Source organism: Coregonus clupeaformis, chromosome 18, assembly GCF_020615455.1.
Source record: "Coregonus clupeaformis isolate EN_2021a chromosome 18, ASM2061545v1, whole genome shotgun sequence".
In the NCBI taxonomy this organism is placed as follows: domain Eukaryota; kingdom Metazoa; phylum Chordata; class Actinopteri; order Salmoniformes; family Salmonidae; genus Coregonus; species Coregonus clupeaformis.
The window spans coordinates 20,429,245-20,573,423 of record NC_059209.1 but is presented as its reverse complement, the minus strand read 5'-3'; the positions used below and the strand labels follow the sequence as shown (position 1 = coordinate 20,573,423).

At 43.5% G+C, this 144,179-nt stretch overlaps 4 protein-coding genes and 1 pseudogene across 4 annotated transcripts in view; 2 read left to right on the top strand and 3 right to left on the bottom strand.

Annotated features, from left to right (window-relative positions):
• si:dkey-96l17.6 (kinesin-like protein KIN-14E) overlaps positions 1–4,497 on the top strand; it is a 6,796-nt gene extending 2,299 nt beyond the window's left edge. The window contains exons 3-8 of the mRNA XM_041863080.2: positions 1,740–1,920; positions 2,241–2,451; positions 2,855–3,015; positions 3,200–3,402; positions 3,900–3,978; positions 4,447–4,497. Of these exons, the coding sequence (XP_041719014.2) occupies positions 1,740–1,920; positions 2,241–2,451; positions 2,855–3,015; positions 3,200–3,402; positions 3,900–3,978; positions 4,447–4,497 (886 nt within the window). The remainder of the gene's footprint in view (positions 1–1,739; positions 1,921–2,240; positions 2,452–2,854; positions 3,016–3,199; positions 3,403–3,899; positions 3,979–4,446) is intronic.
• A 32,337-nt stretch (positions 4,498–36,834) lies between these two features.
• On the bottom strand, positions 36,835–47,383 carry LOC121550721 (annotated as a pseudogene).
• A 14,629-nt stretch (positions 47,384–62,012) lies between these two features.
• LOC121551225 (retinal dehydrogenase 1-like) lies at positions 62,013–71,905 on the top strand. The gene is made up of 14 exons (XM_041863781.2): positions 62,013–62,325; positions 63,882–64,021; positions 65,670–65,774; positions 65,965–66,105; positions 66,273–66,402; positions 66,569–66,630; positions 66,801–66,929; positions 68,675–68,788; positions 69,030–69,132; positions 69,292–69,476; positions 69,756–69,920; positions 70,146–70,303; positions 70,602–70,676; positions 70,783–71,905. The coding sequence occupies exons 1-14, from the start codon at positions 62,268–62,270 to the stop codon at positions 70,853–70,855; spliced, it is 1,638 nt and encodes a 545-aa protein (XP_041719715.1). The 5' UTR covers positions 62,013–62,267; the 3' UTR covers positions 70,856–71,905.
• Positions 71,906–72,556: 651 nt separating this feature from the next.
• Positions 72,557–96,635, bottom strand: tmc2b (transmembrane channel-like 2b). Its single transcript, XM_041863076.2, has 20 exons — positions 96,590–96,635; positions 96,247–96,288; positions 95,464–95,869; positions 91,056–91,205; positions 89,824–89,914; positions 89,440–89,521; positions 89,245–89,351; positions 88,984–89,082; positions 87,854–87,996; positions 87,462–87,609; positions 86,923–87,117; positions 76,694–76,873; positions 76,283–76,441; positions 75,961–76,089; positions 74,132–74,199; positions 73,786–74,025; positions 73,573–73,698; positions 73,299–73,377; positions 73,015–73,141; positions 72,557–72,786 (listed from the first exon to the last, which is right to left on the bottom strand). The coding sequence occupies exons 1-20, from the start codon at positions 96,633–96,635 to the stop codon at positions 72,557–72,559; spliced, it is 2,847 nt and encodes a 948-aa protein (XP_041719010.2).
• Positions 96,636–103,197: 6,562 nt separating this feature from the next.
• tmc1 (transmembrane channel-like 1) lies at positions 103,198–131,041 on the bottom strand. Its single transcript, XM_041863075.1, has 18 exons — positions 130,554–131,041; positions 130,021–130,203; positions 129,070–129,160; positions 128,827–128,908; positions 128,431–128,537; positions 127,880–127,978; positions 127,581–127,723; positions 127,013–127,157; positions 111,457–111,651; positions 110,895–111,074; positions 110,418–110,570; positions 110,101–110,229; positions 109,323–109,390; positions 106,224–106,463; positions 105,987–106,112; positions 104,183–104,261; positions 103,586–103,721; positions 103,198–103,464 (listed from the first exon to the last, which is right to left on the bottom strand). The coding sequence occupies exons 1-18, from the start codon at positions 131,039–131,041 to the stop codon at positions 103,280–103,282; spliced, it is 2,829 nt and encodes a 942-aa protein (XP_041719009.1). The 3' UTR covers positions 103,198–103,279.
• Between the last annotated feature and the right edge of the window lie 13,138 nt (positions 131,042–144,179).

Sequence of the window (144,179 nt, the reverse complement as noted above, 5' to 3'; positions counted from 1 at the left end):
GGACTGGGAGACTAGTCAGGATCGAGGGAAAGATGAACGGAGCAAAGTACAGAGAGATCCTTGATGAAAACCTGCTCCAGAGCGCTCAGGACCTCAGACTGGGGCGAAGGTTCACCTTCCAACAGGACAACGACCCTAAGCACACAGCCAAAACAACACAAGAGTGGCTTTGGGACAAGTCTCTGAATGTCCTTGAGTGGCCCAGTGCGAGCCCAGACTTGAACCCGATCGAAAATCTCTGGAGAGACCTGAAAATAGCTGTGCAGCAACGCTCCCCATCCAACCTGACAGTGCTTGAGAGGCTCTGCAGAGGAGAATGGGAGAAACTCCCCAAATACAGGAGTGCCAAGCTTGTAGCTTCATACCCAAGAAGACTTGAGGCTGTAATCGCTGCCAAAGGTGCTTCAACAAAGTACTGAGTAAACAGTCTGAATACTTCTGTAATTTTATACTTTTTTATATTTATATATATACACATTTGCAAACATTTCTAAAGGCGGTATATATTGGGGTATGTATGGGGTATTGTGTGATGAGGATTTAAAAAAACAAAACTATTTAATCCATTTTAGAATAAGGCTGGAACGTAACAAAATGTGGAAAAGTCAAGGGGTCTGAATACTTTCCAAATGCACTGTATATGAATACATTTTTTGGTATATATTCAAGTATAAATTACCGAAGTTATGATAGATTGCCAAAGATTTGCTGTTAATTACCAAAATTACTGAAGATTCTGGTAACTTTGGTAAAGTACAGGTAGCTTTGCAACCCTAAACTAAACACAACTCCCTGGTCTTGATTGTTGTTGATGTTTTTGCAGTAGCTCTTGTGGACAATGCAGCCATTTTTATTTTATCTCAATATCAAATCATTTCCGGGTAACAATTAATGACCTTACTGTGATTGTTTCCAATTAATACTTAAAAGTCTAAGCTGACATATGGAATTGTTTTAAGATGGTCATACTATGGATAATTTAGCTATTTGACCCCTTTAGGTATCCCCCCCAAATATTACCAAATTATTTGATAAAATATTGAATTTGGCCTTTACTACTATAGCCCAGAGAAACGCATTGAATAACACATTCATAAATGGCAAAAAAAGACAGTCAAAAAATAATTAATAAGAAACAAGGTTTTGAAGTGTTTGTCCTATACTGTATCTAGGAGATTTTTACACATATTTAACCCTTTTTTGGGGGTAGGAACAAAACTACCTTCATCCTTCCATGAAAATGTTTAAACCAGTACCAATTACCTTCAGATGAGTCCTGTGACACTTGTGGGGGTAGTTGAGCAAAACGGATACCACCATCGTGCGAATCTCCCCTTTCCATAGAGAATATTGTTTGTAGGTCAAACCGTTTGGACGCTACAGACGTTTTCGTGAGAAGAGCAATATTTGGGATGTATCATGGTCTGACAAACACCGCTCTAGCTCTACCACCTTTCACCGTAGATTCGGAAGTGCGATATCGGCAGATGCAGTGCGATATCTCTAGCTTAAACTGACAGATTTTGATGGGGATTTTTTGATTATGTTACTTAGATTGACTCACTGGTGCGTCATTCGACTCTAGGGGGTTAAAGTGGTCAAAAAGAAACACAAATTATCATAATTTTCACTATATCACAGTATTATTCCAACCTCATAGTGTGGAAATATATATATATAAACGTTTTTCACTGCACTGGGCCTTTAAGCATGCCTGTTTGAACCAGTCTCTTTTCCAGGCTGATCCAGTCAGCCATCGATGGCTTCAACGTGTGTATCTTTGCGTACGGTCAGACAGGCTCCGGAAAGACCTTCACCATGGTGGGTGACAGAGACCAGAAAAGCCCAGGCATCATGCCTAGAGCGTTCAATGCCATATTTGACATCCTCCAGGAGAATGCCACCAAGTTTGACTTCAAGGTGAGGGCTGCGAAGTCTTTCTGAGCGATGATAAATAATTTCCTATTGTATATCAGTAACAAGAAGCAAATACACTTTATAGTAAACATAAAAGGACTCTCCTCTCCTCTATCCTGTAGTCCTGTGTAGTTCATTTGGTAGAGCATGGCGTTTGCAACGCCAGGGTTGTGGGTTCGATTCCCACGGGGGGCCAGTATGAAAATGTATGCACTCACTAACTGTAAGTCGCTCTGGATAAGAGCGTCTGCTAAAATGTAAAATGTATCCTGTCCTTTTTGTTCCTTTCATCTCGTCTCCTCTCTGTGCTACTCTCTTCCTAGGTCTCGGTCAATATGTTGGAACTGTATAATGACCGGCTCCAGGACCTCTTTTTGAGCGGGGCCGAGGCCCAGAGCAGGCGGGTAGAGATTAAAAGGAACAGAAAGGGGCTTGTGTTTGCCCAGGGAGCAGAGACAAAGGAGGCCTCCAGCGCTGGGGAGCTCTTCGCCATGTTTCAGCAAGCCTGTGCCAACCGCCATATCGCAGCCACCAGTATGCCCAAACACCCACTCCCCACTTCAAAAGCGCCCTGTTTAATGGTTTGGATTAATTGGTTTAGTCACAGTCAGATTGACTGGATGGTAGGTACATCATTACAGACCCGGGCTCAGAGAGAGAGAGAGCTGCTAAGCAAGCCATACGTAAGAGGAGATCGTGGCGTCTTAACAAAATGTCTGGCTCTTTCATTTACTTCAGGGGTTAATGTGGCAACCCTGATATCATACTTCACAATTCTACCTTAATGTCATAATGCTGTTTCGCTGACAAAATATGATACAATTAGAAAATAGGAATAAAGTAAACAGGAAGTCAATCTATATAAAGACATTTAAAACTATTTTAGGAGTGTCAATTTAAAAAGGCTTACTTCTTTTACTCTGTGTGGTTGTTGCAGAGATGAATGTGGAGAGCTCTCGTTCCCACCTGATCATTGGGATCATGGTGGAGAGCAGGAATCTGACCAATGGGAGTGTGAGCTTTGGGAAGTTGAGTCTGGTCGATCTGGCAGGGAGCGAGAGAGCAGCCAAGACTGGGGCAAAAGATGACCAGCTCAAGGTTATTAGGTTACCCTGTTAGAATTCAGGCTTAAAGCTTTATATATCGCAGTCATTTATGTGTGTGGGCTGTTTACAACTAACAGTTTACGTTTTTCCCCATGGATATCATTGTTGAATAATCCTCCCTCTCTCTCTCTCTCTCTCTCTCTCTCTCTCTCCCTTCCTCCCTCATCTTTCTATAGGAGGCTAACTCCATTAACAAGTCTCTGAGTGCTCTGGGAGATGTGATCTCGGCCCTGTCCTCGGAGCTGCCGCATATCCCCTACAGGAACAGCAAGCTCACCCAGATCATGCAGGACTCGCTGGGCGGCAACGCCAAGACGTTCATGGTCGTCAACGTCTCGCCCTCCGACTGCAACCTGGACGAGACGCTCACCTCCCTTATGTGAGAGAGATTTCCCCAATACACACACCCCCTAAAACACACAACTCAAATCCTAAACACCCGGCCCAGACAAACACTTATAACAAACTCTGCTATAAGAAGAGAAACTAATGTCTAAATTACCCATGCCCATCGTACAAAATGCTGAAATCACATCCCTCCATCCTTACCAGGCTGGAGCTCCAGGACATGGTTAAAACTGTAGTACTAAGCCCCCAAGATGCACCCTTGTGCACTATAGGGAATTGGGTGCCATTTCAGAGTTGCCCTTGCTTGGATTGTTCTTGTTTGTGTGATTTTGTTTGTGTGATGTGTAGTGAAACGTACCATGCATGTAACTCGTACCATAATGTGACACGTACCATCTCTGTAACACGTATGTAACACGTATGTAACGCGTACCATAATTTAACATGTACCATCTCTGTAACATGTATGTAACACGTACCATAATGTAACACATACCATCTCGCCGTTTCATACTATTAATCCTCTAGTTATGCCACTCGAGTGAAGACCATAACCAACATTGCACAAAGAAACCTGGAGAGTAAAGAGATCGCCCAGCTCAAAGAGGTAAGGTTTATTTTCTTCACACTACCCTAACTGTTTTGCAGTATGTAGCTAAAACTCCTCTTCATGAGGACGTAATGTCTGGGATATTAATTGACTAATGGCCCAAGACGACTATCATACAGAGCAATATATTGGCAAGCTGAGGAACCTGAGGCATGCCATTGTAACATGCGAGAAATGATCCTGGGTCTACCACGGGAGAAACCAACGCCTTGACCATTAGACCAAGAGGAAATTCCCTCTTGGCCTAAGGGTCAACACTGATTTTGAAGTCGCAGGCGGCGTTACCCATCACGTGACCATGAGCAATCATGACCGACTCATGTCCTCAACACCATCACACATGCACACACACACCAGTTTTAATCTGACAATGAAGAATTCTCTGTCAAATCAAATGTTCAGAGTACAAGCCCCACTCATGACCCTTCTCTCTCGTTTACTCCTTTCTTTCTCTATTTCTGGCAGGTGATCATGAAGTTGAGGTCTGGACAGCCAGTGGAGGATGAGGAGGTCTAATTCTAAGCTGTGGGAATTGGATCTACAGTACATTCAGAAAGTATTCATATCCCTTGACTTATTCCACATTTTGATGTTACAGCCTGAGTTCAAAATGGATTAAATATTTTTTTTATCTCAGCCATCTACACAAAATACCACATAATTACATTTTAGAGAATTTATTGAAAATGAAATAGAGAAATATCTCATTTACATAAGTATTCACACCCCTGAGTCAATACATATAAGAATCATCTTTGGCAGCGATTACAGCTGTGAGTCTTTCTGGGTAAGTCTCTAAGGGCTTTTCACACCTGGATTGTACAATATTTGCACATTATTCTTTAAACAACTCTTCAAGCACTGTCAAGTTGGTTGTCGATCATTACTAGACTGCCATTTTCAAGTCTTGCCATACATTTTCACGCCGATTTAAGTCAAAACTGTAACTAGACCACTCAAGAACATAGAATGTAATCTTGCTAAGCAGCTCCAGTGTATATTTGGTCTTGTGTTTTAGGTTATTGTCCTGCTGAAATGTTAATTTGTTTCCCAGTGTCTGTTGGAAAGCAGACTGAACCGGGTTTTCCTCTAGGATTCTGCCTGTGCTTAGCTCTATTCCGTTTCTTTTTATCCTAAAAAACTCCCTTGCCGATGACAAGCATACCCATAATATGATGCAGCCACCACCATGCTTGAAAATATGAAGAGTGGTACTCAGTGATGTGTTGTCTTGGATTTGCCCCAAACATAATGTTTGTATTCAGGACATTAAAGTCAATTTCTTTGCAACATTATTTTGTAGTTTGACTTTAGTGCCTTATTGCAAACAGGATGTATGTTTTGGAATATTTTTTATTATGTACAGGCTTCATTCTTTTCACTCTGTTATTTAGGTTAGTATTGTGGAGTAACTACAATGTTGTTGATCCATCCTCACTTTTCTCCTATCACAGCCATTCAACTCTGTAACCATTTTAAAGTCACCATTTGCCTCATGGTGAAATCCCTGAGTGGTTTCCTTCCTCTCTGGCAACTGAGTTAGGAAGGACGCCTGTGTCTTTGTAGTGACTGGGTGGATTGATACACCATCCACAGTGTACAGTTGAAGTCGGAAGTTTACATACACCTTAGCCAAATACATTTAAACTCAGTTTTCACAATTCCTGACATTTAATCCATACACTCAATTAGTATTTGGTAGCATTGCCTTTAAATTGTTTAACTTGGGTCAAACGTTTCGGGTAGCCTTCCACAAGCTTCCCACAATAAGTTGGGTGAATTTTGGCCCGTTCCTTCTGACAGAGCTAGTGTAACTGAGTCAGGTTTGTAGGCCTTGCTCACACACGCTTTTTCAGTTCTGTCCACAAATTTTCTATAGGATTGATGTCAGGGCTTTGTGATGGCCACTCCAATACCTTGACTTTGTTGTCCTTAAGCCATTTTGCCACAACTTTGGAAGTATGCTTCGGGTCATTGTCCATTTGGAAGACCCATTTGCGACCAAGCTTTAACTTCCTGACTGATGTCTTGAGATGTTGCTTCAATATATCCACATAATTGTCATTCCTCATGATGCCATCTATTTTGTGAAGTGCACCAGTCCCTCCTGCAGCAAAGCACCCCCACAACATGATGCTGCCACCCCCGTGCTTCACGGTTGGGATGGTGTTCTTCGGCTTGCAAGTACCCCCTTTTTCCTCCAAACATAACGATGGTCATTATGGCCAAACAGTTCTATTTTTGTTTCATCAGACCAGAGGACATTTTTCCAAAGAGTACGGTCTTTGTCCCCATGTGCAGTTGCAAACCGTAGTCTGGCTTTTTTATGGCAGTTTTGGAACAATGGCTTCTTCCTTGCTGAGCGGCCTTTCAGGTTATGTCGATATAGGACTTGTTTTACTGTGGATATAGATACTTTTGTACCTGTTTCCTCCAGCATCTTCACAAGGTCCTTTGCTGTTGTTCAGGATTGATTTGCACTTTCCGCACCAAAGTACGTTCATCTCTAGAGACAGAACGCATCTCCTTCCTGAGCGGTATGATGGCTGCATGGTCCCATGATGTTTATACTTGCGTACTATTGTTTGTACAGATGAACGTGGTAAATTCAGGCATTTGGAAATTGCTCCCAAGGATGAACCAGACTTGTGGAGGTCTACAATTCTTTTTCTGAGGTCTTGGCTGATTTCTTTTGATTTTCCCATGATGTCAAGCAAAGAGGCACTGAGTTTGAAGGTAGGCCTTGAAATACATCCACAGTTACACCTCCAATTGACTCAAATAATGTCAATTAGACTATCAGAAGCTTCTAAAGCCATTACATCATTTTCTGGAATTTTCCAAGCTGTTTAAAGGCACAGTCAACTTAGTGTATGTAAACTTTTGACCCACTGGAATTGTGATACAGTGAATTATAAGTGAAATAATCTGTCTGTAAACAATTGTTGAAAAATTACTTGTGTCATGCAGAAAGTAGATGTCCTAACTGACTTGTCAAAACTATAGTTTGTTAACAAGAAATTTGTGGAGTGGTTGAAAAACGAGTTTTAATGACTCCAACCTAAGTGTACAGTGAGGGAAAAAAGAATTTGATCCCCTGCTAATTTTGTACGTTTGCCCACTGACAAAGACATGATCAGAATCCAGAAAAACGCATGTCAAAAATGTTATAAATTGATTTGCATTTTAATGAGGGAAATAAGTATTTGACCTCACTGCAAAACAAGACTTAGTACTTGGTGGCAAAACCCTTGTTGGCAATCACAGAGTTCAGATGTTTCTTGTAGTTGGCCACCAGGTTTGCACACATCTCAGGAGGGATTTTGTCCCACTCCTCTTTGCAGATCTTGTCCAAGTCATTAAGGTTTTGAGGCTGACGTTTGGCAACTCGAACCTTCAGCTCCCTCCACAGATATTCTATGGGATTAAGGTCTGGACACTGGCTAGGCCACTCCAGGATCTTAATGTGCTTCTTCTTGAGCCACTCCTTTGTTGCCTTGGCCGTGTGTTTTGGGTCATTGTCATGCTGGAATACCCATCCACGACCCATTTTCAATGCCCTGGCTGAGGGAAGGAGGTTCTCACCCAAGATTTGACGGTACATGGCCCCGTCCATCGTCCCTTTGATGCGGTGAAGTTGTCCTGTCCACTTAGCAGAAAAACACCCCCAAAGCATATTGTTTCCACCTCCATGTTTGACGGTGGGGATGGTGTTCTTGGGGTCATAGGCAGCATTCCTCCTCCTCCAAACACGGCGAGTTGAGTTGATGCCAAAGACCTCGATTTTGGTCTCATCTGACCACAACACTTTCACCCAGTTCTCCTCTGAATCATTCAGATGTTCATTGGCAAACTTCAGACGGGCCTGTATATGTGCTTTCTTGAGCAGGGGGACCTTGCGGGCACTGCAGGATTTCAGTCCTTCACGGCGTAGTGTGTTACCAATTGTTTTCTTGGTGACTATGGTCCCAGCTGCCTTGAGATCATTGACAAGATCCTCCCGTGTAGTTATGGGCTGATTCCTCACCGTTCTCATGATCATTGCAACTCCACGAGGTGAGATCTTGCATGGAGCCCCAGGCTGAGGGAGATTGACAGTTATTTTGTGTTTCTTCCATTTGCGAATAATCGCACCAACTGTTGTCACCTTCTCACCAAGCTGCTTGGCGATGGTCTTGTAGCCCATTCCAGCCTTGTGTAGGTCTACAATCTTGTCCTTGACATCCTTGGAGAGCTCTTTGGCCTTGGCCATGGTGGAGAGTTTGGAATCTGATTGATTGATTGCTTCTGTGGACAGGTGTCTTTTATACAGGTAACAAGCTGAGATTAGGAGCACTCCCTTTAAGAGTGTGCTCATAATCTCAACTCGTTACCTGTATAAAAGACATCTGGGAGCCAGAAATCTTTCTGATTGAGAGGGGGTCAAATACTTATTTCCCTCATTAAAGTGCAAATCAATTTATAACATTTTTGACATGCGTTTTCCTGGATTTTTTTGTTGTTATTCTGTCTCCCACTGTTCAAATAAACCTACCATTAAAATTATAGACTGATAATTTCTTTGTCAGTGGGCAAACGTACAAAATCAGCAGGGGATCAAATACTTTTTTCCCCCTCACTGTATGTAAACTTCCGACTTCAACTGTAATTAATAACTTCACCATGCTCAAAGGGATATTCAATGTCTGCTTTTTTTTTTTTTTACCCATCTACCAATAGGTGCCCTTCTTTGCGAGGCATTGGAAAACCTCCCTGGTCTTTGTGGTTGAATCAGTGTTTGAAATTCACTGCTCGACTGAGGGACCTTGCAGATATTTGTATATGTGGGGTACAGAGATGAGGTAGTCATAAAAAAATCATGTTAAATACTATTCTTGCAAACAGAGTGAGTCCATCCAACTTATGTGACTTCTTAAGCAAATGTTTTGTCCTGAACTTATTTAGGCTTGCCATAATCAAGAGATTTTAGCTTTCATATTTAATTAATTTGCAAAAATGTGTAAAAACATAATTGCACTTTGGCATTATGGGGTATTGTGTGTAGGCCAGTGACACAAAATCTCAATGTAATCTGTTTTAAATTCAGGCTCTAACACAAGAAAATGTGGAACAAGTCAAGGGGTGTGAATACTTTCTGATGGCACTGTATGTCTATGTAAGTAAGCAGTCAGATAGACTTTCTCTTCAATCAATGTGTTTGCAGCTTTTTTTTTTACTGCCACTTTCTAAAAAACAATGTCATCACTGGTGAGGTTGATTCCACTGGTTTCCCTTCCACTTGTTTATCTTTCACTTATTTCTTACTTTTTCTGGTGTTAAATGTGTTGAATATACAGTGTGTCCCAGCAGGTGTGAATAAAAAGTATTTTAAATACAAATTCTAATTCAAAATGGGCTTCTCTGCTGTTGAGTGTAACAAGGTAATTTTGTTCCCCTAGTTATATACTCTGGTTGCATTCTATTTTGATACAGAGTGATCTTAGAGTGGACTGGGCCAATCAGGTCACTTTAGGGCTTATTTTGTTTCAAAATTAATATTATACTGGTGTTGTTGCTTTATCATTTTACCACTTGATTATTTTATCATAATGTTTGTGTGTCTTATTTCTCAAATACATATAAATCTGTCATGTCATCTGAGTTTAGCAGAGCTGGTACAAGAAAATATGACGATCAAGAAAATATGACGATCAAGACTAGAATGGTTAAGTCCATTTCCCATGTTCTGTCTTCTTCTTCTCAGTCCTCTACATGTTGTTCTGCTCCGCTAATTCTATTAGAAGTGTTTCAAATATCACCCTAGTTGTGAAGTATGTTCTCTGTTTCAAACTTTATTAATTGAGTCGGAGTTCTGGTTGTTTTAGAACGTTATCTGTACAACCTCAGTGGAATGTTCACCGTAATGTTGAGCACGAGCTGCTAGCTCTTAGTGTTGTTTTTTGTATTATGCTAGGGTCAGTGCTATCCGAGACGTCCCTACCCTAAACCCTAACCCTTACTCTAACCTTAACCATTTAAAATGTCAACTTCAATGGGGTAGGGACGTCCCAAGGATCCCAGACAGCACGGATCATTATGCTAGCTATGTATCCTAGCTAGCATGTTAGTATTTCAACTATCGGTATGCTGTTATTTCAAGTAAAAATAACTATGCATTGTACTCTCACCATTGAGGCACTAAGCGTTATTGCTTTACTCAGTCACTCCAGGATTTTGCAGCGTTCTTTTGTGATAGTTGCAGGCCAAAATGCTTGATTTTGCTGCAGCAATAATTACATTTTGCATGGCAATGATTTTGTCCAATTTGTCACGAAAATGCACTGACGAGGGAAAAAGTTTGTTGACATGTTGCATGATTGAACAATTTTTGCGGTAAAAGTGTGGTGATTGGTTAAAGTTTGCATTCCCTCACATAATGTGTGTATTTGTTAATTTTGCTAAACATTTTGCTATCGCAGAATCGCAAAATCCTGGGTGGACTGTTTACTGTCCAACAGGCATGGATGCAGTTGATAGACATTGAACTGAATACCTCTGTTTCTATAGCTAACTCTCTATGCATGTATGGTATCTTATTATGTGAGCATGAAACATGAGTTTTTATAATTGTATTTTCAAATTATAATATGCTACTGTATGGTGTATCTAAATTGTGGAGCCACATGCACATGCGTGTGACACTCTTAGAAAAAAAGGTGCTATCTAGAACCTAAAACGGTTCTTCAGCTGTCCCCATAGGAGAACCCTTTCAAGAACCCTTTTTGGTTCCAGGTAGAACCCTTTTGGTTCCAGGTAGAACCCTATTGGGTTCCATGTAGAACCCTTTCCCCAGAGAGTTCTACATGGAATAACAACAAAAAAATCCAGGAAAACGCATGTCAAAAATGTTATAAATTGATTTGCATTTTAATGAGGGAAATAAGTATTTGACCCCCTCTCAATCAGAAAGATTTCTGGCTCCCAGGTGTCTTTTATACAGGTAACGAGCTGAGATTAGGAGCACACTCTTAAAGGGAGTGCTCCTAATCTCAGCTTGTTACCTGTATAAAAGACACCTGTCCACAGAAGCAATCAATCAATCAGATTCCAAACTCTCCACCATGGCCAAGACCAAAGAGCTCTCCAAGGATGTCAGGGACAAGATTGTAGACCTACACAAGGCTGGAATGGGCTACAAGACCATCGCCAAGCAGCTTGGTGAGAAGGTGACAACAGTTGGTGCGATTATTCGCAAATGAAAGAAACACAAAAGAACTGTCAATCTCCCTCGGCCTGGGGGCTCCATGCAAGATCTCACCTCGTGGAGTTGCAATGATCATGAGAACGGTGAGGAATCAGCCCAGAACTACACGGGAGGATCTTGTCAATGATCTCAAGGCAGCTGGGACCATAGTCACCAAGAAAACAATTGGTAACACACTACGCCGTGAAGGACTGAAATCCTGCAGTGCCCACAAGGTCCCCTGCTCAACCCGTCTGAAGTTTGCCAATGAACATCTGAATGATTCAGAGGAGAACTGAGTGAAAGTGTTGTGGTCAGATGAGACCAAAATGGAGCTCTTTGGCATCAACTCAACTCGCCGTGTTTGGAGGAGGAGGAATGCTGCCTATGACCCCAAGAACACCATCCCCACCGTCAAACATGAAGGTGGAAACATTATGCTTTGGGGGTGTTTTTCTGCTAAGGGGACAGGACAACTTCACCGCATCAAAGGGACGATGGACAGGGCCATGTACCGTCAAATCTTGGGTGAGAACCTCCTTCCCTCAGCCAGGGCATTGAAAATGGGTCGTGGATGGGTATTCCAGCATGACAATGACCCAAAACAAACGGCCAAGGCAACAAATGAGTGGCTCAAGAAGAAGCACATTAAGGTCCTGGAGTGGCCTAGCCAGTCTCCAGACCTTAATCCCATAGAAAATCTGTGGAGGGAGCTGAAGGTTCGAGTTGCCAAACGTCAGCCTCGAAACCTTAATGACTTGGAGAAGATATGCAAAGAGGAGTGGGACAAAATCCCTCCTGAGATGTGTGCAAACCTGGTGGCCAACTATAAGAACCGTCTGACCTCTGTGATTGCCAACAAGGGTTTTGCCACCAAGTACTAAGTCATGTTTTGCAGAGGGGTCAAATACTTATTTCCCTCATTAAAATGCAAATCGATTTATAACATTTTTGACATGCGTTTTTCTGGATTTTTTTTTTGTTATTCTGTCTCTCACTGTTCAAATAAACCTACCATTAAAATTATAGACTGATAATCAGTCAGTGGGCAAACGTACAAAATCAGCAGGGGATCAAATACTTTTTTCCCCTCACTGTATATATACACTACCGGTCAAAAGTTTTAGAACACCTACTCATTCAAGGGTTTTTCTTTATTTGTACTATTTTCTACATTGTAGAATAATAGTGAAGACATCAAAATTATGAAATAACACATATGGAATCATGTAGTAACCAAAAAAGTCTTAAACAAATCAAAATATATTTTATATTTGAGATTCATCAAATAGCCACCCTTTGTCTTGATGACAGCTTTGCACACTCTTGGCATTCTCTCAACCAGCTTCATGAGGTAGTCACCTGGAATCCATTTCAATTAACAGGTGTTCCTGTTTTTTTTGTGGAATTTCTTTCCTTCTTAATGCGTTTAAGCCAATCAGTTGTGTTGTGACAAGGTAGGGGGGGTATTCAGAAGATAGCCCTATTTGGTAAAAGACCAAGTCCATATTATGGCAAGAACAGCTCAAATAAGTAAAGAGAAACGACAGTCTATCATTACTTTAAGACATGAAGGTCAGTCAATACGGAAAATCTCAAGAACTTTGAAAGTTTCTTTAAGTGCAGTCGCAAAAACCATCAAGCTTTATGATGAAACTGACTCTCATGAGGACCGCCAGAGGAATGGAAGACCCAGAGTTACAGTTGAAGTCGGTAGTTTACATACACCTTAGCCAAATACATTTAAACTCAGTTTTTCACAATTCCTGACATTTAATCCTAGTAAAAAATTCCCTGTCTTAGGTCAGTTAGGATCACCACTTTATTTTAAGAATGTGAAATGTCAGAATAAAAGTAGAGAGAATGATTTATTTCAGCTTTTATTTCTTTCATCACATTCCCAGTGGGTCAGAAGTTTACATACACTCAATTAGTATTTGGTAGCATTGCCTTTAAATTGTTTAACTTGGGTCAAACGTTTCGGGTAGTCTTCCACAAGTTTCCCACAATAAGTTGGGGGAATTTTGGCTCATTCCTCCTGACCGAGCTGGTGTAACTGAGTCAGATGTTGCTTCAATATATCCACATAATTTTCCTTCCTCATGATGTCATCTATTTTGTGAAGTGCACCAGTCCCTCCTGCAGCAAAGCCTCCCACAGCATGATGCTGCCACACCTGTGCTTCACGGTTGGGATGGTGTTCTTCGGCTTGCAAGCATGCCCCTTTTTCCTCCAAATGGTCATTATGGCCAAAAAGTTATATTTTTGTTTCATCAGACCAGAGGACATTTCTCCAAAAAGTACGATCTTTGTCCCCATGTGCAGTTGCAAACCGTAGTCTGTTTTTTTTTTTTATTATGGCGGTTTTGGCGCAGTGGCTTCTTCCTTGCTGAGCGGCCTTTCAGGTTATGTCGATATAGGACTTGTTTTACTGTGGATATAGATACTTTTGTACCTGTTTCCTCCAGCATCTTCACAAGGTCCTTTGCTGTTGTTCTGGGATTGATTTGCACTTTCCGCACCAAAGTACGTTCATCTCTAGGAGACAGAACGCGTCTCCTTCCTGAGCAGTATGACGGCTGCGTGGTCCCATGGTGTTTATACTTGCATACCATTGTTTGTACAGATGAACGTGGTACCTTCAGGCATTTGGAAATTGCTCCCAAGGATGAACCAGACTTGTGGAGGTCTACACATTTTTTTTCTGAGGTCTTGGCTGATTTCTTTTGATTTTCTGAGTTTGAAGGTAGGTCTGAGTTTGAAGGTAGGCCTTGAAATACATCCCAGGTACCCCTCCAATTGACTCAAATGATGTCAATTAGCCTATCAGAAGCTTCTAAAGCCATGACATCATTTTCTGGAATTTTCCAAGCTGTTTAAAGGCACAGTCAACTTAGTGTATGTAAAGTTCTGACCCACTGGAATTGTGATACAGTGAAATATAAGTGAAATAATCTGTCTGTAAACACTTGTTTGAAAAATGACTTGTGTCATGCACAAAGTAGATGTCCTAACCGACTTCCCAAAACTATAGTTTGTTAACAAGAAATTTGTGGAGTGGTTGAAAAACGAGTTTTAATGACTCCAACCTAAGTGTATGTAAACTTCCGACTTCAACTGTACCTCTGGTGCAGAGGATAAGTTCATTAGAGTTACCAGCCTCAGAAATTGCACCCCAAATAAATGCTTCACAGAGTTCAAGTAACAGACACATCTTAACATCAACTGTTCAGAGAAGACTGTGTAAATCAGGCCTTCATGGTTGAATTGCTGCAAAGAAACCACTACTAAAGGACACCAATAAGAAGAAGAGACTTGCTTGGGCCAAGAAACACGAGCAATGGACAATTTTGCCTTTGGTCTGGAGTCCAAATTTGAGATTTTTGGTTCCAACCGCCGTGTCTTTGTGAGATGCAGAGTAGGTGAATGGATGATCTCCACATGTGTATTTCCCACCGTAAAGCATGGAGGAGGAGGTGTTATGGTGAGGGGGTACTTTTCTGGTGACAATGTCTTTGATTTATTTAGAATTCAAGGCACACTTAACCAGCATGGCTCCCACAGCATTCTACAGCGATACGCCATCCAATCTGGTTTGGGCTTAGTGGGACTATCATTTGTTCTTCAACAGGACAATGACCCAACACACCTCCAGGCTGTGTAAGAGCTATTTTACCAAGAAGGAGCATGATGGAGTGCTATATCAGATGACCTGGCCTCCACAATCCCCCTACCTCAACCCAATTGAGATAGTTTGGGATGAGTCGGACGGCAGAGTGAAGGAAAAGCAGCCAACAAGTGCTCAGCAGGTGAAGCTGGTTGAGAGAATGCCAAGAGTGTGCAAAGCTGTCATCAAGGCAAAGGGTGGCTATTTGGTTACTACATGATTCCATATGTGTTATTTCATAGTTTTGATGTCTTCACTATTATTCTAGAAAATAGTAAAAATAAAGAAAAACCCTTGAATGAGTAGGTGTCTCCAAACTCAAGTCCGGGCTCTGGCTGGTTCACTCAAGGACATTGAGACTTGTCCCGAAGCCACTCCAGCGTTGTCTTGACTGTGTGCTTAGGGTCGTTGTCCTGTTGGAAGGTGAACCTTCACCCCAGTCTGAGGTCCTGAGCGCTCTGTAGCATGTTTTCATGAAGGATCTCTCTGAACTTTGCTACTTTCATCTTTCCCTCGATCTTGACTAGTCTCCCAGTCCATGCCGCTGAAAAACATCCCCACAGCATGATGCTGCCACCACCATGCTTCACTGTAGGGATGGTGCCAGGTTTCCTCCAGATGTGACGCTTGGCATTCAGGCCAAAGAGTTCAATCTTGGTTTCATCAGACCAGAGAATCTTGTTTCTCATGGTCTAAGAGTCTTTAGGTGCCTTTTGGTAAACTCCAAGCGGGCAGTCATGTGCCTTTTACTGAGGAGTGGCTTCCGTCTGGCCACTCTACCATAAAGGCCTGATTGGTGGAGTGCTACAGAGACGGTTGTCCTTCTGGAAGGTTCTCCCATCTCCACAGAGGAACTCTGGAGCGCTGTCAGAGTGACCATCGGGTTCTTGGTCACCTTCCAGACCAAGGCCCTTCTCCCCCGATTGCTCAGTTTGGCTGGGCGGTCAGCTCTAGGAAGAGTCTTGGTGGTTCCAAACTTCTTATATTTAAGAATGATGGAGGCCATGGTGTTCTTGGGGACCTTCAATGCTGTAGACATTTGTTGGTACCCTTCCCCACAGCTGTGCCTCGACACAATCCTGTCTCAGAGCTCTACGAACAATTCCTTCGACCTCATGGCTTGGTCTTTGCTCTTACATGTACTGTCAACTGTGGGACCTTATATAGACAGGTGTGTGCCTTTCCAAATCAATGATCAATGGAACCTGAGCTCAATTTCGAGTCTCATAGCAAAGGGTCTGAATACGTATGTAAATAAGGTATTTCTGATTTTTGCACAAAAAAACAACAACCTGTTTTTGCTTTGTCATTATGGGGTATTGTGTGTAGTTTGATGAAGAAAAAATAGTATTTAATACATTTTAGAATAAGGCTGTAACGTAACAGAATGTGGAAAAAGTCAAGGGGTCTGAATACTTTCCGAATGCACTGTACCTCTCGAGCGTTTCTTTCGACGCATCTTTCATCCGGCTGAAGCGATCCTCTACGCTGTGTATTTCTCCATCTCATTTCAGCCGTCTACTCTTTTCTGTTCAGTCTCCATTGCTGCCACGAACAAAAATGAAAAGGACGGCACACAATAGCCTGGCTAAGTCTACAGGCACGTCTCCCTCCTCCATACTTAAAAATGGCAGTCACAGAGGATCACAACAATGTCGCTGTCGAAACATTAGCAATTTTTCCCGCTAATTAAACCTAGTCCTGTTTCTAGTTCCACGGCAAATTGAAAAACAACCAAGAACCAACAAGACTAGTTCGTGCTCTTTCCGGTGCGGCACAGTTTGGTTCCTCTAGTGGAATTGCGGCATAAGTGAACAAAAGAGTAATACAAATAAAAGCTCAATGAAATAATTTCACCAACTAAATAATGGCCAATATTTAAAAAATAGTTACATAAGCTATACAGACATGAGCCAAGCATGTTTACCTGTAGAATGGAATAGCTTATAAGACCTCTTGTGATTCATTTAATTTAGTCAGTTCTACCACCTCAACACTCCCGTTTTAAAAAGGGTTAATATCAAGTTGTAGTAAAGTTCAGCTTCAGTCCACAGGGGGCACTGTGTCACTGTCAGAAGATACAAAATATGAAAAAGGTATGCACTCACTAACTGTAAATCGCTCTGGATAAGAGCGTCTGCTAAATGACTAAAATGTAAATGTAAAATGTATCCTGTCCTTTTTGTTCCTTTCATCTTGTCTTCCTTCAGTCAGAAAAACTTTATCTCATCTCTTCAGTCTCAGCTAGCTAGCCAGCCAGTAGCTAGCTACAGAAATGAAACCCATCAAATTCACTCGCGGAAAATAAAAACTTTTCCTAATATCATGACATATATCAACATTCTTACCTTGCCCATTCACTAAATATACTATTCAAAAACTGACTGACACCGAATAGCATAAGGATGCTGAGCACTAACACTAGCTAGTTAGCTACCACCAACCGTGCACAAACCTGTGGCTAACTCTGCTGCTGCTGCTGCACCTTGACTTTCTGGTTGTTCTGCCTTCACCACCTCATTCACTGCTGCCCGCTCAGGCGCAACCTGCTCACTTTTTTTGCCTTTTTTTCGATAGAAGTTCAAAATATCCATATTTGCTCTCTGCTATAAAGAGCAGAGTGACAGGCGTTTTGCTGAAAGATGACATTGACATCTAACCTGTGCTGTAGGGGTGCGGGTGGGGTCAAGGGACGTGAGCGGTCCAACACCGTTGTGAAATCGTGACCAATCACAGCAGCTACTGCGTCACTCCAGGGGCTTCTTGCAGTGCCTTCTACTGGGATTCCACTAGATAGCACAGCCACAAAGTCGGATTCCACAGCCACAAAGGCTACACAAAATTCAATTAGGTTAGGATTAGGCATAAGGTTAGCAGTGTGGTTAAGGTTAGGATTAGGTTTGGGTTTAAAATCAGATATTAAGAAGAGAAAGTGTAGAAATGGGTGGGGTTTAACCGTAATTATGACTTTGTGGCTGTGTTAACTATTGACAACCCTATACTGGCTAGTGCAGTATATTGTAAAAAATCAAATCAAATTGTATTAGTCGCATACACATATTTAGCAGATGTTATTGTGGGTGTAACAAAATGGTTGTGTTCCTAGCTCCAACAGTGCAGTAATATCTAACAATACACAACAATACACACAAATCTAAAAGTAAGAGAATGGAATTGAGAAATATAGAAATATTAGGATGAGCAATGTTGGAGTCCGGAGTATAATATATATATATATATATATATATATATGTGTGTGTGTGTGATGGGATGTATAGACATTATGGACAGCATGTGGATAGAATATGTAGTATATCTGAAGAATACGTGGATAGAATAGTATATGTACAGGAATAGTTGAATGGGATGGCTTTGACTAGAATACAGTAAAACAGTATGTAAACATTATTAAAGTGACCGGTGTTCCATTATTAAAGTGACCAATGTTCCATTTCTATGTACAGTACATAGGGCAGCAGCCTCTAAGGTGCAGGGATGAGTAACCAGGTGGTAGCCGGCCGGCTAGTGACAGTGACTAAGTTCAGGGCAGGGTACTTGGTGGAGGCCGGCTAGTGATGACTATTTAACAGTCAGTTTTTTTTGTCTCAGTCCCAGCTTTCATGCACCTATACTGATCTCGCCTGGATGATAGTGTTGTGAGCAGGCCGTGGCTCGGGTGGCTGAGGTCCTTAATGATCTTCTTGGCCTCCCTTTGACACCAGGTGCTGTAGATGTCCTGAAAGGCAGGCAGTGTGCTTCCGCTGATACGTTGGGCTGACGGTGCAGTTGCTGTACCAGGCGGTGATACAGCCCAACAGGATGCTCTCAATGGTGCATCTGTAAAAGTTTGTAAGGGTCTTATAATGTATTGTTTCTTTTTGTCATAAAAATGTGTCAGTAAAATATATACTTTTAATTCTGCATAGCGCAAGTGATTTGTGGTTGTGGACACTCATATCAGACAAAAATAAAGAAAATAAATAGGATTTTATTTTTATTATATATATTTTTGCCATCAAAAGGTTCAGGGCTGGACCAAAAACATCCGGGGCTGAAGCCCCAGAAGCCCAGGCATAATAATGACACTACCTGGGCTTGGTTTATGGTTATGTCCTGGGAAGAGCCAAGACAGCCTTAACCTCTACGGGATCGGTGTCCCGTATACATGATGGTTGAGCTAACGTGTGCTAATGTGATTAGCATGACTGTTGTAAGTAACAGCAAACTTTCCAGGACATAGACATGTCTTATATGGGCAGAAAGCTTACATTCTTGTTAATCTAACTGCACTGTCTAATTTACAGTAGCTATTACAGTGAAAAAATACCATGCTATTGTTTGAGGAGAGTGCACAACAACAAAAAACGTATCACGGCAACTGGTTTGATACATTCACCTCTGAAGGTAAATTATGTACTTACATTCAGTAATATTGCTCCGATTTGTCATCATAAGGGTCCCAGAGATAAAATGTAGCATAGTTTTGTTTGATAAAATCATATTTTTTATATTCAAATGTAGGAGCTGGGTTCTATAGTTTGAACCCCTGCTTTCTCTGGCTCCACACCCACCCCGCCCGGCCATCTAGATGTGTGAAAGTTAGTGCATGTGTGACATTCCTGGGAGTGTGTAAACTTACATTTTGTATTACCATATCATTTTTCTATGTTCTCTATAGTTATGTACTTGAAAATGTATAAATTGACCAATTCGGCACATATGGGCAGACTTGATACGAAATAGTACAGTATTGCAATGCTTCACTGGATCAATCTGAAACTTTCCACACACACTGCTGCCATCTAGTGGCCAAAATCTAAATTGCGCCTAAACTGCAATATTATATTGTGGCCTTTCTCTTGCATTTCAAAGATGAAAAAAAAAAGATAGAAAACACATGTTTTTTTGTTTGTATTATCTTTTACCAGATCTAATGTGTTATATTCTCCTACATTAATTTCACATTTCCACAAACTTCAAAGTGTTTCCATTCAAATGGTATCAAGAATATGCAAATTCCACAATGAGTGGTTTGGAAGGAATCAGTGGCTAACTGCGAGCATTGCAAAGCAATCACTAGCCTGCTATTCAGTGGAGTGGGTGTGTGGTCCAAGTCTGGGTTTAAGGGTCTCTTTTCCAAGCTTAAAAGGATAAACATTCAACATTGGCCATGCTGTCAATCCAGCATGACTTCTGCCGTGCTCAAAACAACTGGAAACTCGGAACTGGGAAATCTCAGACTTCAGTGAGTTCAAAACAACTGGGAACTCGGGAAAAAAACGAGCTCCGACTGGGAGAATACGTTTTGAATGGTCATCCAACTCGGAATTGCAAGTCGGGAACTCAGGCCTCTTTCTAGAGCTCTGACCTGAAGATCACTGACGTCATGATTCAATTTTTTTTTTTTTGGAGTTCCCAGTTGTCTTGAAAGCGCCATAAATCCAGAGAATGCCAGACTTTGATGACAAAGTTTGATGACAAAATTTGTCCACGAAGAACCGCCGCGCCACCTTCCTGTTCAAGTGAGCACAGCACAAGGTGAGTCCAAAAATGTATTCTATGCTGCTGCATAAATGATGTAATGTGCCAGGGAGATAGGTATACTATAGCTAAGAAAGTAATACTAAGTGTATGTTGTGTAGTAAGCTGTTAGTAGCCCATATGCCTCACCATAGTAATTTGGTCCGTTTTCCCCTCATAATTTTGCCTACTGTTCTGACTTGGTGGTGCACATGTAGCCTATAGCCTGTTTAAGAGAAGCGTAATCATTGAATATCGGAAGAGCTTTCATTGTCTGCTTATATGCCCCCTTTATTTATCCTACAGTTCTGATTTGGTGTACACAGAGAATACTGTAAAAACGGCCCATGTTCTGAATTCTGTCGCTGTACATTTAAAAAGTGCTGAACAAATAGTTATATTGACTATGTCCGTCCTAGCTCGCTTATTAATTACGGATTTCCTCAGCCCCACCTGCCCTGAATGACAGGTCGCCACTGCTCAGTAGCCTATTCCAGCAGGCTATTGGGCAACGGAAACACTTCTTACCTCGAAATTGCCTCGCTGTTCATGTTGAATAAATTAGTCTGTCAATTTGAAAGAAGCATGCTGCTAAATCGTTCATTTTACATCTTGCCTAGGCTACTGTAGGCTATCTGAAATTAGATGTAGGCCTATCCGGGGCTATAGGCTACCTGCATCTAGCTAACCAAACCATGGCAAAGTTGAATTACAATCATAAACCCAGATTTTAGTCAGTAGGCCTTGCCTACGCCTATTGAAATGACAAGTCAATCTCGCAAATAGGCCATTTATAACGGTTTGCAGTCTTACCATCTGGCACATAATAACGGCACAACCGTTGCCTAACATTCTTTTTTAAAAGTTTAATATGGGCAAATTATATTTTCTCTTGCGACATATTCAAATTCCTTTATTAGTCACGTTAGCTCACAATAATTATTATTAATGGAAAAACTAATTTTGCTTCTTTGGTCATTAGAAGTTAAGTCGAGATTCCTTCTTAATTCTCTCAATAAGGTTCTGGAAAAAGGGTCAATTGGCTAAATGTGGCAAATCCTCTCTTGATGCGAAAAAAAAATGGGTCTACTTTTCAGACCTTGTGGGAGGGTTTTGAGTAGTCATTGGGCTAGAAATTTTAACTAAACCTGGCAACCCTGCAGGAGGCCACCATTCTAAAAGTATAGATGTCTGATCTTAACTTGATCACTCTTTTGTCTGAGAAATTTCCTGCGGCATCAAAATTAGCAGTTTTCTTTCTCTCCATGCGGGGGCAGTCATGTCATTGGGATCAGGGTTTGCTATCAAAATCATCCTTGCTCTCACTCGCTCAAACGCTAGGCCTAGGTCCTATTAATGCAACATTCAAATGTACAAAAATGAAATGCAGTCATACACATCAACCATCATTTTATATAGCTTAATAACACAATATCTATATTCGTCTCCAATAGGCCACGACATTCAAGTGTATTCGAAATGCAGCTGCACAGTTGTCTACACAAATATAGCATACTGAAGCCTATTAAAACTAATTGCACACTTAGGCCTATAATATCAGTGTCAAATTGGCTGGATGTCCTTTGGGTGGTGGACCATTATTAATACACACAGGAAACTGTTGAGCGTGAAAAACTCAGCAGTGTTGCAGTTCTTGACACAAACCGGTGCGCCTGGCACCTACTACCATACCCCCTTCAAAGGCACTTAAATATTTTGTCTTGCCCATTCACCCTTAGAATGGCACACATACACAATCAGGGCCGGCTCTAGCCTTTTGGTGGCCCTAAGCGAGATTCAGCAAGAAAAATGTATATTTGAAAGTTAATTTCCTGCACTTCTACACATTTTGCCATGTGGTGTAGAGAAAATGTTTTCTGCAGTTGTACACATTTTGCTATGGGAAGAGAGACATTTTTGCAGTTTTAAGGCTAATTTACTGCAATTCTACACATTTGACCATGTCTTATTGTCAAGGTGCGGTGTATAGGTGTGGTGTAGAATCAGGCGCAGGCAGCAGAGGGTAAGTCCAACAAGACTTTACTGAGCACAAAATAATCCAAAACAGCCCGGAGGCAAAAAGACGCACACAGGCGTAATGCAAGCGCACACACAGGTGCGTAAATCTCTCCTAACAACAAGGAGGAAGATACGGAAAATAGCGTACCGACACAGGTAGCGCAACCACGACACGAACAATTACACACAACACTAACCTAACAACAAGGAAACTAAATAGGGTGCTAAATGAGACCTAACACAAAACAGGTGTGACTAACAGACAAAACCAAACAAACAAGAAACATAGAGCGGTGGCAGCTAGAACTCCGGAGACGACGACCGGCGAAACCTGCCCGAACAAGGAGGAGGAGCCGCCTCGGCCGAAACCGTGACAGTACCCCCCCCTTGACGCGCGGCTCCAGCCATGCGCCGCCTCCGGCCTCGGGGACGACCAGGGGGACGCGGAGCAGGGCGCGTAGGATGACCACGATGGAATTCGGTCATCAGGGACGGATCCAGAATGTCCCTCCTTGGCACCCAGCACCGCTCCTCCGGACCGTACCCCTCCCACTCCACGAGATATTGGAGACCCCCCATCCGGCGTCTCGAATCCAGGATGGTCCGAACCGTGTACGCCGGAGCCCCCTCGATGTCCAACGGGGGCGGAGGAGTCTCCTCAATCTCAAAGTCCTGGAGTGGACCAGCTACCACCGGCCTGAGGAGAGACACATGGAACGAGGGGTTAATATTCTTGTAATCAATAGGTAGTTATAACCTGTAACTCACCTCGTTCAATCTCCTCAGGACTTTAAAAGGCCCCCACAAACCGCCGATCCAGCTTCCGGCAGGGCAGGCGGAGGGGCAGGTTTCTGGTTGAGAGCCAGACTCGATCTCCAGGTGCGTACACTGGCCCCTCACTGCGGTGTAGGTCGGCGCTCGTCTTCTGTCGACGTATGGCACGCTGCAGATGGACGTGTGCAGCGTCCCACGTCTCCTCCGAGCGCCGCACCCACTCATCCACAGCGGGAGCCTCGATCTGGCTCTCATGCCATGGTGCCAGAACCGGCTGGTACCCTAATACACACTGAAAAGGGGTTAGTTGGGTGGAGGAGTGGCGGAGAGAGTTCTGTGCCATCTCGGCCCAGGGCACATATCTCGCCCACTCCTCCGGCCGGCCCTGACAATATGACCTCAGAAACCTACCCACATCCTGGTTGACTCGTTCAACCTGCCCATTACTCTCCGGGTGGTAACCCGAGGTAAGGCTCACCGAGACCCCCAAACGTTCCATAAATGCTCTCCATACTCTGGAGGTAAACTGGGGGCCTCGATCGGACACTATATCCTCGGGCACCCCGTAATGCCGGAAGACGTGAGTAAATAGAGCCTCAGCGGTCTGTAGGGCCGTAGGAAGACCCGGCATGGGAAGGAGACGACAGGCCTTCGAGAACCGATCCACAACGACCAGGATGGTGGTATTCCCCTGTGAGGAGGGAAGATCGGTAACAAAATCCACCGAGAGGTGAGACCAGGGTCGTTGTGGAACGGGCAGGGGCTGTAATTTACCCCTGGGCAAGTGTCTGGGCGCCTTACACTGTGCACACACTGAGCAGGAGGGAGACATAAACCCTCACATCCCTGGCTAACGTTGGCCACCAGTACTTCGTACTAAGGCAGTGCACCGTCCGGCCAATACCCGGATGTCCAGAGGAGGGGGACGTGTGAGCCCAATAAATCAGCCGATCCCGGACCTCGAGCGGGGACGTACACCCGACCCACCGGACACTGTGGAGGACTAGGCTCGGTGCGTAACGCCCGCTCGATCTCCGCATCGACCTCCCACACCACCGGTGCCACCAGACAAGACTCCGGTAGTATGGGAATGGACTCACGCACCTCTCCTCCGTGTCATACCGACCGGGACAGAGCATCTGCCTTCCCGTTCTGGGACCCAGGGATGTAAGTGATCTTGAACACAAACCGGGCGAGAAACATAGTCCATCGAGCCTGGCGAGGATTCAGTCTCCTAGCTGCCCGAATGTATTCCAGGTTACGATGGTCGGTCAGAATGAGGAAAGGGTGCTGAGCCCCCTCAAGCCAATGCCTGCACACCTTTAGGGCCTGTACTACGGCTAACAGCTCCCTGTCCCCTACGTCATAATTCCGCTCCGCCGGACTGAGCTTCTTAGAATAAAAAGCACAGGGGCGGAGCTTAGGTGGTGTACCGGATCGTTGAGAAAGAACTGCCCCGATACCGGCCTCAGACGCGTCCACCTCAACTTGGAAGGGTAAAGTGGGATCCGGGTGCGCCAACACCGGGGCCGAGGTAAACAGGTCCTTCAGTCTCCCAAAGGCCCTGTCCGCCTCAGCTGACCACTGCAAGCGCACCGGACCCCCCTTCAGAAGAGACGTTATGGGAGCTGCCACCTGTCCAAAACCCCGGATAAATCTCCGGTAGTAATTCGCAAAACCCAAGAACCGCTGCACCTCTTTAACCGTAGTTGGGGTTTGCCAATTACGCACGGCGGACACTCGGTCCACCTCCATTCTCACCCCTGACGCAGACAACTGGTAACCCAAAAAGGAAACTGACTCCTGGAAGAACAGACATTTCTCAGCTTTGACATACAGGTCATGCTCCAACAGTCTCCTCAATACCCTGCGCACCAGGGCTACATGCTCGGCCCGAGTAGCACTGTACACAAGAATATCATCTATGTACACCACTACTCCCTGTGCCTGCATGTCCCGGAAAAGTTCGTCTACAAACGATTGGAAGACTGATGGAGCATTCATTAACCCATATGGCATGACGAGATACTCGTAATGGCCGGATGTAGTACTAAATGCTGTCTTCCACTCATCGCCCTCCCTAATACGCACCAAGTTATATGCGCTCCTGAGATCCAGTTTTGTGAAGAACCTTGCCCCGTGTAAGGACTCCGTCATGGTCCCAATCAGAGGAAGTGGATAGCTGTACTTCACCGTCACCTGATTGAGACCGCGGTAATCAATACACGGACGCAAACCTCCATCCTTTTTCTTCACAAAAAAGAAGCTCGAGGACGCGGGAGAAGTGGAGGTCCGTATGTATCCCTGTCTCAGAGACTCGGCAATGTAAGTCTCCATTGCCCTTTTCTCCTCCTGTGACAAAGGATACACATGGCTCCCGCGGGAAGCGCTGCTCCTGTCTGGAGGTCTATCGCACAATCCCCTTGTCTATGAGGTGGCAACTGTGCCGCTCTGGTCTTACTGAACACGAGCGCCAAATCCTCATACTCAGGAGGAATGTGCAGTGCTGGCATCTGGTTCGGACTCTCCACCGAGGTCGCCCCTACGGAAACACCCAGACATAACCCCTCACACTGAGCAGACCACCCTTTAAGAGCTTTCTCTCGCCACGAAATAGTAGGATCATGGGTCATCAACCAGGGAAGCCCCAGTACCACCGGATACGCAGGAGAGTCGATAAGATAGAGTTGAATCGTCTCCTCATGACCCCCCTGCGTCATCATCCTAAGTGGCGCTGTGACCTCCCCAATCAACCCAGATCCTAACGGACGACTATCTAGGGCATGTACAGGAAAGGGTTTTTGACTGGAAGGAGGGGAATCCCTAACTTAACACAGAATCTCCGGTCTACAAAATTCCCAGCTGCGCCTGAATCGACTAGCGCCTTATGCTGGGACCGAGGTGCAACCTGTGGGAAACAAACAGGTAAGGTAAAGTGAACGACAGAAAGCTCTGGGTAAGTAGGGCGCCTACTCACCTGGGTGGACTCCCCACTGTATGACCTGCTCTCTCCCTCACCAGGGGACCCTCCCCAGCACCTAGCCGCGGTGTGCCCTCCGCGCCCACACTTGGTGCAGGAGACTGCCCCCCTCGGGCTCCTACCTCTTCTCCCTCTAGCGCCAGCACCTCCAAGCTCCATCGGACACTGCTCGGAGGCGCTGGAGGGTGGAATGGGGGGCCCCCACCTGGGACGTCCGCGGGTCGCCAGCAGGTTGTCCAGTCGAATGGCCATGTCCACCAGCTGGTCAAAGGTGAGTGTTGTGTCCCTGCAGGCTAACTCCCTGCGGACGTCCTCCCGAAGGCTGCATCTGAAGTGGTCTATGAGGGCCCTCTCATTCCACCCCGCATCAGCCGCTAGAGTCCGGAACTCCAGCGCAAACGCCTGAGCGCTCCTCATCCCCTGTCGGAGGTGGAATAGACGTTCCCCCGCCGCTCTCCCCTCTGGTGGATGGTCGAAGACCGCACGGAAGCGACGGGAGAACTCCGCGTAGGTGACTGTGGCGGCGTCTATTCCCCTCCATTCGGCGTTGGCCCACTCCAACGCCTTGCCGGTGAGACAGGAGATGAGGGCGGAAACGCTCTCATATCCCGAGGGCGCCGGGTGTATGGTGGCAATGTAGAGCTCCACTTGTAGGAGGAACCCCTGACACCCGGCAGCGGTGCCGTCGTACGCCCTCGGGAGCGAGAGCCGAATCCCACTGGGTTCCGGTCGATGGACGGGCTGGCTGTCCGGTGGTGAAGGTGATGGTGCGAGAGGTGGGGCTGTGGGAACCCCGCTGGTCTCCCATCGACGAAGGGTGTCCATGACGCCCTCCAAGGCGTGCCCGATACGGTTGATCCGGTGCTCTTGTCCAAGGAGACGCTCCTCCATGGTGTCGACGGGTGCTCCTGCTGATTCCATTATGTGGTGTGTAATTCTGTCAAGGTGCGGTGTATAGGTGTGGTGTAGAATCAGGCGCAGGCAGCAGAGGGTAAGTCCAACAAGACTTTACTGAGCACAAAATAATCCAAAACAGCCCGGAGGCAAAAAGACGCACACAGGCGTAATGCAAGCGCACACACAGGTGCGTAAATCTCTCCTAACAACAAGGAGGAAGATACGGAAAATAGCGTACCGACACAGGTAGCGCAACCACGACACGAACAATTACACACAACACTAACCTAACAACAAGGAAACTAAATAGGGTGCTAAATGAGACCTAACACAAAACAGGTGTGACTAACAGACAAAACCGAACAAACAAGAAACATAGAGCGGTGGCAGCTAGAACTCCGGAGACGACGACCGGCGAAACCTGCCCGAACAAGGAGGAGGAGCCGCCTCGGCCGAAACCGTGACACTTATGTCATGTTAATGATATCTGAGTGAGAGTGACTAACCTAATCAATGGGGGCCCCCTGGAGGTCAGGGCCCCTGGGCATGTGCCCTGCGTCTCTGATTGGTGTTCGGCCATGATTACTACAAGTTTAGATAACTGGCTAGACTAACTTACCAATCTAAAAATTGTTAGCTGACATGGCCAATTGAGTGGGTCAGTGACTGACAAAACAAAATAAAAACTGCTCATGCACAACCACATTTCGAACTTGCACCTTGTGTGTTCTTCTATTCTAACTCTCAACAGTAAGTTGAGACCCCGACTGAGTTCCCCGACCGTTTATGCCCCTTATGCCGCTTATGGTTGTACACAATCCATGTATCAATTGTCTCAAGGCTTAAAAATCCTTCTTGAATCTGTCTCCCTCCCTTCATCTACACTGATTTTAAGTGGATTTAACAAGTGACATCAATAAGGGATCATAGCTTTCACCTGGATTCACTGAGTCGTGGAAAGAGCAGGTGTTCTTAATGTTTTGTATGATCAGTGTATTTTCTCGAAAAGGGTTCTAGCGAGACTAAGGATACAATTCAACTGTCAAAATCTAGTTTAATTGTGCCCTGGTGTAGTTTAGTGGTTAGGGCTGCTGCCTTCATCGCACACAAAGCCTACCGTGTGTGTTAGATTCCAGCCCCTTATGGCACAAATAACTCAAACCTCCCCCATTGACTATATTTAGTTACACATTTAAAATATGGACAGTCCAGGGATATTTCACCCCCGATCTTGATAATAAATTACCATACCAAACACTTTTATTTGAAAGACAGTTGTATTTAATGGATAACATAAATGGGAAACAAATAAAATAATAACAGTAGGCTCCAACAACATTAATTTCTATTCATAAGAAGTGTTGGATAAATTGCCACAGTAGATTTGCCGTGGTAAACGAGGGAAATGCTTTATTTCAATTGTACGGAATGCTTGCCAAATAGATTGTGTCTACACTTGACACTTACATGCGACTTATGCTATCAGAATAAGAAGAGCACATTGAAAAGACATGTCTAGACGCACAAAAGTCGCTTTGTGGTCTGATTGTGTTCAGATCTGGCTGACCACTTCAGGAGGTGATCAGGGATGCATTGTGTGCCGATTTCTCCTCGGTCTGGACACAATCAGGCTACCAAAAGCGCATACAGTAGGCGACGTCATCAGCACTCCTCCCACAAGTCTCCAGAAAACTTGTGTTTTAGAACCGAAAGGCACCTTTTCCTTATAACATTGGAGGAAATACGTGTGATGAACGTGCTTGCTGGGCTCATAAATGCTAGCCAGCTATTGTAGCTAATATTTTAAAAATAATAATTTTGGTTTGGCTAGAGTTATGCTAACTCGTTTGCAATCCCTTTAGGGATTACCATGGAGACGACCTGATTCACTGACTGAACATCTCGTCAAAGAGATCGCATTTATTTTGGAAGATCGCAAAATAGATATTCTACATTCAAGACAGGAGAAACAAATTGATTCAGAAGATAATAAAACATGTTTCTTTCAGTTACTTTTTTCTCAACTTCTATCTAGCACGTCAAGCTAGCCAGCTAGCTTTGTAGCCATGGATTGTGCACCTTCCATTGTTTAGCTAAGTAGCTAGCTAGCTACCTAGCTAGCTGGTGGATATTTTCCTTTTGAAACCAGGGCAGAGGAAAGCAACAGTCACCTCCACAAATGCAGTTTACATTGATATCCATGCTGAATGAAGCACTTAAGGGACCTCATGGGCACCCTTAACTTTTTCACTTAATTTAAGAGGGAAAATTGCCTTAAAATGTTTTGTGCAACTTACTTAAAGTTAAATAAACATTGAGGGAAAAGATAAAGGGAAAATGAACTTAAGATGTTTTATGAAACTGGGCCCTGGTACTCAGCACTCTATTGTCCCTCTAATCACTCTGACATCAATGCAAATGTAATCGAAAATCAAATCAAACACTTAATGAGAGCCCATGAGCTCATGTTGCACAACATTTCTATAGGCTATGCAATTGCTTGAGAAAACAGAGTTTTGATGGCCTTTATTAAAAAGAGGAGGATCCCATCAGCTTTCTATAGGCTAGACCTACTATATTTATTTCTCAACTTTCCTAATATTAAGCACATTGCTTCGCTTTACAACAGGAGTATAGCCTACCTGGCTGGCATGAAAATGAACCATGGGGAAAGTGTCCTCTATTCGCTATTTACTGTAAGTACATAGATGGCATGTATTTTTCTCCCCTGCCCCTGTTCTGAGACAGGTGCATGATAATGGTCCATTCTAAATCAAAACTAATTTCACACATACATTATTTAGTATATGTAAAGGCAATATTAAATTAAGAATAGTCTGATGGGTGACAATATTAGCCACTTGTGAATGAAGCCCAGCGTGTGCAGTAAGGCAAGAAACAGCGCATGCCTTTTTTAAAATACTTTTTCAAATCATAGTCTCACACCTCATGTAGCCTAGCCCATAGGCCTATATGTTTTGATAAGGTTTGTATCACAATTAAAGTGGCCAAATAACTTCTTAAAATTAAGCACATTAGTCTGCTTTACAACTGGTGTAGAGCCTAACTGGCGTGCGCGGCGCGTTTGGGGAAGATAATTTTCACCATAAAGGCACCTTTATAATAATGCATTACATGCATACTTGCATTTGAGGTCACTTTTCAGAACAGTGTTTAACCGCTAATTGATTGCATTTTGGAACATTCACGCTTATAGCCTAATGGCGTGTGCGCGTTGCTACGCTTATAATGTGAAGAAATAGATCTGATCTGTTCCATCAGCCTTAATGCTTTTAAACGTTTTTTTGATGGTTGTATTAATTTGGGATCTATCGCATCCCACAATTGTCCCAGAGTATGTTTGGAATATTTATTTCTCGCACAGAAGGACAAGTTGATCAATAGAATAGGTCTAAACATATTGACCAACGTCTGTATCACAACTAAAGTTGCATAAATAACTCTAAATTAAGCATATAGGAGGACCTGTTTCTTTGTTAACCGTTCAACACAAAATAGCCGCATTTCCTTTGGAAATTGTTCTATTTTATTCAGCTAGGTTCTATTGTATTCTTCATACTCTAAAATAATATAAAATAATGCAGTGGAATTCTAAGCAAATCTTGTCTGCTAAATGAACTAGTGTAGCCCACAGCCAAATGGCATAGCCAGATCAGGGCCTAACATCAGGACAACTCAGAATATGTTACTCTGTTCTTCTGAAATAGACTACTTTTTCTTCATATCATGTTTCTTTAAGTAATGGATTTATTGTGATGGTGTAGGCTATATTAAATTGATTTATTCTGGGGGGTTAGGTGCCTTGCTCAAAGGCACAATGGCAGGAGATGGTACATGGGATCAATGACCAGAAGCCTTCCATCTGCCAGTTCAGTTCCATTCCCATTTTTGTGTTGCCTGTCCCGGACTTAAACCAGCAACCTTCCCGCTGCTGGTCTGCCTCTCCAACCTCTGTTTCTCAATCCTGGTCCTGTGAAACCAAAGGGGTGCACATTCATATTTTTGTCCGAACACTACACAGCTGATTCAAATGATCAACGTATCAAGCTTTGATTTGAATCAGATGTGTAGTGCTAAGGCAAAAACAAAAATGTGCACCCCTTTGGGTCCCTACTTGAGCAATGAATGAGTGTGGCGCCATGACTACAATTGTTCAAGCCCAGGACGACACAAAAATGGGTATGGAACTGAACTGGCAGCTGGAAGGCTCCCATGTACCATCTCCTGCCATTGTGTCCTTGAGCAAGGCACTTAACCCCCCACAATTGCTTTCCTCCCAGGGGTGCTGCACTGCAGGATGTTGGGAAAAGCAGAAGACACATTTCCTTTCTAACCCATGAACAAAAAAGTAGCTATTCTCTCCATGATCTTGTCACAAGATGACTCTTTCCATATCTCTACACCAACACCGCTGTTGGCTCTATTGCACCACTGTAGAAGTATTCCTTGTATTGTTCTACACTGCCATTACTTTTTGTATGGCTACTATTTAATTGTGCTATGTAAACTATCCTGTACTATGCCTACATAAATATTTGACACTGTGAAAGACAAATGTCTCTATTACTATGCCTACTTTAAGTATATTGAATGACTTGTTTATTGTGAAAGGTGGTGATATTGTGAGAGACTAATATATCGCATTATGACATGTTTACTTTGCCAACAAATGAGAGCCGAAATGAGAGCTAAAATGATACCTTTGGACTTGAGATGGGTTAAATGGAATACTAACTGAAATATGAACACTGACAGGCCTGTAACATCTCACATGTAACCTAATATGAAATTAACTCCTGCAGAATTAAGTATTTCTTGCAGTACAATGCTACACCAAATGTTATTTTTGTCTCGGGAAAAGGAGTGGAGCAATATGGTAAGATGTATTTCTTTCAGTATCTCGAGCAAATGCGAATACTTCAGAGGTCGTGGGCTACTTGGCCTGGAAAGTGGCGAGAAGCAGCGCGCTGTTATAATGTGATATATTAGTTTCTCACAATATCACAGTCTTTCACAATAAACAATTCATTCACAATATAGTTAAAGTAGGCATAGTAATAGAGACATTAGTATTTCACAGTGTCAAATATTTAAGAAGGCATATGTGGGTGTCTTATTCAGTGATTGATCGTTTTACATAACAGCTGTCAGTATTTCAACCACGGAAAAAATGCATCAATGACGAAGTGAATTATTATCAGAAACATGGATTTTGATTTTGCATCAAAACTATGAAATAACACATATGGCATCATGTAGTAAACAAAGATTAACCAAAAAACTGTTAAACAAATCAAAATATATTTTATATTTGAGATTCTTCAAAGTAGCCACCCTTTACCTTGATGACAGCTTTGCACACTATTGGCATTCTCTCAACCAGCTTCATGAGGTAGTCACCTGGAATGCATTTAAATTAACAGGTGTGCCTTCTTAAAAGTTAATTTGTGGAATTTCTTTCCTTCTTAATGCGTTTGAGCCAATCAGTTGTGTTGTGACAAGGTAGGGGTGGTATACAGAAGATAGCCCTATTTGGTAAAAGACCAAGACCGTATTATGGCAAGAACAGCTCAAATAAGCAAAGAGAAACGACAGTCCATAATTACTTAAAGACATGAAGGTCAGTCAATCAGGAAAATGTCAAGAACTTTGAAAGTTTCTTCAAGTGCAGTTGCAAAAACCATCTTGCGCTCTGCTGCAGAGGATAAGTTCATTAGAGTTACCAGCCTCAGAAATTGCAGCCAAAATAAAATGCTTCACAGAGTTCAAGTAACAGACACATCTCAACATCAACTGTTCAGAGGAGACAGTGTGAATCAGGCCTTCATGGTCGAATTGCTGCAAAGAAACCACTACTCAAGGACACCAAGAAGAAGAAGAGACTTGCTTGGGCCAAGAAACACGAGCAATGGACATTAGACCGGTGGAAATCTGTCCTTTGGTCTGATGAGTCCAAATTTGAGATTTTTGGTTCCAACCGCTGTGTCTTTGTGAGACGCAGAGTAGGTGAATGCATGATCTCCGCATGTGTGGTTCCCACTGTGAAGCATGGAGGGGGAGGTGTGATGGTGTGGGGGTGCTTTGCTGGTGACACTGTCAGTGAACTATTTAGAATTCAAGGCACACTTAACCAGCATGGCTACCACAGCATTCTGCAGCGATACGCCATCCCATCTGGTTTGCGCTTAGTGGGACTATCATTTGTTTTTCAACAGGACAATGACCCAACACACCTCCAGGCTGTGTAAGGGCTATTTGTCCAAGAGGGAGAGTGATGGAGTGCTGCATCAGATGACCTGGCCTCCACAATCCCCCGACCTCAACCCAACTGAGATGGTTTGGGATGAGTCGGACCGCAGAGTGAAGGAAAAGCAGCCAACAAGTGCTCAGCAAATGTGGAAAAGCATTCCAGGTGAAGCTGGTTGAGAGAATGCCAAGAGTGTGCAAAGCTGTCATCGAGGCAAAGGTTGGCTACTTTGAAGAATCTCAAATATAAAATATATTTTGATTTTCTTAACACTTTTTTGGTTACTACATGATTCCATATGTGTTATTTCATAGTTTTGATGTCTTCACTATTATTCTACAATGTAGAAAATGGTCAAAATAAAGAAAAACCCTTGAATGAGTAGGTGTGTCCAAACTTTTGACTGGTACTGTAGGCTACGCTGTTTAGAGCCAATTTGTTTTCTCCCCGGTCCCATGGAGAGGAGTAACATTGAAAGAGAAAGCTTTACAGGTGTCAGCTAGACGATAGATGCATTAATTATAGTATTATCATTAATTTGTCTTCTAAGGCAAGATGTTATGAGTGAAGAGAAGCTGCAGGCCTTGTGTAGGCCTATTTGACTAGACAAGTTGACTAAAATAGCCTATAAAATCTTTGCAATTATAAGCCGATATATATAAAAATGTGGCTTCGAAGTAAAACATTTCCTACAGACCTGTGAAAAAGTTGTCCCACTATCTCTACCTGTCATACAAGGAGTCTAATTTCTATGGAGGTGACAGTGTCCGCTGCACACCTCCCCAATACAGCCTGCTGCTTCACTCCACTATCCAGGCCAAGTAGCCCACGTCCTCTAAAGTATCCGGCTGGCTAGCTCTGCCTCCGACTTCTCCATACACTGACTAAGCTACATGTAACCCTGCTTTTCTGTCTTTATAAGTACACTTTGTTTACTTTGCTGCTTGTAACGTGCACTTGGCAGCTAGCTAGCCAGAGGTAGAGTGGGGCCGTGCATTCTAAATGAGTTTGTTATTTTTTACCTTCCCAAAAATGTCTATAGCTTAACTCCAGCTGCCCCCTGGCCGTGATTCTAAATATTCAATATTCATTCAAATCCTCCTGCTGAAGGATTATTTTCCTCCTGCGGCGAAATGGGTCAAATTAAGATCCGACATCTGTAGACCTCCCTTGGTCTTCAATGGGGCGATCCTAATTGCTCATCATTTTTTAAACCATGCTGTACCCCTCAAGTGTTTTCTGCCGCATTAGCCTGCAGATTCTGTTTGTGCGTTCCTGCTGTATTGGCCCCTTCAGATCAGAGCTGCTTCTACACATGCTCACCCTGGTTTGTTATTCTTAATAACTCCATAGTTTAATACATACCATGAGCTCTGCTGACTAGAACTAAGTGAGAGACAATTGGGTTGATCAGAGAGCAGAGGGAACAGGCAGGGAAATGGGGTGAGCGTAGGGGGGTCGCGTTCTCCGGAGAGTATGGCAGCTATTTTGCTAATTAACAACCCTTCTTTCACCCGCCCAAACGATCTCTCTGCTATAATGAACATAGTTGGAGTCTCCTATGACAGCACAGCACAGAGTGAATTAGAAATGTAGGTAAGTCAAAACAATTCTAACTGCGTGACGGAATCGGAGGTACGGAAGCAGATGATGCTCCCTAATCCAGACCACACAAGCCCCCGTCTCTATGGGTTCAAGCCCCATATCGGCCACTTCAGTCTATGCTCCTCTAAACTTTGTATCTTCCTCTCTCTGTTTCCGTATGTCCTTTCAAATAAAATAAAATAATGCTCCTAAACTGCCTCTATACTGAGGTCTGAGGAGTGGTTAAAACTCCCTTAGGGTCAAATATTTGAGGGCCTTTCTTTGTCCAAATTGAATGAAAGCCTAATTTCTGCAAAGGTCTCTTTCGAGTGGAGTCATTTTTCTGATATTTTCACCTCAAAAGTGGTCTCAAGTTGAGTTGAGTCCATGCGCCACTCCAATCATGTTCCTTAATTTCTCCTATGGCGCATATAACAAGATTTATCATGTAGGCGATAATATGGAGCCTGAACATGAAACCAGTTCAACTTTGAATTGATTCTTGCAGAATATAATTTGTAAATGACTTTATACAACTGCATTAAAGCTACAGTCTGGGTTTTGAAAAACAACAAAATTGCCGCCTCGCCACTTGTTTTGGTAAACAGCTTAGGGATGGGGTGGAGCGATTTAACCACTCATATTCATAGACAGAGCTTTGGAAACAAGGACTGATCATCCATGAGATGTTTTGAAGCTATAGAGTGTTTGTTTACAATAACATTTGTACAAATAATGTGGAGTAAAACAATTTTATATTTTGGGTTCAGTTTGGTTTAGGCGGTTAAACTAAGCTTATGAGGCAAGTTATCTTCTTAAAGAATCAGTCTTTATAAACAAACAATGCTTTAAAATATGATTAACATCATCATTTTTTTATCTCAATCTATGATTTTGAGTGGTCACATTTCTCCAGTCCCATCCCACTGCTTTATAGCAAAGCATGGTGCATACTGTTGTCTGAATAAGGACATGTTTCTCAAATGGCTTCACTGTTGTAACATCCATGAATTCTTCTCTGAACATATACTGGAAATCAAGCTTAGATAATGTCAAATACTCATCTTATTCAAAAATGTATTGTCATGGCTTTTCAGTTCTAGTTTTATCTCATAAAAATTATATTAAAATAGAACATCACAGCATCCAAATGTGAATTTCACAGACGTGTGTCTTCTGTCCTCTTAACCTCCCTGGAATAAGTCTGATAGATCCAAAGACTGTGTCTAATCTGTCTGTTGGAGAGAGGGGAGAGCATATGTAAAAAGGCGATTCTACTCTATCTATGAGTAGCTCTGGCAACTACTTAGGAAGGGGATTGGAGAGCGAAAGGGAGATAGAGAGATCTCTTTAAACCCCTGAGTTACAGATGGAGAGGAGGGGTGGAGGAGTGAGTTGGGTAGGAATGAACCCTGAGTGAACGCTGCATGGTGCCCAAGGCTCTGATCACTTATCTAAAACAACACTCCCTGTCTTCCTAAGCGTTTAGTTGTAATTAATAACCAGATAGGGGTTTTAATAAAAGGCATTTCTAAACTCGTTCCACTTGATGAAGGTGGAAGGACCAATCACCATCCCTAATAGTCAAAATAATACTGGGGATGACCCTGTACAATACAGTTTTCAAAATCTTGGAATGCATAGATATTCTAACATTATATTCAGATATCATAAAAGTGCTTACGTTATATATAGAATAGGCCTACCTTAAACCACTATAATAGCATATAACATGCTAAATATCAATATCAATCAATTTTATTACCAATGAGCAAATGGCTCTGGACAAATCCTTAGTTATGGCTGCTCACTTTGTATCAGCTCAACTCTGTCTTGACTCTGACAGCTAGCAACTGTGTTTGCATTACAGTTGTAATGACGCCACTGCCAGGTCAAGATGTTGTGTTCAGTCTGTATAGTAGTTATGTGTTGGTGTCTGAGTAGCCATGGTTTCTGTGCGTTATGATGGTGTGGTCGAGGTGCTGCCCAGTCAAGCCAGTTGTGGCCTCATTGTAGTTGATGCCGTTGATCATGTAGGGGCAGGACTTCATGGTGAGCCCAAAATCGTTACTGAGATCTAGCTCCTGTCCCGGAACATTCTTGATACACAGCCAGTGGAGCAGTGTGGGCAGGAACACAAACATTTCCAACCAGGCGAAACCGTCACCCAGGCAGAGCCTTTACCCCATCCCGAAGATCATGACCTTCTCTGTCAGGTCTTTGTTGAGCAGTCCCTCTTCACCCAGGAAGCGCTCGGGGCAGAACACGTCTGGGTCACCCCACAGATCTCTACAAATTAGAAAAACGACAACAGACCAGTGACGACCACAAGAGGGTTGTGTTCATTAGGGCACACAACGGAAAATGTTTTGAACTTGGAAACAAAAATTAGCATTTCTTATTGGACAAGTCCAGGTAGTTAGTCCCTCCCTGTTTCGGTCTGTTTACTACTACGATTGAAGCTAGATCTACTCTGGGTTTTCTAGAGCTAGCCAGCTTTAGTTAGCTTCACATTCCAGTTCAGGCTTCATCCGTTAACTACTACGATGGATATTGCTCGCCCGCCTGCTGCTAACTCTAGGCCTCCTGTAGCTCAGTTGGTAGAGCATGGCGCTTGCAGGGTTGTGGGTTCGATTCCCACGGGGGGCCAGTATGAAAAAAAAAATTATGCACTCACTAACTGTAAGTCGCTCTGGATAAGAGCGTCTGCTAAATGACTTAAATGTAAAATGTTGTAACTGCGTGTGCATGTCGCACGTGTCTAGTTGAACGCTGATCTCTTCAATGAGACAATGCTGAAACATCAATCCATGGGCGAGTCAGTGCCACATTTTAATTTGTGCCGAAATCAAAATGAAAGAAAAGTTATCTTGCAATTTCAACAGGCTATGGTGTGAAATAGGCTTGTTGAAGTGCAGTCTTTATTTTATTACTTACAGTTAATGCCCGCTTTGGTGTGCTTATCGATGCACAAGCACCTTTTATCCCACTCCTATAAATAAAATAATTTGATTAAGTTTTACTGTGCGTGATGTTTCAAATGCATTCTGTCATTGACATCTCCAAATAGTCATGTCACCTCCTCAAAGGACTAAAATGGATATTGAGAAGTTTGTTTTGAGATGCATACAGATAACACTCACATTAACTTGATACTGATTGATGAAGACACATGTGTCCTTAGGAATGAAGTATCCATTGAGTGTGATGTTTTCTGTGGTGCTAAAGGGAAGAAAAGCAGGACAAAAGAGACCAACTGTGTAAATAGCAACATTCCATTCCTAGAGCTAACACTTTGATCTGCATATACTAGCAGACAGGCAACATGCAGAAATAAACATTACAAGTTGTTACTGTAACTGTTATCAGAGCCTCACCAGTGTGGTATGGTGAAGCGTAAGATGGCGCCGACGGAGATGGCGGCCTCGCGACTAGCTCTTAGGAAACTTTGCAGTATTTAGTTTTTTTATGTATTATTTTTTACATTATTAGCTCAGGAAATGTTTTGTGTCATTACATACAGCCGGGAAGAACTATTGGATATCAGAGCGGCGGTAACTCACCAGAACTACCAGCATTACGACCAGGAATACGACTTCCCCGAAGCAGATCCTTTGTTCACTCTCCCCAGAGCAATTGAACTGATTCCAGAAGCCGACCCAAAATATTGGCAGCAGAGGAGAGGCACTCGAGGCAGGCTGGTTCGACTTAGGAGACGCGCACACCACCCACCGCTTCCGAGTATATTACTCGCTAATGTTCAGCCTTTGGATAACAAAGTTGATGAGCTCAGGGCAAGGATTTCTTTCCAGAGAGACATGAGGGCCTGTAACATACTTTGTTCCACGGAAACATGTATTTCTCGGATACTCTGTCGAAATCGGTCCAGCCAGAGGGATTCCCAGTTCATCACGCAGACAGGAATAAATATCTCTCCGGGAAGCAGAAGGATGGAGGTGTGTGTTTCATGATTAAAGACTAATGGTGTAATTGTAGTAACATACAGGAACTCAAGTTATTTTGTTCACCCGACCTAGAATACCTCACAATCAAATGCCGACCGTATTATCTCCCAAGAGATTTTTCCTCTGTTATAGCCATGGCCGTTTATATCCCCCCTCAAGCCGATACCACAACGGCCCTCAAAGAACTTCACTGGACTTCATGCAAACTGGAAACCACATATCCTGAGGCTGCATTTATTGTAGCTGGAGATTTTAACAAAGCAAATTTGAGGACTAGGCTGCCGAAGTTCTATCAACATATCGACTGTAGTATTCGCACTGCTAAAACACTCGACCACTGTTATTCAAACTTCCGGGATGCTTACAAGACCCTCCCCCACTCTCCTTTTGGCAAATCTGACCACGACTCCATTTTGCTTCTCCCTTCCTACAGGCAGAAACTCAAACAGGAAGTACCCGTTCTAAGGACTATCCAACGCTGGTCTGTCCAATCGGAATCCACGCTTCAGGATTGTTTTGATCACGCGGACTGGGATGTGTTCCGGGTAGCTTCCGAAAATAATTTAGACGAATACCCTGATACGGTAACTGAGTTTATCAGGAAGTGTATAGGAGATGTCGTACCCACTGTGACTATTAAAACCTACCCTAACCAGAAACCGTGGATAGATGGCAGCATTCGCGCCGAACCACCACATTTAACCATGGCAAGTTGACTGGGAATAGGGCAGAATACAAACAGTGTAGTTATTCACTCCGCAAGGCAATCAAACAAGCAAAACGTCAGTATAGAGACAAAGTGGAGTCGCAATGGAACGCCTCAGACACGAGACGTATGTGGCAGGGTCTACAGACAATCACGGACTACAAAAGGAAAACCAGCCACATCGCCCAGACTGACGTCTTGCTTACGGACAAGCTAAACACCTTCTTCACCCACTTTGAGGATAACACAGTGACACCGACGCGGCCCGCTGCCAAAGACTGTGGGCACTTCTTCTCCGTGGCCGATGTGAGTAAAACATTTAAACGTGTTAACCATCACAAGTCTGCCGGCCCAGACGGCATCCCTAGCCAGCGTCCTCAGAGCATGCGCAGACCAGCTGGCTGGTGTGTTTACGGACATATTCAATCTCTCCCTATCCCAGTCTGCTGTCCCCACATGCTTCATGAGGGCCACCATTGTTCCTTTACCCAAGAAAGCAAAGGTAACTGAAATAAATGACTATCGCCCCATAGCACTCACCTCTGTCATCATGAAGTGCTTTGAGAGACTAGTCAAGGATCATATCACCTCTACCTTACCTGCCACTCTAGACCCACTTCAAATTGCTTACCACCCCAATACATCCACAGACGATGCAATCGCCATCACCCTGCACACTGCCCTATGCCATCTGGACAAGAGGAATACCTATGTAAGAATGCTGTTCATTGACTATAGCTCAGAATTCAACACCATAGTACCCTCCAAGCTCATCATTAAGCTCGAGGCCCTGGGTCTGAACCCTGCCCTGTGAAACAGGGTCCTGGACTTCCTGACGGGCCGCCCCCAGGTGGTAAAGGTAGGAAACAACAGCTCCACCTCGCTGATCCTCAACACTGGGTCCCCACAAGGGTACGTGCTCAGCCCACTCCTGTACTCCCTGTTCACCCATGACTGCGTGGCTACGCACACCTCCAACTTAATCATTAAGTTTGCAGACGACACAACAGTAGTAGGCTTGATTACCAACAATGACGATACAGCCTACAGGGAGGAGGTGAGGGCTCTGGGAGTGTGGTGCCAGGAAAGTAACCTCTCACTCAACGTCAACAAAACAGAGGAGATGATCGTGGACTTCAGCAGAAGGAACACCCACCTATCCACATCGACGGGACCGCAGTGGAGAAGGTGGAAAGCTTCAAGTTCCTCTGCGTACACATCACTGACAAACTGAAATGGACCACCCACACAGAGTGTGGTGAAGAAGGCACAACAGAGCCTCTTCAACCTCAGGAGGCTGAAGAAATTTGGCTTGGCACCTAAAACCCTCACAAACTTTTACAGATGCACAATTGAGAGCATCCTGTCGGGCTGTATCACCGCCTGGTACGGCAACTGCACCGCCCGCAACCGCAAGGCTCTCCAGAGGGTGGCGCGGTCTGCCCAACGCATTACCGGGGGCAAACTACCAGCCCTCCAGGACACCTACAGCACCCGATGTCACAGGAAGGCCAAAAATATCATCAAGGACATCAACCACCCGAGCCACTGCCTGTTCACCCCTCTATCATCCAGAAGGCGAGGTCAGTACAGGTGCATCAAAGCTGGGACCGAGAGACTGAAAAGCAGCTTCTATCTCAAGGCCATCAGACTGTTAAACAGCCATCACTAGAATATTAGAGGCTGCTGCCTATAGACATAGACTAGAAATCACTGGCCACTTTAATAAATGGAACACTAGCCACTTTAATAATGTTTACGTATCTTGCATTACTCATCTCATATGTATATACTGTATTCTATACTATTCTACGGTATCTTAGTCACTTTAATAATGTTTACATATCTTGCATTACTCATCTCATATGTATATACTGTATTCTATACTATTCTACTGTATCTTAGTCCATGCGGCTCTGACGTCGCTCGTCCATATATGTATATATTCTTAATTAATTCCTTACTTAGATTTGTGTGTATTGGGTATATGTTGTGAAATTGTTAGATATTACTGCACTGTCGGAGCTAGAAGCACAAGCGTTTCGCTACACCAGCAATAACATCTGCTAAACACGTGTAAATTGATTTGATTTGATTTGAAGGGGACGTAGGATGTGTGACGGAACACCTCGCATATGAAGGCCTCGGTAAAAGGCATCTTGGTCTTGTCCACAAACCGAGGTAGTCTGGCAGGGCCAATGTGGTCGCCTGAACCAAACAAAGACGTGGATCCGTCTATGAAAGATTAGATCATTGTATGGAACTGCACAGACGGCCCATCTACACCGTCAAACTGTCAAACTGGGTGGTACTGCAGGAATCTCTGCTCATTAGGACGTGCTGTTTGTCAGGAATGACCGTTCATTCATAAAACAGCTGAACTCCCATCCATTTTTATAAAACAAAGCAATTATTCTTAGCAGGTAAAGTACCAGGTAAATCAGACACACAAGCAGACATACAAAGACATACTCCTGACATCAGTCAGGAGGAGTTATTCATTTACAGAGGATGTACAGTATCAATCTCCTGGTGTATTTTGACCTGGATTTCAGGAAACTTGATGAGGTATAGGAGGCTTCACTGCAAACCAGCTATAATGGTATCGAATCCTGAAATGTTAAAATAAAATAAAAAATGTAACATCAGTTACAATCGTCTATATTACCATCACCATATCCATGCTATTATGAACGCTAACTTAAAGAGGTTGCTGTATTGTTGGTCTGTTCAAAGGTATTCTTCAACCCATCCCTGCTAAGCATGGAGATCTTCCCCAAAAATTAAACAAATCTGGATTTGAAAATATAGTCTCAGCAAACATACAACAGCCACAGCCCTGAAATCGCCTCATGGTCAGTTGACACATTTATTTTAAAGAACTAACAATCTGTGTAATAGCCTTTGTGTTAATATGCTGTTTTTAAGCAGACCTTCAAATCAGGTGTTGCATAATTTCTCTGTTCCGTCTCTCTCACCTGCTCCAAAGATGTTGATGACAGTGTGTATGATCTGGGAGTTGGACAGCACTGCTGTGACCTCATCCTCCTGCCACTCCTCACAGAGTGCAATCAGAGCATCTGTGATGTCACGGATACAGTCCTGGAAACACACACATCATCAAAACGTTACTTAACACTTTACATTTTAGTCATTTAGCAGACGCTCTTATCCAGAGCGACTTACAGTTAGTGAATACATATATATATTTTTTTTTATACTGGTCCCCCGTGGGAATCGAACCCACAACCCTGGCGTTGCAAACGCCATGCTCTATCAACTGAGCTACATCCCTGCCGGCCATTCCCTCCCCTACCCTGGACAACGCTAGGCCAATTGTGCGCTGCCCATGAGTCTCCCGGTCGCGGCCGGCTGCGACAGAGCCTGGATTCGAACCAGGATCTCTAGTGGCACAGCTAGCACTGCGATGCAGTGCCTTAGACCACTGCGCCACTCAGGAGACTGAGTGGCGCAGACTCTACTTAATGCCTGCAGCTGTTAAGATTAAGATTCATCTTAAATGCGCAAGGAGGAGTCGTAACCTTGCCACTCCAGCTTATATCTGTGTCTTATTCAATATACAATATACACATATTCAAAATTTAGCACACGACCCGCTAATCAAATGTACCATTGAATTGTAATAGTGAGACTGACAGTAAATGGCAGCATCTTCTTGAAAACATGTCAGCACGTGTCTTCCACCGGATTAATAATTCCTAATTAAAGAGTACATGCGAGCATTTTAGACACTGTGCACAAGAACAAAGGTCCACTTTAGCCTCGTTTGGTAGATATAAGCCTGGTCTGCACTGTCGTAGAGTGTAGGTCTCTTATACTGTAGCTTTGATTTCAGCTGTTCATGTATTTCCTACTGTCAGCTGTTCATGTATTTCCTATTGTCATATGCAACCTGAAGAGGCAAAATCACAAGCAAAAACATGCTTTCCAAAAAGGAACCCTCCTTTTTCCACATTTACCTCTTCTCAAACTATCTCTCCCTCCCTCTCTGCCATCTCTTCCTTTCCTTCACCCCTGCGTAATTCCTTCACTCTCTGTCTATCCCTCCAGCACTGAAACAAATCCCTCAATGGCTGATTGATTTTCTGTGCTTCTGTACCAGAATCTGATAGCACTGAACATATCTAATCTAACAGTTTACTAATCTACCAAATTCAGCCTAAAAGTCACACCTGAAAGCTGAGATTTCTCTCCAAGTTGAGATGTCTGCAAAAACTATCCACGTCAACATGCTTTTTCACTGTATACACATTATAGATTATACGACTATAGCCCATAGTTTCAATAGCATATCTATCAACACATCCTGTTCCTGCCTCCAGCTGTAACAGCAGAATGGCTGAATCCCGTTGGATATGTTATCATACATCAACATTGCAATATATCATACTGTCTGTGTTCAGGGTCTGTTCATCCCAAGCGAAAAAGTATACTTAAATATACAAAAAAATCTAATAATATACTTTAAATATGAGATGTATTTTTCTAGTATATCTTATGTATACTATAAATATACTATATCACACTTATTAAAAGTGTACTTTACATTGATTGTTTTTTCAGTCTTTTGGTATACTATAAATATACTATCATCAACCTTCAATACACTTATTAAAAGTGTACTTTAAATTAATTATTTTTCAGTCTTTAAGTTCACTATCATTAAACTTAAACACACTCATTAATTTAGTATATTCATTCAAAATACACTTGGAGTTGTTTTTGCAAAAGTATTCATACCCCTTGTATTTCTCCAAGTTTTATTGTGTTAAAATCTGGGATTAAAATTGATATAATTGTAATTTGTTGTCAACAATGAACTCAAAATACTGTGTAATGTCAAAGTGAAAAAAAAAAAAAAAGTTACTAAATAACTAAAATATAGTCATTGCATAAGTATTCAGCCTCTTTGTTTAGGCAGGCATAAATTAGTTCAGGAGTAAAATTTGGCATAACAAATCACAGAATATGTTACATGGACTCTGTGTGAAATAATAGGGGTTGACATTAATTTGTTTATGACTAACCCTTCCTCTGTCCCCCATACATACAAGATCTGTAAGGTCCCTCAGTCACGTATTGAATTTCAAACACAAAGACCAGAAAGCCTTTTGAAAGCCTCATAAAAGGGCAGTGATTAGTAGATCGTTAACAATCTCAAATCAGACAATGAATATCTCTTTAAACATGGTCAAGTGAATAATTATGCTGTGGATTATGTATTAAATCATCCAGACACATCAAAGATACAGTCGTCCTTCTGAACTGAGCTGCAATATACAGAATATTCCAAAACATACTGTTCATCTTGTATGCAACAAGGCACTAAAGTAATACTGCAAAATGCAAAGCTATACTGTTTGTTTGGTGCAAATCCAACACAACACATCACTGAGTAACTGCCACCTTATTTTCAAGCATGGTGGTGGCTGCATCATGGTATGGGTATGCATGACATCGGCAAATACTAGGGAGTTTTTCAGGATAAAAATAAACTGGATGGAGTTAAGCACAGGCAAAATCTTAGAGGAAACCTTGCTTCAGACACTGAGAGAGGAATTCACCTTTCAGCAGGACAATAACCTACAACACAAGGCCAAATCTACACTGGAGTTGCTTACCAAGAAGACAGAATGTGTCCAAGTTACAGTTTTGACTTAAATCTGCTTGAAAATCTATGGCAACATTTGAAATTTGCTGTGTAGCCGTGAGCACCAACATATTGACAGAGCTTGAAGAATTATGAAAAGAATAAAGGGCTAATGTTTTACAATCCAGGTGAGAAAAGCTCTTAGAGACTTACCCAAGAAGCCTCATCGCTGTAATCGCTTCCAATGGTGTTTCTAGCATATATTGACTCAGGGAGCTAAATACTTATGCAATGACTATATTTTAGTTATTTAATTTCTATCCACCTTTTGAAAACAAATAAATAAAAATCTTCCACTTTGACATTATAGTATTTGTGTAGATTGTTGTCAAAAAAGTACAAATTACAAATCCATTTTAATCCCACATTGTAACAACAAAACGCATGTGCACAGAAATGTGCATATTCCCCAGCATCCTTTCGTGTTGAAGTTTTGATTTATAATATGATATTGTTCCTCATATTTGGCTTATTCAAATGTTTTGAGGTTAATTTCCAAACTAAATAATGCTGTACTTTTAATTACACCTTACATATTACACATTTTATTGAAATGTTAATTTATTACCGTAATGTGAAGAACTAAAGTGTGAAATGCCAATGGTGCACAATTCTCAAAAGTGTTACTTGTAAATTGCTGCTCCAGCCACAACTGCTTTGTAAATAGCATGTTAACATTGGCTGAGGAGATGCCTTGGTCAATCAAGGTAACCTTTACATGGCTAATTAAAATTTTGTAAAAGTATACTTGAAACACATTATAAATAAACTTTTTTATAAAGAAAATACAGGAATTCTAATTCAAATACCATTTTAGTATATTTCTAATTGATGAGAAATATATATAAAATGTCCTTAAGGTGTATTCAAAGTATATTTGTTTTGCTCATTATCTAATAATATTATACTAAGAATATACTTAAGTACAAAAAAGTGTCCCAATTTAGATCATTTTAAATGTATTTAATATACTTAAATGCTAATAAAATATCAATAAAATGGACATTAAATGCATTAAATGGTTTCAAAATGGTTTCAATTTAGATATTTTAAATATACTTAAAATATATTCATGAAGTATGATTTAAGCATATTTAAATATTATAATTTTTTCGCTTGGGATTAGCCACCAAACAGAAGAAAACTGACTGAAACAGGGAGTGACTACTTGGACTTGTCCCAAAAAGATGCACTCAACATGGACTTGTCCCAAAAAGAAGCACTCATGTTTTGTTTTCTGTTTTAAAACATTTTTCTGTGGCGTGCTCTGATTTGCATGACCCAGGTGTGGCTCATACTTTTTCAAAGGTCTCCAGGTGCTCCTCGATATTGCGTTCCATGAAGCTGTTCATTCTGTTGATGTGCTCAACCATCTTCCCCAGAGACGCGCTCGGCAGGTAGCGGAACACAGGTAACAAGTCGACCAGGTTTCCTGCAGCAAAGATCCGCAACACCTCGTTGTTGATGTGCACAATAGTGAGGAACTCTGTGTCATTGTAGTCATACCTCTTCCCGAAACACAAGACACACACCATTTTTGCCACCGACGTGACCAGCGGGACCACAAGGTCCAGACCTAGCCCCTCGCTCCCCTCTGAGTGCTCCCAAATGACCTCCACCATACGAGCCGCCTCGGCGCACACGTGCTCCTTTAGCAGACAGGTGGTGCCAGGGCCCCGCAGCTCTGCATGCGAGAAGGAGCACAGGGCGTTCTTGCACAGCTTCTTGTGGAGCACACAGGCAGCGCCGTATTTCTCGCTGAAGGTCATGCTAGTGCCATTGGCCACGGTGGAGAAGGTGAAGAGGTCAGTGCGTCCAGCGATTGCCTCACCCTGCTGTACCAGCACCACCACCACAAGGGAGCCCATATGCATTTGGAAGACATCTCCGTACTGCAGCTGCAGACACGTCAGTGACAGGTGGATCTGGTCTCCCATCTGGAACAGGTTACCCACCAGGGGCTACGGGGTCGGCCCCGGGGGCAGAGTGCCTTTGGGGCGGCTCCCGCCCTCTCGCTTTCAGCCCCTGAGAGCCACTAGGAGCAGGGTGAGTGTACATAGAGCCACGGTGATGCCAGAGAGGGTTATACAGGGGCCATCCTTTGGGAATATCCCAAACGTCAGCCTCATATTGCAGTCTCAGAGCGCCCCAGCCAGGACAGAAACACTCTGACACTAACTAGAATCTGAAGAGAGAATGAGTGGTGAACAGAGAGATACCATAAACTGGCTCAAGTGTAAAATAGAGTATCTAGAACATTATCTATGGTCTAGAATCACTGTCATAAACATGAGATCAAGAAAGAAAGAAAGAAAGAAAGAAAGAAAGAAAGAAAGAAAGAAAGAAAGAAAGAAAGAAAGAGAAAAAAGAAAGAAAGAAAGAAAATTATAGATGACATTGATGATCATCTGTTCAGAATAATCCTGTATGAGAACAGGTTTTTCTTTTACAGAAATAAGAAGCATTGTTTTTATGGCAATATGAAAATAATGTTGGATCTCCCAATGAACTATTAACAAGCGGTCAATGTACACATTTGTTGACGACCAAAAGACCAGGATATGTTACTCACCGGATGCCAGGAGTGAAAGTTCTCTAAAGTTGGAGACTGGTCTAATGAGTGCAGTTTGACCCCCAGCAAAGCAAATTGCCGCAGGGTCCGATGACTGGATACGCTCTGCGAGAAGACTTGGCACTAGGCAGGTCCAAGTACCACGAGAGGCAGCGACAAGTTCAGCCTATTGAAGCAAACCGGCGGGCAGTTGATTGAGCAGATTCATAGAGCTTGATCTTCTTGTTCTTTGCGTTGTTTTAACAGGATGACATTATTGTGCGTGCCCAATATGCGTGTCAAGTGCCAACTGTGTGGTCCACAGTAGCTTAATCATCTCATCATTTTGTGTACAAGCGGCTGCAGAACGCACACATTTGGCAGTGGCCAAACATACACAATTATTGTAAATTGCTGTTTGGATTTCCTCACTCTAAAAATGTATGGACTGTCTCACTAACTGTAATGCCCAACATGAAGAGAGAAAATAATATGATTAATCTTCACATCAAACTTTTATTGATATTTCAATTCATAACAATTTAATTCCATAAAACTCCAGCAAATAATACATATTGTAATCTAATTGGACAAGCTAATGCATATTTTATAGCACACCATGGAACAGAGGCCCCAGGTGTTCATGAAATTCATTAAGTCACATACTATACTACAGTATATGACACAAGGTGGCAGACTCAAAGTACGTATTGACTAGCACTTGTATTTCGCCTCTCCACACTAGCTTTCCCCTCGTGTGGGTGCTAGCAAGCTAGCGAGCATGTTAGGTACTGCTAGGTATCAACAACTAATCCAGTAGGGTCTGGAAGCTATAGTGATCTTTGATTGGTCAACAGTGCCGCAATGTCGCAACGTATTTCCATAAAGTTCAGCTTCCCCCAACTTCAGTCCCGCCCTGTTCACGTCCCTCGCCCATGCTCACATTGCCCTTTAGTCCCCCGCCCACTTCACTTCTTCTATGCTTTCCCAAGTTTCATCGCCCACATCGTCTTCAGTTAATATGTTCTGTAAGTCAGTGAGATTCAGCGGTGTAGTAGTAGGCAATGACAGAGCCAGTAGATTGAACCACTGGTTGGTTTCGAGCCTACATGGCCCTAAGAGCTGGTCCAGCTCATGGTACTGATATAAACTTACTGACAACGTGTATCTAATCCCGTGACACTGAGCAAGTGTACGAAATGTGTGTTGAAATCCATAGTTTTTGATTAAACCATTTTTTATATGCGATCTCTGCCAAAATTGCATCAAGGTGCACACAAATCCATGTTTAATAAATAATTTACAGTTTGAACGGCTCTGCTGGATTCAGCCTTTCCTTCTGACAGAGGAAGTACATCTGTAGTCATACGCCAGTCAAGCCAGTTACGCATTTAGTGTTCCACATTAACCTTAAATATTGGTTTGCAGGTCAGGAGTATAACCTTTTCCTAGCGAAAGCAGCCCATCATTGTACAACAAATTCTATGGATTTTTTAGCAGAGGTCATGGAGAAGGCATTTCCCCCCCAAAACTATGAATTTCAACGGTCAATGACAACCCTGATGGGCCACAGGACAAACATCAGTACTCTGTAAGCTTTTAAGAAGGTGTCAGGGCGTGTTGTAGGTGTAGTGTAGGAATCAAACGCAGGACGCAGACTGAATGTTCCAAAAAGCTGTATTACTGGCCCAAACACAGGCAACAGGACAACTAAGCCCGACAGCAAAAACACGCACGAAGGCGAAAGGTAGATACACCAACAGGTGCGACCAAATGAAACGGTGCACACACAAGTGCAAATAAGCTCCAGCACAGTGGAGAAATACGCTCAACCGAGCAAGACACAACACTGACGGAAACAATCATATACAACACTAGACAAACACAACGAGAAACTTATAGGACACTAATTACGTCAAAACAGAAACAGGTGTGGAAACAAACAGACAAAAGCAAACGAACATGAAACATCTATCGGTGGCAGCTAGAATTCCGGAGACGACGAACGCCGAAGCCTGCCCGAACAAGGGAGAGAGGCAGCCTCGGCCGAAACCGTGACAGTACCCCCCCCTTGACGCGCGGCTCCAGACGTGCGCCCGACTCTGGCCTCGGGACGACCAGGGGGACGCGGCGCAGGGCGCGTCGGATGCCTCGATGGAACTCCGTCAGGAGCGACGGGTCCAACACGTCTCTCCTCGGCACCCAGCACCGCTCCTCCGGACCGCACCCCTCCCACTCCACTAGATACTGGAGACCCCCCATCCGACGCCTCGAATCCAAGATGGATCTCACGGAGTACGCCGGTGCCCTCCCAATGTCCAACGGGGGCGGAGGAGTCTCCAAGATCTCATCTTCTTGGAGTGGGCCCGCTACCACCGGCCTGAGAAGGGACACATGGAACGAGGGGTTAATACACTTATACTCCACAGGTAGCTGTAATCTATAACATACCTCGTTCAACCTTCTCAGGACTTTAAATGGCTCCTACAAACCGCCGACCCAGTTTCCGACAGGGCAGGCGGAGGGGCAGGTTTCTGGTAGAGAGCCAGACTCGATCACCAGGTGCGTACACCGGTGCCTCACTGCGGTGGAGATCAGCGCTCGCTTTCTGACGTCGGAGGGCCCGCTGCAGGTGGACGTGTGCAGCGCTCCAAGTCTCCTCCGAGCGCCCGCGCCCACTCATCCACCGCAGGAGCCTCGATCTGGCTCTGCTGCCAGGGTGCCAGAACCGGGCTGGTAACCTAACACACATTGAAATGGAGTTAGGTTAGTGGAGGAATGGCGTAGGGAATTCTGGGCCATCTCGGCCCAGGGAACGTGACTCTTGACCACTCCTCCGGCCGGTCCTGGCAGTATGTTCTGAGAAACCTACCCACATCCTGGTTTACGCTGGCTTCCACCTGCCCATTGCTCTCCGGGTGGTAACCCGAGGTGAGGCTCACCGAGAGCCCCAACCGCTCCATAAACGCTCTCCAGACTCTGGAGGTGAATTGGGGACCCCGATCAGCCACAATGTCCTCGGGTACCCCGTAGTGCCGGAACACATGGGTAAACAGTGCCTCGGCAGTTTGCAGGGCCGTAGGAAGACCCGGCATGGGGAGCAAACGACAGGCCTTAGAGAACCGGTCCACAACGACCAGGATGGTAGTATTCCCTTGGGAGAGGGGAAGGTCTGTTATAAAGTCCACTGAGAGGTGGGACCATGGCCGTTGTGGAACGGGCAGGGGTAGCAACTTACCCCTAGGTAGATGTCTAGGCGCCTTACACTGGGGCACACCGAGCAGGAGGAAACATAAACCTCACATCCCTTGCCAACGTGGGCCACCAGTACTTGGCACTAAGACAGTGCACTGTCCGGCCGATACCCGGATGTCCAGAGGAGGGTGACGTGTGAGCCCAATAGATCAATCGATCCCGAACCTCGAGCGGAACGCATTCCGACCCTCCGGGCACTGTGGTGGACTAGGGTCGGTGCGTCACGCCCGCCGAGTCCGGCATCGACCTCCCACACTACCGGTGCCACCAGACACGACTCAGGCAGTATGGGAGTGGGCTCCACGGACCTCTCCTCCGCGTCATACCGCCGAGACAGCGCATCTGCCTTGCCATTCTGTGACCCAGGGATGTACGTGATCTTAAAAGTAAACCTGGTCAAGAACATACTCCATCTTGCCTGGCGAGGGTTCAGCCTCCTCGCCGCCCGGATGTACTCCAGGTTACGGTGGTCCGTCAAAATGAGGAAAGGGTGTTGAGCCCCCTCAAGCCAGTGCCTCCACACCTTTAGAGCCTGTACCACGGCTAACAGCTCCCTGTCCCTACGTCATAGTTCCGCTCCGCCGGACTGAGCTTCTTAGAATAAAAAAGCACAGGGGCGGAGTTTAGGTGGCGCGCCAGATCGTGTGAAAGCACGGCTCCTAAACCGGCTCCGACGCTTCCACCTCTACTTGGAACGGCAAAGAGGGATCCGGATGCGCCAGCACCGGGGCCGAGGTAAACAGGTCCTTCAGCCTCCCAAACGCCCTGTCCGCCTCGGCCGACCACTGCAGACGCACCGACCCCCCTTCAACAGAGACGTGATGGGAGCTGCCACCTGTCCAAAACCCCGGATAAACCTCCTGTAGTAATTTGCAAACCCCAAAAACTGCTGCACCTCCTTCACAGTGGTTGGTGTTTGCCAATTACGCACGGCCGACACCCGGTCTACCTCCATCCTCACCCCTGACGCAGACAACTGATAACCCAAAAAGGAGACCGACTCCTGGAAAAACAGACACTTCTCTGCCTTCACATACAGGTCGTGGCTCCACCAGCCTCCGCAACACCCTGCGCACCAGGGCCACATGCTCGACACGGGTAGGTGAGTACACGAGAATGTCATCAATGTACACCACCACCCCCTGCCCCTGCATGTCCCTGAAGATCTCATCCACAAATGATTGGAAAACTGATGGAGCGTTCATCAACCCGTATGGCATGACCAGATACTCGTAATGGCCCGAGGTGGTACTAAAGGCTGTTTTCCATTCATCACCCTCCCTGATGCGCACCAAGTTGTACGGCGCTCCGAGATCTAATTTCGTGAAGAAACGCGCTCGCATGCAACGACTCAGTCATGGTCGCAATCAGCGGGAGTGGATAACTATACTTCACCGTAATCTGATTGAGACCACGGTAATCGATGCACGGGCGCAAACCACCATCCTTTTTCTTCACGAAAAGAAACTCGAGGACGCGGGGAAGTGGACGGCCGTATGTATCCTTGTCTCAGCGATTCGTCTATGTAAATCTCCATAGCTTTCCTCTCCTCCTGAGACAGAGGATACACATGGCTCGGTGGGAGCGCAGCTCCTGCCTGTAGGTTTATCGCACAATCCCCCTGCCTATGGGGTGGCAACCGCGTCGCCCTCGCCTTACTAAACGCGATAGCCAAATCCCCATACTCAGGTGGAACGTGCAATGCGGGGCACCTGGTTTGGACTCTCCACCGAGGTAGCCCCTATGGACACGCCCAAACATCTACCCACACACTGAGCAGACCACTCCATCAGAGCCCTCTCCTGCCACGAAATCACTGGGTTATGGGTACTCAACCAGGGCATGCCCAGCACCACCGGATACGCAGGAGAGTCAATCAGGAACAGCTGAATCATCTCCTGATGATCCCCCTGCGCACACATCCTAAGTGGCGCCGTGACCTCCTGATTAAGCCCGTACCCAACGGACGACTATCTAGGGCGTGAACGGGAAAAGGAACATCAACAGGAATGAGGGGAATCCCTAACGCTAAACAAAACTTTTTATCAATAAAATTCCCAGCCGCGCCTGAATCTACCAGCGCCTTATGCTGGGAATGAGGTGCTACCTGTGGAAAACGTACAGGCATACAAAAATGGGCAACAGTGAGCTCTGGGTGAGTGGGGCGCCTACTCACCTGGAGGAATCCCCAGTGCGGGACCTGTCGTCATCTCCCCTAGGAGGCCATCCCCAGCACCTAGCCGCGGTGTGTCCTCCCCGACCACAGTTGGTGCAGTGGATGGACCCCCCTAGCCTGCCGACTCCTCCTCTCTCTAGCGCCAGCGCCCCGAGCTCCATAGGACAAGGCTCGGAGGCGCTGGAGGGTGGGAATGGACGGACCCTCCGCAGGACGTCCGCGGGTAGCCAGCAGGGTATCCAGCCTGATGGACATATCAACCAGCTGGTCGAAAGTGAGGCTGGTGTCCCTACAAGCCAGCTCCCGACGGACGTCCTCTCGTAGGCTGCATCGGGTATAGATCGATGAGGGCCCGCTCATTCCACCCCTGCATCTGCCGCTAGAGTACGGAATTCGAGCGCGAATTCCTGGGCACTTCTCCTCCCCTGCCGGAGGAAGACCAGACGCTCCCCGCCGCTTCCGGGGATGGTCAAACACCGCCCTGAAGCGGCGGGAGAACTCGGTGTACGTAATCGCGTGGCGTCGATCTTCCTCCACTCCGCGTTGGCCCACTCCAACGCTTTTCCGGCCAGGCAGGAGATCAGGGCGGACACGCTCTCATGCCCTGAAGGTGCCGGGTGCACTGTGGCCAGGTATAGCTCTACCTGGAGCAGGAATCCCTGACACCCAGCCGCGGTCCCGTCGTAGGCCCTCGGGAGAGATAGTCGGACTCCTCGAGGTTCCGGAGCTGGAATGGGCGGGCTGGCCGATGGTGCTGGCAGGGCGGGCGGCGGTGGAGGCGAACCCCAGCCTCGGAGTGTGGTAATCACCTCCTGCAGGGCGGTCCCCATCTGCAGGAGCTGCTCTTGCTGGTCCCGAACCTGGGCTTCCAGTCTCGTCTGGGCTGCTTCGGCTCCTGCTGATTCCATTTGTGGTATATGATTCTGTCAGGGCGTGTTGTAGGTGTAGTGTAGGAATCAAACGCAGGACGAGACTGAATGTTCCAAAAAGCTGTATTATGGCCCAAACACAGGCAACAGGACAACTAAGCCCGACAGCAAAAAACACGCACGAAGGCGAAAGGTAGATGCGCACCAACAGGTGCGCACCAAATGAAACGGTGCACACACAAGTGCAAATAAGCTCCAGCACAGTGGAGAAATACGCCAACCCGAGCAAGACACAACACTGACGGAAACAATCATATACAACACTAGACAAACACAACGAGAAACTTATAGGACACTAATTACGTCAAAACAGAAACAGGTGTGGAAACAAACAGACAAAAGCAAACGAACATGAAACATCTATCGGTGGCAGCTAGAATTCCGGAGACGACGAACGCCGAAGCCTGCCCGAACAAGGGAGAGAGGCAGCCTCGGCCGAAACCGTGACAGAAGGGACATTTTTATTTAGTATTGACCGATTGTGAACTTTTGAGGGAGCTCATTCCTAAATTTGTGTAGGGTACATTCTTGACTAAGAAGAGAATATTGTAAACAATTTGTAAAATATGCTTACTCGCAAATTGTATTCATTATTTCAACATTTCAACCATTCTGCATTATTTCAACAAACTACTTAAATCCGTCAAACATGGTCATGTCTTTTATACATCTTTCAACTTCTATTTTCGATCAAATTTAAATTCACCTCCAACTTAATTTTTCTAGCATGGCCTTCAACAGCACAGTTCATGTATTTCATTAGCTAATAAAATAAAATATGTTCAGTTTTCACATGCATTCCTTCAAATTCTTAGTCCAAACATGTGTTGAAGAATCTCAATCACAGCCTAAAAGAGTGCACTTCTTAAGGTAATCAGGCAGACAACATAGTAAGTAAACAACTTTCTAAGTGAAGAGCAGGAAGCCGGTGAAACGGCTCAATCATCATAGATGTGACAATGGTAACTCAGACGTGTGTAGACTTTATACCTTGCGTTCAACTGCTGTGTGACACCATTGGATCCACTGTCCTCTCCATCATGTCTGGATGAAGTATCAGTCACAGTCACAATAACATTTACATTTTTATATAGATACACTCTCCTACATTTAGATGCTGAAAAGGCAGTATATCTTAAGTAGTATGCTCCTCTCATTGGTGCTCTAAAGATACCAGTCGTCGGACTGTAAGCATTGGCAATGTTGGTGAAGACATGTCTGTAGACCAGGGTGATATCAGTATTACAGTTGAAGTCGGAAGTTTACATATACTTAGGTTGGAGTCATTAAAACTTGTTTTTCAACCATTCCACAAATTTCTTGTTAACAAACTATAGTTTTGGCAAGTCGGTTAGGACATCTACTTTGGGCATGACACAAGTAATTTTTACAACAATTGTTTACAGACAGATTATTTCACTTATAATTCACTGTATCACAATTCCAGTTGGTCAGAAGTTTACATACACTAAGTTGTCTATGCCTTTAAACAGCTTGGAAAATTCCAGAAAATTATGTCATGGCTTTAGAAGCTTCTGATAGGCTAATTGACATCATTTGAGTCAATTGGAGGTGTACCTGTGGATGTATTTCAAGGCCTACCTTCAAACTCAGTGCCTCTTTGCTTGACATCATGGGAATATCAAAAGAAATCAGCCAAGACCTCAGAAAAAAGATTGTAGACCTCCACAAGTCTGGTTCATCCTTGGGAGCAATTTCCAAATGCCTGAAGGTACCATGTTCATCTGTACAAACAATAGCTTGCAAGTATAAACACCATGGGACCACGCAGCTGTCATACCGCTCAGGAAGGAGACGCGTTCTGTCTCCTAGAGATGAACGTACTTTGGTGCAAAAAGTGCAAATCAATCCCAGAACAACAGCAAAGGACCTTGTGAAGATGCTGGAGGAAACAGGTACAAAAGTATCTATATCCACAGTAAAACGAGTCCTATATCGACATAACCTGAAAGGCCGCTCAGCATGGAAGAAGCCACTGCTCCAAAACCGCCATAAAAAAGCCAGACTACGGTTTGCAACTGCACATGAGGACAAAGATCGTACTTTTTGGAGAAATGTCCTCTGGTCTGATGAAACAAAAATAGAACAGTTTGGCCATAATGACCATCGTTATGTTTGGATGAAAAAGGGGTCACTTGCAAGCTGAAGAACACCATCCCAACCGTGAAGCACGGGGGTGGCAGCATCATGCTGTGGGGGTGCTTTGCTGCAGAAGGGACTGGTGCACTTCACAAAATAGATGGCATCATGAGGAAGGAAAATTAGGAGGATATATTGAAACAACATCTCAAGACATCAGTCAGGGAGTTAAAGCTTGGTCGCAAATGGGTCTTCCAAATGGCCCCAAGCATACTTCCAAAGTTGTAGGAAAATGGCTTAAGGACAACAAAGTCAAGGTATTGGAGTGGCCATCACAAACCTGACTCAGTTACACCAGCTCTGTCAGGAGGAATGGGCCAAAATTCACCCAACTTATTGTGGGAAGCTTATGGAAGGCTACCCGAAACGTTTGACCCTAAGTTAAACAATTTAAAGGCAATGCTACCAAATACTAATTGAGTGTATGTAAACTTCTGACCCACTGGGAATGTGATGAAATAAATAAAAGCTGAAATAAATCATTCTCTCTACTATTATTCTGACATTTCACATCCTTAAAATAAAGTGGTGATCCTAACTGACGTAAGACAGGGAATTTTTACTAGGATTGAATGTCAGGAATGGTGAAAAACAGATTTTGAATGTATTTGGCTAAGGCTTATGTAAACTTCTGACTTCAACTGTATATGGTCCTGTGTGTCCTTTTTCGGATGCAGACAGTGTGCACAGTTCAACTTCTGGTTTTGATTTACATTTCGTTGAGTTGTCAACTAATGTGAATTCAACGTGAAATCAACAACAACTGTCACCATGTTATTGGATGAAAGAAATATGAAATGCCTTTACGTTGATGACTTTTTGCAAATGCAATCAGTTTTCCACATTGATTTAACATCATCACATTGAGTTTTTGGGTTGAAATTACGTGGAAACAACGTTGACTCAACCAGTTTTTGCCCAGTGGGTGAGCCTGAGAAGGCTACTTTCAGTCTGTCTAGGTTCTTACACAAATGATTGATGATTGGCTGAGAGAAATTGATGATAAAAAGATTGTGGGGGCTGTTTTGTTAGACTTCAGTGCAGGTTTTGACATTGTCGATCATAGTCTGCTGCTGGAAAAACTGATGTGTTATGGCTTTACACCCCCTGCTATATTGTGGATAAAGAGATACCTGTCTAACAGAACACAGAGGTTGTTAATGGAAGCCTATCCAACATAATCCAGGTAGAATCAGTAATTCCCCAGGGCAGCTGTCTAGGCCCCTTACTTTTTTTCAATCTTTACTAAAGCCAGTGTGTCTATGTATGTGGATAACTTAACACTAAACATGTCAGCTACTACAGCAGCTGAAATGATGCAACACTTAACAAAGAGCTGCAGTTAGTTTCAGAATGGGTGGCAAGGAATAAGTTAGTCCTAAATATTTCAAAAATTAAAAGCATTGTATTTGGGACAAATCATTCACTAAACCCTAAACCTCAACTAAGTCTTATAACGAATAATGTGCAAACTGAGCAAGTTGAGGTGACTAAACTGCTTAGAGTACCCCTGGATTGTAAACTGTCATGGTCAAAACATATTGATACAACAGTAGCTAAGATGGGGAGAAGTTTGTCCACAATAAAGCGCTGTTCTACCTTCTTAACAGCACTATCAACAAGGCAGGTCCTACAGGCCCTAGTTTTGTCGCACCTGGACTACTGTTCAGTCATGTGGTCAGGTGCCACAAAGAGGGACTTAGGAAAATTGCAATTGGCTCAGAACAGGGCAGCAAGGCTGGCCCTTAGATGTACACAGAGAGCTAACATTAATAATATGCATGTCAGTCTCTCCTGTCTCAAAGTGGAGGAGAGATTGACTTCATTACTTCTTGTATTTGTGAGAGGTATTGACATGTTGAATGCACCGAGCTGTCTGTTTGAATTACTAGCACACAGCTCAGACACCCATGCATACCCCACAAGACATGACACCAGAGGTCTCTTCACAGTCCCCAAGTCCAGAACAGACTATGGGAGGTGCACAGTACTACATAGAGCCATGACTACATGGAACTCTATTCCACATCAAGTAACTAATGCAAGCAGTAAAACATACGCACTATACACACACGTACACATGGATTTTGTGTTGTAGATACACTACCAGTCAAAAGTTTGGACACACCTACTCATTCAAGGGTTTTTCTTTATTTTTACTATTTTTTAAATTGTAGAATAATAGTGAAGACATCAAAACTATGAAATAACACATATGGAATCATGTAGTAACCCAAAAAGTGTTAAACAAATCAAAATATATTTTATATTTGAGATTCTTCAAATAGCCACCCTTTGTTGTGATGACAGCTTTGCACACTCTTGGCATTCTCTCAACCAGCTTCATGAGTTAGTCACCTGGAATGCATTTCAATGAACAGGTGTGCCTTCTTAAAAGTTAATTTGTGGAATTTCTTTCCTTCTTAATTCGTTTGAGCCAATCAGTTGTGTTGTGACAATGTAGGGGTGGTATACAGAAGATAGCCCTATTAGGTAAAAGACCAAGACCATATTATGGCAAGAACAGCTCAAATAAGTAAAGAGAAATGACAGTCCATCATTACTTTAAGACATGAAGGTCAGTCAATACGGAACATTTCAAGAACTTTTAAGGTTTCTTCAAGTGCAGTCGCAAAAACCATCAAGCGCTATGATGAAACTGGCTCTCATGAGGACCGCCACAGGAATGGAAGACCCAGAGTTACCTCTGCTGCATAGGATAAGTTCATTAGAATTGCCAGCCTCAGAAATTGCAGGCCAAATAAATGCTTCACAGAGTTCAAGTAACAGACACATCTCAACATCAACTGTTCAGAGGGGACTGTGTGAAACAGGCCTTCATGGTCGAATTGCTGCAAAGAAACCACTACTCAAGGACACCAACAAGAAGAAGAGACCTGCTTGTGCCAAGAAACACGAGCAATGGACATTAGACCGGTGGAAATGTGTCCTTAGGTCTGCATTCCAAATTGATGATCTCCGCATGTGTAGTTCCCACCGTAAAGCATGGAGGAGGAGGTGTTATGGTTTGGGGGTGCTTTGCTGGTGCCACTGTCTGTGATTTATTTAGAATTCAAGGCACACTTAACCAGCATGGGCTACGCTCAGCATATGTGGGATTGTTGGAAAATCATTCCAGGTGAAGCTGGTTGAGAGAATGCCAAGAGTGTGTAAAGCTGTCATCAAGGCAAAGGGTGGCTATTTGAAGAATCTCAAATATAAAATATATTTTGATTTGTTTAACACTTTTTTGGTTACTACATGATTCCATACGTGTTATTTCATAGTTTTGTCTTCACTAGTATTCTAAAATGTAAAAAATAGTAAAAATAAGAGAATGCCAAGAGTGTGTAAAGCTGTCATCAAGGCAAAGGGTGGCTATTTGAAGAATCTCAAATATTAAATATATTTTGATTTGTTTAACACTTTTTTGGTTACTACATGATTCCATACGTGTTATTTCATAGTTTTGTCTTCACTAGTATTCTAAAATGTAAAAAATAGTAAAAATAAAGAAAAACTCTTGAATGAGTAGGTGTGTCCAAACTTTTGACTAGTACTGTATGTGGTAGTAGAGTAGTGGCCTGAGGGCACACATTTAATGTGTTGTGAAATCTATTGTGAATGTATTGTAATGTTTAACTGCCTTAATTTTGCTGGACCCCAGGAAGAGTAGCTTCTGCTTTGGCAGCAGCTAATGGGAATCCATAATAAATACAAATACAAATATCTTTGCTACGTGTTCTGTTTATTGTACCTGTTTATCATTGCTCTTGTAAATGGTAGTTTCCTCCTTCTGAAGAAAAACCAGATATATACAATTTCACTTAGCTGGCATATCAGTATACTGCCAACCTAAACAAGAAGTTGAAAGACTAAATGGTTTAAAATGTCAAAGGTTACCATTTAAAGAGTGGGTCTGGGATCAAATGATTCAGTGACAGCAGAATATATGACCCTGGACTGAGTCTTGCAGCATAGAAACAGCACAAATGTTGGAGAATTTCGTAATTGAAAATTAACGATTTGTTTTCAGATAAGGTGCAGATGTAGGATCTTAATTTGACCAGTTTCTCACAGCAGGAAAATAATCCTGCAGCAACAGGAAATGTGAATTATTGTGTGGATTATAATTAATGGATATTTTTGTAGGGGTTGATACATTTTTTGTTAGGGCAAATCAAGTATGAAATGTTTGTGTAAATTACTAACTTTAGTAGCCTTTTTATACCTTGAATACACTAAGTTTGCATGTCCAGCTGTGCAGGACATTTCCTGTAACAACAGGGTGATCAAGTTAAGATCCTCCATCTGTATGTTCTTCTGGTAAGTCTCGGGATCCTTGGAGTTGGAATATAATGTGTTGACCTTGAATGAACTGTTTTTATGGAAATACCTTAGACACACATATAGAATAACATACAAGGAAGCCAGTCTACACAAGATCATGCAAGAGGAAGACTATCAACATTGAAAGCAGGCCGCCTTCAATCCAGACTCAGCATTTTGTCTCTATACTGAATGTTTACTCTATTTGTATGCCCTGCTTTCTCTCTGTTTGTGGCCTATGTGCAAATCCTCTCTCTCCATATCCCTTCATATCCCTCTCTTCCTCTCTCCAATGGGTCGTCGGTTCCACTCAGGCTCAATTGTGGGACACCCAGTGCTGTCAGGCTGCGACGCCTCCTTTGACCCACCTAGGCCCAGTCCCAGTCCAGGCTGAGTGGTCCGGCAGTGCCGCCACTCCTCCTCCCTCCGTCATTAGCACAGCCACTGGGGCAACATGTGTCACGGAGCCATGGCGACAACCAACACAGACTAGACTCACTGGAGACACCACCAAGGAACCTACCAGGACCCTACTATACACACAGGCACACACGCACACATGCACACACACACACAAACACATACATTACAACACACAGCAAATATAGATACACACATATTCACACACACATGCACGCACGCGTCACACACATAGAGCTGTATAAATGTGTATTGGGTTGGGATGCGGTCATTAGTTGCAATTAGCACTGATGGGCTCTTGTTGCTTCTTTCTGGCATACAGATGTTCAGTTTTACTGGACACCATCTAGCCTAATTTCATTGTCAAGGATATCATCCTCATCATCATCCTCATCTCCACTGCAATTGGCTCAAAGAATCAGCCTACTAAATGTGAGTCCAAAATGTGTGCTGAGTTTGAGATAAGGAGAAAAAATACATCAGCGTATGCCTCTTTTTCAAGGCACATTACAACACTCCAAAATGCAGCTCTGCGGTGCTTTTCATTATTTAACGAGGGTTAATTACGAAGGTTATGTTGTCTAAGCCCAGGGGTAATTTTCAAAGGACTTTGCGTCTTTCCAGACGGGCTACACCAAAATAGAGGCGCACCAGACACAGTTATGCGATGGTATTGTTCCTGGGAGACAGCGGGCCAGCAGGGGGCCCTTATCAAAGCTAAAATCTTCCCAATTATTACATTTACCGCCTCCAAATCGGGCGTGCAATAACCCAAAGTGGTGTAAAACTAGTCCCTTTTTTAAATTTCCCTTTCGGCAGAGATAAGTGGATTGGACCAATGCAAAGGTGACCGGGAAAGACAAGAGGTGGCCCTCATATCAAAAATGACATGCTGCGTTTCACAGTCATGGAAGCTGAGCGCTATGCGCGCTTGCCTCGCGGCCAGTGTAGAACAATCGTGGTGCGTAAAGTGGAAAATAGGGATTGGTTCTGTTTGAACAGTGATTAGCGTATGGGCCCAAAGGCGTGGGTCCCTGGTGGGTGCGACAGCTATGTGGTTCTCTGTTGGTCCCAGTAAGAAGTGGGGCTTTTTTTTTTTTATGTGAGTGCAACTATATAAGAGGGGCGGTGGGTCTGCATTGGGTACTTTTGCCTTTCTGAAATTTAGGGCTGCAGTGAGGAGAGTTGAAGACATGCCGGTGATTGGAGTTGAGAATGTTCAATCTGCAGGTGCGCCATCTGCATGCACAGGTAAGACAGCCAAACTAAGGTCCATATCCACTGCGTCCAGTCATTTATTTGTTTCTCACAGTCTGCTAATGCCATACGTCACAAGTCAAGGTTAATGAAGTTATAATAAATGTACATTATTCTTGTGTAAATAACCTGTTTTTCTTCACATACTGTAATTATGTTTGGTATAAAGTTTGGATTTAGAAACTATTTGGATTTCATAAAAAAATTAAACTAGAAATACTTTTCACATCAAATGAAGACAGTAAAAGAACTAACTTTATTCTTCAGGAGTACATGAAAATGTACCCATTTTTTGTATAGGTGACTTTGATTTTATATGAATGTCAGCCGATTATCAAAAAGGATGATCTATTAAATATAATAGGCTAATACATTTTGAATTCTGTGTCTTTCTCAAGTAGTGCTTCAAAATGCAGCACTATTAGAATCAGTTAGAATCAGTATAATGTTCATGCAAACACAATGTCAATATGACGCATTGTTTGAGAGAGACGTTTATTTAAGTATTTATTCCAAGGAAACTTTTTTAAGACACAATTTTAACTAATGGTTGAATTGAAAATGTTACACACATCACTAGCAATGAAATCCTTGGTCACTAAAATAGTCAAATTTTATCGTGGTTAACTTTTTGCTCTATCAACATATTTCCCAACTACTGTCCAACAATATACATTTGTCATTTCTGTCCAATAACTAAACAGTGTCGTGTTCATTAGGAGACACAACAGGTAGTCCCTCCCTGTTTCAGCACATGTGATGCCAAAAGAACACGACCCAGGAGATATGATAATGATGGTTGACAAAATGGACTGAAAACATTTCCAAAACATTTTGCAACGAAAACAAAAATCAGCGTTTTGTCCAGGTAGTTCCTCTCTGCAAAGGTGACCGGGAACTGGTAACCCAGTTCCTCTCTCTGTCTCACTCTGTTTATTTTAATTTAGTGCCTAATGAACATGACCCTGCTGTCCTCAGGTTCCCTCTGTAGCCTAATGAGATGAGATCAGGGCTCTGCAGCCAGCACCGCCAGCCCCGACTTTATGGTGCCAGTCGCGACCTCTGACCCCTCAGTGTGAGGCAGTAGCAGATGCCAATATCTCATTTGGCACCATTTTCATATGGTATATTCTGTAGGGATGACAATTCTATAGGGATGACAACTTTTCCACACTTGCTTTTGCGAGTACTATGCGCACGCTCGCATGGTCACACACATTGCTTGTATTGCTTTTAGTCCATTTTACTGTGTACTGTTGTTTTTACTTTCACGTGTTGCCTTTCTCTTTTTGTAGTTTTGAAAACTTGATTGGTCGGTTTGATTTACTTAAATGTCCACCAACCACGTCTCTTTGATAGAACCTGTGACTGTAAAGTTCTTACCATCCCTCCAATCAGGTTGAACTATGCAAATCACCCCCTTCCACAGGTTTGCCTATTGTCCAATCAGTGCCTCCCAATGAGAGGAAGGGGCAGGAGACGGTAGGTGGGATGAGAGAGGGGCATGTGTTCAACCCAGTGTCATACAATTTCACCTTTTGCTGTCCCAGTGGGAAAACAGTGCAACATGAGCTCCGAGCCAGGAAACTGCCAGAACCACCAGGACCATGATCCGGACCATGGAGACGCCGGGCCAGCCAAACAGACCATGCCCATGCCTGTCCCTGACCTGGAGGTCCAGTACACTAAGGTCAGCTGGAACAATCTTTATAGCTAATGTAGTATGTAATTATGTTTGTGTAGGCTATGTATTCTCTTTAGCTTTTTGTTTTAAAGGTTGCATTTTGTGGACTACTTTGCTGCTAAAATCATCTATGCATTCTTAGATTTAGGAGTGTTTTGTAGTATATTTGCTGGTGAAAAGGCTTTTGATGTGTAAATGGTAGTCTCTGTTATAAAGAACCGCCACTGATTAATGCTATAGTGAATATCACACGGTATGTTGCGCAGTCCAATCTTTTTCCAGATGTCCCCTCTCTAAATCTTCAGCTACAACATTTTGTCTAAACGTCTACATGTTCTGATGCATTTTATTTATAATGGCATATTTAATTAATAGTTCTTCATGAATACTTTATATTTGTGTGTTTGTGTGTTTGTGTGTGTGTGTGTGTGTGTGTGTGTGTGTGTGTGTGTGTCTATTGGAGATGTAGTAGAATGAGTGTGGTATTTACATCCCTTTAACAAGATGGTTCCCAGGAGCAGAGGAAGTCAGTAAACTGTTTACTGTGTCTTTATCAGAAAGTTTATTACAGTAGAGTTACCTCGACTTATTTATTATTTTAATATGTTGACTTACTTAACAACACTCAGATGCATCTAATCAAGTGAAAGGATTTAATCAAAGGTTAATCTTTCTTTTGCAATAAACACAGATCTGGTCTGGACAAAACTATAAAACATGCTCTACTGAGGATAAAAATCGAACTCATTGTTATGGAGTCTGTTCCCTGAAATGGAAAACTATGCTTTCTGCCAGAGGCCCGTGGTCGTGGATGACAGGAGGGAGCGTGTTCATTAGCCTGGTCCCAGATCTGTTTTCGCTATATAGCCAACTCCCATGGTCGCTGTTTTGTCATGTTTGGCATGTCAATTCCCATAGTTGGCAAGACAGCACAAACAGATCTAGGAGCAGGTTAGGAGTTAATTGACACATGAGTGTTTGTGTGTAGTGTACAGTGTACACTGAGTGTACAAAACATTAAGAACACCTGCTCTTTCCATGACATAGACTGACCAGGTGAATCCAGGTGAAAGCTATGATCACTTATGGATGTCACTTGTTAAATCCACTTCAATCAGTGTATATGAAGGGGAGGAGACGGGTAAAGAAGGATTCTTAAGCCTTGAGACAATTGAGACATGTATTGTGTATGTGTGCCATTCAGAGGGTGAATGGGCAAGACAAAATATTTAAGTGCCGTTAAACAGGGTATGGTAATTAGTGTTAGGGGCACCGGTTTGTGTCAAGAACTGCAACGGTGCTTGGTTTTTCACGCTCAACAGTTTCCCGTGTGTATCAAGAATGGTCCACCACCCAAAGGACATCCAGCCAACTTCACACAACTGTGTGAAGCATGGGAGTCAACATTGGCCTGCATCCCTGTGGAATGCTTTCGACACGTTGTAGAGTCCATGCCCTGACGAATTGAGGCTGTTCTCAGGGCAAAGGGGGGTGCAACTCAATATTAGGAAGGTGTCCTTAATGTTTTGTACACTCAGTGTATAGCACCAGCCTGGGGTTTGTTGGGTCTGTGTTCATGGCATATTCATTAGTGAGGTTTTTACTAAGGTCATCTGTCTTGCTGTTGTGTGTTTATGTGATTTGGGGAGATCAGATATTCATTGATAACGAGTGGCATGAGTCCTGCAGCGGACGGAAGATGCCAGTTCACAACCCTGCCACTGGAGACCTGCTGTGTGAGGTAGAGGAGGCAGACACCGTGAGTGACATTGTCAACTAGTCAAAAAAAACTATCAATCAATCAATTTTTGTGTGGTTCTTTGTCTGAGTAAGGTTGAGAAAGAGAGAGAAAGTGTTCGTGCGTCTGTATCTGTTTGCGTGCCTGTTTGACTTTCGTATGTCTGCCTGTCTGTGTGCATGTGCATGTCTAACTATCCTTTCATACCCAGGAGGATGTGGACAAGGCGGTCCGGAGTGCGAGGGCAGCCTTCCAACTGGGGTCTCCATGGCGATGCATGGACGCGTCCGACAGAGGGCTGCTGCTCAACAGGCTGGCTGACCTGGTGGAGAGGGACCGTCTCCGACTAGCTGTAAGGAACACACACACACACACACACACACACACACAGTCTAACACTGCAAGTGCTCAACAGCCATATGTCCCACATGTCCCATATCTGGGCTCGATATTTGTTATGCATTTGCTAGATGTTGTTGAGGAGTTCTTCATAAGTCTGTTTAATGTATATGTACTCAGACGTTGGAGGCTCTTGACTCAGGAAAGATCTTCCTCATGGCGTACTTTGTGGATCTGATGGCCACTATTAAAACCCTGCGTTATTATGGAGGATGGGCTGACAAGATACAAGGCAAAACCATTCCTGTGGGTGAGTTCATCCGCAAACACTTTAATTTGACCATCTCACAAATATGAGATCATATCCACCTGATTGAAGTATCAATTATTGTATTTACATACCTATGATGAAATTATTTCAAAGGATAGAACAGCAGACTTATTGCCCAAATTCCTTTACATGTCATTGTCTGCAGATGGAGAGTATTTTACCTACACACGACACGAGCCCATTGGGGTGTGTGGACAAATCATTCCAGTAAGTAAATCCCATTTGTGTGTGTGGGTGTGTGTGTGTGTGTGTGCGCGTGCATTTGTGTGTGTGTGTGTGTGTGTGTGTGTGTGTGTGTGTGTGTGTGTGTGTGTGTGTGTGGTGCGTGCGTGTCCTCAGTTCTTGTATAACCTGTACCTTTGCACCTCTGAATGCAGTGGAATTTCCCTGTGATGATGTTTGCCTGGAAGATCGCTCCAGCTCTGTGCTGTGGAAACACTGTAATCATCAAACCAGCCGAACAGACACCCCTAACAGCCCTGCACATGGCCTACCTTATCAAAGAGGTAGATTACTCACATGCAAACATGCGCATACATCTCTAATACTTTAGAGGTATTCTCACAGCACATTAGCCGTACCGTCAAGATACGTTTAGCTTAACTCAACAACTATTACTCACCCTCAACCTCAAGGATGAAGTGTGTTTTTTCTGTTTTAATCTGGACCTGCTCTTTACTCTTATGTGAACCCCTTGAAGTTATGCCTAACCCTAAACCTAGAGGCTCCTGCGGTCATTGTAGTCATTGCCTTGACTAGCTCTGCCAGGTCACCCGTTATGCAAGTCAGTATTCGACGTCCATCCATATATGAGGACGTCGGGAGATTACGTGGAAACCGGCCACTAGGGGGCAACAGTGAGCGTTGTTATCTTCAAGTTGGTTTCGGCGTTGTGGACGGGGCTGGCGGATGGACATAAGCATCTGCCTCTGATTCCAAAGGTTGCAAGTTTCAATCAAGTGATAGAAAGTTGTTTTTGATCTTTTTGTTTTAAGCCTATCCCAAACCTTAAACCTTACCTTAACCATTCTGATTTAATGCCTAACCGTAAGAATTTTGAGTTAATGCCTGAACTTAACCCTAACCTTAAAGATAATGCCTAAACTTAACCTTAAACACTTTGAAATGTGACATTTGGTAGACCTTCATTTGACGTTTGAGAGACATGGATGAAGGTCTAATTATGACGTGAGACTGTGAGAGCTGGTAGAACTAGCTAATGGAATCATTTTGTTGAGGTACAGTTGAAGTCGGAAGTTTACATACAGTTTAGCCAAACACATTTAAACTCAGTTTTTCACAATTCCTGACATTTAATCCTAGTAAAAATTCCCTGTCTTAGGTCAGTTAGGATCACCACTTTATTTTAAGAATGTGAAATGTCAGAATAATAGTAGAGAGAATGATTTATTTCAGCTTTTATTTCTTTCATCACATTCCCAGTGGGTCAGAAGTTTACATACACTCAATTAGTATTTGGTAGCATTGCCTTTAAATTGTTTAACTTAGGTCAAACGTTTCGGGTAGCCTTCCACAAGCTTCCCACAATAAGTTGGGTGAATTTTGGCCCATTCCTCCTGACAGAGCTCGTGTAACTGAGTCAGGTTTGTAGGCCTCCTTGCTTGCACACGCATTTTCAGTTCTGTCCACACATTTTCTATAGGATTGAGGTCAGGGCTTTGTGATGGCCACTCCAATACCTTGACTTTGTTTAACTTCCTGACTGATGTCTTGAGATGTTGCTTCAATATATCCACATAAGTTTCCTTCCTCATGATGCCATCTATTTTGTGAAGTGCACCAGGCCTTGAAATACATCCACAGGTACACCACTCAAATGATGTCAATTAGCCTATCAGAAGCTTCTAAAGCCATGACATCATTTTCTGGATTTTTTCAAGCTGTTTAAAGGCACAGTCAACTTAGTGTATGTAAACGTCTGACCCACTGGAATTGTGATACAGTGAATTATAAGTGAAATAATCTGTCTGTAAACAATTGTTGGAAGAATGACTTGTGTCATGCACAAAGTAGATGTCCTAACCGACTTGCCAAAACTATAGTTTGTTAACAAGAAATGTGTGGAGTGGTTGGAAAACAAGTTTTAATGACTCCAACCTAAGTGTATGTAAACTTCCGACTTCAACTGTATGTCCGTAATTAATGATTCCAAAATCAGACATTTGAAAATATAGACCTGAGTTAATAAGATCATGTTGGTCTCTTTCATTCTGTGTGTGTGTGTGTCCAGGCTGGTTTTCCTCCAGGCGTGGTGAACGTGCTGCCAGGATACGGTCCAACAGCAGGCAGTGCCATTGCTCATCATATGGACATTGACAAAATAGCATTCACTGGATCAACTGCTGTATGTATTCAGAGAATGACCCATTGACTTTCAATAGTGACACATTTCTCTGTTCACCCAACCCTTAGTTCACAATCTCCTTCCTATTAGACCATTTCTGAGGTAATCTGCCGTCTACTAAACCCCCAGCCCAGTGCCCTCCCCATTTGGTGCGAATGGTTGCCAGATTAGATGGGGTTTTGGTAATAGTTAAGTTGTAACTGTTTACTGATTTAGCTTTTTTCCCTGTGGTGGTTTCCAGGTAGGGAAACTCATCCAGAAGGCTGCTGGTGACAGCAACCTGAAACGTGTTACTCTGGAGCTGGGCGGCAAGAACCCCAATATTGTCTTCGCAGACTGTGACTGTGAGTGTGTGTGTGTGTGTTTGTGTGTGCATGCATGCGTACGTACGTATGCTCGTCTGTCTGTGTGTGTTTGTGTTTATACGTTTTTGGGGTGTGTTGAGTTTGTGTCTGTGTATACAGGCAAGTGTTCATTAACATGTGTGTATATGTGTGTTGTAGTGGAGTATGCGGTGGAGCAGGCCCACAGTGGTCTCTTCTTCAACCAGGGCCAGTGCTGCCTGGCTGGCTCCAGGGTGTTTGTGGAGGACTCTATCTATGAGGAGTTTGTTTTTCGTAGCGCGGAGAAGGCCCGTAACAAGGTCCTGGGAAACCCACTGGTACCAGGAGTGGACCAGGGACCACAGGTAAGGTAGAACACACTATTATCCCCAAATGGATAACAATAGTAGTACAGCTGCGGGACCTGAAACATTAGTTTTCCTGACACCTTCGCCTTGATGATGAAGATGTGCCGTGTGGCAGCAAGTACATCTGCAAATTTGAATATCATCGAACATTTCAAGACAGTCGAGTGAGTTTTAATATCAAAGTCGCAAGATCTGAAGCTTTCATATGAACACTTTTACAATGACAGTCAAAGTTCATGTGGTGATGATTGTTGGATGTTCTCCTTGTTGGTGCAGATAGATCAGAAGCAGTTTGATAAGATCCTGGAGCTAATTGAGAGTGGGAAGAGGGAGGGGGCCACACTGGAGTGTGGGGGGGCCCCCTGGGACCGGAAGAGCCTCTTCATCCAACCCACTGTCTTCTCTAATGTCACTGACGACATGCGTATTGCCAAAGAAGAGGTAAACACAAACACACAGACATACATACAACATACTCTTTCTCTCACACACACACATGAGAAAGCACAAATTATCTATCTCACTCTCTTTCTCTCCCCCCTCCTTTCTCTCTCTCTCTCTCTCTCTCTCTCTCTCTCTCTCTCTCTCTCTCTCTCTCTCTCTCTCTCTCTCTCTCTCTCTCTTCTCTCTCTCTTCTCTCTCTTCTCTCTCTTCTCTCTCGCTCAGATCTTTGGACCGGTGCAGCAGATCATGCGTTTCCGCAGTGTGAATGAGGTAATTCAGAGGGCCAACGCCACCCATTACGGCCTGGCTGCTGGAGTTTTCACCAATGACATCGACAAAGCCCTCACTGTGTCCTCAGCTTTACAGGCCGGCATGGTGTGGTATGTATGGACACCTCCAAAAGCGTTTTACCAGTTCGGGCAACATTTTTATCTGGCAAAAGAGCACAGATCTGTGCAAATACTGTAAATCTCATTATAATCTGGCAGCGTGATTTCATATGAAACACCTCTTCAACACTGTGGGTTATGAGGAAGTGACTATTTATGGATTATTCAGTTTACAAAAATCTAGTTCAATAATCACATCCTTATAACGCACATTGTTGAAGGAATGTTTCAAATGAATTTGTATTTCAAAGGTATTTGAACTGGGCCTTTGATTTCCTCTTTATCATAGGGTGAACTGCTACAATGCCATGAGTACCCAATGTCCCTTCGGAGGGTTTAAGATGTCCGGGAATGGGAGGGAACTGTGAGTGATTCCAGATTTCCAGACTTCTAGAATAAGACCTAAATTAATTTATTCATTTAGTTTATCTGAGTTTCATTATTGTTTGTACCATGTGTCTGGGTTTCAGAGGGGAGTATGGCCTCCAGGAGTACACAGAGGTCAAGGCTGTAACTATCAAAATCTCACAGAAGAACTCCTAAGACTTGCTGTACGGTACCACACAAGTCTTTCAGTAGGACTTCCACCGAAATTCTCTATGGACCAACTGGGAATTCTCAGCAATGATCCACAGACTATTGTATGCGTTTAAACAAAACAGGGTGTAACTTTCTGTCTAAAAAACAGCCCTCAGGGTGCTCAAGGTCGCCCAAAATTATCATCATCATTAGACGGGACAGCACTTAATCCGAAACAAGTTTGCATGCAGAATCGGTTAACTTTATCATCAATTGGAATCATTGATTTATCATATAAACTGCATCCCACTGGTTATTGTGGTCCAATTAGAATGAAAGACAATGTTTTTGGTATAATCTATTATTAGTACACTGTATGTGATCAATTTGAACAGTCCAGTAGTTTGAGATCCATTGGAATCTTAATTTAATGGTTTATAGTATATACTGTCCTCTAGTCTTTGTTATTGTCAATGGATGGTGACTGTGTATTTCTGTAAATGTGTATGTGTGTTTGCTTCTGTAAATCTCCCATAAGTAAGCATATAAGACCTGATATAGCTGACATAGATATTCGTAGACATATTTTGTAACTCTTGTATTTTATTAGTTGTAATACCAAAAAGGTAGCACTTTACATTCCAGTTTGGTGAAAACAGCCTAATAACAGGGTACCCAAACCTTTCCTAACATTCCAACTAGCCCATGGCTTTGTACCTGGAAACAGAGATGGTAGATTCTATGTAATAACGCAGAATCAGTGCTGGAAAATTCAACATTACCCGTTTCTCTTTAGTTCTACTATTATATCCATTCCACATAAACGTATCATGTGGCCTTATTCAGTGTAAAGTGGCACCAAATTGCCGGCCAACCAAAAACTCAATAACTCATTTTTTAGCAGTCTTTTTCCTTTTAGTTAAGTTACAGCATGTCACCGAATGTCACTTGTCATATCTTGTGCATATATTTTTTATCAATAAAGAAACCTCTGATTATGAACTGGGCTTTGTTTGTCACTTGAACACTTCAAGACACTTTACACTAAATACACATTACACTTTTATGGGGAATGCATATAACAGTACAGAACTAAAGACAAACAGGTAATGTTGCATTTTCCAGCACTGATTAGCCGTTATTACATAGAAACGACCATCTTCCTATTAACAAACCATGGGCTAATTGGGATGACAGGGAAGGATTGGGGGGAAACTACATTCGTAACTACTACTGTAGTTAAAACATGGTTATTACCATGTTATTACCCTGTTATTACCGAGCGTGAATGTAAAGCGCTAGCACACAAAAAAGTACTACAAATGGATATCTTACAAACTATTAACATATGATTTCAGACTGAAATGAGTAGAAGTTTAGATCTCTGCTGAGACACTGCATAGCATAAATAAACATTCCCTAAATTGGTCACAGAAAATCTGATCATGTTTGTTTATAAATAGGATTTAGGATGCTGTTATGTCATGATTGTGAGGGTGTTACAAATACTACCTACAGGCTTTAGATCTTTGGCCAGATTCCTAGGGTCATGTTCATTAGGACAAAACTTTTTGCAATGGAAAACAAGGAACTTTTCTTATTGGAGTTTCAGTCTGTTTTCTTCCGTTTGGTACCTAATGAACACAACCATGCTCTTCCCCTGCTTGTCTACAGCCTGATTTGTGAGGGTGGTGTGGACATCCTGGCACCCTGGTTTTCACCTGATTAGCATCTAGGGGGAGGTGCGCCCCTCCCTCTGCCCCTCGCCAGCCCTGGGGGTGGTCCTCTGGCGTTTCCAGGCGGCCCCCTTGGGCCTGGGGGATGGGTCACAGCCGCTTTGGGGTTTGGTGCAGCCAATGAAACATCCTTCTGAAGGTTAACCCCCTTGCCATTGGCTGCTGCTCCTGGACGTTTTGCCACCTTGGGAGATTTGCTTCCCTTCTCGCGCACGTTGTCTGAAAAACGGAGTGGATGTGCACAGCTATATGCATGTAGCTCTACTGAGGGGCGATATTATGATACAATTCACTCAAAACAAACTGTTTCTTAAGTTATGTTCATTAAGTGGGTTCACAGTTTTTTGTGAACGCTCAAAAAACATCCAGCCACTAGGTGGCACTGAGTGGAGACCGTAGGTAGGTAGATAGGTAGTTAGTTAGGTAGAGTAGGCTGTGTGAACTGACCTGGTGGGGGCTTCTCCGCAGTAGCAGGGGTGATCAGAGAACGGTTGGGCAGGAGGTCCTCCAGGTCCTGCATCACCTGGTTGGTGCTCTCCTTGTTGTTCCTCCGGTTCTTCTCCTCATCTCTAGCCTAAACACAACGCAGATAATACTGTTGGTGTTGCTGCGGTCACCACATCAGCATTATGTGAATGCATTGACCAACAAGTACTTAGTAGCATTACATTGTTTACAGTAAAGAATTGAAGTCTTGAGAGACTGCAGTTTAGTTGATAATGCTCATTTACCATTTGCATCTTCTTCTTCAGTTCCAGGTTGGCATTTTGATAGTTTTTGGAGGTCGCATTCAGGTAGTAGATGGCCAACCTGCCATAGGATCACAGAAGTCTATTTAACCCGTTTTAAACATGACATGTGTTATGATGAGCGTGTTTATTTTACCACATGTGTGTTACTGTAATGTGTATGTGTGTGTGTGTGTGTGTGTGTGTGTGTGTGTGTGTGTGTGTGTGTGTGTGTGTGTGTGTGTGTGTGTGTGTGTGTGTGTGTGTGTGTGCATACACCATCAGCAGCACTGCTGGTAAGATCAGCCCAGGATTAGTTGCGTAGGTGAAGATATTCCCAATGAATGATGGTAGGTCGTTTTCTATAGTCTCCATGACGACATTATACATTTGCTCCCTTCCGCTGGTAGACAAGAGATCAGCATTAGATGTTTGCCTAGTGTGTGTGTGTGTGTGTGTGTGTGTGTATATGTGTGTGCATGAGAGACACCTGAAGGGGCCACAGTCGAAGGAGGGCGGCAGAGTCATTATGGTGTAAACCACGGGCAGAAGGCTGAGGAAGAGCACCAGGAGGAGGAGGCCCATGTAGAAGTTGTTGGATTTGGAGGCCTTGAAGACCCTCTCATGGGGAACGTTACAGCTCATCACGGCCCAGCACTGGTAGTACATGGAGGTGAGGAGACGCAAGACGTTCAACCCTACCAGGCCAGGGGCATAGAACGCACCCATCCTGGAACAAACACAAATACAGAAATGGCTGTTATCGCAGATAAACACAACTTACTGGGTGTGTGGAAATGTGTTGATGGTTTATGTGGTGTCTCATATTTACTCACCAAATCATTCCTTGATTGAAGATTAATCCAAGCACGTTGCCGCTGATGTCAAATTCTCCATAAGATGGCTAGAATCACGTACAAAAAATATTGCAAATCATGATAAATAATGCAAACTTCATTCTATTCTCTCTCCCTCTTTCACTCCCATAGTAATTAACTTAACACTATGTGAAGGATCACCTATCTTGCCGGATGTCACTGTGTGGTATCAGTGTTCATTTTGTCAGCTATTTTAGTTTTAGTCTTAGTCTTTTGACTAAAATACATTTACATTTACATTTTAGTCATTTAGCAGACGCTCTTATCCAGAGCGACTTACATGTGTGCATACATCATTTAAAAAAGAAAAAAGACTGGCCCCCCATGGGAATCGAACCCACAACCCTGGCGTTGCAAGCGCCATGCTCTACCAACTGAGCTCCACGGGGCCCATACCTTTTATTCTTAGTCCCATTTTATTCCTTAAATGCTTCGTAGTTTTATCAGTCGACTAAAACTCTGGACAATTTAAGTCCAGTTTTAGTCACAGTCATTTTAGTTACATTTTACTATGTGAATTTTTTGCCATTAAATAATTCATATTTACCTCTAATATCCATCACGTGCACATAGCCTTTTCCAGCTAGGCCTACTATCCCCTCATATAGCTGGCAACATTGCTATTGTGGCAGATTGTAACCAATGCCAGCCATGATTTACCATACTGTATAGGCTACAAAGCCTTTTCTACAGGTTAAACAATTTAGGCCTACAGCTCGGAATTTCTCTCCATCAGAACCTTGTGATTCCCTTAAAATGGGGAATCTAAGCTTTCCAACAATGCCAGAATTATTACTGTACTCCTAATATTCAGCAAATAACATTAGCATTTCCAATAGTGAAAAAGCAACCGCATTCTCATTTGCCGAGAGATTAATAAAAGCGCACATAGTAATTGAGCTTCTGATGTGATCAAAGCAAAAATAGCCTATATGAAAGTAAGAAAGAGTAAACATCATTTTTTCTAGTTGAGGTTAGTTACAATCTGCATCTGTTCAAAGGTGAGATGAATGACTGAAGTGACTGCCTGGTAGCTTTGTGTGTGGAGGAGGGCCGGGCAGATCAGCTCATGCAGCCCGCGCAACTGAAAGACCAATGAGAGGATTGCATTATATTCGGCAAAGACATGGTTATGATTGGACAAAACAGATCAAAAGGAGCTTCATGTGCAATTGAATGTCCATTAGTCTCACATGGAAGTCTCGTCTCGTTACATTGTCGTCAACTAAAATGAAAAGTCATTTGTAATAGTTCTCTTTTTTTTTCAGGGCATCTTGTCTCGTTATCGTCAATAGTTTTCATAAGGAAAAATTGGTTGTTGACAAATATTTTCTGTCATAGTTAGTGTTGCCGAAATTAAAACTATGTGGTATCAAGTTTACTTGGAACAAACACATAATGTACTCACACTTACAATAAGCAAAGAAAAACACTAGTATTGACTATTTACATATGTATTTACACAAAAATGAAGGGGTAACTGTGAAGAATTATGTATTGATAGTGAGTAACTATACCTTGTTACCATACTATTACCACGTTATTACCACTCCCATACTGTAATGTAAAAGGCGGCAGGTAGCCTAGCTGGTTTGAATCCCCAAGCAGACTTGTGAAAAATCTGTCGATATGCCCTTGAGCAAGGCACTTAACCCTAATTAAGAGTATCTGCTCAATGACTCAAATGTAAAAAATGTAATGCTACCAAAAATTATTACAATAAAATGGGAACACACACACACACACAGTAGAATGTCTGAGTTCTGCTTTGATAGCCTAGCACATACAAATCCAGCCTCCAGGTCCCAGCACCAGCAGTAGTTGAGGAAACGCACGATCATGGCTCGCAGGAAGTCACCAATCAGGATGGTCATATATGTCACCTGGATGTCAGAGACGGTGAGCTTCACAAACTCCTAGAGATACAGCACAGAAAGGAAACGAAACATGAAACACGCAGCATGTCACAGACAGCTTCAGTCGTATCACTGGTGCACAATGAAGGGAACTTTTTTCTGCTCAGGTCAGGTGGAGGAAAAACCAGGATGAAAAACTACATAAAAAACGGTGATAAAGGGAAAACGGAGGAAGAACGCATGTAAGCCTCACTATGCCAACGGCGGTCTCCCAGCACGGCCCTCTGATGACATCAGCAGGGTGGATGTCTGGAGGAGGGATGTCAGTAGTGTTGTGGTAGGAGCTGTAGTTGGCATAGTACTCATTCAGACCCCAGATAGTGGCATTCCTAATAGACTTCTCGTTTTCCAACTGTACACATGTGAACACACAAAGACAGGTTCAGGTGAGTAAGTAAAATATATATGCATACAATATGTACTGAACACACCTTCACACACACACACACACACACACACACACACACACACACACACACACACACACACACACACACACACACACACACACATACATATATATATATATATATATATATATACAGCTGAATAAACCCACAAATATGCATTTGCAGGTACATGACACTGACATACTGTCTGGTACCTTTGTGTTGACTTCATCAAAAAGGGCAAACAGAAAGGTGTAGAGGTTCCCGAGGAACAGGGCAAAGATGCGGCCCAGCTGCCACTTGAGGGCGATACGAGGGTGGTACTCCTCCAGCTCAGCAATGGTCTCAAAGAGAGGGGGGCACACCAGCCCCAGCAGTGACATCACAAACTCCACCTGGAAGGCAAAACACAACCAATCACCAGGATGAAGGCTGAAAAAATAATTTATTTGTAAAGATTTATTAGCATTTATTAGCATTTTAAGCATTACATTCATTAACATTTATAACATAGCCTATATCATTTAATTTATAAAGTATTTATGAACATTTATAAAAACATGTATAAGCATTTCAATGGCTTATTCATTAAAGTTATAAGTGTAACCGAAGCGTGGTAACACTTTATAGGGTAACACTTCATTTTAAGTGGTCCTTATTACAGTGTAATTACATACGTAATTACACTGTAACACGTATTGTAATTAATTTTAATAATTCATTGTTACACTTTACTAACTACGTGTAACTGGTGGTAATTGCAGTCTGTAATTACACAGGTGTAACAACAAAAGCTTGTTACCATGCTTGTTACACATTTTCAACTTTCCAATAGCATCCAAACACAACATTTTTCAGCCTGCACAAACCCCTTATAAGTGTTAGCCATTTGAAAACCAACCACCTCATTGACACAACTCTAGTATAAAGGGCACTGGAGTCTGATGCCCAGGCCCAGGTCTCGTTTGAAATGCATGGAAGCTTATGAGCGCTATGGCAAAAACAGGGGGTTTACATAAAACAATATTTTAAATTGTTAAATAATTACATTTACATTACATTTTAGTCATTTAGCAGACGCTCTTATCCAGAGCGACTTACAGGAGCAATTAGGGTTAAGTGCCTTGCTCAAGGGCACATTAACGTCATTTAGCAGACGATCTTAGCCAGAGCGACTCACAAATTGGTGCGTTCACCCTATAGCCAGTGGGATAACCACTTTACAATTGGGGGGAAGGATTCCTTTATCCTATCCCAGGTATTCCTTAAAGAGGTGGGGTTTCAAATGTCTCCGGAAGGTGGTGAGTGACTCCGCTGTCCTGGCGTCGTGAGGGAGCTTGTTCCACCATTGGGGTGCCAGAGCAGCGAACAGTTTTGACTGGGCTGAGCGGGAACTATGCTTCCGCAGAGGAAGGGGAGCCAGCAGGCCAGAGGTGGATGAGCGCAATGCCCTCGTTTGGGTGTAGGGACTGATCAGAGCCTGAAGGTACAGAGGTGCCGTTCCCCTCACTGCTCCATAGGCAAGCACCATGGTCTTGTAGCGGATGCGAGCTTCAACTGGAAGCCAGTGGAGTGTGCGGAGGAGGGGGGTGACGTGAGAGAACTTGGGAAGGTTGAACACCAGACGGGCTGAATGGTGCATTTGACTAGGATAGCTGTCACACCCTGGCTCGGGGACTCAATATGTTGAGCCAGGGTGTGTTCATTCTATGTTTTCTGTTTCTCTGGTGGGTGTTCTGGGTTGTCAATTTTCTATGTTTGCCGGTGTGACTCCCAATCAGAGGCAAACGAGTGTCAGCTGTCGGCTGTTTGTCTCTGATTGGGAGCCATATTTAATCTGTCTGTTTTTCTTTCGGGTTGTGGGATTTTGTTCGTGTGGTTTCGTGTTGGACCATAGACGTCACGCATTCGTTGTTTATTGTTTTGTATTTTTGAGTGTGGTGCTTTAACTATTAAAGTAAATATGTTCGCTTGCAACGCTGCGCCTTGGTCTCCCTCATTAGACGATCGTGACAGAAAATCCCACCAAGACCAGACCAAGCAGCGTGTCCAGGAGCCATCGCAAATAGATCTCCGTGGCAGCTTCGACTGGGTCAAGCCCATTGAGGAGCTGAGTGAAGAGGGTTGGAGACAGAGGAGCGAGAGGTGGGAGAGAATGTTGGAGGCCTGGTCCACGGGGAGGAGAGACCCCCAGAAATTTTTTAGGGGGGGGCTCACGACGTCGGGGCAGCAGGAGGCCGCTATGGAGCGGTCCAGCGGGGTTGCAGAGGAGGCCGCCAGGTTACGGGGGCCACTGGTAGAAGAGGGGATGGAAGGTGTAGAGGCACGGCGAGAGGTACTGGCGTGTGTTGCCAGTCCGGTCCGGCCCGTTCCAGATCCCGGTGTAGAGCCAGTGGTGTGTGTCCCCAGTACGGTCCGGTCTATTCCTACTCCCGCACCAAACCTACGGTGTGCGTCGACAGCCCAGCCCGGCCCGTTCCTGCGCTCCGCACCGAGTCTGTGGTGCGCGTCGCCAGCCCAGTCCGGCCCATCCAAGCTTCTCGCATAAAGCCTACGGTGTGCGTCGCCAGCCCAGCCCGGCCTGTTCCTGCTCCACGCACAAAGCCTACGGTGTGCGTCGCCAGCCCAGCCCGGCCTGTTCCTGCTCCACGCACAAAGCCTACGGTGTGCGTCGCCAGCCCAGCCCGGCCTGTTCCTGCTCCACGCACAAAGCCTACGGTGTGCGTCGCCAGCCCAGCCCGGCCTGTCCCTGCTCCACGCACAAAGCCTACGGTGTGCGTCGCCAGCCCAGCCCGGCCTGTCCCTGCTCCACGCACAAAGCCTACGGGGTACGTCGCCAGCCCAGCCCGGCCTATCCCTGCTCCACGCACAAAGCCTACGGTGTGCGTCGCCAGCCCGACCCGGCCTGTTCCTGCCACTCGCACCAAACCAGGGGTGCGAGTCGCCAGCCTGGTCCAGCCTGTTCCTGCCACTCGCACCAAGCCAGGGGTGCGAGTCGCCAGCCTGGTCCAGCCTGTTCCTGCCACTCGCACCAAGCCAGGGGTGCGAGTCGCCAGCCTGGTCCAACCCGTTCCTGCTACTCGCACCAAGCCAGGGGTGCGAGTCGTCAGCCTGGTTCAGCCCGTTCCTGCTACTCGCACCAAGCCAGGGGTGCGAGTCGTCAGCCTGGTTCAGCCCGTTCCTGCTACTCGCACCAAGCCAGGGGTACGAGTCGTCAGCCTGGTCCAGCCCGTTCCTGCTACTCGCACCAAGCCAGGGATGCGAGTCGTCAGCCCTGTCCGGCTCGTTCCTGCTCTCCGCACCAAGTCTGTGGTGCGCGTCACCAGCCCATTCCGGTCCATTCCTGCTCCACGCACCAAGCCAGGGGTGTGTATCGTCAGCCCGGTCCGGTCCGTTCCTGTTCCACGCACCAGGCCAGGGGCGCGTGTCGTCAGTCCGGCTCCGGCCAGCGGGGCTAGACAGGACCAGGGGTACTTTGGGGGGTTGGAGAGGAAGTGGGGATCTAGCCCAGAGCCGGAGCCGCTGCCGAGGAATGCCCACCCAGCCCTCCCCTGTTTTTGCTCGTATTTAGGCGCGGTCGCAGTCCGCGCCTTTAGGGGGGGGTACTGTCACACCCTGGCTCGGGGACTCAATATGTTGAGCCAGGGTGTGTTCATTCTATGTTTTCTGTTTCTCTGGTGGGTGTTCTAGGTTGTCAATTTTCTATGTTTGCCGGTGTGACTCCCAATCAGAGGCAAACGAGTGTCAGCTGTCGGCTGTTTGTCTCTGATTGGGAGCCATATTTAATCTGTCTGTTTTTCTTTCGGGTTGTGGGATTTTGTTCGTGTGGTTTCGTGTTGGACCATAGACGTCACGCATTCGTTGTTTATTGTTTTGTATTTTTGAGTGTGGTGCTTTAACTATTAAAGTAAATATGTTCGCTCGCAACGCTGCGCCTTGGTCTCCCTCATTAGACGATCGTGACAATAGCAACAGTAGCTAATGAGGACGGGGCTTGGCAATGGGTGAATTACTTTATTAACCACCAATCAAAAAATTTAAACACATTAATAAACAGTTATGGTTTAAATTGTGAGAGTCATTCAGTGCTTGCCAAAATGTAAGCCTAATGACCCTTCACTAAGCCCCGCCCCAGAATTTTTGATAGCAATCGCAGCGCTCCAATGGATAGCAACTGTCGTCGAGTCCAACACCTCAGACAAGCTCACATTTCAAAAGCCAATGAGCACAATGGCAAAAACTGAGAGTTTTCATTTTTTAAAATGTGTTTAAATGGCTAAATCATTTTACCTTTCACCAGGGGTACTTGCTACTGTGATTCCTGAAATGCCGAGACTGCTGATGAAGTATCTTTTTATCCAAAATTATACTTTTGTTATATTGTTTGCTAGCTCAGCTAGCTCTCAGTCTCATTCAAATCAAATCAAATTGTATTTGCCACATGCGCCGAATACAACAGGTGTAGACATTACCGTGAAATGCTTACTTACAGCCCTTAACCAACAATGCATTTATTTCTAATGATAAAAAAGTAAAATAAAACAACAAGAACAAAAAAGTGTTGAGAAAAAAGAGCAGAAGTAAAATAAAATAACAGTAGGGAGGCTATATACAGGGGGGTACCGGTGCAGAGTCAATGTGCGGGGGCACAGGCTAGTTGAGGTAGTTGAGGTAATATGTACATGTGGGTAGAGTTAAAGTGACTATGCATAAATAATTAACAGAGTAGCAGCAGCGTAAAAAGATGGGGTGGGTGTACAAATAGTCCGGGTAGCCATGATTAGCTGTTCAGGAGTCTTATGGCTTGGGGGTAGAAGCTGTTGAGAAGCCTTTTGGACCAAGACTTGGCGCTCCGGTACCGCTTGCCGTGCGGTAGCAGAGAGAACAGTCTATGACAAGGGTGGCTGGAGTCTTTGACAATTTTGAGGGCCTTTCTCTGACACCGCCTGGTATAGAGTTCCTGGATGGCAGGAAGCTTGGCCCCAGTGATGTACTGGGCTGTACGCACTACCCTCTGTAGTGTCTTGCGGTCGGAGGCCGAGCAGTTGCCATACCAGGTGGTGATGCAACCAGTCAGGATGCTCTCGATGGTGAAGGTGTAGAACTTTTTGAGGATCTGAGGACCCATGCCAAATCTTTTCAGTCTCCTGAGGGGGAATAGGCTTTGTCGTGCCCTCTTCACGACTGTCTTTGTGTGTTTGGACCATGATAGTTCGTTGGTGATGTGGACACTAAGGAACTTGAAGCTCTCAACCTGTTTCATTGACCACCAAACGTTGCTAATGCTAGCTAGCCAGCTAGCCACCTTTTTTTTCTCAACATGATTTGATTTGAAGTTACCCATGTTGTAAATACAACTCCCATCTGTTGTTGACATCAGGATACGATTTGAGAGCACTTGTTTGCTCCAAAAGTGGTTAGTAGCTTTGACTGCTTGCTGACAGTGAATTCAGAGCCATTCAGTGGCTAGCCACACTACAAACATAATATTACCAGGTTCCCGTGAAGCAATTGTAATGACAGTCCACCACAACATACCCGAGTGTCTCCCGATTAGCAAGGGGTAGTCTGTGTTTAATTTCATTGTGTATTAAAAACACAGTTTGAGATAATTCTGAAGGGATTTGGCAAGCGGTTTGAGTGGTGAATTGGGCTTCCCGGGAAAATGTTGTCCGAGGTTGCAACTGTAACCAAGGGGGGAGGGGTTTAGCCAAGTGTCAATTAAGCTTGGTTGAATAATGGTTTATAAATACACTTAAAATTGTCATATGACAAAAGCTTATTTCATCATGTAACCTTGCAAGGGTTTCACGGTTGAAGAACATTCAAACTTTTGAACAGGATGCATTTGTGCACTTATTTATTTATCCCAGGAATTAAGGCATTATGTCATGATCTGCCCATCTGCGCAATGAGCTCGAAATAACGACGACCTCGAACGTACCCACAATTTGTGTTGACACGGACGCCATAGTAATAACTGTGCGCAAAGAACCTGGATTAAGAAGAAGATTGTGTGCAAAATCCAGACATAAGAGATTGGCACGAACGAAACAAAGTATTGTAAACGAGATAAAAACATCCACACAGGAGAGGGAAGGTAGGTTTTCCATGTTTGTTTAGCTTTTTGGATACAGAAATTGTGCTGGACGATTTAGTATAGGTAATTAGCTAGGCTAGTTAGCTGGAAAACTAGCTACCTAAATCGTCCAGCAGAATACCAAGAACTAGCTAGAAAGCTAGCTAGCAAATGTTACCAACTAGGCTAGCTAGGTAGCTTAGTTACAATCTACAGAATAGACTAAAGTAGAAAGTCATTTTCTCATAGTAATTATATACACTATCGGTCAAAAGTTTTAGAGTGATGGTGTGCTGCATCAGATGACCAGGCCTCCACAATCCCCTGACCTCAACCAAATTGAGATGGTTTGGGATGAGTCAGACCGCAGAGTGAAGGAAAAGCAGCCAACAAGTGCTCAGCATATGTGGGAACTCCTTCAAGACTGATGGAGAAGCATTCCAGGTGAAGCTAGTTGAGAGAATGCCAAGAGTTTGCAAAGCTGTCATCAAGGCAAAGGGTGGCTATTAGAAGAATCTCAAATAAAAAACATATTTTGATTTTTTTAACACTTTTTTGGTTACTACATGATTCCATATGTGTTATTTCATCATTTTGATGTCTTCACTATTATTCTACAATGTAGAAAATAGTAAAAAAAAAAAAAAAAAACTTGCATGAGTAGGTGTTCTAAAACTTTTGACCGGTTATGTATGTAGGTAACATACTATGTATGTACACAATAATTACAAGTATGTACCCCTGAAGATACACTTCATTTTAACTAGCTAAATCCTGTGTAACACCTATTAATTACATTGTACTTAGGCAGATATGTGACTCGTTTCAGGAAAATACGTGCGTCACTACTTTACTTTTTAATCAAAATTCCTTTTTGGGCAGAACTACCTTCTGGAACATGTGAACTTTCATGTGCCTTAATAACAAACGTGTATGCCATCTGTAAATACGAATACAATTGTTAAATATGAGCCTAGTTGATTTAACCACAGAAAAAGACAGGAACCTTCCCGCTTGCCATGATTGGCTGAGATAACAGATGGGCTGACATGTAGCCCGATTCTGCCTATAACATAGCTAGCTAACAATTAACCTAGCTAGTTGGTTAGCTTTAGATACCAGCAGATTCATGCAGGGTAGTAACGTTATGAGTTGGGATTTTGGTACATTATTTAACTAGCTAGCTAGCTACAGTGGCTTGCGAAAGTATTCACCCCCCTTGGCATTTTTCCTATTTTGTTACACAAAATGCCTACCACTTTGAAGATGCAAAAAAAAAATCATTGTGAAACAAACAAGAAATAAGACAAAAAAACTGAAAACTTGAGCGTGCATAACTATTCACCCCCCCAAAGTCAATACTTTGTAGAGCCACCTTTTGCAGCAATTACAGCTGCAAGAATCTTGGGGTATGTCTCTATAAGCTTGGCACAACTAGCCACTGGGATTTTTGCCCATTCTTCAAGGCAAGTTGGATGGGTTCCGCTGGTGTACAGCAATCTTTAAGTCATACCACAGATTCTCAATTGGATTGAGGTCTGGGCTTTGACTATGCCATTCCAAGACATTTCAATATTTCCCCTTAAACAACTCAAGTGTTGCTTTAGCAGTATGCTTAGGGTCATTGTCCTGCTGGAAGGTGAACCTCCATCCCAGTCTCAAATCTCTGGAAGACTGAAAGAGGTTTCCCTCAAGAATTTCCCTGTATTTAGCACCATCCATACTTCCTTCAATTATGACCAGTTTCCCAGTCCCTGCCAATGAAAAACATCCCCACAGCATGATGCTGCCACCACCACACTTCACTGTGGGGATGGTGTTCTCGGGGTGATGAGAGGTGTTAGGTTTGCGCCAGACATAGCGCTTTCCTTGATGGCCAAAAAGCTCAATTTTAGTCTCATCTGACCAGAGCCCCTTCTTCCATATGTTTGGGGAGTCTCCCACATTGCTTTTGGCAAACACCAAACGTGTTTGCTTATTTTATTCATAAGCAATGGCTTTTTTTCTGGCCACTCTTCCGTAAAACCCAGCTCTGTGGAGTGTACGGCTTAAAGTGGTCCTATGGACAGATACTCCAATCTCCGCTGTGGAGCATTGAAGCACCTTCAGGGTTATCTTTGGTCTCTTTGTTGCTTCTCTGATTAATGCCCTCCTTGCCTGGTTCGTGAGTTTTGGTGGGCGGCCCTCTCTTGGCAGGTTTGTTGTTAGATATATGATATGGCCATTATTTGAACTAGCTAGCCAGCTAACTTAATGTTAGCTAGCTAATTAACAAGCTAGAAATGAACCAAAACATTTTTTAGAAATGTGCTTTTAGTTGCCTGGTTTGCTAGATTGACATATACTATATTCATTTTAAAACAGATGGGTTTATTGGTGTTAATATACATCAGTTATGCTATTTTTGACCACCAGGCTGCTGATGTCATGCAACCTGTCGTTTTTGTGTTTATAGTTTTTCATAACGACAACGACAAGAGTCATTTTTACAAAAGTGGGGTTACAAGTTTGTCAACTTTCAAAACAGAATTACTTTCACATTGTTCCTCAGCTGTAGTGTATGCTATACCATTTTCTATCTCTGAGTCTCTACTATCTATCCAATGTAAAAAACTCAATTTCAAATGTTGCTACATAAGACCGAAACAATCCAGGTCGGTCACATATTACATGTACTCTGTGGTGTACTAATGTGTTTATCCTCCCACTTGGATGGCACTTCCGGAAGCCTTAAAATAACGGCCAGGTTGTCAGGATGGTTAATGTACTATATACGTATTCATTACAATAAGTACCCCTCAAGATTCACTTCATTTTAACTAGCTAAATCCTGTGTAACACCTAGAATCGGATGCAGCTGAGAAGAAGAAAAACATGAAATTGGTGAATTTAGTGGAAACTTGCACATTTGTAACAAGCACGGTAACAAGCATTTGATGTTACACGTCTGTAATTACAGACAGCATTTACCACCAGTTAAATTTTTTTATTGGAATGTAACTTTGATTTATTACAAGTAACTACAATACTTTTTTGTGTAATTACACATGTAATTACACTGTAATAAGGACCCCATAAAAAGAAGTGTTACCCTTTATGGTATGATATATTTTGCATACATTTTATAATTACACTTTTAGAAAAAAGGGTTCCAAAAGGTTTTTTGTCTGTTCCCATAGTTGAACCCTTTTTGGTTCCATGTAGAACCCTTTTTGATTTCAGGTATAACCCTCTTGGGTTCCATGTAGAACCCTCTGGGAAAGGGTTCTACATGGGACCCAAAAGGGTTCTACCTCGAACCAAAAAGGGTTATTCAAAGGGTTCACCTATCGGTTCTAGATAGCACCTTTTTTTCTAAGACTGAAGAAAACAGGACCACCACAAAATGTACATTTATGGCTCACTGCATTTGACTAGATGAACCATAACACAGCATGTACAGTGCCTTGCAAAAGTATTCAGACCCCTTGGATTTCTTCACATTTTATTGTGTTACAAAGTGGGATAAAAATGGATTGTAATTTTTTTGTCAACAATCTACACTAAATACTCTGTAATGTCAAAGTGGGAAAAAAATCCTGTGCTTAGCTCCACCGTATTTATTGTTTTCCTGAAAAACTCAAGTATACCCATACCATAATGCAGCCACCGCCATACTTGAAATTAAGGAGGCAGTTACTCAGTGATGTGTTGTGTTGGATTTGCATTTATGCCAAAAAGTGTATTCCTTTGCTATGTTATTTTGCAGTATTACTTTAGTGCCTTGTTGCATTCAAGATGCATGTTTTGGAATATTTGTATTCTTCTTTTCACTCATTTAGTCATTGTTGTGGAGTTGTCTGATCACAGCCATTGAACTCTGTATCTTCTTTAAAATCACCAATGGCCTCATGGTAACATCCTTGAGCATTTTTATTCCTGTCAAGCAGCTCAGTTCAGAAGGACGACTGTATCTTTGATGTGTCTGGATCGTTTAATACATAATCCACAGCATAATTATTAAATTGACCATGCTTAAAAATATATTCAATGTCTGATTTGTTATTGTTACCCATCTACCAATCATTGCCCTTCTTTATGAGGGTTAAGAAAAGCTCCCTGGTCTTTGTAGTTGAATCTGTGATTGAAATTCAATACTTGACTGAGGGACCTTACAGATGTTGTATTTATGGGGGACAGAGGAAAGGTTAGTCATTCAAAAACCCTATCAACCCCTATTATGTCACACAGTATGAGTCCACGTAACTTATGTTATTTGTTAAGCCAAATTTAGCTCCTGAACTAATTTAGACTTGCCTGAACAAACGGGCTGAATACTTTATACTTTTGCAAGGCACTGTATCTGATCAAAACAATTGAACCTGCCTCATTCTTTTCAAACCAGGAGAGCTCATCCTGATCTAGGTTGGCAAACTCCTGAGACCTCTTGACCACAAAATAGATGAGGAAGCCGCTGCCCCCCAGGCTGCAGATGATGAAAAGGTTGGCTAGAACCCGCAGGAACCTCCGCAAGTGGATGTTCTCATCCTTCTGGTTCTCCTGTTCGTCTACTATGGATTCCTACCAAGAACAGTCCGGTCAGTGAGAAACACAGAGGATACTGTGTTTGAAGATAGTAAGCGTGTAGGCTCATACGTGTAGTACCTTTTTACGTGCATATGATTCTTGGGAGATTGAAGATAAGAGCAGGAGAACGGATATTTGCAGAACAATGATAAGGGGCGATTCCACGCCAGGACAGCCCAAAAATCTTTTAGGTATCTCAGATTGTTTTGGCAATTTTCACATATAAACTTCAATGCGAGGAAGATGTTTGACATGATTTTTACATTTGTATCACAAGTCATCTTTCAGAAAATAATGATAAAAGTGGTCATTTTAGAGTTAGCTTCTGCTGTGTTTACCTTGAAGCTGGTGGTGATGGAGGCATACTTGTTGTCGGCTGTCTCAGGGTTGCCGATGAGGTAATCCCAGCTGGTGAACATCTTAAAGGCGAAGGTGAACTGTCCGTCGTCCCCACCGTCTCCTCCCTCGTCTGAGTTACGGGCCATCCTGAGGAACACAGAAGATGGGTGTGATATACACTGTACTGGGGGGGCTTGATTTTAGAGATGTGGGCAAGTAACTGGAGGGTTGCCGTTCGAATCCGAGTGCTGACTGGAAAAATGCAGAGGGAGTGAGCTGGCAATGGGAGGGTTGCTGGCATCAATATTTTAGATGCGGTGTGTGTATGTGGATTAGTATATATTTACTGTGTGCACATGTGTGTGTTCATGTGTGTGTGTGTTTTACCCACGTTCTAATGACCACCATCAGGCTGTAGCCAAAGATGCCTACACCAACTAGTAGGTAGGACAGTGGCAGTCTGAACTGGAGGACTCCGATGGTGCGCTCGTCATTATAGAAACCATAGAAGAGAATAGAGTACTTGCAGTAACCCTGTTGAAATTAACAAAAATAATAATGTTTATATGAAAGCAATTCATCTCAAAGAAAGCTGATGTAGGCTAAAATGATAGTGACAGGTTGTTATGCCTAGGGCCAGCCCTGCGCACATACACACAAGCAAACCAAGCACATAGGCATACGACAACCCAATCAAAGAATGGCAGGATCAGATGGTTATACACTGGTCTATGTATAGTTGGCAGGACTCTGCTATTGTGTGGTGGATATGATTGGATTCCTTTCATCAACTGCTGGGCATAACATTGTCTGCGTTTAATATTCGAATCAGCAACACCTCTGTCATTACCAGCCAACAGAGATCTGAAATACAGGGAGAACACAACCAACCAAACTGCCTGCAAAACCAACCCACTGGATCATTTATCAAGGCTCCATCAGAAAATAGTAAAATACAGAGTTGTGTTCATTTGGACAACTTCCTCCACTTACTTTTCATTGCTGCCTGTTTTCAGTCGATGTTACTGGCACTGAGATAAGATAGCAATGCCCAGGCCGCAACTGCCTTAACTAACATTAAGACTGGGCAGGGTCTTGGCAGTTATCCTGACATGGCCCATTGTAGCTCAGTTGGTATAACATAGTGCTTGTTACGCCAGGGTAGTGGGTTAAATTCCCAGGACCACTACTACGTAAAATGTATGACTGTAAGTTGCTTTAGCTAAAAACATCTGCTAAATGCCATGTAGTAATACTGAAAATGTGTAACACTTAACTTAAAGCCTGCAATTACAATGCATTATGATGCAGCTATTCATGAACATGTATGACACCTTATGTCTTAAAATCCTATTTTCACATTTTATGTATGTTTTTTCATACGTGTAATCATGTGAAATAAACCTGAACTTAAAGTAGTTTAAGTCCAAACAAGGTTTCTAAATGTAACATCACAAGGCAATTGTTTGGAAGGAAGTGTGTCACTCCAAAGGAAGTAGTAAGTCACTCCAAGATCCTCACACCAAAATCAAGGAGGACAGAGATGTCCATGGCTCTGTCCTGCTCCGCTCTGGGAACAGTTTTTCTGGGAATAGACCCATACGGAAGACCCATCATCACCTCCGGACAGTAGGAAAAGAGAGACAAAAAGAGAGGGAAGTGGGGATAAGATTGGGAGAATGAGACAGTGAGTCCTCCTTCGATATCTCTCCATATGCTGACCAAATGTACTGCAAAAATATTGCAAAACAATGGACTCTGGTTAAGGTAAAAGCTGCTCACCTCTGGGAGAACCACAAGACCAAACATGAACGCAAACAGGACCAGGTTTAGACCGTACATCCACCGCAAGAAGATGAAGTAGGAAGCCACAGATGACCCAAAGTGACCTGAGGGTTAAAATTACATGATGAATAGATAAAACTACTTGACATGAACAAGACAGTAACTCAAATAGCTTTAAATAACGGTACCCACTCTCAACCTCTTTTATCTTTCTTTCCCACGGAATACAGGCTGTTTTGAAATTGTCAAAGTCACGGTTGAACTTGATCATTTTCTGAAGAAGAAAAAAAAGGTTATGAAAGAATATTTTTATCACAGAAGTATAGTTTCTGACTAACATATCAGGTTGTAACTGATGAGGGCAACAAACATTATGCTAATGACATTATGGAAATGACAAATCATTAAGCTAATGATGCACTTATGATTAAAAGTAGTATTTAATGCGCCTTATAAGTCTAAATGTATATAAATGCATAATTGCGTGAAGTATTCATAATGATTCAATAGCACATAACTAATCTTCGAGAGTGTGAACTTTGTTGTAAAGTTAACACTTGGACTAGGAAAAGTTACCTTAGCCATCATGACTTTGTAGGCATAGAGCTTCCTCCCTTTGCCCTTTCCTAGAGCCCCCTCAAACCTCTCCACAAACGCCTGGCATTCCCTACAATTCCAACCCATAAAAAAGGATGACCCGTCAACCAACAAAAAAACATATAAATCACTGGTTTGATGAACCGCCAACCAATGAATCAACTTTTCAAATTTTAAATGGGTGAATTAGTCATGATTAAATTAAGTAGATGAGAAAACAACCAATCAATTAATCAAGACTGTAAATTACTAGTCAGGTAAATATGGAGGAGGCCATGTGATGAAAGATAATCAACCTGGAAAGACCAGTGATGAGAGGGGATTGGCAAGCTGCAGGCAGCTACAACTGCATGCATTAGACAGTGTTGAGCTCATGAAAAAGTCAAGGCGTCTCATCTGTCTTAATACTGTACCAGTGCTTGTGTCCTGACCTGTAAGTGACTGCCAGCTCATGACACTGGATGGAATACAGTGTTTCTACAACACAGGTCCCAGAGGGCACAAGTCCAGCAGGCCTTGTTTGTTTTAAATGTAACCCAACACTGTTTGAAAAAAAAAAGTTTTAAAGTGTTTTGTGTTAAGTTAAAAGGATCTACCTGGAACCATAAAAGGGATCTTCTACTGGGAAAAACTGAAGAACTTTGAATGGTTCTGGGTAGAACCCTTTTAAGAGTGAATGACAGATAAATACTGGTCAGTGGAGATACACTCTCATTGTGGAGACACAAGTGAGAAACTGTCTAAAAAAAAAAACAATTCAAAGAACATCAATCAGCAAAGCCAATTCCCGAAACTCCTAAATAGTTCAAAGGGTGATGGACAATCTAACTACTTTGTCGTTCCAATAAGTAGTTTAAAGGATTTCACACACACTCAAAAAATAGGAAAATGTATCAGGCAATGTAGCATCCGACACAATTATGCTTTAATTAAATTAAACAAACAAAAAGATAACATCACAAATAAGATGATACATAACACACTGGGCACACACTGGTTGAATCAACGTTGTTTACACGTCATTTCAATAAAATTACATTGAACCAACATGGAATAGACGTTGAATTGACATCTGTGCCCAGTGGGAAGTGACGGTATAAAGTAGTATAGAAAAGAGAAAAACAGCACAGCAAGAGCAAGTCCCTATGAGTCATGAAGACAATCAGCCAATGGGAAATCGTCAGAGGAATGCACATGTAATATGAAATTACTTGAGGAGTTTGAGCCTCCTCTTCATGCGCCACGGTTTGTTCCTGAGAGTGGCTATCAGCTTCTTCTTCTCATCTACCTCCTCCTTAAGAGAAGCCATCTCCCCCTCTGACAGAGAATCCTCATCCCCTGACTCGCCCGAAGAAGAAGAGCTGTCAGAAGAAAGAGCTGTCACCAAGTGCCAGGGGTCAAGTCAGGGTCAACCATGTGTCAACCAGAGTAGAGTTCTAGTTGGGGTGGCCAGTGGCTTTACACAGTGCATTATCATGGTACAAACTCAGAAGGACTTTGGACATAATGTTGAAAAGCATCTGGCAGACCAATAGAAAATACAAAATGAGAACAGAGCGAGAAATGAGGGGACCAGAGGGGGTATACAGTATGCAAGTCAAATGACAGACAGATCCTAGAATAATCAAGTAAACTTGTCCACCCATTGAAACAACCAGACATTAAAGCTAGAATCCTTAGTTGCTACATCAATTTTTGGACTTATAAATTATTTATGTTTACCCGTAGTTTCTTGAAGAATATAACTTCAGAAAGAATTCAGACCCCTTGACTTTTTCCACATTTTGTTACGTTACAGCCTTATTCTAAAATTGATTAAATTGTTTTTTTCCATCATCAATCTACACACAATAACCCATAATGACAAAGAAAAAAATAGTTTTTAGAAATTTTAGCAAATGTAAAATGTTTTCTTTTACTGAAATATCACATTTACAAAAGTATTCAGACCCTTTACTCAGTACTTTGTTGAAACACCTTTGGCAGTGATTACAGCCTCGAGTCTTCTTGGGTATGACGCTACAAGCTTGGCACACCTGTATTTGGGGAGTTTCACCCATTCTTCTCTGCAGATCCTCTCAAGATCTGTCAGGTTGGATGGGGATGTCGCTGCACAGCTATTTTCAGGTCTCTCCAGAGATGTTCGATTGGGTTCAAAATGGGCTCTGGCTGGGCCACTCAAGGACATTCAGAGACTTGTCCTGCGTTGTCTTGGCTGTGTGCTTAGGGTCGTTGTCCTGTTGGAAGGTGAACGTTCGCCCCAGTCTGAGGTCCTGAGTGCTCTGGAGCAGGTTTTCATCAAGGATCTCTCTGTACTTTGCTCCGTTCATCTTTGCCTCCATCCTGACTAGTCTCCCAGTCCCTGCCGCTGAAAAACATCCCCACAGCATGATGCTGCCACCACCATGCTTCACCGTAGGGATGGTGCCAGGTTTCCTCCAGACGTGACGCTTGGCATTCAGGCCAAAGAGTTCAATCTTGGTTTCATCAGATCAGAGAATCTGGTTTCTCATGGTCTGAGAGTCTTTAGGTGGCTTTTGGCAAACTCCAAGCGACTGTCATGTGCCTTATACTGAGGAGTAGCTTCAGTCTGCCCACTCTACTATAAAAGCCTGATTGGTGGAGTGCTGCAGAGATGGTTGTCCTTTTGGAAGGTTCTCCCATCTCCACAGAGGAACTCTGGAGCTCTGTCAGAGTGACCATCGGGTTCTTGGTCACCTCCCTGACCAAGGCCCTTCTCCCCCGATTGGTCAGTTTGGCCGGGCGGCCAGCTCTAGGAAGAGTCTTGGTGGTTCCAAACTTCTTCCATTTAAGAATGATGGAGGCCACTGTGTTCTTGGGGACCTTCAATGCTGCAGACATTTTTCCGTACGTGTCTCAAGATCTGTGCCTCGACACAATCCTGTCTCGGAGCTCTACGGATAATTCCTTCGACCTCATGGCTTGATTTTTGCTCTGACATGCACTGTCAACTGTGTGATGTTGTATAGACAGGTGTGTGCCTTTCCAAATCATGTCCAATCAATTGAATTTACCACAGGTGGACTCCAATCAAGGTGTAGAAACAATGGAAACAATATAAATGTAAACAAACACTGTATAGCCTCAAAACATGATCAAAACTATAATTGTGATATCATAGATGGTCAGTCCTTGCATCCATAGCTCTGTCTATGAATTTGGGTTCTGACTAGGGGGAGTACAACTACAACCGGAAGTGACTTTTTTGTAGCAGGTTAGAAGAATTTACAAAGCAGGTTAGGATAGTTAACGTGGCAGATTAGGAGACTGAGATTAAGGTTAGCGAAACAGAGGCGGGGTAACGCTTTGTTATTGTTTCAATTAAGGAATCTAGCTTCAACTCCAACCCCATTCTGACCATGTTATCCCTCAACTCAATGCTATGACCCAACACTACCCCATGTTTGAGCAAGCACAAATACCGCTACAACCCTGGTGACACTGTCTGTGATTTATTTAAAACTTTAGTGGGGACATTTTGATAATGTTGATGGTTTGACATGGTTTTAACCAAGGTTCCCATGGATGTCCCCATCACATGGCTATAGCGATTTCACCATGAACGTTTAGTTAACACATTCTATAAATGTAAAAAACAAACATAATTGGATAATTTCCCCAAACGTTCTTATAACCATTACAGCATGTCCTTCTACTAATGCTTATTAATACTGTTTTCTGGGGACATTTAAAAAATATGTCAGGGACGTTGTCATGCTAACGTTAGCTGGAAACCATTGGACTCAATTAGGACTCAATCGGAACGTTACCTGACGTTATAGGATCATTCACTGTGTGAAATGTATTTGTTTTGGCGCTTGCCAAATAGTGAGCTTGGGTCATTGTTGTAGTGTTTTGTAACACTTTAGCGCAACCCTATAACCCAATTTCATAACTCAACTCCCTGAACCAATAACTCAATACAATGAAGGGGCATATACCAAGACAGTCTGTCAGAGTCTTCCCTCATACACTACCAGTCAAACGTTTGGACACACCTACTCATTCAAGTGTGTTTCTTTATTTTTACTATTTTCTACATTGTAGAATAATAGTGAAGACATCAAAACTATGAAATAACACATATGGAATCATGTAGTAACCAAAAAAGTGTCAAACAAATCAAAATTTATTTTATATTTTATATTCTTCAAAGTAGCCACCCTTTGCCTTGATGACAGCTTTGCACACTCTTGGCATTCTCTCAACCAGCTTCATGATGTAGTCACCTGGAATGCATTTCAATTAACAGGTGTGCCTTCTTAAAAGTTAATTTGTGGAATTTATTTCCTTCTTAATGCATTTGAGCCAATCAGTTGTGTTGTGACAAGGTAGGGGTGGTATACAGAAGATAGCCCTATTTGGTTAAAGACCAAGTCCATTTTATGGCAAAAACTGCTCAAATAATCAAAGAGAAATGACAGTCCATCATTACTTTAAGACATGAAGGTCAGTCAATACGGAAAATGTCAAGAACTTTGAAAGTTTCTTCAAGTGCAGTTGCAAAAACCATCAAGCACTATGATGAAACTGGCTCTCATGAGGACCGCCACAGGAAAGGAAGACCCAGAGTTACCTCTGCTGCAGAGGATAGTTCGTTAGAGTTACCAGCCTCAGATTTTGCAGCCCAAATAAATGCTTCACAGAGTTCAAGTAACAGACACATCTCAACATCAACTGTTCAGAAGAGACTGCGTGAATCAGGCCTTCATGGTCGAATTGCTGCAAAGAAACCACTACTAAAGGACACCAATAAGAAGAAGAGACTTGCTTGGGCCAAGAAACACGAGCAATGGACATAAGACCGGTGGAAATCTGTCCTTTGTCTGATGAGTCCAAATATGAGATTTTTGGTTCCAACCGCATATCTTTGTGAGACGCAGAGTAGGTGAATGGATGATCTCCGCATGTGTGGTTCCCACCGTGAATCATGGAAGAGGAGGTCTGATTGTGTGGGGGTGCTTTGCTGGTGACACTGTCTGTGATTTATTTAGAATTCAAGGCACACTTAACCAGCATGGCTACCACAGCATTCTGCAGCGATACGCCATCCCATCTGGTTTGCGCTTAGTGGGACTATATTTGTTTTTCAACAGGACGATGACCCAACACACCTCCAGGCTGATTAAGGGCTATTTGACCAAGAAGGAGAGTGATGGAGTGCTACATCAGATGACCTGGCCTCCACAATCACCCGACCTCAACCAAATTGAGATGATTTGGGATGAGTTGGACCGCAGAGTGAAGGAAAAGCAGCCAACAAGTGCTCAGCATATGTGGGAACTCCTTCAAGACTGTTGGAAAAGCATTCCAGGTGAAGCTGGTTGAGGGAATGCCAAGAGTGTGCAAAGCTGTCATCAAGGCAATGGGTGACTACTTTGAAGAATCTAAAATCTAAAATATATTTTGATTTTTTTAACACTTTTTTGGTTACTACATGATTCCATATGTGTTATTTCATAGTTTGGATGTTTTCACTATTATTCTACAACATAGAAAATAGTCAAAATAAAGAAAAACCCTTGAATGAGTAGGTGTGTCCAAACTTTTGACTGGTACTGCGTGTGAGAGAGATGGCCCTGTCAAAGGATACTGCACCTGCTGTCCTTTCCATTCTTCTTTTTCTTGTCCTTCCCCCCTTTCCCTTTGGCATCGCCCTTCTTCTCCTTGTTCTGCTCGTCTTTCCCCTTCTTGCTAGTCACTTTTCCGCCTTTCTTTTTCTTCCCTTGTTCCTCCTCGCTCTCCTCCTCGCTCTCTTCCTTGACTGCCTTTTTCTTTCTGCCCGGAGCCTTTGTGCCCTTCCGCTTGACGCTTCTGTCGTCTTCCTCCTCCTCTTCCTCGCTGTCCTGGGCCCTGGCTTTCTTCTTACGAGCCCTCTTCCTCCGTGCCTTGTCCTGATCTTCCTCTTCGTCTTCGTCCTCACTGGTGGCCTGTTTGCCCTTCCGTCTCCCGGCTCGTGGAGAGGCTCTGGCTTTCCTGTTTCTGTCTCTCCGCTTGGCCTCATCTGAGACACACACACACACATTTCACACACATGATACACACACACTCACTTAGATATTTCACACAAATATTAACAGACAGACAAAGGCTTCATAGATCCATAGATTGCATTCAAACCTGAACAATTAAACAAACATATAAGTCAGGCAGGTAGCTAGCCTCCCACTTCCTTTTTTTATGTTTGTCCCATAATTTTGACTAGTACATTTCATAATTTTGACGAGGTGTGTCTCCCCTTTGGAATATTTTTCAAAATAATATATTTTTCAACATCAACAATCAAAGTGAGCTTGTGAGATCAAGATGTATAAATATACATACACCCACTCGCAGGAAGTAAGCACACACATCAAACACTTTCTCCATCTTATGACTTACCCTCACTCCCACTGTCTAACTCCCCATCGATTTCAATTCCCACTATAAATTAAACAACAACAACATTGTGATGCAACACCACAGTCATTCAGAATATCCACAAATATTGTATTTAGTCTTTGAACCAACAAAAATCCCATCATCTTACTGTTCCTTTATGGTTTAACAGCATGGATTCTGTTACATGTTATAGAACATATAGTAGTACATCTATGTGCTACTTCCATATTTACCACAAACACCTCAAAGAAGGTGAAGAACTGAATATTCTTTAGTATTCAAGAGAAATCCAAAATAAGAAACAGTTCCACTCTGGAAAGGGAACAGAATAAATCCTACCCACCATCTTCCATTTTAATTGCAATGTCATTTTTCTTCTGAGAAGGCATTTTGCCTGAGTGTTGTCCTCTTATTATCTCCTTGGGGTCAGCCTGCTCTCTCCCTCCCAGGCCATGGAGACCTCAGCTAAGCAGATAGCCATCACACCTGTGCAGGCACTCACATACTCCGACAGTTACACCAGTGTTTGGGATACTAGACTGGCTGTTTCCCTGACAACGACCAATGATATTACCCAGAGATGATCATCTTTAAACCTGAAGGAGAAAGACCTAATCTAAAGGGACAATAAAGGGGTACAAAAGGGATGTCAATAAAAGAACATCAGTTCATATGACTAACAGCATGTGTGTAGACACAGAGATACAGTACACAGACCCACACGCACACACAAGCACTTATGGTCACACACATAAATTCCAACTGAATGACTTAATGGGTGCATTATAACCATTAGTCACCTGTTTTGCAGCAATAATTAGTTTTGACAAACAGTTGGAAAACTCACACCAATATATTCCATCATGTATTGTACATAACTCTGACCATGAAATTCGAAACCAGAGCACAAATGCTGAAATAAAGGCCAGTTCTCATTAAAATTCAATGAAGTCTTAAGTAAGCTTGATGGGAAAGTGAAACAACAAGGTCGTGCTATACAAATAATGTCATGGCCTCTAGATATGGTAATATTGCTAAAGTGAAGATGGAATTGGGCTGGAAAGAATGAGGGTTGCAACATAACCATTAGTGATATATATTGGACATATTGGACATCTTGGACATCTTGGACAGAAATAGTTCATGCCATTGTAAGATTACTGTAACATATCTCAAAATGCATTTCTGCTCTTGTTGCTAACACACACACACACACACTCTCTCTCTCTCTCTCATGCTACACACATACACATCACAACTACTGCTACCAGACTCTTATTATACTGCTCAATTTATACACTCCCCCCCCCCCATCTCCCCTTCCCCAATACACATGTAATTATACTTTATACTGTATTATACTTATGCTAAAATTTTATTCTATGCTACTGCCTTTTTTCTTTGTTCGTATTCTTATCTTGTATTATTTATTATTGTTGTTGCATTGTCAAGAAGGAACCTGCAATTAAGCATTTCGTTGGACAATGTATATCATGCGAATCCCATACATACGACTAATAAAACTAGAAACTGAAAATGAAAACTAAACAAAGAATACACAATGCACTCGTACATTCACTCACACAACATGCATCATGAGGAGACAATTTAGCTTCATCCTTCACTGTTAATAAGATTACCTCGTGTGCTTATGGTGACATGTCAGGGATGACCTGGTGAATAATGCATGGCTACCGGAGACATGTAGCGAAAGTGCTACCGCCACTCTTCCTGTGATTATGTGGGAATTAAGAGGGCATGATGCTGAAACCTAAGCCCCGCTGTATCCCTCCTTCTCTGGGTAACTCTTCTTCTCCCACCCTCCGTCCTTCTCAAGTTCCTGTCAAGACGCACCACTGTGGATGAACAGTACAAACCATACAGTGACTTATGCGCCCTTTAAGATCAAAAGAGGACAGCAAAGCTGCTGCATAAATGATGTAATATGCCAGGGACATATGTATACTGTAGCTAAGAAAATAATACTAAGTGTATGTTGTGTAGTAAACTGTTAGTAGCCCATGTGCCTCACCATAATAATTTGGTCTATTTTCCCCTCTTAATTTCGCTTACTATTCTGACTTGGTGGTGCACATGTAGCCTATAGCCTGTTTTAGAGAAATGTCATCATTGAATATTGTAAGAGCCATCATTGTCTGCTGATATGCCCCCTTTATTTATCCTACGGTTCTGACTTGGTGTACTGTAAGAACGGCCCATGTTCTGAATTCGGTCACTGTACATTTCAAAAGTGCTGAACAAATAGTTATCTTGACTACGTCCATCCTAGCTCGCTTATTAATGTCTTAATCGAAATTATGGATTGCCTCTTATCTGCTCGTCGTCCCCTTATGCCATAGTTTGTACATCTCAATTGTCAGTAGAAACCACATTTGTTTAAGCAAGTCAGCCGTATCAGCTATGTTTTTTAAAAGGCAGTAACTGAGGCTGAATGAACTGTTTCGCTGCCAGACAAGCCTCCTCTGATAGCCAGGTGTAGCATTGGTAAGAATTCACTCCATGGTGCTGAAAAGAAAGCTCTGCTGTTGGGCCAGCTTTATGTAGGCCCTAACAGTTTGTGGGCACCGTTTGTCACCGTTATAGTGCAATTAATGTATTGTTTAGTGTTGTGTTGTGTAGTGTAGTGGCTTTGCTGGCATGCAGCAAAAACATTTTGGGGGAGTTTGCCCCACCAACATTTACATGCTAAAATCGCCACTGGCCGTAAGTAACTACATAGGACACAATAAAGAAAATCAATTACTGGTCAAAATCTAAATACTGCTCATAGCGTTGATCAAAGCTCAGCATGCTTATATTCTTGATCTGACTGAGTTCTAAGAGTGGAATCATGAACAGTGGTTTGTTCGTTATGTACGCCTGCATCCGCCAAATTTGCCTCCCGGATTTGCCTTTTTAGCAGCACATTCACCACCCTCTCAAACAGCTAACTCCGACCGCTCGCGGCACAGGTCGAGGGCCTGCGTGAACAAACTACCCCAGCTCGTAGTTGGCTCAAAAAGGCAACTTGAGACGCTGCTGACAGTGTGTTTGCGAGATGTTTGCAATGTTAAAACCGTCCAGCGACTCCTGTCGTGTCTACAGACATTACCCAAACAAACAAAAACCGACTCGGAGAATGAGTGTGCAACTGGTAAATAGTCGCTTATAGATAATATGTCAGTCAGTCAGGTGGCCAGCTGCCTGCAGAGACTTCTATTGCAGTAAAGTTCAAGGGCTCTGTCTAGTATTACTTAGTAACCAGCTAGAAGGATGAAATAAGAAGCCAACTTTAAACGGAGCAGGAGTAAAAAATACACTACTAAGTTCTCATACACTGAACAAAAATATAAACGCAACATGTAAAGTGTTGGTCCCATGTTTCATGAGCTGAAATAAAAAATCCCAGAAATGTTCCATACACACAAAAAGCTTATTTCTCTCAGATGTTGTGCACAAATTTGTTTACATCCCTGTTAGTGAGCATTTCTCCTTTGCCAAGATAATCTAACCACCTGACAGGTGTGGGATATCAAGAAGCTGATTAAACAGCATGATTATTACACAGGTGAGGAGTAATTATGTCTGTAATAAAGCCATTTTGTGGGGAAAAACTCATTCTGATTAGCTGGGCCTGGCTGCACCCCTGCCCAGTCATGAGAAATCCATAGATTAGGGAGTAATGCATTTATTTCAATTGTCTGATTTCCTTATATGAACTGTAACTCAGTAAAATCTTTGAAATTGTTGCATGTGGCATTTATATTTTTGTTCAGCATAATAACTTTGCTTTACAGAGAGTAGGCTACTGAGACAGACAGTGATGTAGAGCTCAGTGTTGATGAGGCTGAGGCAGGCTGCAATGCATGCAGGAAGAAGCAGAGGAGACAGAGAGAGGAAGCAAGCAGAGAGAAAGAGGTTAGTACAGTGGTTCCCAAACTTGGGGTCGGGGCCCCATGTAGGATCCCCTGAGAAAATCTGTACTTATCTTATCAAACAAGTTAGGAACAAAAAAGAAAGAAGATATGTTTTAATATGAACATATCTTCCCTATAGGCCTACAATAAAATGCAATCAAAATGCAAAAAATACAGTTCTAAAAATTTCATAGGTTTTTGTATGGTCGCTGATGCTACATGTCAGTGTGAATCATTTATCATATTTCCACCCCTTTCAGGAGTAGAACACTACAATTGTATGGCTAATAGGCTATGTGTTTATAGATGGACTGAGGTGAATGAACCTACAGCAGCCAAGGTGATAATGGCTGGGGACACTTCCGAACCTCACTACAACTCAAAACCTGGTTTCGTCCCTGTAAGGACAGTATCTATCAAGTAAGGAGCAGGAGGATGATGATGAGCACGAAACTAAGTAAGGTGTTTGCCAGTGTTTGTTGAAATCTGAGGATTAAGTGGTCTCTATAAGTGGTGTAAAACCTTGCATAGGTAGGCTTGTTACAATTACTCCCTTAATCCTTATTGGAGCAGTGGTTAGAAGGTCTGCCTACGGACAGGGAGACCAGGGTTTGAGACCTGCAAGGGGCGTTATACTGTTGTGGTTTGCAAAAATCTAAACGTTGGTGGCAGCAGTGGGATGGTGCCTTGGGGGCTATTGGGGAGATGTGCAGACTTGAGGGACTTGGTATAGTAAAGAGCTAGGTACTTGGTATAGAGAAGCGTGGGGACACGCCCTCCCCAACAGAGGGGATAGTGTAACGAACCTTGCCTAAGTAGGCCTCTCATGATCCTCCTAAAAGGGTTAACCCTTATTGGAGCAGTAGTTAGCAGGTCTGGGGATGAATGGTGGCCATGATGGTATGAGCAGCAGATTGGGAATTTAGCCAGGACCCTGGGGTTAACACTCTTACGATAAGTGCCATGGGATCTTTATAGACCACAGAGAGTCAGGACACCCATTTTAACGTCCCATCCGAAAGACGGCACCCTACAAAGGGCAATGTCCCCTTCACTGCCCTGGGGAATTGGAATCTCCTTAGACCAGAGGGAAGAGTTCCCCCTACGGGACCTCCAACACCACTTCCAGTAACATCTGGTCTTCCATCCAGGGACCGACCAGGACCGACCCGGCTAACTTCAAAGGCAAGCCAGCAATTGGATGCAGGGTGATTCCATTGAGAAGTTCAACATGCTTTCCTGGACCAGTTGATCTGGGGATCATGGTTCCATTTACTAAAAGTTCTTAACTACTGTTTATAGACCTGTTAAGTAATGGACCTGTTGAGAATGTATGAAATTCTACACACAACCTCTGATAATATCTAATTGGACAAGAAAATAAAGTCTACTGGAGGCCAGGTGGGAGAGAGAAATCAGTGCCTGTGATGCTCTGACGTCCCACTCTGCCCTTCATTACCCGTCTCACTCTGCCCTTCATTACCGGTGGTTGTACTATAACATTGATATATCCGGTAATCGAGACCACGCGGTCACGGTCCAGATATCCTGCCCATTGTACAAACATGGCAGGAGACTGGGAGGTAGCCAAACAGAGCTAAGTTGGGTTGAGACAGCGGGCACAGTGGTAGCTGATTACCTATATTGGGGTAAGGTAACTGTGCCTTTGGATGATCCAGAATATACTATACCAACCTTGAGAATGAGCTCAAGAAATGCATGAATCACGCTTGTGTCTTCTGTTGTGACTAAAGACAAATGTTTCTTCACCAAAGAAACCAACCGGACCAACAATCATTTAAAAGTTTGTGGGGGAAAATGGAGCATAAGGGTCTTGTGGTTTCTTAAGATCTCAAATAACTCAAATGAATACTTAATGATAACTGTCCATGAATTGAACATGAGCATTTGCAATGTTAATGGATTGTACTTATGCGCCAGTCCTGGAATGAATAAATGTCAATGCCATTATAGGATTGATTTGTCATGGTTCCTTTTAATTGGTTGAGTTAACCTTCAGTTGGGGATGTTGACTCCCATACTCAAATAACTCAGAGAAGCAATGCACAATAAGTTTGTGTTTGACTGTTTGGGATGATGATCAACCCCTTCAAATTAAGGGTTATTAAGCCATGCAAGGTACAGTAATTAGACGTTGGTATACTATCTCACTCCTGATCTCACAGAGGAGGAATGACAGGATGATTAACAAATAAGATCACTGTCCAATCAGTGCACCAGAGGCACTATATTGGGACACTCTGTGGATCTGAGCACAGGGACACTCAATGAGTATGTGAAGCTTAGAGTCCTACAGATATATTTGTTCAGGCCAAGGACCTCTGATAAAGTTAACTGCGGTGCATGTCCAACGTTTCGATTCGTGGGAATTGTGTCCTTGTTTCCTTAATAGGTTTGGTTGATGGGAGCTGTCTCTTATTACCCAGTCACTGAAAACAGTCAGCATTTCAAGTTGATCATTGTATCCTGTTTTGAATATAAATGTACAAAGTGACATACATTGAATGACATTCCCCCTATGATGTAACCCTGCAGTTAAAGTTAGAATTGGCGGAAGGGGAGTTATTCCTATAATGTGCTCAAAGACAACTTCTAAACTGTTGGCCAACCAAGAACATTTCCTGAATTGATGGTATTTCAGTGTTTAAACTTTAGTGCTTTAATAGCTCTGCATAATGTAAGGTGCTTGTAAAACCGGATAATGTAATAACACTGGATATAATGTATTAACTCATCAGGTCAATAACATGTTTGACCTGTCAATGTCAAATACATTTTATGTTGCTTGGTGTGCAGAATAGTTAGTACAAATTAATAAGAAATTATAAATTATAAATGAATCTTTCACCAATTCAAAAAGTTTAATTTTTACAGTCACAATTCACATAACACTGTTTGAATAAAGGCCCATTAGAACTGTAATGTACAACATGTTAATAAGGAATCACCTATTACCAGTCATGATACCTCTGGTTTTAAAGTCACTTTAACAGTCTTTTACTTTCAGTCTGCCTCTGAAATCAGAGAATGCAGGGTGGAGTGTGTGTGTCTCTATAAAGTGCTTGCCATTTCCACATCTGTGACAGCAGTCATACTCAGTGTCTCTGTGAGTTTGGGACCCTCTGAACACTGGGTGTTGGTTGCCGCTGGTTTCCTGGTAGGGGCCCAGGCAATCCGTGGCCCCTCGGGGCTGGGGGTCTGGTGGCAGAAGGGGGAATTTGATGGTCGCTCTTTCCTTGATGTGCCCTGTGTTCCCCACCCTTCTTTTCTCCTCTATCTTCTTAGAAAGAGACAGGGGGAGAGGAGAGGTATGATGACATAACTTGGTGTGAATAAAATGTACAGATACTAAACAAAAACAAAACTGCTAACGAAATGTCCTGCCACAGTATTCTTCTCACCCCTATAAGATTGCTGAGAGGCGTTGTTGTTTCTCTGTTGCCGCGGTGCTTCTGATCGAGCGTTTTGAGCCTCCTCTAAATCCATGGCAGCTTTCAGTGCAGCCATTTTCTTCTTCTTCTTGTTTTCTTCATTTTGCTGGAAGTAAAGAAGCAGCTACTATACAGGAATGGCACCAAACTTTCTGACCGATATTACAGGGATCACATCATGTTTAGTTTAAGCAGTGGATGTGGTTCCGTAACTGCCTCTAATTCCCCACCTGAAAAAAATATATGTCAAATTGCTACTTGTCTGCCTCTCAGCCTCCTGCTTATGTTTTTGATATTTGCAATATTGTAGCTTAAATATACTCTCATACCCTAAATAACTGGCACTTCCCTGTCCATCAGATGATGTAACCTCAGCTGCATGCAGGTCGGCTGTGGGACCCTTGTTATTGACAAGTGAGTGTGAAGATTTGATCAGTTTAGAGAAATAATATACTCTGGCAATTGCTTCTCTCTGGTGGACAGACTATGTCAGTGCAAGTACCACACAGGGAATATAATAGGTAATGAATGTATCAGTGTCAGAACCTTATTGACGGTATGACTTACGGTTTGAAGTTTCTTCTTTAACTCCAGGTTGGCTTGCTTGTAGCTTTTTGATGTAGACTGCAAGTAATAAATGGCCAAACTGTGTGTAGGGGGGAACAAATACCAAATATTTTATTTTATATTGTTATCTTGTTAAGTGTTTACATACACTTAGGTTGGAGTCATTAAAACTCGTTTTTCAACCACTCCACACATTTCTTGTTAACAAACTATAGTTTTGGCAAGTCGGTTAGGACATCTACTTTGTGCATGACACAAGTAATTTTTCCAACAATTGTTTAAAGACAGATTATTCCACTTATAATTCACTGTATCACAATTCCAGTGGGTCAGAAGTTTACATACACTAAGTTGACTGTGCCTTTAAACAGCTTGGAAAATTCCAGAAAATGATGTCATGGCTTTAGAAGCTTCTGATAGGCTAATTGACATCATTTGAGTCAATTGGAGGTGTACATGTGGATGTATTTCAAGGCTTACCTTCAAACTCAGTGCCTTTTTGCTTGACATCATGGGAAAATCAAAAGAAATCAGCCAAGACCTCCCCCCAAAAATTGTAGACCTCCACAAGTCTGGTTCATCCTTGGGAGCAATTTCCAAATGCCTGAATGTACTACGTTCATCTGTACAAACAATAGTACACAAGTATAAACACCATGGGACCACGCAGCCATCATACCGCTCAGGAAGGAGACGCGTTCTGTGCGAAAAGTGCAAATAAATCCCAGAACAACAGCAAAGGACCTTGTGAAGATGCTGGAGGAAACAGGTACAAAAGTATCTATATCCACAGTAAAACAGGTCCTATATCGACATAACCTGAAAGGCCGCTCAGCAAGGAAGAAGCAACTGCTCCAAAACCGCCATAAAAAAGCCAGACTACGGTTTGCAACTGCACATGGGGACAAAGATCGTACTTTTTGGAGAAATGTCCTCTGGTCTGATGAAACAAAAATGGAACTGTTTGGCCATAATGACCATCGTTATGTTTGGAGGAAAAGAGGGTGGCTTGCCGAAGAACACCATCCCAAACGTGAAGCATGGGGGTGGCAGCATCATGCTGTGGGGGTGCTTTGCCGCAGGAGGGACTGGTGCACTTCACAAAATAGATGGCATCATGATTGAAGGAAAATTATGTGGATATATTAAAGCAACATCTCAAGACAGGAAGTTAAAGCTTGGTCGCAAATGGGTCTTCCAAATGGACAATGACCCCAAGCATACTTCCAAAGTTGTGGCAAAATGGCTTAAGGACAACAAAGTCAAGGTATTGGAGTGGCCATCACAAAGCCCTGACCTCAATCCTATAGAACATTTGTGGGCAAAACTGAAAAAGCGTGTGCGAGCAAGGAGTCCTACAAACCTGACTCAGATACACCAGCTCTGTCAGGAGGAATGGGCCAAAATTCACCCAACTTATTGTGGGAAGCTTGTGGAAGGCTACCCGAAACGTTTGACCCAAGTTAAACAATTTAAAGGCAATGCTACCAAATACTAATTGAGTGTATGTAGTAAACTTCTGACCCACTGGGAATGTGATGAAATAAATAAAAGCTGAAATAAATAATTCTCTCTACTATTATTCTGACATTTCACATTCTTAAAATAAAGTGGTGATCCTAACTGACCTAAGACAGATAATTTTTATTAGGATTAAATGTCAGGAATTGTGAAAAACTGAGTTGAAATGTATTTAGCTAAGGTGTATGTAAACTTCCAACTTCATCTGTATATTCCACATAGAACAGGTAGGCATTCTATAGCCTGGGGAATGCCCTGTGGATCATTAGCCCTGACTACTCACACCATGAGCAGTAGGAAAGGCAGCACCAGGCCAGGGTTGGAGGCGTAGCTGAACATCTTCCCAAACCAGGCAGGGAAATCAGATTCCAGCGTCTCCTGGATCACATCAAACATGCGGCTCTTCCCACTGCAGTGGAGCAATCAGAGATGAGAAACTTTCATCACACAACAACTGTGTGTGTGTGTGTGTTTACATGCATGTCTTGTCATATACAGAATGCAGGTGTTTTTCTGTTACCTGAAGGGGCCACAGTCGAAGGAGGGGGGGATGGTGACTATGGTGTAGATGGCGGGCAGCGTTGAGAGGAAGAGGATGACCAGTAGCATAGCCATGTAGAAGTTGTTGGAGCCTGAGGCCTTGAACACCCTCTCCTGGGGAACGTTACAGCACATGACGGCCCAGCACTGCAGGTACATTGACACATGCAGTCTCAACACGTTCAGAGCAGGCAGGCAGGGGGCATAGAACGCACCCATCCTAACAGAGAGAGAAAGAAGTGAATGAGGGTGGTTAATCCTTAAGGGGGGGTTCTCCTAAACATATGGAATTGTTTTAAGATGGTCAAGGATCATTTAGCTATTTGATTGTGAATTTTAGGACCCGTTTAAGTATCCCACTAAAAATATATTTAAAAAACTGCTAGAAATGCATTGAATAACAGATTCATAAATGGAAAAACAGATAGTACATTGTTATCAAAAGGAAGTTTGTTTTAAAGTGTCTGTCCTATATCTGAGAGATATAAGAAAGATCAGGAAATGATTTATATATTTATTTACCCATATAAAAATGTATTGTCTCTAAACCACTTCCATACTTCCATTCATTTTTTAAACTGGTACCGGGCTACATTCAGACGAGTTATTAGTTTGTAGGCCAGACCGTTCGGACGCTACAGACGTTTCTGTGAGAAGACCAATTTTCAGGATGTCTCATGGTCTGACAAACACTGCTCTAGCACGGTCACCTTCCACCGCAGATGCGGAAGGTCGCCATTGGCGGATGCGGTGGATTGAGACGCAGGCAATGCTAGATATCTCTAGCTTAAACAGACAGATTTTTATGGGGATTTTTGTATTATGCTAATTCGACATATGTGGGGACTGGACATCGACTTTAGGGGGTTTAAACAAGAAAATAGGAGATCAATAACCATTTTGACACAACTACATATGATTTGAGGTGCACTGTCACGTAGAGCAGGTGTGTTCGAATGTGATATCGTACTCTGCTTACTTGCAATTTCATTTATTTATTTAAAATGCCAACATTTTGGACCACTCTGCTCTGACCAGCACTGGCCTAAAAGTTTATTCCACTGAAATATATAGTCTATCATGGGCTACTGTGACAAGTTGTAACACACACAATAGAATGAATAGAACAGACAGTCCCACTTTAAACAAACACAAAATGTATAGCTTACATAAAATCTTCATAAGCAGCTTCACAAATCATCTATACACTTGCTTCTCAAATCCGGGGGGGGGGGGCGCGTGTATTGCACCCGCGGGCAGTCTGGTTTGAATATACACTGCTCAAAAAAATAAAGGGAACACTTAAACAACACAATGTAACTCCAAGTCAATCACACTTCTGTGAAATCAAACTGTCCACTTAGGAAGCAACACTGATTGACAATACATTTCACATGCTGTTGTGCAAATGGAATAGACAACAGGTGGAAATTATAGGCAATTAGCAAGACACCCCCAATAAAGAAGTGGTTCTGCAGGTGGTGACCACAGACCACTTCTCAGTTCCTATGCTTCCTGGCTGATGTTTTGGTCACTTTTGAATGCTGGCGGTGCTTTCACTCTAGTGGTAGCATGAGACGGAGTCTACAACCCACACAAGTGGCTCAGGTAGTGCAGCTCATCCAGGATGGCACATCAATGCGAGCTGTGGCAAGAAGGTTTGCTGTGTCTGTCAGCGTAGTGTCCAGAGCATGTAGGCGCTACCAGGAGACAGGCCAGTACATCAGGAGACGTGGAGGAGGCCGTAGGAGGGAAACAACCCAGCAGCAGGACCGCTACCTCCGCCTTTGTGCAAGGAGGAGCAGGAGGAGCACTGCCAGAGCCAGCAAAATAACCCCACAAATGTGCATGTGTCTGCTCAAACGGTCAGAAACAGACTCCATGGGGGTGGTATGAGGGCCCGACGTCCACAGGTGGGGGTTGTGCTTACAGCCCAACACCGTGCAGGACGTTTGGCATTTGCCAGAGAACACCAAGATTGGCAAATTCGCCACTGGCGCCCTGTGCTCTTCACAGATGAAAGCAGGTTCACACTGAGAACATGTGACAGACGTGACAGAGTCTGGAGACAACGTGGAGAACGTTCTGCTGCCTGCAACATCCTCCAGCGGTGGGTCAGTCATGGTGTGGGGTGGCATTTCTTTGGAGGGCCGCACAGCCCTCCATGTGCTCGCCAGAGGTAGCCTGACTGCCATTAGGTACCGAGATGAGATCCTCAGACCCCCTGTGAGACCATATGCTGGTGCGGTTGGCCCTGGGTTCCTCCTAATGCAAGACAATGCTAGACCTCATGTGGCTGGAGTGTGTCAGCAGTTCCTGCAAGAGGAAGGCATTGATGCTATGGACTGGCCCGCCCGTTCCCCAGACCTGAATCCAATTTAGCACATCTGGGACATCATGTCTCGCTCCATCCACCAACGCCACGTTGCACCACAGACTGTCCAGGAGTTGGCGGATGCTTTAGTCCAGGTCTGGGAGGAGATCCCTCAGGAGACCATCCGCCACCTCATCAGGAGCATGCCCAGGCATTGTAGGGAGGTCATACAGGCATGTGGAGGCCACACACACTACTGAGCCTCATTTTGACTTGTTTTAAGGACATTACATCAAAGTTGGATCAGCCTGTAGTGTGGTTTCCCACTTTAATTTTGAGGGTGACTCCAAATCCAGACATCCATGGGTTGATAAATTTGATTTCCATTGATAATTTTTGTGTGATTTTGTTGTCAGCACATTCAACTATGTAAAGAAAAAAGTATTTAATAAGATTATTTCATTCATTCAGATCTAGGATGTGTTGTTTAAGTGTTCCCTTAATTTTTTTGAGCAGCGTACAAACGTCACACTGCAAGACTGCTGTCAAATGTCCTATAACGCCTTTAAATGCATGACCGGGTTGCCTAAATGCAAGGCACATTTGCAGCCCCTTAGTTGTTGCCAAGAAGCTATTTTTGTACATCAGCCCATGTATCTGTTCATTCAATTCTACGTACCAGTGGAAAACCTAGCCTTACTTTGCTATCTGAGGGCCTCTCATATGTGGAAGTGCCACAATAAGATCACAGCAGCAACCTCCTACCATATCATGCCTTGGTTGAAGATCAGGCCCAGGACATTCCCACTGACATCGAACTCTGAGTAGGAGGGCTTACACAAAGGAAGACAACAATAGTCAATGTCGGTGCAATTAATCAAATCAGTGACCAAATCAGTAATACTTGAAGGGGCTATACATAAGCCATTATAGACTGGGTGGTTCGAGCCCTGAATGCTGATTGGCTGAAAGTGGTGGTATATCAGACCGTATACCACGAGTATGACAAAACATTTATTTTTACTGCTCTAATTACGTTGGTAACCAGTTTATAATAGCAATAAGGCACCTCAGGGGTTTGTGGTATATGGCCACTATACCACAGCTAAGGCCTGTATCCAGGCACTTTGCGTTGCATCGTACATAAGAACAGCCCTTAGCCGTGGTATATTTGCCATATACCACACCCCCTCTGGCCTTATTGCTTAATTATAACACATCTCTGAAACCAGTCATGATACCTTTATGGATGTTGCAATATCATTCATAACAACCTTCATCCCACATTTATTCATTATCATTCAACAGACCAGACTGTTCGACTGAGAGAGAGCCGGCTGGTGGACGAGACTATGCAACATGTATACAGGTGTCATGACTGGTTTTATAAAGGTGTTATGAATGCCTTATGTATACCCCCTTCAAGTAAAGTGTTACCCCAAAATCAATGTCAATGAAATGACAAAATGGACTTGAAGTATGGCTTAAACAGATTTCAAGCCTAAATACAGAGTAGAGCAAAGTGGTCAATCTAGAGACTCACAAATCCAGCCTCCAGGTCCCAACACCAGCAGTAGTTGAGGAAACGCACCAGCACAGCACGCAAGAAGTCACCGATCAGGAGCGTGATGTAGGTTGTCATGGTATCCGACACAATGAGTCTGACAAATTCCTACATATTACCAAAGTATATTAAATGGCAAATAATACACACTTCACCACAGTACATTTACGCTGTAAAAATGCTACTAAACATACACACAAGAATCATGAATGCATGCACCCCTTCCAATTCACCCAAACAAAAAGTTGTTTGTCATTACCAGACCTGGATTCAAATAGTATTTTATCATTCATTACCTGTCCCACCATGGTTTCCCAGCAGGGTCCTCGTGGGATGTCGGCAGGGTGGACAGTGATGGGAGGAGCTGTGCTGTTCGCTCCCAGGGTCCCATTATACAGACTAGCCTCCCATATAGTCATATTAAGCTTTAGCACCTCCTCCTCCTCCCGCTGAAATAAACAAAAACAAAGCAGTTAGTGCTCAATTTAAAGACAGGCGTTGTTTTCCCTTGTCAGATAATGTTTCCCCATCTACAGAAATAATAGGTCGATACTTGCGTAGGAAAACCTCAGTTGGTGTCAAATAATAATCTGAAAATAACTGTAGAATAGTTTTTGGGGTCATTCGTATTCCTATTGTTGTTAAAAACACTTTACAAAGGGTTCAAGGAACCCTAGAGGGTTGTTGGTAGAACCCTTAGAAGATAAAAGGGTTTTAGGTAGAACACTACATGGAGCTATGTGGTGTAACTAGCTACAGGCTACCAGACTTACTTTGAGGTTGATCTCATCCATGAGTGCGATGATGAAGGTGTAGAGGTTCCCCAGGAATAGGGCGAAGATGCGTCCCAGCTGCCACTGTAGAGCAATGCGGGGGTGATAGTTCTCTAGTGCACTGATGACATCAAACAGCATGGGACAGAACATCCCCAGGAGGGACATCACCATGTTCACCTGAGGGACATTAACACACATACAGTACAGTATACTGTTATTTACACCTATGAATAAATGAATATACACGCAATCACACAGACATGCAAAAACATACAGATTGCACAAATAATAATAATTAATCAAGGTACTGATTACAAACACATGTAAATCAGAAAAGGCTGGTGGGAGGAGTTATAGGAGGACAGGCTCATTGTAATGGCTGGAATGGAATCTAAGGAACGGAGTCAAACATGTGGTTTCCATATGTTTGATATGTTTGATACTGTTCCATTTATTCCATTCCAGCTATTACAATGAGCCCGTCCTCCTATAACTCCTCCCACCAGCCTTCTCTAAGTCAAACACACTTACACCCACACACACACGCACATGCTTCTACCTCATTCCTCTCCCACCAGCTATGGCTCTCCAGTCCCTCTAAAGCAAACTTCTGGGAGCGACGCACCACAAAGTAGATGAGATATCCACTTCCTGCTAGACAGCACAGCACCAGGAAGTTGGCCAGAACCCGCAGGAAACGGGTCAAGTGGATGTTGTCATCCTTCCTGCTCTCCTGTTCCTCCAGAATGGCCTCCTAGGAAGATGGCATCATAAGGGCAGAGAACAGACACACATGCACAAACACACACTCGCACGAACACACACATGCACAAACACACACACACACACACTTACACAGAGAGAGAGAGAGACAACCAATTAAACATTACCATACATAAACTAATGTAACAGGGTGGAGGTGCCCCTATTAGAGTATATACAATTGGTATGTGAAATGTGTATGATTTCCTATTGGTCCGTTTGAATTAATTTCTTGTGTGCTCTGATTTGTTGCCGGAGTGGCTCTGGAGAATGCACCTCTACAGTGAGGGAAAAAAGTATTTGATCGCCTGCTGATTTTGTACGTTTGCCCACTGACAAAGACATGATCAGTCTATAATTTTATTGGTAGGTTTATGTGAACAGTGAGAGACAGAATAACAACAGAAAAATCCAGAAAAACGCATGTCAAAAATGTTATAAATTGATTTGCATTATAATGAGGGAAATAAGTACTTGACCCCTCTGCAAAACATGACTTAGTACTTGGTGGCAAAACCCTTGTTGGCAATCACAGAGGTCAGACGTTTCTTGTAGTTGGCCACCAGGCTTGCACACATCTCAGGAGGGATTTTGTCTTACTCCTCTTTGCAGATCTTCTCCAAGTCATTAAGGTTTCGAGCCTGACGTTTGGCAACTCGAACCTTCAGCTCCCTCCACAGATTTTCTATGGGATTAAGGTCTGGAGACTGGCTAGGCCACTCCAGGACTTTAATGTGCTTCTTCTTGAGCCACTCCTTTGTTGCCTTGGCTGTGTGTTTTGGGTCATTGTCATGCTGGAATACCCATCCACGACCCATTTTCAATGCCCTGGCTGAGGGAAGGAGGTTCTCACCCAAGATTTGACGGTACATGGCCCCGTCCATCGTCCCTTTGATGCGGTGAAGTTGTCCTGTCCCCTTAGCAGAAAAATACCCCCAAAGCATAATGTTTCCACCTCCATGTTTGACGGTGGGGATGGTGTTCTTGGGGTCATAGGCAGCATTCCTCCTCCTCCAAACACAGCGAGTTGAGTTGATGCCAAAGAGCTCGATTTGGTCTCATCTGACCACAACACTTTCACCCAGTTCTCCTCTGAATCATTCAGATGTTCATTGGCAAACTTCAGACGGGCCTGTATATGTGCTTTCTTGAGCAGGGGGACCTTGCGGGCGCTGCAGGATTTCAGTCCTTAGCGTAGTGTGTTACCAATTCTTTTCTTGGTGACTATGGTCCCAGCTGCCTTGAGATCATTGACAAGATCCTCCCGTGTAGTTCTGGGCTGATTCCTCACCGTTCTCATGATCATTGCATCAGAGGAATCTTTGTTCTTGGCCATGGTGGAGAGTTTGGAATCTGATTGATTGATTGCTTCTGTGGACAGGTGTCTTTTATACAGGTAACAAGATGAGATTAGGAGCACTCCCTTTAAGTGTGTGCTCCTAATCTCAGCTCGTTACCTGTATAAAAGACACCTGGGAGCCAGAAATCTTTCTGATTGAGAGGGGGTCAAATACTTATTTCCCTCATTAAAATGCAAATCAATTTATAAAATTTTTGACATGCGTTTTTCTGGATTTTTCTGTTGTTATTCTGTCTCTCACTGTTCACATAAACCTACCAATAAAATTATAGACTGATCATTTCTTTGTCAGTGGGCAAACGTACAAAATCAGCAGGGGATCAAATACTTTTTTCCCTCACTGTACCTGTTCCTACATAATGGTATTGCCTTTCCTGGAACAGCAGGAGGAAAAGGACAGGGATAGAACTGCTGCTGTCTTCAAGTCCCACACCAGACCTATGGTAGCCGCAAACTCACATTCATTCACAATTGACAAATCTTCTGTCCAGTCTCTGTGTGTGTGTTTATTGTAAAGGGTCTAATCTATAAAATTACATTTTAGTCATTTAGCAGACGCTCTTATCCAGAGCGACTTACAGTTAGTGAATGCATACATGTTTTTAGTTTTTTAGTTTTTTTCATACTGGCCCCCCGTGGGAAACGAACCCACATCCCTGCCGGCCAAACCCTCCCCTACCTTGGACGACGCTGGACCAATTGTGCGCCGCCCATGGGTGTCCCGGACACGAACCAGGATCTTTAGTGGCACAGCTAGCACTGCAATGCAGTGCCTTAGAGCACTGCGCCACTCGGGAGTACCAAACATGTACACGTATGCACTGTGTTCTAGAATAGTGGACTGTTGGCATTCATACATTTCGAATTCTCAGCGCAGCTCAAGCAATTTCACCATCTGTCAACACGTACCGGGAGACGCGTTGGTTGGGAGACGCGTTGGTTGGGAATTGTGGGGAGGTGCACGTTCGGGCTGTGCGTCCCCCGCAGATGGTGGACTCATACCTACCTCACAATGGGACGACAGACTATCTCGTGGACTATGATTTATGTATCCTGAGTACAACTTGTGTTTGGTAGCTGTGTGGACTTGGAGACAGCCAGCAAAGGTGTTGATTGTGTAATTGTACAAGGGCTTGACTATCTATTGCATAAAGCACTTTAAGTCTTTATGACCCTTTTGATATGTACTCTTACTAGACGTGTTGTCTGAAGTTTGCTGTGTTTAGACTTGTTATCCTGATATTTGCTGTACCTGAGCTGCACAACTTGAGAATTGCATATTGCATGTTTAACTGAAATTATTTTATCTGCCTTTTGTACTGGAGACACAAACTGCAAACATTTTGATTGCCCCTCTAAGCTGTCAGCCTATACAGCTTGTAAACTATTTTAACCTCAGTTATTTGTAGTAAACTATATTTTTTGATAATGCTGTGTTGTGTGAATTCCATACCGGTACCCAGTTCAGAGGGGTATCCTATGAAGCAAGCTAGATCTACTCAGGCAAGGGCCAGACTGCTGCATTTGGGGTGTGCTTATCAATGCACAAGCATATATTTCTATCAATATTTTTATTTTATTAAGTCATACAAAAGTTACACTACCGTTCAAAAGTTTGGGGTCACTTAGAAATGTCCTTGTTTTCGAAAGAAAAGCAATTTTTTTGTCCATTAAAATAACATCAAATTGATCAGAAATACAGTGTCGACATTGTTAATGTTGTAAATGGCTATAGTAGCTGGAAACGGCTGATTTTTGATGGAATATCTACATAGGCGTACAGAGGCCCATTATCAGCAACCATCAGTTCTGTGTTCCAATGGCACGTTGTGTTTGCTAATCCAAGTTTATCATTTAAAAAGGCTAATTGATCATTAGAAAACCCTTTTGCAATTATGTTAGCACAGCTGAAAACTGTTGTGTTGTTTAAAGAAGCAATAAAACTGGCCTTCTTGAGACTAGTTGAGTATCTGGAGCATCAGCAATTGTGAGTTCGATTACATGCTCAAAATGGCCATAAACAAATAACTTTCTTCTGAAACTCGTCAGTCTATTTTTGTTCTGATAAATTTACATTTACGTCATTTAGCAGACGCTCTTATCCAGAGCGACTTACAAATTGGTGCATTCACCTTATAGCCAGTGGGATAACCACTTTACAATATTTCTTATTATTAATTTTGTTGGGGGGTGGGGTAAGGGGGGGGTAGAAGGATTACTTTATCCTATCCAAGGTATTCCTTAAAGAGGTGGGGTTTCAAGTGTCTCCGGAAGGTGGTGAGTGACTCCGCTGTCCTGGCGTCGTGAGGGAGCTTGTTCCACCATTGGGGTGCCAGAGCAGCGAACAGTTTTGACTGGGCTGAGCGGGAACTGTGCTTCCGCAGAGGTAGGGGGGCCAGCAGGCCAGAGGTGGATGAACGCAATGCCCTCGTTTGGGTGTAGGGACTGATCAGAGGTACGGAGGTGCCGTTCCCTTCACAGCTCCGTAGGCAAGCACCATGGTCTTGTAGCAGATGCGAGCTTCAACTGGAAGCCAGTGGAGTGTGGGGAGGAGCGGGGTGACGTGAGAGAACTTGGGAAGGTTGAACACCAGACGGGCTGCGGCATTCTGGATGAGTTGTAGGGGTTTAATGGCACAGGCAGGGAGCCCAGCCAACAGCCAGTTGCAGTAATCCAGACGGGAGATGACAAGTGCCTGGATTAGGACCTGTGCTGCTTCCTGTGTAAGGCAGGGTCGTACTCTCCGAATGTTGTAGAGCACGAAGGCTATTCCATGTGACACCAGTCTCAACGTCAACAGTGAAGAGGCGACTCCGGGATGCTGACCTTCTAGGCAGAGTTGCAAAGAAAAAGCCATATCTCAGACCCAGTCTGCCAGTTGAGGACCTGTGAGGCGCCTGTTTCTCAAACTAGACACTCTAATGTATTTGTTCTCTTGCTCAGTTGTTCACCGGGGCCTCCCACTCCTCTTTCTATTCTGGTTAGAGCCAGTTTGCGCTGTTCTGTGAAGGGAGTAGTACACAGCGTTGTACGAGATCTTCAGTGTCTTGGCAATTTCTCGCATGGAATAGCCTTCATTTCCAGCTACAATAGCCATTTACAACATTAACAATGCCTACACTGTATTTCTGATCAATTTGATGTTATTTTAATGGACAAATAAATTGCTTTTCTTTCGAAAACAATGACATTTCTAAGTGACCCCAAACTTTTGAACGGTAGTGTACATTGTGTGAAGTTTAAAATGCATTATTTCTTACTAAATGTGTAATGTGATATTTTAACATTACAATTTTTAACACAAAAAAACATTTGATTAATACAATATTTAATCAGTCGTCTTCCTCAAATGAAGGGGATGATGACACAATCTTTGCAAGAGGGACTGAGGAAGGGAATCTGATTTCATTGGTCCTCAACTCGAGGCTCAGTCATTTCATTCAGGGGAAGTGGAGTTAGCTGTGAGTTAGTATCGTATCTGAAGATTATGCCTTTGTTAAATGTTTTTCATGAAGAAATGGAATGTTGGTTGTGTTAGTATCAAGAGGGAATGTTTTGGGTGTGACGTCACCTACAACAGACCGGAAGTGTCTTGTAGACAGGGGAGACTGGGGATTGGCCAGAAGAGGGAGCTTCATTGTTTATAAATAGGGGGGTTAAACGAAGAAGAAGTAGGAGCGAGCAGCCATTCGGAGGCGTCGCTCTCCGGGTGTCATGTCACCTGTCATTTATGCTGTAACCTCGTGATTTTAATAAAAGCCTCTAACACGATGCAGCATAACGGACTCTTTGTTGACAGCAATAATGGCCACCATTCACCCGATACGACATAATGGCGCCCAACGTGGGGCTGGGTTTGCGTCTCTTCCTTGTTTCAGTCAACCGCCAGGCTAACTCGCTTTGAAGCATGGCCAAAAGGGTGAGTGTTTCTTACCGCTTCGGAGTTTGTTAGATTGGATACGACTTGTGTACACTGGAGAGATGTACCATTCCGACCTTGCCTCGGGTGGCGTTATTGCGGTCGACTAGAGTCTGCTAAAATTTATTCCATTGGAAACGGCAGATAATTGGGAGTTTTTAGAGCATTAAACGGTAGGATTTAAGTATTGAAGTGACGATTAAGGCAGATATGCGCATTCTTTAGGGCACTGTACCATTTAAGACCTCCAGGGGGGGCCATTTTAGATGTTGGGCCGACAAATCCGTTTACACGATAGAATGGGTGGACGGTGGGTTTCTTTTTTTAAAGAGAGCTCGGATTAAGGAGGTTTATCTGATTGTGATTATGATTTGACTTTCGTCCGACGGGATGTTTGATTGGGTTTGATTTCTCGGTGTAATGCTCATTAGTCCCGGTAGCAAAAACGGTAGGATAAATATGTTTAAAATTGATAGGGCAGTGCAGGTTACTTAGGGCTGGGTAGACCGCAGTTAGCTAAAGGCTAAGGCTAATGCTGAATGCTAAATGTGTGTTGTGTCACATTGTACCTCGTGGCTAAGGCTAATGCTGAATGCTAAATGTGTTTTGTGTCACAGTGTACCTAAGGCTAAGGCTAATGCTAAATGCTAATTGTGTTGTGTGCTACATGCTAATGTATCCTTAGAGACTCCATTGCGATGGATTAAAGTCTCTTAAATTTGTCTCTGTGTTTAAGTCAGGTTATATGTTTTGTGAGCGCTGTTAAATGTTGTTTGACTATAAGGGGGAAACGGGAGTTACAGCTGGAGTGTTATTCTGTCTGTTTGGGGAGGGAGTAGAAAATATTTTCTTCCACGGTGAAAAGGTATTTTTGAATGGCTGTGCGCATGCGTTTAATTTTGCGACACTACACTACAGAAAGGGGGAGTTTATGACACGAGATTAGGACACGTTTTGGTTTACGGCACTAAAACTACGACATGCGGTTGTGCTCAGCCTACAAAACAAAATGGTTGGTTAGGGTCATAGGTCCCATCTGGGGGCTGCAGGGAGACGGAGAAAATAGACAGACAGAGGAGAAATTTTAACACGAATATTCTAGTTGTTACATCGGCGATGGTTAAAGATGAAACTTGTTTTGTGATCTATTGAATTTATACATTAAATATATGTTGGCGAAGTATAATGAATTGAATTAAATGACGGATTAAAATAAAATAAAAATGTTTTTGAGCGATCTATTTAGTTCTGATTTTAGTCTTAGAGTGAATAATGTAGAACGAACGAATATTGAATGGTTGGAAATACTCAGTGATTGCATTAACTACTAAAATGTGATTCTGTTTCTCTGTTTTTCTGTCATATGAGTGGAGCAATATGATACGATACGACAGGAGAGAGGAGGGGCTAACGTGTGACTGACGTGCGTCACGTGACATGGTGTGACGAGGCAGACGAGAGGATCAGATATCAGGCTAGTTCACAAAAATCATCCCTTACAAAATATGTGATGTTGTGACGATTTCACATAGGCTTGGCAAATGATTCATTAAACATTGCATTTTGGAGGCTCTGTGCCTCACTGGGGTTTGATGGGAGTTGTGTTGGGAATCAAGGATTGACATTATTCTGTAAATTTAAGATAATTTGATGCTGATAGAGCAAGGGGTTATGGGAATTGGAGTATTGAAGGGTTAGAGGCTTTGTTTTTGGGGGATTGCTTTGAAGTTGACTAACTACATTTGCTTGCATTTGATGGGTTGTGGTAAGATAGTCAACACTAATTGATAAATTGGTGACATAGAATATAGAAATAAAAAATTGGTTTTAAATTATTCATAATTTTTAATTGGTTTTTTAATTGGTTTTTTATTTTTAATTAAAGGGTTTTTGAATAAAACATTTAATTGAATTTTTTAATATTCATACTTTAGGTTTATATTAATAATTAGAGGGGGGGAAGCCATAGGCTATACAGTCTAAAATAAAATAATTCACGATAAAGGAATATAAAAGGGTTGTTACAATGGGGAGAAAGGACAGCAAGGCTAGATGAAGGTGATTACACCGATTGATATAGGGGAAAAATAGTAATCATTTAACTAAAGGAGTGTTAGAAAGTAGTGTTAGAAAAACTAATGGCAGATGTTAGTACACATTTCTCACATACGGATTCAGCAAAAAAGACACCCACCTTATGAGAAGGAAGCTTTCAGTGATCATCCAGCAGGGTGATTGTTGCATCAGAGATGAAGATGAATAATAGATAGAGGACAAGCAGAAATGACGATGAAGATGGATCAAAACTCCAGAAGGAAGAAAATGAGATGTCTGGAAGAGAAGAGTGAGGTTAAAGAAGACGAGGAGGATGAAGATGAGAGTGATGATGAAGAGGTCATGCATGGGTGGATATGACTCTGTGATCAGATGGAAGTTGAAGGAAGAAGGATACACGAGATTTGATCTCTGATGGAAGTTGAAGATGAAGAAAAGAGGGAGATTAAGGGTGCTTTATGTTCAAGAGGATTTTATCCTCCAATGACTGGCGAAGAAGAAATAGGAGATATAGACTGAGGCGTATCAGGCCTGGAGGAAGCGACGACTTTGGGAGAGGTAAGAGAGCTAGAGGAACAGCTCGAGACGCTGAAGATACAGAAGAGGAGAAACTGCTGAGAGGATCCCAAGAATTGGAGAAGAACAAAGAAGAAATAGAAGAAGGAGGAAGATTTCAGCTACACTTCCAGCAACTTTCAGAAGACTGTTATAATTGTGGACAGATTGGTTACTTTACCTGGGATGGAAATGCGCCAGGAGGAAACAACAGAGGAAGATAAAGGAGCAAGTGAAGATCACCTGTTAGTGCCTAGAAGAGACGAAGGGGGGTATCAGCTGAGAGCATCGATTAGAGAAGAAGAGAAAATAGCTAACTATTGAAGTGAAACAACCGACCATTAGAAGTGATAGTGAATAGGGGAAAACTTATCTGGGTTCAGCCTAAAGAGGTTAAACATCTCACTAATTGATAACTAATTAGGATAGGGATTTGAGGTAGTAAAACAGTTAATTACTCTTAAGGTACTAATATTAGAAGATACGGTTATTGCAGTGTTGGGAAGAGATGCATTGTTTGAATTGAATTGTACAATAAGGTGTACACTAGACGACTGTCTATTAGACAATCTGTCTGAAAAGTTAAAAGGGGTGACTGTTTATTCTGGGTTACATTCTTACACTAAGAGATTTCAGGCTAGGCTAAAAGGTGTTTAGTCGTTTTGCCAAGTCTGTGTGTAAGAAGTCAGAAGCAGGTGGGGAACTTTCCCAATCACATATTCTAAAAATTTGGTGGAAAGGGATTTTGTGAATAAATCAGTGGAAAAAGTTTTAAATGTTATGAGAGAAAAGATTGGATTAAAATAAGTTAGGAGTAGATTAGGGTTGAAGGAACTCTGAGACAGTAAGTTAAGTTTCAAAGTTAGTAGTAAGAGAGAGAACAATGGTGAATGACACTGTAGAGTAGGAAGATCAAGGTAATTATAGGTGTATTTTTTATAATCAAACGTTTGAAAGTCAGGAATGAGAGATAGGACTGAGAGTGGGAAAAGTGACACTAGTGGTGATAGATGGAAGTACAAGCAGAGACATCTTTTCTTTGGGGAAAACTAGGAGTAACTAAGGACATTAACACTTCAGTTTATTATAACAACAGTGAGAAGCAATTTAACTCTTTCAACATTGATAGTTATTAAAGCCATAAATATATCGCATTTGATTATAAGGGAACCAATACAGCACCAATGTTAGGGAAAAATACTTATTAGGGTTTAGGATGGGGACGTTTCTCCCATATGGAGAGATAATTATGGAGAATAAGTATTGTTATCAGGACCAGATGTAGAAGCGGTGTCCCCTAGTCAGAGGAGGGATAGTTTGTACAACGATATGAAGTAGAAGAGGTTAGGAGTGACTGTTCACTTATTTGGCGTAATGTTACAGAGAAAGGTCAGGGAGAATATATGTATACTTATCTAGTGCAAGCATTAGAAGTTGTTCCGGTTAAGAATTATGGGTTAAAGGGCTATGTAATTCGTAAAGTGACGCTTATAATGGAAGATTTGAGGTCTGTTGACGTTTCCACAGTCATTGAGGGAGTTCAGGAGGAGTAGATTACAGTAATCATTCAACAGTAGATAATACACATAGGATATCGGTAGTGAAGAGTGTTGATACATCAGCTAAATCAACTACTTTAATGGTAACTTTGGAAGGGATTAATGATACTATGGCAATAGCAAATGTAGGAGTATGACACCGACAACAACTTTTCTGAAATTAAAGGAGGCAGCAAGAGAGACTCAGGGGTTTATGTTCAGATAATAGTAGAGAGAATATAGATTCATCATGGAGATACAGGATGAGGTCTTTGATTTTAATGACAGACAAGGAGAGGTATCTGATCAGTACCGCTCGTTAGGGAAGAGAGAAACTAAAGGGAGTGGTTTGATTCTTCTGTTGTGAAGATTAGAGATAGATGGGCAGGTTCCAGCAGCTCATTCTGTAAGATCAGTGAGGAATTTTGAGGGTCCATGTCTGGTGAGAATTCCAGAACCACACATGTTAGAGACGGTCGGTCGACCTCTATCAAGTATGTGTCAATCTTATGCGTTGTCATGACTGTGGTATCAGCAACAGCAATCAGTAACAGATAGAATAATGTCGTTATCAAAACATTTGTTTAAGCCTAGGGTTAGGTGTTATTAGGTTAAGTGAATTAACTTGTGTGAATTTGTTGGATGGTAAAGGAAAATCAGGTAACAGCGTAACTGGAGCATTTGAGGTGTAACCATTGAGGGTTAAAAGTTGTTTTTGTTCTAATAAAACATATGGTAAGGGGTATGTTTATGGGAATATCAGATTGTGATGATTATATGATGACTTTGGATAAGCATGACATTAAGGGTAGTAATGAGAAATATAAGGTTACTTTTTATGTACCAGTTAGTAGGAACAGCAGGACTTTGATGGTTAAAAGATTAGCTTTTGACTGACAATGTGACTATTGGGAATTTTAGAGATATTTGGTGGGTTTGTGATGATAAAACGTATATATTCTTATCCTATGGATGGATAGGATGTTGTTAATGTCAACGTTGAAGCTTCCATATGAGGCTTTTACTATTAAAAGAGGAGTAGCACAGAACACAGATCAATATGAAACTAGAGTTCAAAAAAGGGTGAAAAGGGACATGTCATAGGCTTCAAGTCTATCATTGAAGGATAAGTCTAAGGGAGAAGGGGGGACTTTATTCATGGTATGGTGTAACATTTGGGAAGATCATATTGATAATAGTAGACACTTTGAGTCCAGATAGTTCAGATATTATCACTAGGGTTATATATGCATTATAAGGGATGTGTTTGGGAGATCTGAGAGGATTTGGTTGCAAGATCAGTTAGGCCAGTAGGGGCAGTGATGGGTCAGATTTTAGTTTCAGCTTTGATAACACTGTGTGATGTTTAATTTGTTACTGACCTTTGAGAAAGCTATGATATTGAGATAGGTTGGAGAGTGATTCCGGGAGACAACACTCAGATGCCGGTGTTGACTGTTCCTGATCTGGATAAAGATGGACAAGTGGAACTGATGGATAAATATCATTTTGATGATTTTTCTATTTTTTTTTTCAATATTAGGGTGATGTTGGTATGATTTATGAATCAAAGGGGGGAATAGGTTTATGTGATTCATGCATCATTTATATATCAGTTTATATTCTTAGTTGATATTCATGTTTAATTTGAAAGTGTTTGTTTTGCAAAAGATACTGTTTGGTCGTTTCTGTTCTTTTCTTCAAGAAGCTGTCACGCTCTGGCTCCGGGACTGTGTAGTTTGAGCCAGGGTGTATTCATTTGGTTGTGTTGGGTATAGGGTGTGTTCATTTGGTTGTGTTTGGGTTTGGTTGTAGTGTCTTGTCTCGTCATGTGACTCCCAATCGGAGGTAACGAGTGTCAGCTGTCGGCTCGTTATCTCTGATTGGGAGCCATATTTAAACTGTCAGTGTTCACCTTAGGGTTGTGGGTTTTTGTTCCATGTTTCAGTCTGTGTACTGAGGACTTCACTATCCGTCATTGTTTATTGTTTTCTCGTTCGTGCACTTTAACTTTAATAAAGTCATGTTCGCTACAAACGCTGCGCTTTGGTCCACTCCTTCCGTAGACGGCCGTGACAGAAAAACCCACCAAAAAAAGGACCAAGCAGCGTGTCCAGGAGCAAGGAGACTGGACATGGGAGGAAGCGCCGGGTAAGGAGATCGAGAGGCTGGCGATGGCCCAGGTGGGCAAATCGTGGTCCTGGGAGGACATGCTCGGGGGCAAGGGACCTTGGGGGAGGATCAAGGCCCTGGCGAGAGAGGAGCAACGGCGTCAGCAGGGCCATCGTCGGAGGGACGAGAGGCAACCCCAAAAAGTTTTTTGGGGGGCACATGGCTTAGGGCGGCTGGGCAGCAGGAGGCTGCCACAGGGAGACGTGGAGAGAAGGCTACCGGATTACGGGAGCCATTGGCGAGTAGAGGGAGGGAAGTAGTTGAGGCACGGCGTGAGAGACTGAGGTGTGTTACCAGTCCGGTCCGGCCCGTTCCTGATCCCCGGTTAAGGCCAGTGGTGTGTGTTCCCAGTACGGACCGGCCTGTTCCTACTCCACGCACCAAGCCCACGGTGTGCGTCGCCAGTCCAGCCCGGCCGGTTCCTGCTCCACGTACTAAGCCTACGGTGTACGTCGCCAGCCCAGCCCGGCCTGTTCCTGCTTCTCGCATCAAGCCTACGGTGTGCGTCGCCAGCCCAGCCCGGCCTGTTCCTGCTCCACGCACAGAACCTACGGTGTGCGTCGTCAGCCCAGCCCGGCCTGTTCCTGCTCCACGCACAGAACCTACGGTGTGCGTCGTCAGCCCAGCCCGGCCTGTTCCTGCTCCACGCACAGAGCCTACGGTGCGCGTCGCCAGCCCGACCCGGCCTGTTCCTGCCACTCGCACCAAACCTACGGTGCGCGTCGCCAGCCCGGTCCGGCCCGTTCCTGATCCCCGGTTAAGGCCAGTGGTGTGTGTTCCCAGTACGGACCGGCCTGTTCCTACTCACGCACCAAGCCCACGGTGTGCGTCGCCAGTCCAGCCCGGCCGGTTCCTGCTCCACGTACAAAGCCTACGGTGTACGTCGCCAGCCCAGCCCGGCCTGTTCCTGCTTCTCGCATCAAGCCTACGGTGTGCGTCGCAAGCCCAGCCCGGCCTGTTCCTGCTCCACGCACAGAACCTACGGTGTGCGTCGTCAGCCCAGCCCGGCCTGTTCCTGCTCCACGCACAGAACCTACGGTGTGCGTCGTCAGCCCAGCCCGGCCTGTTCCTGCTCCACGCACAGAGCCTACGGTGCGCGTCGCCAGCCCGACCCGGCCTGTTCCTGCCACTCGCACCAAACCTACGGTGCGCGTCGCCAGCCCGGTCCGGCCTGTTCCTGCCACCCGCACCAAGTCTACGGTGCGCGTCGCCAGCCCGACCCGGCCTGTTCCTGCCACTCGCACCAAACCTACGGTGCGCGTCGCCAGCCCGGTCCGGCCTGTTCCTGCCACCCGCACCAAGTCTACGGTGCGCGTCGCCAGCCCGACCCGGCCTGTTCCTGCCACTCGCACCAAACCTACGGTGCGCGTCGCCAGCCCGGTCCGGCCTGTTCCTGCCACCCGCACCAAGTCTACGTGCGGCGTCGCCAGCCCGACCCGGCCTGTTCCTGCCACTCGCACCAAACCTACGGTGCGCGTCGCCAGCCCGGTCCGGCCTGTTCCTGCCACCCGCACCAAGTCTACGGTGCGCGTCGCCAGCCCGACCCGGCCTGTTCCTGCCACTCGCACCAAACCTACGGTGCGCGTCGCCAGCCCGGTCCGGCCTGTTCCTGCCACTCGCACTAAGCCAGGGGTGCGAGAAGTCAGCCTGGTAAGGCCCGTTCCTCCTCCACGCACAAAGCCAGGGGTGCGAGTCGTCAGCCTGGTAAGGCCCGTTCCTCCTCCACGCACCAAGCCTACGGGGTGCGTCGTCAGCCCTGTCCGGCTCGTTCCTGCTCTCCGCACCAAGTCTGTGGTGCGCGTCGCCAGCCCATTCCGGTCCATTCCTGTTCCACGCACCAAGCCAGGGGCAAGTGTCGTCAGTCCGGCTCCGGCCAGCGGGGCTAGACAGGACCAGGGGTACTTTGGGGGGTTGGAGAGGAAGTGGGGATCAAGGCCGGAGCCAGAACCACCGCCGAGGAGGTATGCCCACCCAGCCCTCCCTTGTTTAGCCCTTATTGAGGCGCGGTCGCAGTCCGCGCCTTTAGGGGGTACTGTCACGCTCTGGCTCCGGGACTGTGTAGTTTGAGCCAGGGTGTATTCATTTGGTTGTGTTGGGTATAGGGTGTGTTCATTTGGTTGTGTTTGGGTTTGGTTGTAGTGTCTTGTCTCGTCATGTGACTCCCAATCGGAGGTAACGAGTGTCAGCTGTCGGCTCGTTATCTCTGATTGGGAGCCATATTTAAACTGTCAGTGTTCACCTTAGGGTTGTGGGTTTTTGTTCCATGTTTCAGTCTGTGTACTGAGGACTTCACTATCCGTCATTGTTTATTGTTTTCTCGTTCGTGCACTTTAACTTTAATAAAGTCATGTTCGCTACAAACGCTGCGCTTTGGTCCACTCCTTCCGTAGACGGCCGTGACAGAAGCATTTGGGGGACATGTGGAGATTGAAATACTCAAACAGGAACATGGGAAGGGACAATATGACTGGAGGAGATGAAACAAGGAGGGTGTGGCTGATTCCATCATCAAAAGTCCATTGGAAGAGGAGACTACGGGGAGATGAAGTGTAGTGGACTACATTCCAGTGTCTGCAATGAAATATAGACATGTGTAATACATAATTGTGTAATAGCCTCAGGGATTAATTTTGTAGAATGATGTTTGATGTTATTGAATACATGTGAGGATCTTAGATGTTTTTGTTTATTTCGTGAATGTTTAGGGACAGAGAGGCTAGGAAGGGAGAGTTTCATTGTACGGTCCAATGGGTTGACCAGCCTTACAATGGATATTTATTGGATAGGATTTTGTTTGCAGGGGCTTACATGTGTATTTAATTGCATCATAGTTTCAAAGGCATTTACATGGTTTATGAGGTTATCTGGAGTACCGAGGTGGTTGCCTGGGGCAGAGGGACCGTGAGAGAATTTTACTGTCTTGATTGATGGATGGATATCTGAAAAGATGGCTGCCGGACAGTTTTTCGCTCTTACACTCCATAGAGATTTGTTCATAAAGATAGTAATGTATTCACACTTCATAAACAGGTATTTCATAGAAAGGTATTTACACTCTAGAGGAGAATGTTTTTGGTTTAATGTTAAAGATACTCAATAAGATAAATTGTTACTAGTCATAATCCTATTCTGTTTGTTTTCGAGACGTTTAGTTCGTCTCGAAGGGGGGAATATCGTATCTGAAGATTATGCCTTTGTTAAATGTTTTTCATGAAGAAATGGAATGTTGGTTGTGTTAGTATCAAGAGGGAATGTTTTGGGTGTGACGTCACCTACAACAGACCGGAAGTGTCTTGTAGACAGGGGAGACTGGGGATTGGCCAGAAGAGGGAGCTTCATTGTTTATAAATAGGGGGGTTAAACGAAGAAGAAGTAGGAGCGAGCAGCCATTCGGAGGCGTCGCTCTCCGGGTGTCATGTCACCTGTCATTTATGCTGTAACCTCGTGATTTTAATAAAAGCCTCTAACACGATGCAGCATAACGGACTCTTTGTTGACAGCAATAATGGCCACCATTCACCCGATACGACATTAGCCTGCCCCAGAGCAGGTTAGTTCTGAAGGATTCGTTGCCATAGAAATGTACCTGGCTAAAAGGTGAGCCACTTTCGTATGACTGGTTATCCCGAGTTGAACTCAGAGTTGACCAAAGTTACCTCGCTAACTCCTCAACCTTGCTTCGTATGATACCCCTCTGGTCTTTATTGACCCTGCCCTTTCCTAGTACCTGTGGTTGTTACACTAATGTGTTTACCTTGAAGCTGGTGGTGATGGAGGCAAACTTGTTGTCGGCTGTCTCTGGGTTGCCGATGAGGTAATCCCAGCTGGTGAACATCTTCCAGCTGAAATTGAAGCTGTTGTCATCTCCGCCCCCATCCTCATTAGCGTTCCGGGCCATACTTTAACATGTTTCATAATAAATAGAAGAAGCTTCAAACAATAACATCAGAAATCAGAGGATTTGACTGAGACTCAGTCTCAGGGGTGCACAACTCCTGTCGGTTTTTGTTTCTCACTGGAAATGTGATCAATGTTACACTTTTTTTGTTGTTGTCACAATTGGCAAAATGTGCACACACCATGGTCCTTTTCACTAGGCACCAAATGGAATATAACGGACTGAAACAGAGAAGGATCTGGACTTGTCCAATACGAAACGCTCATTTTAATTTCCTGTTGTTGCACAACCTTGTCCCCAGTTAAAATGCAAGGATTAAAGTCAGGAGGACTGCAGAGAACTGCATCCCTGGTCTATCTGAACATAGGGAGGGGAGGGGGGCTTTGAGGACCACTGAGAGATAAGTAAACATACAGGTACTCACGTCCTTATCACCACCATATAGCTGTAGGCCACAGTTCCCACGCCAACCAGGAAGTAGGAGAGGGGCATGCGGAACTTGAGCCAGCCAATGGCGCGCTGGCTGTTGTAGTAGCCATAAAAGAGGACAGAATACTGGGCGTAGCCCTGGGACACACACGATTCAGATTTAATTTAGTAGTAACAACTTCTTGACAACTTTAAAAACACCACGCACACTGTGAGGCACACACACATAAAGAGTAATGTTAGTGGTAACATTACACAGTGGTCACATTACACAAATAAAAAATTATTAAAGACCCCAAAGTCCCATAGGACAGCAAAGTCCATGGCGTTGGCTTCCTCAGCTCTAGGGACAGTCTTTCTGGGCATGCTACCATATGGCCTGCCCATCAGAGCCTAGACAGAAATAAAGAGTTAAAGTATCTGTAGGTCCTTGAGACACTACAAGAGCCTGCCCACTGGACATCATTTCAATGTTTAGTTTTGATTTACATTTGGTTGAGTTGTCAACTAACATGAATTCAACCTGAAATCATCAAAAAAATTCACCATGTCATTGGATTTAGGTGAAAAGTTGGGCCAAAAAAATAAGATATTCCCTTACGTTGATAACTTTTTGCAAATCCAATCAGTGAATTTTTTTGTTGGAATTATGTGGAAACAACGTTCATTCAGCTAGTTTTTGCTCAGTGGGTGGGGCCTCATTTATAAATAAATAACAATTAGTCATTTTTATATTAAATTACTGTATATGAGCATATATGAGGAAATGTGAATTATATCATGTCTACACCGAAGTCACAAAATTCTGGCCCCAATTCTGATTTCAGGATCAAATGGCCCCCTACCTCTGGCACCATGACCAGGCCAAACGTCAGCCCAAAGAGGATCATGTTGATGCCATACATCCACCTCAGGAATATGAAGTAGGAGGCAACCGAGGAGCCAAAATGGCCTGTAGGAGGCACAAAAACAGTCATGGTACTGTGTTTCATCACACTGAGGAGAATGACATAAATCAGTGGATCACAGAGTGACTTCCAAGGACTTCAAGAGGGTCAGCAAGAGGGCCACAGGGGTCCTCAAAAAAGTGATACACAAATTAGAGAAACAGGGGGCGTAAGGAACAGAGGTAGCTAGCTGTGTGCTAACCTTTTCAAGGAGTTTGAAAAAATAAGGACATTTAGGGAGCACCAACAAAACCTTGCAGGGATATAAAAGGAAGAGGTAAGAGACATACTTACTCTCAATCTCTTTGATTTTCATCTCCCATGGAACGCAAGCAGTTTTGAAGTTTTCAAAGTCCCTCTGAAACTTCATCCATTTCTAACAGCAAAACCAGCAGTGTCATGAAATAGATCCCACATAGGCCTGCTGACTATACTTGTGTTGTAAAGGATCATAGATAACTGGTAGCATAAACATGACACAATAAAGAACACACAATCAATGCCCTTGTCACCTATAACAGATGACTCCGTCCTCACCTTCAACATCATGACTTTATATGCATACAGTTTTCTGCTCTTTCCTTTCCCAAGAGCTCCCTCATATTTCTCCACAAACTCATGGGACTCCCTGTGAAATACGAGGCAGGATCAGTTACTGGTACAGGTACTGGTAAAATAAATATAATCATTTTGCACCATACTCCATGCTCTGGCTACTCTGTGCTCCTCCAATGTCCTAAAAAAGCTTCCTGTTTCCATTACATTCCAACAGCTACATTAATACCCCTTTCACACTACTGAGCCGAGCCAAACAAAGCCGGGCTGTAATGTGCTGGCCTGGTTATGCATGGACTATAATTGCAGGGACCATGCTGGAAAGGACAATGTGACAGGGAAATATCTGAGCCCACAAAATATGTTTCGGAATCGAGACATACTGTAGAGCTGGATGGACTTGCCACAAAGCCTGTTTTAGCATGGACAGTGCCATGGAAGGCTTTCACCATTTTACATTAGTCAACTGGGTGGGACTTTCTATGGGTTAAGGAAGGATCATTCATTTCCATCCAGGTCAGCAGGAGGGATCAGCCAATGAATCATACTCCTGGGCAACCATCCCAGCACTGCAGGTGGCAGTAAATTACTAAACCTGGCTTTATGCCTGTTCAAACGATGGCCTTTTCTCAATTGCATACTCCTCGCGTCCTCTCCTCTTCTCCTTCTCAAAATCCATTGGATGAGAAAGACAGATTTCCCTTTTCAGTTTGTTTATTAACCGCCAATTAATTCACAGAAGTAGAAGAAATGGACCACATTAGAAAGGCGATAGCACTCAATGGCACTGCCCACCAAGGCGTCTAATGGCAAAGATAGGAGGTGTGTCCTCTTTCCATTTTTATGGGTCGACTCGACACAATAGTGTGAAAGGGGTAATAGTATAGGGGCTGGGGAAAAGCATTTGCTTTAGAGTTGGGGTTCTCTCAGCACCGTAGAGTTAGCAGTTTCTTCCTCATGGGCCAAGGCTTTCCTCTTAGGGTTGAGATACGTTTCTTCCTCTCATCCACTGCCTCCTTCAACTTCTCCAACTCCTCGGGAGACAAGACCTCTGGTTTCTCCTCTCCCTCTTCCTCTACCTCATCCTCCTCTTCCTCTGATGACTCCTGTTCTGAACTGAGACAGCAAGGAAAGTCGTTTTCTTTTTGTTTGTAAGGTTGGTGAAGGTAGAGGGCAACATTGTTGTCACGCAAAAGAGCATTATAGAGCATTCTTATCTGCAATCCGTAATTTAATTTGAAACTTTTTTTAAACAATTTGCATCATGATGAGGCGATTATTTAACCATGCAGAGTTTAGTACACTGCACAATACATGTCATGATGCACATGTGATGATGGGTTGCGAGCTGTATTTACATTTGCATTGGATAACTCACTGTTCACTGCCTTTTGATCATGCAAAATGTCAGCCAGAATGTTTTGAAATGGAAAATGCAATGCAAGATTGTACACACAGGATCTCACCTTGTCTCAATCCTTTTGTTCTTTTTTTTCTTCTGAACTTTCTCCCCTCTTTCATTGTCCTCCTTCTTCTCCTCTTTTTTTGAGTGTCCATTTTTCCTCTTCCCCTCGGTATCCCCATCCTCCTCTCCTACAACCTCCATCTCTTTTTGCTCCAGTTTTCTAGTCTTTTCATTGCTGAAATTCTTTTGAATTTTGGCAACAGTGTCATTCTTTCCTTCTTCCTGTCTCTCATCCTCTCCCCCTTTCCCTTTCCCCTCCTTCTCCCTCTTTTTTATTCCTCTCCTCTCCCCTCTTTCTGGTCTGTCCTCCAATTCCTTTCCTTCTTTTCCTGCACTGGAAGCTCTTCTTGCTCCATTTCTTCTTCTCTTTCTGTCCCTCACTTTCTTTCTCTCCTTATATTTTGCCCTCTCCTGCCTCCCATCAGAGTCAATAACTGTGTCCTCTTCATCTGCAGTAAAAACAAAGAACAGAGACATGGCAGTCGCCATACTAATATTTTAACCAAACAATAATATTCGAATCAAACAATATGAAACAGGAAACAAATGAAGGGGTATCTCCTGCCACCTAGAGTTTCTTTGAAAATACATTCACTGAAAGAATAAGATGAAAGAGAGGGAAAAGAGATAGACATGCCAGTAGGTGACAGATAACCAACCCCAAAATGAACCCTAGCCCTATGAGATCTGAATGGAATTTAGATGTTCATTTTATATTAGCTCCACCTTGCCCTCTGATAGGCTTAGGTGGAATTTTCACCATATTGCTTTTACCTGTCAAATCCTCTCAGATCTCCACAATTTCATAGAGGTAGGGTCTTGACTGGGGATTGGGCACAAGAGTCACTTCTGAAATGGAAGATTATTTTGTGATTTGTTGAGGGACAGGCACAGGCAACGTTTCAGTTCAGTAGGTACACACACTCAAACAAACCATAAAAAGGAAAAACCTGCTCCTTTTTTTGTTTAGCCCTTTTAAGAACTTTGCACTGCCGCCTTTTGTATTATTTCGGGCAGGGAATTCAACTTAAGTATATTTTTGCATCTCGGCCTCCTTGTTTTTGTTCCTTTTTATGGTTTGAGTGCGAGTACCTACTGAACTCCCCAGATATTTTTTCCCTCACACACCGGCCACCATTCAGTCCTAGCCTGAGTGCAGACCTTCATACTGGCTTTCCACAGGCAGCATTTCAGCCAGGTTTCATACACAAGATACTGTATATTATCAACTGGGACTCCTGTCCATGTTGGTCACTACACTACTCCTTAACATACCACCCACTCTGCTCTCTTCCATCCTTTTTCTCTCCCTCCCTCCCTCCCTCTCTCTGATGAAGGCTGTTGTCAGATAGCCCTATTAATCCGGTGGTAATTGGGGACACAGGTCGTGAGAGGGGGACTGAGGAGTGCACAAGGTCGTGTGATGAGGATTTAGGCAGTAAGAGCAGGGAGCAGAGAGGAGAGTGTTTCCTGACTTGGACACAATGCCACATGTCAACACCTCCAGCAGCCCCTCTCTAGTCTTCCCCAGCCAACCCAGCCCCTCATTTTTTATTTATTTATTTAACCAGGTAAGCCAGTTGAGAACAAGTTCTCATTTACAACTGCGACCTGGCCAAGATAAAGCAAAGCAGTGCGATAAAAACAACAACACAGAGTTACATATGGGGTAAACAAAACATAAAGTCAAAAATACAACAGAAAATATATATACAGTGTGTGCGAATGTAGTAAGTTATGGAGGTAAGGTAATAAATAGGCCATAGTGCAATATAGTTACAATTTCGTTTTAACACTGGAATGATAGATGTGCAAAAGATGATGTGCAAATAGAGATACTGGGGTGCAAATTAGCAAAATAAATAACAATATGGGGATGAGGTAGTTGGGTGGGCTAATTTCAGAATGGCTGTGTACAGGTGCAGTGATCTTTAATGTAAATATAAATGTGATCGGTAAGTTGCTCTGACAACTGATGCTTAAAGTTAGTGAGGGAGATAAGAGTCTCCAGCTTCAGAGATTTTTGCAGTTCGTTCCAGTCATTGGCGGCAGAGAACTGGAAGGAATGGCGGCCAAAGGAGGTGTTGGCTTTGGGGATGACCAGTGAGATATACCTGCTGGAGCGCACACTACGGGTGGGTGTTGCTATGGTGACCAGTAAGCTAAGATAAGACGGGGATTTGCCTAGCAGTGATTTATAGACGACCTGGAACCAGTGGGTTTGGCGACGAATATGTAGTGAGGGCCAGCCAACAAGAGCGTACAGGTCACAATGGTGGGTAGTATATGGGGCTTTGGTGACAAAACGGATGGCACTGTGATAGACTACATCCAATTTGCTGAGTAGAGTGTTGGAGGCTATTTTGTAAATAACATCACCGAAGTCAAGGATCGGTAGGATAGTCAGTTTTACGAGGGCATGTTTGGCAGCATGAGTGAAGGAAGCTTTGTTGCGAAATAGGAAGCCGATTCTAGATCTAACTTTTGATTGGAGATGCTTAATGTGAGTCTGGAAGGAGAGTTTACAGTCTAACCAGACACCTAGGTATTTGTAGTTGTCCACATACTCTAGGTCAGACCCGCCGACAGTAGTGATTCTAGTCGGGTGGGCGGGTGCAAGCAGCGTTCGGTTGAAGAGCATGCATTTAGTTTTACTAGTGTTTAAGAGCAGTTGGAGGCTACGGAAGGAGTGTTGTATGGCATTGTTGGGGGGGGGCATGGGCAAGTTGCAGCAGAGGGTGCAGAGCTGGTGGCTGGGGTAGTGGTAGCCAGGTGGAAAGCATGGCCAGCCGTAGCAAAATGCTTGTTGAAATTCTCGATTATTGTAGATTTATCGGTGGTGACAGTGTTTCCTAGCCTCAGTACAGTGGGCAGTTGGGAGGAGGTGCTCTTATTCTCCATGGACTTTACAGTGTCCCAAAACTTTTTGGAGTTAGTGCTACTGGATGCACATTTATGTTTGAAAAAGCTAGCCTTTGCTTTCCTAACTGATTGTGTATATTGGTTCCTGACTTCTCTGAAAAGTTGCATGTTGGGGTTGCATGCTGTTCGATGCTAATGCAGTACGCCACAGGATGTTTTTGTGCTGGTCAAGGGCAGTCAAGTCTGAGGAGAACCAGGGGCTATATCTGTTCTTAGTTCTGAATTTTTTGAATGGGGCATGCTTATTTAAGCACTTTTAAAGAACAACCAGGCATCCTCTATTGACGGAATGAGGTCAATATCCATCCAGGATACCCGGCCAGGTCAATTAGAAAGGCCTGCTTGCTAAAGTGTTTTAGGGAGCATTTGACAGTGATGAGGGGTGGTCGTTTGACCGCGGACCCATTACGGACGCAGGCAATAAGGCAGTAATCGCTGAGATCCTGGTTGAAGACAGCTGAGGTGTATTTAGAGGGTAAATTTGTCAAGATGATATCTATGAGGGTGCCCATGTTTACAGATTTAGGGTTGTACCTGGTAGGTTCATTGATAATTTGTGTGAGATTGAGGGCATCTAGTTTAGATTGTAGGTTGGCCGGGGTGTTAAGCATATCCCAGTTTAGGTCACCAAGCAGTACGAACTCTGAAGATAGATGGGGGGCAATCAGTTCATATATGGTGTCCTTTGCACAGCTCAGGGCTGAGGGGGGTCTGTAGCAAGCGGCAACAGTGAGAGACTTATTTCTGGAAAGGCAGATTTTTAGAAGTAGGAGCTCAAACTGTTTGGGCACAGACCTGGATAGTATGATAGAGCTCTGCAGGCTATCTCTACAGTAGATTGCAACCCCACCACCTTTGGTAGTTCTATCGAGATGGAAAATATTGTAGTTGGGGATGGAAATGTCTGAATTTTTGGTGGCCTTCCTAAGCCAGGATTCAGACACTGCTAGAACATCAGGGTTGGCGGAGTGTGCTAACGCAGTGAATAATTCAAACTTAGGGAGGAGGCTTCTGATGTTAACATGCAAGAAACCAAGGCTTTTACGGTTACAGAAGTCAACAAATGATAACGCCTGGGGAGTAGGAGTGATACTGGGGGCTACAGGGCCTGGGTTAACCTCTACATCACCAGAGGAACAGAGGAGGAGTAGAATAGGGATAAGGCTAAAGGCTTTAAGAACTGGTCTTCTAGTGCGTTGGGTGAAAAAGGGGCAGATTTCCGGCCGTTGTAGAATAGATTCAGGGCATTATGTACAGACAAGGATAGATAATATAAATAATATAATATGCCATTTAGCAGACGCTTTTATCCATAGCGACTTACAGTCATGCGTGCATACATTATTATTAATTTTTTTGTGTATGGGTGGTCCCGGGGAACGAACCCACTACCTTGGCGTTACAAGCGCCGTGCTCTACCAGCTGAGCTACAGAGGACCACATATGATATGGAAGGATATGAGTACAGTGGAGGTAAACCTAAGCGTTGGGTAACGATGAAAAGATAGCATCACTGGAGGCACCGATTGAGTCGATCTCTGCGTGTATGGGGGGTGGGACAAAGGAGCTATCTAAGGCAGGTTGAGCTGGACTGGGGGCTCTACAGTGAAATAGTACAATAAGAAATAACCGAAACAGCAATAACCAAGGCATATTGACATGGGAGAGAGGCATAAAGCAATCACAGGTGTTATTCGAGAGAGCTATGACAACAGCTGGTAATGGCGACAAAGTTTGGGCTGAGGCTAAACATAAACAGGATGCGGTACCGTATAAAGGAACAGTCCAGCAGACATCAGCTGTATAGCTGAGTTATCATAAGGTCCGGTGAACAGCAATAGGAGAGTTCGGAGGTAGTTTGGGGGCTGCTACAGCACTGGCGAGCAAGAGACACGGCTTGCGTGTGCTAGCGGGCCGGGGCTAGCAGATGGATCTTCGTGGTCGACGTCGTAACGGGAAGCCTGTTGAAACCACATCAGACGATTTCGTCGGCAGACCAGTCGTGTTGGATCGGCGGGGCTCCGTGTCAACACTAGGAGGTCCCGTCCGGTTGACAGAGAGGTAGATAGCCGGGAGATGGGCCTGGCTCGAGGCTAGCTCAAGGCTAACTGGTGCTTGCTAAGGGGCAATGGTAATTAGCCAACGACAACAGCCATTCGGTTGCAGCTAGCTAGTTGCGATGATCCAGCGCTAGGGTCCAGTGATTCCGGCAGAAAATCCGATATGCTCTGGGACAATAGATAAAATACTCTAAAAGCTTGTATACTGTATATAGAAATAGAATGACTAGAAGTTTGTGTGAAACAGAGGGATTGACATGTATTGCCAAATCAGGAGACTTTCACTAGGGCAGAAGAGGAGAGACTGGGTGGTATTCAATCGAAATGCATTTCCATTAAGACCAACAAATCTCTGAGCACACTGCTTCGTATTGCATCACAGTCCGTGACATCTCGCCGACATTTGAAATTTGTCATTCGAATTCAACAGTTGTACAGGGCAGGTATGTCATGTTTACATTTTGTAGACTTGAAAATGCAATTTGTATATTCTCCTCCAGCCTTAGTGAGGTGAAAGCTACTACATACTTTGACTGTACTTGCTGAAGCAGAGAGAATAAAGGTATGCTGCTGCCTGTGATTGACAGTTGAAATACAGTATCAACAATCACCCAGCCCAAGGATCCACTCACCTGCATCCTCCAAGCCAATGCTAACTGTGGATTGAAGAGAAACAGAAATTCAAAACAGTTGTGTATTTCATGTGTTATATTCATGGACATGGTGGAGATGATAAAGAAGAAGATATCTAAACAACTGAATACATTGAAAACATTCACAGTGCAGTGCTCCCACAATTGACCTGTATCATTTTACCTGCCATTTATTAATGACCGCAATAATAGACAGGTAAAGTGATGGGGGGGGTGACAATATGAGGACCACAAAGAAAGTCAACTGGAGGAGAGGACTCAAGCCTGTATTCATAAAGCGTCTCAGTATAAGAACAGGGAGGACCTGATGTCACGTTCGTTGAGAGACGGGTCAGACCAAGGTGCAGCGTGGTATGCGAACATGTTTATTTAACTCAATAAACAAAACAAGAAACACCGTAACATGAAGTCCTCAGGCTAACCACATAAACGCTAACACGGAACAAGATCCCACAACTAAGGTAGGCAAACAGGCTACTTAAGTATGATCCCCAATCAGAGACAATGAGCGACAGCTGTCTCTGATTGGGAATCACACCCGGCCAAACATAGAAATACAATACCTAGAACATAAACATAGAATTTCTAGCATAGATTCTCACGCCCTGACCAAACCAACTAAAGACGACCGGCCTCTCAAGGCCAGGGCGTGACACCTGATCCTAGATCAGCACTCTTACTCTGAAACAGTTTGTGAATATGGGCCCAGGAGAATCTGGGTCAGACAAGGAAGCTTCATATAAGTTGTTAGTGTTCAACCTTCCTTTCAAAAGATTGAGGTCGAAGGTATACAAAATAAAACGTAGTCAAGCATTGAAGCTAGAATCCTTAGTTGCTACATCCATTTTTGGACTTATTAATTAATTATATATACCCATTGATTCTTAAAGAATATAACTTAGAAATGCCTCATGAGCTTAATTCAACTGTCATACCCTATCAGAACCAAAAATATAAGCTTGTTTTACTCCAATGTTTGTAAACATTGTAAATATAAACAAACCCTGTATAGCCTCAAAACATGGTTAAAACGATCATTTTGATAACATGGATGGTCAGTCCCTGCATCCATAGCTGTCTATGAATTTGAGAGTGCTTACATTTCTACAGGCGCATCCCTCAGCTTTTAACCAGAACAGAGTTACTGGTTACTGGGGTGACCACTTTGTTATTGTTTCAATTAAGGATTCTAGCTTTAAATGTGGATTGTTTTGCGTGATCATTGTACTATACTGTATTGTTCTGGTGGATAGATAAAGGGGGACCTCTGACAGGGTGAACAGATGTTTGTGGACAGGCTTTATTTCGTTTGTATGTGTGTCCGCGTGGTAACCGGAGTGGCGAGCGATACAGGGGTCATTACGGACGTATAGAGCACATAAACACAAAGGACACAATGAAGCCTAATGAAGCATGGCCTGTGGCAAAAGCAGTCCAGGAGAGAAGGGGAGCAACTAGGGGTCAGGGGGAATTACCCCACCTGCCCTAAGTTCAGCCTCATCACCTGTGTGTCCATAAGGATAAGCCTCTCTGATCCTCTTCACCTTATTTACATTTTGGTCATTTAGCAGATGCTCTTATCCAGAGCGACTTACAGTTAGTGAGTGCATACATTTTTCATACTGGACCCCGTGGGAATCGAACCCACAACCCTGGCGTTGCAAGCGCCATGCTCTACCAACTGAGCTACAGGAGGCCACAAAAGGTGATCACATTCTGAGGACTGAATTAATTGTTTTTATATTGCTCATGACTCAATGTGATCGTGCAAATGATCATAAAACGGGCTCTGATAATATGAGCTGGTTTTCAATGTAAAATCAAAGTTAAATCATTTAGAAACAGTTTTTAAGCATATAAATCTCCTTAACATTTTACCATTTGAGTAAGCTCAGAAATAGTACATATCATTACAAATGTCCCCTGGTCCAGGTGACATGCAGTCTGAAAAATATTAACAAAAACAAAATCGGGAAATCTTACTGTCACTCTCTGAGGTAATTAGACTCTCCCGTGGCATCCTCTTTTCACTCCTCTTCTTCCTCCTCCTGCTCCTTAGTGGTCCAGTACAGCTGTAGCCTGGGTAAAGTGCTTACTGTGTGTCCTACATGTACCTCTCTACACCTACCTGCTGGTTCCTCAGAGGGGGAGAAGAGCAGCCACCCCATCCCGGCCCACCCTGACCCAACCCAAACTGGGTGGGGAGTGAGGAAGAGGAGGGGGGAGAATGATAAGGCCTCTCGCATGAGGAGTTCACTTTTCCCCCGCCACTCAGCGACCCAAGGCGGGGACAATACAAGGCCTGAAACCCTAGAGCCATGCAATTTCACTACCTGTGAATAATTCATACATGAGTTATGACTGCCTTTATACAGGGAAGGAGAAGGGAGATGCTTTGTAAAGGGTTGCCGTTGGAACACTGTGGGATGTGTTGATGGGAGTCACAGATTCCATTATGCATTGCTCTGCTCAATTCTCAAACGCAGCCAAATTCATAGATCTGTCCGAAAATCCATGTGACAGTATTTTCCCTATTTTGTTCACTCTCAACATGTATTATTAAAAGAGCTACATGTAACATTTCCACCTGCAACTCGCACCAGATGTCAAATACATACTTTACCAGTAGTAGCAAAGGAATAGAAATCCATGAAAGTGAAACATACTTTTTGGAACGCAACGCAACCTGCTAATTACCGTTTTTACCTCTAATTGGCCATTTTATGCTTTTCTAAGCAGTGTCCATCAAAAAAACGAAGAAATCAAATGTATGGGTACAATGTTACATGTTGCTCCTTAGTATATAAATTCACAATCACACAACAATTACATCTGTAATATATGGTTCTATTCAAAATGTGTGAAACAGGGTCACCTGGGACCAGTTTTTCATTTTGGCAATCGGATTGTATTAAATCTTGGAATTGGGTATTTCAAATGTAAAACAAGAAAATCTGATCATTCGGATTGGGATTCGGTTTGGTATTCAAATTTCACCTTTAATTGAGATTAAATGTTGTAGTCGCGTTTTTCAAAACTCAAGGGTAGTGATTAGGATAGTTTTGATGCCGAAAATCTGCATAATCTTGATCCCTTTGGAAGCGTGGATTCAGGATGGATTTAGAGACGTGAAAGGCACTACAACCAATATATGTCAATGTAACTAAGGTGGGGAGGTTTAAAAAAAACGTTCTTACATCTGAAAACCAAAGGTTAATTATGATAAATTGACTGCAGTATAGGTATGTGATCATTTATTTTAAGTGTCAAATAAATGCTTGTACTTATAAGTGATATGCAAGCTCTATCATTTTTTTAAACTGTATTATACTGAACAAAAATATAAACGCAACATGTAAAGTGTTGGTCTCATGTTTCAAGAGCTGAAATAAAAGATTCCTGTAATGTTCCATACGCACAAAAAGCATATTTCGCTCAAATGTTGCGCACAAATTTGTTTACATCACTGTTAGTGAGCATTTCTCCTTTGCCAAGACAATCCATCCACTTGACAGGTGTGGCATATCAAGAAGCTGATTAAACAGCATGATCATTACACAGGTGCACCTTGTGCTGGGGACAATAAAAGAACACTAAAAAATGTGCAGTTTTGTCACACAACATAAAGCCACAGATGTCTCAAGTTTTGAGGGAGCGTGCAATTGGCAGGCTGATTGCAGGACTGTCCACCAGAGCCAGAGAATTTAATGTTAATTTCTCCACCATAAGCTGTCTCCGACGTCATTTTAGAGAATTTGGCAGGACGTTAATCACGTTTTTAAAAAATGTATTCATACATACAGTGGGGAGAACAAGTATTTGATACACTGCCGATTTTGCAGGTTTTCCTACTTACAAAGCATGTAGTGGTCTGTAATTTTTATCATAGGTACACTTCAACTGTGAGAGACGGAATCTAAAACAAATATCCAGAGAATCACATTGTATGATTTTTAAGTAATTAATTTGCATTTTATTGCATGACATAAGTATTTGATACATCAGAAAAGCAGAACTTAATATTTAGTACAGAAACCTTTGTTTGCAATTACAGAGATCATACGTTTCCTGTAGTTCTTGACCAGGTTTGCAACCACTGCAGCAGGGATTTTGGCCCACTCCTCCATACAGACCTTCTCCAGATCCTTCAGGTTTACTTTCAGCTCCCTCCAAAGATTTTCTATTGGGTTCAGGTCTGGAGACTGGCTAGGCCACTCCAGGACCTTGAGATGCTTCTTACGGAGCCACTCCTTAGTTGCCCTGGCTGTGTGTTTCGGGTCGTTGTCATGCTGGAAGACCCAGTCACGACCCATCTTCAATGGTCTTACTGAGGGTGCAGTCGTCCCTTACAAGATCTCGCGATACATGGCCCCATCCATCCTCCCCTCAATACGGTGCAGTCGTCCTGTCCCCTTTGCAGAAAAGCATCCCCAAAGAATGATGTTTCCACCTCCATGCTTCACGGTTGGGATGGTGTTCTTGTGGTTGTACTCATCCTTCTTCTTCCTCCAAACACGGCGAGTGGAGTTTAGACCAAAAAGCTCTATTTTTGTCTCATCAGACCACATGACCTTCTCCCATTCCTCCTCTGGATCATCCAGATGGTCATTGGCAAACTTCAGACGGGCCTGGATATGCGCTGGCTTGAGCAGGGGTACCTTGCGTGCGCTGCAGGATTTTAATCCATGACGTCGTAGTGTGTTACTAATGGTTTTCTTTGAGACTGTGGTCCCAGCTCTCTTCAGGTCATTGACCAGGTCCTGCCGTGTAGTTCTGGGCTGATCCATCACCTTCCTCATGATCATTGATGCCCCACGAGGTGAGATCTTGCATGGAGCCCCAGACCGAGGGTGATTGACTGTCATCTTGAACTTCTTCCATTTTCTAATAATTGTGCCAACAGTTGTTGCCTTCTCACCAAGCTGCTTGCCTATTGTCCTGTAGCCCATCCCAGCCTTGTGCAGGTCTACAATTTTATCCCTGATGTCCTTACACAGCTCTCTGGTCTTGGTCATTGTGGAGAGGTTGGAGTCTGTTTGATTGAGTGTGTGAACAGGTGTCTTTTATACAGGTAATGAGTTCAAACAGGTGCAGTTAATACAGGTAATGAGTGGAGAACAGGAGGGCTTCTTAAAGAAAAACTAACAGGTCTGTGAGAGACGGAATTCTTACTGGTTGGTAGGTGATCAAATACTTATGTCATGCAATAAAATGCAAATGTATTACTTATAAATCATACAATGTGAATGTAGATTCCGTCTCTCACAGTTGAAGTGTACCTATGATAAAAATTACAGACCTCTACATGCTTTGTAAGTAGGAAAACCTGCAAAATCGGCAGTGTATCAAATACTTGTTCTCCCCACTGTATATATATACAGTACCAGTCAAACGTTTGGACACACCTACTCATTCAAGGGTTTTTCTTTATTTTTACATTTTTTTTTACATTGTAGAATAATAGTGAAGACATCAAAACTATGAAATAACAAATATGGAATCATGTAGTAACCAAAAAACGGTTAAACAAATCAAAATATATTTTATATTTGAGAGTCTTCAAATAGCCACCCTTTGCCTTGATGACAGCTTTGCACACTCTTGGCATTCTCTCAACCAGCTTCACCTGGAATGCTTTTCCAACAGTCTTGAAGGAGTTCCCACATATGCTGAGCACTTGTTGGCTGCTTTTCCTTCACTCTGCCGTCCGACTCATCCCAAACCATCTCAATTGGGTTGAGGTCGGGGGATTGTGGAGGCCAGGTCATCTGATGCAGCACGCCATCACTTCTTGGTAAAATAGCCCTTACACAGCCTGGAGGTGTGTTGGGTCATTGTCCTGTTGAAAAACAAATGATAGTCCCACTAAGCCCAAACCAGATGGGATGGCGTATCGCTGCAGAATGCTGTGGTAGCCATGCTGCTTAAGTGTGCGTTGAATTCTAAATAAATCACAGACAGTGTCATCAGCAAAGCACCCCCACACCATAACACCACCTCCATGTTTTACGGTGGGAGCTACACATGCGGAGATCATCCGTTCACCCACACCCACACGGCGTCTCACAAAGACACGGCGGTTTGAACCAAAAATCTCCAATTTGGACTCCAGACCAAAGGACACATTTCCACCGGTCTAATGTCCATTGCTCGTGTTTCTTGGCCCAAGCAGGTCTCTTATTTTTATTGGTGTCCTTTAGTAGTGGTTTCTTTGCAGCAATTCGACCATGAAGGCCTGATTCACACAGTCCCCTCTGAACAGTTGATGTTGAGATGTGTCTGTTACTTGAACTCTGTGAAGCATTTATTTGGGCTGCAAAATCTGAGGCTGGTAACTCTAACGAACTTACCCTCTGCAGCAGAGGTAACTCTGGGTCTTCCGTTCCTGTGGCGGTCCTCATGAGAGCCAGTTTCATCATAGCGCTTGATGGTTTTTGCGACTGCACTCGAAAAAACGTTCAAAGTTCTTGAAATGTTCCGTATTGACTGACCTTAATGGTATTCACTAAATTGATGGTTTATACTGTTTTTAGGAGAAACGTTGCTTGGTGCCTGTCTCTCGTCTCACTCTCTCTCACACACACTGGAGAGAGAAAAAGGAAGGAAAGAGGGAGAGTAGGGGGAGGGAGAGAGAGTAATAGGCAGGGAGGGATGAGGAGAGATAGATAGATGGGAGGGAAGGAGAGGACCACTGGCTGATAATTGCCCTCAGCTATCACTACCAGTCTGCACGCGCACACACACACACACACACACACACACACACACACACACACAGTTTATTAGTTGTGTAAAAAATACAGATGCTCATAAATAGGCCTGTATTCTTTGCACTTGTGGAATTTCAGTTGCTCACTCTGTTTTTGTTTGTTTGATATTCATATTAAAAACCCCATCAAAATGTGTCAGTTTAAGCTAGATATATCTACAGTGCATTCGGAAAGTATTCTTCCCTTTCTCCACATTTTGTTACGTTACAGTCTTATTCTAAAATTGATTAAATACCTTTTTTTACTCAGTAATCTACACACAATACCCCATAATGACGAAGCGAAAACAGGTTTTTAGAAATGTTTGCACATTTATTAAAAACTGAAATACCTTATTTACATAAGTATTCAGACCCTTTGCTATGAGACTCGAAATTGAGCTTGGGTGCATCCAGTTCTTTCCATGGATCATCCTTGAGATGTTTCTACAAACTTGATTGGAGTCCACCTGTGGTAAATTCAATTGGTTGGACATGATTTGGAAAGGCACACACCTGTCTATATAAGGTCCCACAGTTGACAGTGCATGTCAGAGCAACAATCAAGCCATGAGGTTGAAGGAATTGTCCGTAGAGCTCCGAGACAGGGTTGTGTTGATGCACAGATCTGGAAAAGGGTACCAAAAAATGTCTGAAACATTGAAGGTCCCCAAGAACACAGTGGCCTACATCATTCTTAAATGGAAGAAGTTTGGAACCACCAAGACTTTTCCTAGAGCTGGCCGCCCGGCCAAACTGAGCAATCGGGGGAGAAGGGCCTTGGTCAGGGAGGTGACCAAGAACCTGATGGTCACTCTGTCAGAGCTTCAGAGTTCCTATGTGGAGATTTGAGAACCTTGCAGAAGGACAACCATCTCTGCAGCACTCCACCAATCAGGAAGCCACTCCTCAGTAAAAGGCACATGACAGCCCGCTTGGAGTTTGCCAAAAGGCACCTAACAGACTCTCAGACCATGTGAAACAAGATTGAACACTTTGGCCTGAATGCCAAGCTTCACGTTTGGAGGAAACCTGGCACCATCCCTATGGTGAAGCATGGCGGTGGCAGTGTCAAGCTGTGGGGAAGTTTTTCAGCGACAGGGACTGCGAGACTAGTCAGGATTGAGGGAAAGATGAACGGAGCAAAGTACAGAGGGATCCTTGATGAAAACCTGCTCCAGAGCGCTCAGGACCTCAGACTGGGGCAAAGGTTCACCATCCAACAGGACAACGACCCTAAACAC

What these genes read in the sequence shown, in the direction of transcription:
- LOC121551225 (XM_041863781.2), top strand. Translation starts at nt 62,268, where the DNA reads ATGCCGGTGATTGGAGTTGAGAATGTTCAATCTGCAGGTGCGCCATCT. An exon ending in TGTCTTCGCAGACTGTGACT is followed by an intron (nt 69,133 to 69,291) that starts GTGAGTGTGTGT and finishes TGTGTGTTGTAG; the next exon opens with TGGAGTATGCGGTGGAGCAG. An exon ending in TTACAGGCCGGCATGGTGTG is followed by an intron (nt 70,304 to 70,601) that starts GTATGTATGGAC and finishes TCTTTATCATAG; the next exon opens with GGTGAACTGCTACAATGCCA.
- tmc2b (XM_041863076.2), bottom strand. Translation starts at nt 96,635, where the DNA reads ATGCCTTCTCAGAAGAAAAATGACATTGCAATTAAAATGGAAGATG. An exon ending in TGAAGAAGAAGATGCAAATG is followed by an intron (nt 73,142 to 73,298) that starts GTAAATGAGCAT and finishes CGTTGTGTTTAG; the next exon opens with GCTAGAGATGAGGAGAAGAA. An exon ending in TGCGGAGAAGCCCCCACCAG is followed by an intron (nt 72,787 to 73,014) that starts GTCAGTTCACAC and finishes TCCGTTTTTCAG; the next exon opens with ACAACGTGCGCGAGAAGGGA.
- tmc1 (XM_041863075.1), bottom strand. Translation starts at nt 131,041, where the DNA reads ATGGCGACTGCCATGTCTCTGTTCTTTGTTTTTACTGCAGATGAAGAG. An exon ending in ATAAAGTCATGATGTTGAAG is followed by an intron (nt 128,909 to 129,069) that starts GTGAGGACGGAG and finishes TTTTGCTGTTAG; the next exon opens with AAATGGATGAAGTTTCAGAG. An exon ending in TAAAGAAGAAACTTCAAACC is followed by an intron (nt 103,722 to 104,182) that starts GTAAGTCATACC and finishes CTTTACTTCCAG; the next exon opens with CAAAATGAAGAAAACAAGAA.